Below are 141,084 nucleotides of genomic sequence, written 5' to 3' on the forward strand. Positions count from 1 at the left end.
CAGAGTGTAGGGTATCATACCTTACAAGGGTCACTGATGAGCTCTAGAGAGGTCATAGGTAGGAGTGTGAGCTCATCCTTCACAACTCCCCTATCCCATTCTACCAGGTATCTTCATCCTCTGCTTGCTATCACTGTCCACCTCATGAAAAATCACAAAGTGAATCTTCACACTTATTTCATCAACCACATCTCAACTGATCACAAAGTTCTAGATGTTCCTCAGATGGGGCGCCTGGGTGGCTCAGTCTGTTAAGTGTCTGCCTTGGGCTCAGGTCATGATCCTGGGGTCCTGGAATCAAGGCCTGCATCAGGCTCCCTGCTTGGTGGGGAGCTATCTTGTCCCCCTTCCCCTCCCCTACTCATGCTTTCTGTCCCTATCTCCTCAGGTAAAATAATGAAATGTTTTTAAAAAGTTTTAAAAAAATGTTCTTCAGATGGATTTCTCAAATCTGGACTTCCTTTCTACTCACACTGATAAATACTTCAGTGCCTCTTCTTTTCTTAGAATATAAATTGCCCCTTAACTGGTCTCCTTGCCTCTAGTCTTTGTCCTCCACATTGTTCTTTGTAAAATATAACTTTGGTCTTATGTAAAGTGACTGTATTGTTTATTGTCTGAGCTGGGCACTTGAGCAAAATAAAGCTCTGTTATTCCTGGGGGAAAGGTGTGAACTGGGACTTCCCCAGCAAATTGGGACACACAGTTACTAATCATATGCTCCCCTGCTTAAAAATCTTGAATAATTTTTTATTGCCCACAGGAAAGCCAAACTTAACAGTTGAGGCCCTGTCTTTTTTGCTTTTATACCACATATACCCTGGCCTCCAGCCACATAACTTTCTCTTGGTCCCAAAACATCATGCTCTCTGGGTTTGACTCCCAGCTCTCCTTACTAGCTGTGTAACATTGAGCAGGTGACTTAACCTGGGTCATCTCCGTTCCTTCTATAGAATGAAAATAATACGAGGATTAAGTGGGATGACTCCAGGAAAGAAAACCTTTAGCGTAGTGTCAGGAACATAACACTTAATAAAAGTTAGCTGTTACCTCTGTGATGTTAGTCCTGTTCCTACAGCTTTACAGATTTAAAAAAAAAAAAAAAAAGCTTGGAGATGTAAAGTTGACCAAGGTCAGTCACTGATGGAACATGTTTTTTCACTGTATTACAATTTTCTTAGTGACTTGGCAGGTAAGGAACACCTTCCTGTAGCTTTCCCACCCACAGAAACACTGTCTGGCACCTAGTGCTTTAAAGAATGTTGCATGAGATGAGACGGTCAAAGATGCGGAAATACCCACGGAAGGAGAATGTTAAACCTGGAAAAAGAGTGTAAGGAGAGTTGACTTGAATTACTTTTGGAGTTGCATAGAAAAGGGACCTAGGGTGGCTCTGGGAGCAATAACTGGGCCCACGGACTGAGATGACAGGAGGCAAGCATTTCCGATTACTAGAGTTATCTTCAGTTTCTCACTAAACAAAGAGCACTGTTCAACGTGGAATCACTTCCCTTGAGATAGGCCAGGCGCCACAAAGCTACTGGGCGACCTCCGGACCTCGAAGCTGTTTGGAACGTGGCCAGGGATCGGGGGCGGGGTCTACACACCCGAAGGAGACTCCCCTGCCGCAGCCTGAAACCTCCGGTTCCGTGTCCCGCACAGCGGCCGGTGGGAGGGAGGGAAGCCGGGACCGCGAGACTAAGCAAGTGGGCGAGCGAAGGCGGTGAGGGCGCTGGGGGCGGGAGGGAGAGCCCGCCGGGCCGGAAGCACCCGGAACTGGTTCCGGGTCAGGGGGAAGGAGCCACCATGGAGCCTCGCGGGTTTGCAGGGCTGACGGAGTCTCGGGCCGGCGTCTGAAACGAGAGAGGCGTAGTGCGGCCAGCGCCGCTGGGGACACGCAGGCCGGTCCCGCAGCCGCCACCATGTCGGTGCTGGGCGAGTACGAGCGACACTGCGATTCCATCAACTCGGACTTTGGGAGCGAGTCCGGGGGTGGCGGGGACTCGGGCCCGGGGCCCAGCTCCGGCCCGGGGCCACGAGCCGGCGGCGGCGCGGCGGAGCAGGAGGAGCTGCACTACATCCCTATCCGCATCCTGGGCCGCGGCGCCTTCGGGGAGGCCACGCTGTACCGCCGCACCGAGGTAGCGGCCCCTGGCTCCGGCCGCCCCAGCCCCTCCTTCGCCGCCCAGCTTCCCAGCCCCGACCGGGTCCCGGCTTTGCCTGCGGCTCGATCCTCGGCCTCACTTAGATTTGCCTGGCCGCAGGGTGCATGTCTCAGGGTATTCTCCATTCTTCCAGCTCACCTGCACTGGAAATTGTAGATCACTGGTTTTACTGACTGGTCGTTTCTGTCGAACCCGGGGAACTGAGCAAGGCATTGGACCTTCTCTGAGCTTTAGTTTCCCCATCTGTACATTGGGGTTAATGATAACTATCCTAAAAAATAACCTTGATTTTTTAAGTTTAATTTTGAGGATCGAACGAAGGTACTTTGCAAACTGTAAATTAAAGTGGCATACGAATGTGAAGTGTTGTCAAAACTTCCTCTCACGTGTATAGCTCTCCAAGGTCGGGGTGGAGAGGAGGGGCGTAGCTTCAAAATTCCCACGTCAGTGGCAACTTCGTGTCTTTGCCGTTATCTTTAAGTTCAGGTATGAACACTTAATTGGAGATTTTTCTGGAAGATCAGTGTGTTCGTCGTTGCTTTCTTCATCAGTGTTTATGCACGGGAGATACCTTTTCGATATATTCTGAGCCACTATTTCTTAACTTGGGTTGGCGGGAGGCAAGGACTCCTTTGAAAACCCGATGGAAACATAATCCCACCCTCCCCCCATCCCCTATTGCATATATACAGATCCTTTGGAGAGATTCGTGGCTCACTGACCCCCAAGTTTAGAGCGTAACACTGATCTGAAATCCTGTAGTGGTGACTACTTCCAAAAACTAGCCATCATTTGGATGTGATCCCTAAAGTCTTGAACTTGACTTTGGATGATGATGATTCATCCATAAGTGATCCATCTGCAGTTCTGGGGTGTGTTCCAGGCTAGCATACTTTTAAGGCTGAGAGATGGAGGAGAGGGGTGGTTGTAAGAAAAGAATCTTCAGGTGTTTTTTATCTTAATGCAACATTAATGTATGATTTTAGGGTTACCGTTAGTATCTGTTTTTCTTATTTGTACTCATGAAAAAGAGATGAGCATTGCTATTTCTGTTTTATAACTAAAGAAACTAAGACAGTATATTTAAATCACCTGACACTTCAATTAGAAGTAAATCTTGGGCTAGAACAGAGTTGCCTTTCCAGCATGTTGATCTTGATTATTGAGGTTGGTTTTATGTTAAATTTGATTACACTTCCCAAAATTGGCATAGCATTATCTATATCACCAAATGTTTATTAGGTTTGTGAATTTACAAAGGGTTGATTAGAAGCAGCCCTTTCCCTCCAGAAGGTTAAATATCAGTGGGAAGACAAGATAGCCCTGTTAGTAAGAAAAGAGCATTTAAGTTGTATGTGTATATAAATGAGAAAGGATGCACAAATATCATATCAGTGTATGAGTTCTGAAAATGAAGGAGTGGATTGCACTGGATAAATGCACAGTAGAAGGTTTAATCAGGATACCCCCCTAAAAGGCCTGGCAGAATCATTTTAAGGGATAGGGAGAGTGATTTAGGTGGGGATGCTCCTGGGCTGGAGAGCAGCATCAGTAAAGAATTTGAGTGTTGTAAAATGGAGTGAATGTTGGGAGCTGCAGATAAATTGTCAGGATAAAGGAAAATACATGACATGTAAAAGTTGTAGGAGACACAGATGCAAAATAGGGCAGGTAAGGGAAGTGAATTCTAAGCTCTCAGGCATGACTTATTCTATCTAGAAAGCATAAATAGAAATCACTATAGAGAAATCTAAATTTATACAAGTAGAGGTAAGTTTAATATTTCCATTTTACAAGAAACTATGGTCAACTCTAAGTAACTACTCTCTCCAGTTCTCCATTTCTCCAGTATTCTCGCCCTACTACAGTGTTTATCATGGCTAGTAGCAGTTTGTCATGATGTCCTTCAACAGAAATCTTTGAGATGTACCCCTAGCTCATATTTTTACCTGGAATTGACATCATGCAAATTAAGTAAGTGTAGCAACAATGTCACAGTATCTTAGTGCTTTACTTTCCCTAATCCTGTAGTAAATGACAATGCTCAATTGTATAAAGAACATTAAATTCTGTTCCTGTTTTCTTTAAAGGAAAAAATTAAAGGAGTCAGTCTCTGCCCATCTGGGAGGTTTTTTTTTTCTAGGCTTACAGATCAAGGTGTGGATTCATTCTCTGCCAGGCTAGAGGAAAGCACGATACCTCTATTACTGTGTTGTAGGATGACTCATTGGTTGTGTGGAAGGAAGTTGATTTGACCCGACTGTCAGAGAAGGAACGTCGTGATGCCTTGAATGAGATTGTTATTCTGGCGTTGCTGCAGCATGACAATATTATTGCCTACTACAATCACTTCATGGACAATACCACTCTGCTGATTGAGCTGGAATATTGTAATGGTAAGGTAAAATTCAGTGGGACCTCCTCTGGCAAGACATTGTTGTGCTTGTACTTACCTTGAAAGGGAGAAGAAAATAAGAGGCATATACGTTGATTAAAAACTTTAAACAGATTTCTAGTTTAAGAGAAATAGTTCAGATAGTTCAAGATAAGAGTTTTTGGAGAATTTTTAAGTGATTTACGAAATAAGAGGAGGGATTTTCCCCTGCATACTCAAATTCTCTCTTATGCTTCTAGTTCCATCTTCAAATTATTTGTTGAGTTGAATTTTACATTCACTTTTCAAGGTTTTTTCACATGAATTGACTTTACTTAGGCATTAATGTTAGACATCCAATTAGGCACTAGAAACATAGTGCCTGGCTTGGCACTGCTTGATGTAATATTTAATGAAATCTTGTAAGTGATATTTATATTGACTCAGCCAGAGCTGTCCAATTGAAAAGTGGTTCAAAGATCAAAGCTGAATGAAAATGACATAGCAATTCATGGCCTTAATTTATTTGGTCTCTGATTTCTTTGGACCATTTTGCTTGTAAGATAGCAGTATTAGCTCAGTCGTAGGAATATAGACTCTAAATCCATATCACAAACTCTACTACTTCTTAACTCTGTAACTTTGCACAAGAAACTTCTCTGTCCCTCAGCTTTCTCATCTTAATATGAGTTTATTAATAACAGTACCTGTCTCCTAGGGTGGTTGTATTAAATGAATATGTAAACCCCACAGCTTAGTACTTGGTGTATAGCAAATCTTTAATACACACTGTACTAGCTGTTATCCTTGTTACATAGGAGAACCCTCAAAGCCCTTTCTTAAGCTACATGCTAAGGAAGTCCCAGCATATCCTTCACTTAAATCTCTAAGAGAAAGCTCTTAGACTTCGAACTTTTTGTCTTGTCTCTTGTGTACTATGATTGTTGCCGGTTTTGATCAACCCTAAATGTACAAGACTATATTAGAGATTTCTGAAGTAGCAGAAGCCTCAAGCAGTTAACTTCCTTTGTGGTTAGGAGGGACTAGAACAAATGGTAGATTTGTTGAAACACTGAGTTACTAAATTGCAGGGGAAATGAAGCTGTGAAACTGAGCCAGGACTAAGGTGTGAGTTATAGTTTTAGGACGAAGTAAAATGAATGGTGATCATTTGTAGTCTGTTACTTGATAAAGGCAAGGGAGAAGCACATTCAGACTTACTCTGCAGAAAGGAGTAAAGGGAGTAATGAATGGAAACAGTCTAGGGTGTCCCCTAAATTATGGGAAACCTTTTTAGTGTGAAGTAGTAAAAAAGGAAGTTGTTGATGAGATGCCCCTGTATGTACAAAACATTGCATCACAGGTATAGCCCAAATGTTCTAATAGTCACATCAGAGAGTTGTTACAGAAACATTGCAGATTTCTTTAAAAAGAGTTCTAGAGAAGAAAATCTTCTGATTTTGAGGACATTCAAGGTATTTTGTTACTTGGGATAACATAGGATTGGCCTTTATTCTTCTCTTTTCTAAAAATGTACTTCCTATTTTTGCATCAAACCTCATTTGTTAGGGAGGGGAATCTTTGAAGAAGACTTTGGATATAGTCCTTGAAGGATAGGAAGGGTTTTATAAAAAGTCAAGAGAGATTCATTTTTTTGTGTCAGCTGTTAAAACCCTAGTAGCTACAGGAGCCAAGCTTTGATCTTTATGAAGCATTTCACACCTTTCTCTTGTTTAATTGTAGGAGGGAACCTGTATGACAAAATCCTTCGTCAGAAGGACAAGTTGTTTGAGGAAGAGGTAATTCATGCTTCTGTGGAAGGAAGCTAGAATTGTATTGTGATTCTTGCATTCTAGGCCTGTATTTACTCTTCCAACAATGAAGAGTGTTTTTTTCCTTTTGTTCAGACTCCTTCCAGGCTCTGGTTGCTATTCATGAGAAAGGAAACCTCTAACAAGGAAGCTGTCTATAGATGCTTCCTAAACGCTTTACCTCCACATCATGATTCTCTATGGGCTTTCTTTCCCGGTTCTATTACTGCAGACTGGTATGCCCAGTTTTCTATACCTTTGCATTCTTCTTGGATTTCTTTCCACAACTCTGCTTCACCATACTATATTTTATAATGGCATTGGAACTGTTTTATGATGACTTGCTTTTTATTTTTACCCCTTCCACTTTTCTTTGCCTACTCAACCTCCAAGCGAGAGATGTCAGGTCATGTTGAATCATAACCTCTGATTGTAGCTTCCTTTGTTTGTTTGTTTTGGTGTGTGTGTCTTTATTTAAGTGGAATTTTTTTTTTCCCATCCAAATATAATTTATTTATTTTTTCTATAGATGGTGGTGTGGTACCTATTTCAGATTGTTTCCGCAGTGAGCTGTATCCATAAAGCTGGAATCCTTCATAGGTAATGAGTGAAAGAATATGGGACGGAGGGGCACCTGGGTGACTCAGTTGGTTAACCGTCCAACTCTTGTTTCAGCTCAGGTCTTGATCTCATGGTCATGAATTCAAGCCCCGCGTTGGGCTCCATGTTGGGTGTATGTGGGGCCTATGTAAAAAAAAAAAAAAAATACAGGATGGATTCCTCCCCACCAATCTAACCCCCACCTTGGGTACCTCCCATCAGCACTATTATATTTTTGGTTAAGCAGGCAAGGCTTTTCCGTTAATATAATTTAGGAAGGAAAGAGTGAGTAATGCCGGGTGTTACCTTCACTTCCTGAAGTTAAATTATGTTTGTGATCTAGGAAGACTCTCAGTAGCTAAGTACTGCTCAGTCACTTCTTTACGAGATGTTTTAGAGTTCAGTTCATTAATTCATCAATAAAGTCTAAAAGCCACTAAGAGAAGTGGTATTAGATTGGTTGGAATTCACAGTTAATGTTTTCTATGACCAATAATAATTGGCAAGTATTTTTGATTTTATAAATGAGTCTTAATTTAGATAAAAAGCTAGTTTGTACAATTAATTTTACAATTTTACCAGCTCTTTGCAGGGCAGAGGGGGAACCTGCTTTCTATTCATTTCTAGCTATAGGAAAGAACTATTAGAACATTTCCACATTATACCCTTCTTAAGTGAGTCATTGATCATTGCTAGAGATTAATGTTGATTCACCAGTATTTTTTTGTTGGTGGCTTACTCTTTCAGTTAACATGTGCTTCTCAATAGCTATTGAATGGCTACTAGTTGCATATTATTTTCTTTTCAAAAGTTTCAAAGAGTATTCTGTTTTTTCCACATCTTAAGGAACCCAGAGTGTAAACCAGGCACAGTTTATTTGTGTTACATATGACCAACTCATCTTTAGAAAAATAACCAGTGATTTTATTTAGGTGAGCTAAACAGCCTAGTCATGTTGCTGCTGGGGTGTGAGCCTCTTCCCTCTTCTTAACAGATTTGAAGCTTTAATACCAACCAGTTCAAGACATAAATGGTAATTGAAGAGGCAGTGCACCTTACAGGAATTGTAGGATTACCTGGGGGCACTGTGTTTTCCATCTGGCCCTCTCGGTTTTTCCCAACATCTTCAGTGGTGTGGGAGACATGCTTGTGCTACGAAGCCCTGGAGAATGAAGTTAATTCTCTGACTCCATTCCTCCAAATCCTCTTTTCAATGTTAAAGTACATGGGAAAGTGGTGACCACTGTTTGGGATCCCATAACAGTGTGAACAGGGTAACCACTCAGTTTATTCTGTACTAATTCTGGGCAGAGTCGGGGAAGAAACAAAACAATTGTCTGTAGGAGTTTAATATACAATATCTTTTTTTTTTTCCAGAGATATAAAGACATTAAACATTTTTCTGACTAAGGCAAACCTAATAAAACTTGGAGATTATGGCCTAGCCAAGAAACTTAATTCTGAGTATTCCATGGCTGAGACGGTAAGTATATGTTGCCCTTGTCTTAATTTTTTTTTTCTTTTCCTTTCTAGTACTCTGAGATATAAATGTACACCACTCCAAATCTCACACACCTTTCTCAGTATTCTTGCAAGTTCTCCATATTTGTAAAGCAAGTCTTCGGGAGTCTTTTTCCTGTGCTTACTCACAGGCATTCGCATGCTCAGGTATTCTTTTAAGAGTCATTGCCCACATCACAGCTCCGATCTCATAGCCTTTCCATTGCTTTCTAAAAACAGGAAAATGGGGCACCTGGGTGGCTCAGTTGGTCGGGCGTCTGCTTTTGGATCGGGTCCTGGTCTGGGATCGAGTCCCCCATTGGGCTCCCTGCTTGGTGGGGAGTCTGCTTCCCCCTCTCCCTCTGCCCCTCCTCCCTGCTCATTCTCTCTCTCTCTCTCTCTCACTCACTCTTGGTCTCTCTCAAAAAAATAAAAATATTTATTAAAAAAAATAAAAACAGGGAAATGCTCTACCATTTTTTTCTGGTTTAGGATCTTTCATAGATTTCAGTTTAGCTCTTATTTAGTATTTATTTGAGCTTATGATGTTGGACATATCTTTTTGTGTTTCCTCTGAATTTTTCTGGTTCAGCGGCCCTATGTTACAAATAAAGGCTGATGCGCAGAGAACAATCTGATGTTAGTACCATACACCATCTCAACTGCAGGGCTCCCTTCTCACTTGATCCTAAGAAAGACCATTAGTAAAGAGTAGACATAAGTTCCTCTTTAAGGACAGTGATTTCATCCTTCTAGGAATTATAAAACCCAATTATTACTCTTCTGGTTTCATAGTACTCTGTCCTTGAAAGAATTTGATAAGAAAAAAGATTTCTCCCATAGTGGCATCATCTCATAAAAAACTTTTAGTTGTTACCACTGTTTGTGGGAAATTTACTTCAGTTATTGAAATATTAATAGAGTTACCTCAGAAATGAAGTTATTCTTTGTTTGTTTTCTTTGTCGTTCAGCTTGTGGGAACTCCGTATTACATGTCTCCAGAGCTCTGCCAAGGAGTAAAATACAATTTCAAGTCTGATATCTGGGCAGTAGGCTGTGTCATTTTTGAACTGCTTACATTAAAGAGAACATTTGATGCTACAGTAAGTTGTATTATCCCCACCTGGTCCTTACAAATGTTATAACTTGGTTGAGAAAATCGAATTCCTTTATCCCTGAGTTTCTGATTTCTTCATCAGAAATCAGCTATAGGCAAACAGACAGACAAAGTATTCAGGCAGTGGCTTGGTGTAGTGTATTATTAAAATGCTGTATACCAGATTTATCTTTAACTTCAGTTCCCCACTGAAATAATGTTACTCGGGTGCTGTGAGCATTGTACTTGAATTTGTTGACTATAATTTTGAAATTGCCTCTAGGATCCACTATGTAATGCTATAGTTTAGATAAGCCATTTCTTTTCTTATGCTTCAGCTACATCATTTTTTTTTTTTAAGCTAAGGCAAATTATGTAATGCTCATTAAGTGTTTTGACCTTTTTTATAAAAAAATTACACACTGGGGGCGCCTGGGTGGCTCAGTGGGTTAAGCCGCTGCCTTCGGCTCAGGTCATGATCCCAGGTCCTGGGTTCAAGCCCCACATCGGGCTTTCTGCTCGGCGGGGAGCCTGCTTCCTCCTCTCTCTCTGCCTGCCTCTCTGCCTACTTGTGATTTCTCTCTGTCAAATAAATAAATAAAATCTTAAAAAAAAAAAATTACACACTGACTCTTATATTAGAGGTTGTTACTGTTCAATGGACAACAAATTCCTTTTAGTCTTTTTTCTTTTCTTCCTAAGTAAAGACCAGTGTAAAGCAGTGCTTCTCCAACTTTCCTACACATAGGCACCTTGTGTAGGCACCCAGGTGTATGAAGGCACCTTTCATACACCTGGGCACCTTGTTAAAATGCAGACTCTTTTTTTCAGTAGGTCTGGAGAGAGTCCCAATGTTCTGCATTTCTAACAGGCTCCCACATGATGCTGATGCTGCTAGTCCCTGGACCAATCTGAGTAGCAAAAGTGGATTCACATCCAATGTTCTCTACAAACCATGTGTGAGAACTTTAGAATAGTTTGCAGAATTTCTTTGATCCTCTATTTCATTATCTGTAACAAGGAAAAAGTATGTGTCTTTCTCATAGAGATGCTGTGATAATGTATATGAAAGATGCAAATGTAAGAGGATGCAAATTCATTGGCCTTTCATGAGACTTGTTTATTTTTCTAAATTCTTAAGTTTATTCTGGTGGATCATCTGATTCTTCTAAATACTATAGTGGAAGGAAAATGAGTTTTAGAGTCAACACAGACCTTGGGTGGAGTTATGACTCCATTTTTTACTGTCTGCATAGTCTTGGGCAAGTTACTTTACATCTCTGAATTGGTAATCATAATAACCTCTTTACAGGGGGTTTGTAAGAGTGCCTACCTAGCACACTGTGGTTTCTCAATAAAGTTGTTAATGGTGTTATTATTATAATATTATTATCATTGTCATCTTATTATTCACTGCCTTTTCTGTTGCAGCAGAGTATCCCCTGCATAACCATTATGAGAATATATAAATTAGGAGACAGATTACTTGGCAAAGAAGGTACTTAAAGCCAGGAAGCATAGCTAATCTTGTTTTCCTTTTTCTTGGGATTCAGTTGAAGGGTCGGATTCTAATATACTCCAGGTATTATACTATTGACCACATAATCATATCTCTGTGTTGGCCGTTTGGCTTTATTCCTTCTGATTGCAACAGTGTATCTCTAGCCATTTCTTGGTGATGCATACTAATAGTTATGAAAGAAATCAAACCCAATGCAGAACTATTGCCATTTCTTTAAAAAAAAAAAAAAAAAGAAAAGAAAAAAGTCACAGACATTTCCGAGGCTCTACTAGTAGATTATAATCTTTATATAACCAAGAATAATCATTTTGTCATAGAATCCACTCAACTTGTGTGTGAAGATTGTACAAGGAATCCGGGCCATGGAAGTTGATTCTAGCCAGTACTCTTTGGAACTGATTCAGATGGTCCATGCGTGCCTTGACCAGGTAAGTGTTACTTACACGTTGATTTCTGTTTAGGGTTTTCCCTTCACACCATAGTGTTTGGAGTATGGTATGCATAGGTGAACTGGCACAAAGACACATTCACTTCTCCAGGGTAGGATATATTTGTGGCTATACCCAGAGGAATAGGCATTGGTAATTCATGATAGTTATTTGTTTCAGGCAACAAATCCTGAAGCTTTATTCTGCTTTATTCTTACCTTATTGATTTGTGAGATGATTTTACCATCTAAGTAGTGCTCTGTTTTTTTAATGATCAGGATTAATTTTCATAGATTAATTTTACAGAATTGTAGTCAGAGATAATTTAGAGTTCCTACGGTGCAGAATATGTGTAGTTGTATAGATAGTAGTGTAGCTCCAGGTTGGTATTATTCAAAATATGGTTCATGAACATAGAGTGTTAGAATTGCTAGGGAATGGAGGAGTTTTGCAAATAAAAAATGAAGATTCCTGAGTCCCACCCCAGACCAACTGGATCAGAATTTCTGTTGGTAAAGCCCAGAAATCTTTATAACAAGCTCTCTGGGAGATTCTTATGTGCTATAGATCCTGCAATTTGAGAGGCAGTGCCGTAACTGAACAAGGAAGGAAGGTGCATTCTCATTCATGTGCAGGTGTTGATGATAATAAGATGATATGCATAAAACATGGAATGTGACATGAGAAATTGTTTTTTGAAACAATTTCAAAAAGAGGATAATATACAGTGATCTTTGAGTAATTAGCATGCAGCCTTCTAAGAGGAAGTAAAGTGCCTCTTTTAGACCCCATTGTGCCGTTTTCCTTTAAATTAAAACTGACCCAGTTTGTACTTTTTAGGATCCTGAGCAGAGACCCACAGCAGATGAACTTCTGGATCGCCCTCTTCTCAGGAAACGCAGGAGGTAAAGTACAGAGACGTCCACTCTGTTGTCCTTCTGTAGATGGTTGACTGTTAAGGCCTGATCAGAGGACCACAGGAGAGGGCAGCATTTCCTGACTTGGCAGCTCTGGTGCCTTTTTCCACCAACATCTTTGCTTTTGCTGCTTGAGAGGAGCTCCTGACTTTCACCTCCTTAGCCTGTGCTGTTTTGTTCTGAATTTACACTGATGAGACCCTAGCGCCCTGTGCTGTCCTCATCTGTGAGTTTTAATCTAGAGTTAGGGCATTGGAGTATAGTACTTAAGGGGGAGGGCTCTGCACTCCGACATCCTTAGGTTTGTATCTGAGTTGTGTTATTTTCTTTGCCAACTTATTTTACATCTCTGTTCTTTGGTTTTCTCCTCTATAAAGTCAGATAGGGTAAGGATTAAAGGAGGGAATGCATATAAAGTGCTCAGCCCAGGGCTTGGCACAAGTTGCTCAGTGGTTGTCAGATAGTAGTATGGATAAAGTGGGCCTTTGTTTTTCAGTGCATTCACTTAGATGGTATATTGCAGTGGGAGGAATCTTCTTCAGAATAAGCTTGCGTGATTGTTGACATGTTACTTCCTGGGATTTTTTTCTGCGTTAGAGGTCTCTAGAGATAGGAAGGAGGTCCTCTATCCCTCACGTCCTGTAGGAGGCTTCAAACCCAAACTTAAAGGAAGTTGTATTCTTTGTTACTCCTTTTTTTTTTTTTTTTTTTTTTAAAGTAATCTCTACACTCACTGTGGGGCTCGTACTCACAACCCTAAGATCAAGAGGCGTATTCTCCTCTGACGAGCCAGCCAGCCAGGCACCCCTTTATTATTCTCATCCTACTGTTTTTGTCTTACTGTCCTTTTTCCTCCCCTGCCAGTCCCTTGTTTCTGTATCTTCCCAATATTCAAACCTTTGCTTTGTTCTTTTTTCAAGTCTTGCCCTTAGATACATTAAGTATATACTTAATTCCATAATCTTTGTCATTTGGTCACTACCTTTATTTTGTTGTGCTATTTAATTAATCTTTTCTGGTTCTTCTCCACTTAAGGTATAGCGAGTGTTTTAGTGCCTAAAAGTAATACTCTAGAAATAGCCCTCTTACCTTCCACTTATGTCCGATACATGTTCAGCAGTACCACCCTTTGGTGCTGGTTAAGCATATGTAACTCTATTATCTGACTTTTTTCCCAACAGTATAATCACTATTTTAATTTCTTTTCAAATATTTCCATTGATAATTTTTTTTAAAGATTTTACTTATTTGACTGAGAGAGAGCACAAGCAGGCAGAGCAGTAGGCAGAGGGAGAGGGAGAAGCAGACTCCCTGCTGAGCAGGGAGCCCGATGTGGGGCTCAGTCTCAGGAGCCTGGGATCATGACCTGAGCCAAAGGCAGCCGCTTAACCAACTGAGCCATGCAGGCGCCCTCCATTGATAATTTTTAATTGCAGTTTTTATTGAGATAATTATAGATTTATACACAGTACTTCATTAGAACTTTGTACTTTGATGGAAAAACATAAGACAGAGAGGTTTCCGGATAAAGCATACAAATGGTGGAAAATATTCAGGAAATACTGAGTCCTACTTGACTAGATTAGTGGTTCTAGACCTGGGGTTCTCAATAGCAACACCTCAAGAGCTTTCAGAAACTACTGGTACCTAAGCATCAGCCCCAGGAATTCAGCTATAAGTGTTTTAGGCAGAACAAGAATCCTGGGCTAGAATATTGGGAATAAATAGAAGGAAAGAAGGCTGGAAAGGTAGTAAGGATCTTGAATGCTAGGCTAAGGGATCTGTCCTTAATTCAAGCTATTGTACAGTAGCGAATGTTTATGAGAGGGTAGTTCATGTAATAAGGGGCATGCCTAAGGAAGACTATTTAGCAAACTAATCTCAGTGTTAACTCAGTATAGGACTAATAGAGTGGATTGGCAGTGTGGGGAGTCAGACCTATTGGGAGGTCCTACTGTAGTCTAGGTGGGAAGCAAAGTTGCCCAGAGCTAACGTGGCAAGCCTGGAGAGGAGAGAGGAATATAAAGGGCGTTGTATTGGTAGAATCTGTAGGACTCAAATATTGAAGAAAGGGAGACAGCTAAGTCAAAGCTTTTAAGCCTAGTCCACTGGGAGAATGGGGAGTGCCCGTTGCAGAAATAGGAGAGTCAGAAAGGCTGTATGGGAGAAAGAGAATGAGCTGAGGTTTAGAGATGCTGGGTGTGGGAAGTCAGGGGGCAGCCTGGATGGAGAGGTGAGTGGGTATTTAAAATGTGCAATAGAGGTACTCTAGTTTCTCTGTTCCAGCTTGAATGCTTCTGGGAGAAAGAAAACAAATGGCCCCAAACTGCTGGCCCTGTCATATCTAATGATTTGTCCAAAGCCAGGCCCGTGTAACTGTTTGAATCGTATCGAGGTACTTTCCCAAAAGTATTGTCGTGTTACAGGAGGCATATGGTTTATAGATGATTAAATCTGTGAAATGTATTAAAGAGACACTGGTACAATGTAGGAACCTATTCTTTCTCTCATGTATCTTTGCTTTTCTTTTGGTAGAGAGATGGAGGAAAAAGTCACACTGCTTAATGCACCTACAAAAAGACCAAGGTAATGCCTAGGACACTCGTAAAAAGTGGTATCTCTTAAAATACCATCAGGGGGTCTTTCTTTCTTTGCTCCATGCATTGTTTGGTCCCAGTAAGTAGCCGCTGGCATCCTTTGAGAAGCCGACATCTGCGTTAATGTCAGATAGTCATTTCTGAGAAAACAGAAGGCTATAATTTCGTCCTCATGCTGAAGTGGACATCATTACCATGATGAATGTTGAAAAACTGAAAAGTGTAGGTGTTACGCACCAGACTGGAATCCGATCTGGCTGTGCTGTGATGAAGCCCTGAGGCAGGAGTGGCAAGGCCTGCGAGACAGAGGGTTCAAATAAGCTGTCGAGAAAGAACATACTGTCTCACGCCGTAATTGGCAGTTCTTCTCTGGGAACAGACTGGAAGCATTTTTCTTTGATACAGTTTTTTATGTTAAATGTGCCTTTGTTCTGGGGGTTGTTGACAGGTCAAGCACTGTGACTGAAGCACCCATTGCTGTGGTAACATCACGAACCAGTGAAGTCTATGTTTGGGGTGGTGGAAAATCCACTCCCCAGAAACTGGATGTCATCAAGAGTGGCTGTAGTGCGCGGCAGGTGTGTGCAGGGAATACCCACTTTGCTGTGGTCACAGTGGAGAAGGAACTATACACCTGGGTGGTAAGTGAATGCTAAGTACGTCAGAAGACTGATGTAAGCCTGATTGTTCACTGGGCTGAGGCTGTCTAAGTATTTTGTTAGTTGAACGTGTGCTTCAGGAATGGCAGCCTGGGGGTACTGGAATGTAAGCTCTTATGAGAGCAGGGATTTTTGTCTGTTTAGTTCATGGAGGTATCTTTCCCCAGTGCCTGGTACATATTAGATCATTTGTAAATATTTTTTGATGAATGAATGAATGGGAGAAAGGAAAAAAAGAATGAAAAGAGCCCTAGGTTTGGACTCGGGAGACTGGACTCTCATTTACAGCTGGGTGATTTCAGAAAGTCACTTAACCACTCTGTTCTGTTACCATGAGTTTCGGAGCAACCAGTATCTATGAAATAGTTATAAACAAAGGAAGAAGTGTACCATATCAGGAAAATTCCAAGACCTGTATCAGTGATTGAAGATATCTTCAGTAGAATTTTCCTTTGTTCCCCTCTAGATTTCATCCTCTCTCTCACCTTCTGGAACAAATTACCTGTATTTGTTACCTGTTTTCTTATCTTCCACTCACCCCTCATTCACCTACAATGCAGCTTCCATCCCTGCCACTTGATTAAAACTGCTCTTAGTAAAATGACCTATAAATTGTGAACATAAAACAGATTCTTTGAGGATGCCTGGGTGGCTCATTCGGTTAAGTGTCGGCCTTCAGCTCGGGTCATGATCGCCGGGTCATGGGATCAAACCCCATGTTGGGCTCCCTGTGGAGAATCTGCTTCTCTCTCCTCCCCTGCCTGCCAGCCCTCTCTTGTGCCCTCTCTCTTTCTCTTTCTCTCTCTCTCAAATAAATAAATAAAATCCTTAAAAAAAACACAGATACTTTGTTGTCCTGACTTTCTTGACCTCCTCGCAGCATTTGACATAGTTGATCTCTTCCTCCTTTGACCTTTGTCTTCCCTTGACTTTCATGACCGCATCCTCTCTTGGCTTTTCTCCTGTCTTTTTGTGCCTTCTCACTTGTTTCTGGGTGCTTTTCCTTTCCCAGCCTTGTCTCGGGCCCTCAGTTCTTCTCACTCTTCCTCCTCTTCCTGAGGGAGCTCATTTTTTTCCAGTAGTCACAGATAACTTCTCCACAAGGACAGGCTTTGTCTCGAGTGTGTACAGTAGATGTTCAATTAGCGATAGGTTGAAAGAATGAATGAATGATTTGACTTCTGTTATAGAATATTAACGGTTACTTCCTTAAAACCCTGTCCCTTACAGAACTAGCCCCTGAGGGGCTGCCACAGATGAATTAAAATTATTGTCCCTTAAAAAACATTTATATAAGGACTTACAGTTGTGTTCTTGAATGAAAAGAATTACTTTTCTCTATAAAACCATTGAAACATCATTTTGAACTATTCTCAGTACTATGTAGCAACCTCTTTGATGCAGCCAGATTGTTTATAATTGTTCTGTATTTCAGGGAAACTATGACCAAAATTTGTAAAACTTCTAGTAAGGATTTCCAAGAGGCTATATTCTAGTAGAAAACAATCAAATTAAACTATATAAAGAATTTTTTTCACTAACACCCATAATTAAATATAAAAGTTCACCTTAGACTTGAAGGAGAAGGACAGAATTGGGAATGTAGTCTTTTAAGTCTTGATGGATATCAATCTGGATACTTTTTAAATCTTTACCTGTTGGCAGGGGTTTTCTACTAACCATCATTTAAAGGTTGACTTTCCTTTGATTATTATTTTTTTAATTTCTAAATTTCCAGCTGATTTTTTCCTTTGGATTTGTGATAAGAAGTTATATTGAAGATTAGCTTTTGGCATGAAAAGTTAAAACTTCACAAGACCTCTTTATTTCACAGAATATGCAAGGGGGTACTAAACTCCATGGTCAGCTGGGCCATGGAGACAAAGCCTCCTACCGACAGCCAAAGCATGTGGAAAAGTTGCAAGGCAAAGCTATCCGTCAGGTGTCTTGTGGTGATGATTTCACTGTCTGTGTGACAGGTAAGCCATCAACAGTAAGCATCCCGGCACGTTAAATGTGGGGTATCGTACTTAATGCTGTGCAGGTTTAACTGGGATTTTATAGCAAAAGACACTATTCAGAGAACCAAAGACAATGAACAGATACACACATTAATAAAAACATCCACAGTTTGCTGTAGTATTAGGGTGGTTGATAAGCAAGGAAAAGCACGTGGAAAACGGAAGAGGTGGGTTCAGGAAAAATATGTTGTATGTTCCAGTTGGGGGGAAAACTAATGTTACCACCTAGTTAGGTATGGATAATATCAAATCAGGAATCAAGAGTTTAAGTTTAGTTAGCTTTTTTTTTTTTTTAATCCATTTACATTTTTTTTTCCCTCAAATTTTTATTTAAATTCTAGTTAGTTACTATACAGTGCAATGTTGGTCTTAGGAGTAGAGTTAAGTGATGCATCACTTCCATATAATACCCAGTGCTAAAGTTTAGTTTTCATCTTGCCATTACTTACTTTTACTTTTCTCTAGAAAATAGAGATGACCCCAAGAGAATTTCAGCATGGTACTACCACTTTTTAAAAAATCGTTGTAATAGTACCCATGACCCCCTAAATAAAAGCAACTCTAGACTTACACAGTCTGTCCTTCGGATTTCTCTGAAGTAGTCATTTCGTATGAGATCCCTCACTGGGACAGTCACATTCTAGCCCTGCCCAGCTTTCTGATTGGACAGAGTCATTCTTTTGATGGTTATGCCTGCCTTCCTTTTGCAGATGAAGGTCAGCTCTATGCCTTTGGATCTGATTATTATGGCTGCATGGGGGTAGACAAGGTTGCTGGGCCCGAAGTGCTAGAACCCATGCAGCTGAACTTCTTCCTGAACAATCCAGTGGAGCAGGTCTCCTGTGGAGATAATCATGTGGTGGTTTTGACACGAAACAAAGAAGTCTATTCTTGGGGCTGTGGCGAATATGGTAGGTGTAGCCTTGTCTCTGTCCACTTATTCCCAGGGGCCAACTTGATTTCAGGCTTGTATGTATCTAAACACATCATGTAGCCTGTACTTGAGAAGTGTTGCTTCAGTAAAAGAATGTTACACAACATTTTCATTGGGACGAAGGACTTCATTTTAATGGTTTTCTTTCTTATGTATGTCTCAGGACGACTGGGTTTGGATTCAGAAGAGGATTATTATACACCACAAAAGGTAAACTCAGAAGCAGCTTCTTCCTAAAGCTTATCTAGGTCACACAGATTCCACTGATAATGTAGACTGCTCTTTCCCTGACTCCTTATGTCAAGGTATTTATTTCTGAAATATTTTCTCTCTGGGAGACTGACAATCTAGCACTATGTGGCCTTGTCATCTGACTAAATCATAAACAGTTGAGAAAGAGGATACAGTCATTGTGGACACTCTGGAGTCACATTTTACTCAGGAATGAGAGCTGAAATCAGCACGTACCATGAAAAATTCACATCAAGCTAAATACACCCCAGAAAATTCCTTGGGAAGTTACTGGAAAGCAGTATATTACCTCTTTACCCAGTACAGCCATTTTCGCCTCCAGTTTCCACAGTTGAACACCAGATGAAATACATGTTTGTAGTTAGGGGTCATGTTGTATGAAACATAATACCGAATTACTCTCGGCACTGCGGGAGCTAGCCCTGCCAGAGTTGGCACAGGCACTGAAAGCTGCAGGAGGAGCATGGTCAGCTGGCCGGCCTGCCCACTGGAAGGTTGCCTGTAATTGACTGTACCACTCACTGTTAACTATGTTTATTTACATTCAGAAAATGAACTTACAGTATTTGTGGAACCATGACTGCTCCTCTTCTGAAAAGGCTGTAGTAGAAACACTGAGGTTTGAGTTTCACAGACAGACCTCCTGTCCCTTTACCATTCCCAGCCCTGTTTAGTTAGCTTAGAGGGACGTGAGCAGTTGGAAGGAAGTCCTGGCTGCTATCTCAGTACTCTGTCACCACACTTAAAATGTGACCAGACTAAGACCCTTGAGGGCTACTGAGTTTCTTCTGTAGCTGTCGTGGGGCCTACCTTCTCAGAGGATAGAATCAGCAATGGGTTGAAGCTTCTCCTTTCCCAGTGTTTTTTGAGATGTCTTTCTAAGTAAGACCTACTACTAAAGCAAACATTAACAGGGCTGTCTGTTTAGCCAACCTGGAATTGCCTTCTTTTATTTTATTATCAAACCTGAGCTCCTTGTTGAAAACTATAGTCTTTAAGCCGCTGGGAAAAATCTGAAGAGGAGATAGCAGTCTTTCCTGTGGGCAGTTCTGCTACATGCAAGACATTACTTTTGAAAGAATTTAGGGTTTTTTTCCCTAATGCAAGTTACGTTTGGGGATTTTTTTTTTTTTTTTTTTTTTTTTTAATTTCTGATTTTTTTTTTCCATGCAGGTGGATGTTCCCAAGGCCTTGATTATTGTTGCAGTTCAGTGTGGCTGTGATGGGACATTTCTGCTGACCCAGTCAGGCAAAGTGCTGGCCTGTGGACTCAATGAGTTCAACAAGCTGGGTCTGAATCAGTGCATGTCTGGAATCATCAACCATGAAGTGAGTACCCTCTTTGGTGCCCTAACCACGCTGTCAGAACTTCTCTTAGGTTGGAATTTCTTTGGGAATGCTGTTGGTTAGTGACTGGAATTTTACCTAGAATAAAGTATTTCACAGACATTATTACGTTCAGCAAAAGAAGCCAGCCACGCAAGAGTACACACTATGTGATTCCAGTTATATGGAGTTTATGATGACAGAAGTCAAAGTAGTGGTTACTTCTGGGAAAAGGGGTATGGTTGTTAACAGAATGGATCCTAGGGTCATGGAAGTGGTTTCTGTTTTGATCTGGGTGGTTTTACATTTATAGGCATACAGAAAAAATTTTCAAGCTGTACAATATTTTATAATGTATTATGCCTCAATAAATAAATTGGTTACAAAGAATCAAGTGATGGGTCAGGTTCTACCCTATCACTGAATTAGGTACAAGAAAATTAACATGAGGGCGCCTGGGTGGCTCAGTGGGTTGAGCCGCTGCCTTCGGCTCAGGTCATGATCTCAGGGTCCTGGGATCAAGGCCCGCATCGGGCTCTCTGCTCAGCAGGGAGCCTGCTTCCCTCTCTCTCTCTCTCTGCCTGCCTCTCCGTCTACTTGTGATCTCTCTCTGTCAAATAAATAAATAAAATCTTAAAAAAAAAAAAAAAAAGAAAGAAAGAAAATTAACATGAAAAGAAACATTTTCGGGGCGCCTGGGTGGCTCAGTGGGTTAAGCTGCTGCCTTCGGCTCGGGTCGTGATCTCCGCGTCCTGGGATCGAGTCCCGTGATCTCCGCGTCCTGGGATCGAGTCCCACATCGGGCTCTCTGCTCAGCAGGGAGACTACTTCGCTTCCTCTCTCTCTGCCTGCCTCTCTGCCTACTTGTGATCTGTCTCTGTCAAATAAATAAATAAAATCTTTAAAAAAAAAAAAAGAAAAGAAACGTTTTCATGTACCACCTCCCTGGAGAGTTTTTTAAGTTTTATTGCTCCCAAATCACTGATCCTGTGCGGGCTTAGTACCTGTAATTACCATTCACTTCCGTGAAGGATGTCATGAAATTCACTGCTGATATTTAAAGTCTTCATTTTCTCTTTGTGTTAATATGATGAGTTTTTGTCATGTTCTAAAGAACCAAATTAAGAGACGAAGGTTTCCAAGGGCACCTGGCTGGCTCAGTTGGTGGAGCATGTAACTCTGAATCTCAGGGTCATGAGTTCAAGCCCCACATTCGGCATTTTTCCTACTTAAAATAAAAAAAAGAGACAAAAATTTCCTGACTCGGTGAATAAGAATTTTCAAGCGGGGTGCCTGGGTGGCTCAGTTGTTAAGTGTCTGACTGTTGGTTTTGGCTTAGGTCATGATCTCAGGGTCCTGAGATTGAGCCCCGAGTTGGGCTTTGTGCTCTGCATGGAGTCTGCTTATCCCTCTCCCTCTGCTCCTTCTCCCACTCTGTCTATCTTCTGTTTCTTTCTCTCATAAATAAAATCTTTAAAAAAAAAATTTTTTTTAAGCAATCTCTGAAGTAATGATTCTCAACTGGGACAGGACAAATTTGGGGCAAGTCTGGGAAGTGTGTCTGCATAGTTGAAAAGGCATATTTAGAAATATCATTGCTTGATTTGGGTTTTTATTGTAACATTGGATTTGTTGTGAAATTTTAAACTTACATGAGGGGAATTTTTTTTTTTTTTAAAGATTTTATTTATTTATTTGACAGGCAGAGATCACAAGTAGACAGAGAGGCAGGCAGAGAGAGAGGGGGAAGCAGGCTCCCCGCTGAGCAGAGAGCCCCATGCGGGGCTCGATCCTAGGACCCTGGGATCATGACCTGAGCCGAAGGCAGAGGCTTAACCCACTGAGCCACCCAGGCGCCCCTGAGGGGAATATTTTAATGCTAATCTAAAGGGAACATGGGGGCGCCTGGGTGGCTCAGTTGGTTAAACGACCGCCTTCGGCTCAGGTCGTAATCCCAGGGTCCTGGGATCGAGTCCCACATCGGGCTCCCTGCTCGCTGGGGAGCCTGCTTCTCCTTCTCCCTCTGCCTGCCACTCTGCCTACTTGTGCTCTCTCTCTCCCTGTCAAATAAATAAGTAAATTTAATAAAGGGAACATGGGTTTTAACATGTTGAGAACACTGCCTTGTAGATGAAATTAGATCACAGAAAACTTGTTGCATTATGGGCTGGACAGAGTCCTCAAGATTTTAATTCCTTGCCCTGCATTTAGATATGCAGAGTCTCTAACCAAGAAAAATGTCAATGGCTCTATCCTTGTGTAGAAACTTTCTGTGATACAGAGTTCATGTTTTTTATACTCTTAGATTGGGTATCTAAAACTTCTGTTGTCGGAGAGTCCTGCCTCATACACTAATTAAATTCTCTGATTACATATTGAGCTTATTTTGTCTTGTGTTCTATTGGATGGAAGGCTGCCTGGCACTTGCTTCTTAACAACAAGTTTGCTTAAAAGCCCTTTTGGTCACCATGACAACATTCTCAGCCTACTACCCCTTCATTTTTACCTTTGAGTCTTTGCTTTGTGTTTTACCTTGTTTCAGGCGTACCATGAAGTTCCCTACACAACCTCCTTTACCTTGGCCAAACAGCTGTCCTTTTATAAGATCCGTACAATTGCCCCAGGCAAGACTCACACAGCTGCTATTGATGGTGAGTTGATTTGTAACTTTATACACAGGCTTCAGTAGCTCATGCTCTTTATTTTCTCAAGTGTTAGCTCTTCATTTTTTTTTTTAAGATTTTATTTTTAAAAAAGTAATCTCCATATCCAATGTGGGGCTCGAACCCACATCTCTGAGATTAAGAGTTGCACATTCCACTGACTGAACTAGCCAGGTGTCCCAAGTGTTAGCTTTTCTTACTTAATATTAACATTCTCCTGCTTCCCCCTTCCCCCACATCCAGTGTTATCTCATTAACAAATTAGGCATGCAAGTAAATGGGTTTTTTTTTTGGTAATCATTATAAATGCAGCCACTACATCCCTTAATGAGAATGCCACGCCTATAATTCTAGACCACTACTGCCTTTAATTAGTACCACTTAGGAGTTTGCTAAGTTAGGTAGTACCCATTTTCCACATTTAAAATATAGTATTAGAGGGTTGCCTGGGTGGCTCAGTCAGTAAGCGTCTGCCTACAGCTCAGGTCATGATCCCGGGGTCTTGGGATCAAGTCCCGCATCAGGCTCCTTGCTCAGCGGGGAGCCTGCTTCTCCTTCTGCCTCCTGCTCCCCCTGCTTGTTCTTTTTCTGTCTGACAAATAAATAAAATCTTTTAAAAAATAAAATACTAGAAAATATGATATTGAGTCACTTCCTGGGTCAAATTGGTCATAGATTTTGATATCCTAGCTGCCATAGGTGCAAGATTGTGAGGCTAGCTTTCTGTTTTATACGCTTAATAACCAGAAGCTAGTCCACGGAACTGTACATTTGCTACATTTTCCCTCTGTTTGGTGCCCCATTTGTGCCTGGTTATTTGTTTTTATTCTCTTTCAGAGCGAGGCCGGCTGCTGACCTTCGGCTGCAACAAGTGTGGACAGCTGGGCGTTGGGAATTACAAGAAGCGTCTGGGAATCAACCTGTTGGGAGGACCCCTGGGTGGGAAGCAAGTGATCAGGGTCTCCTGCGGTGACGAGTTTACTATTGCTGCCACTGATGGTGAGTCTGTACATACCATCTCAGGCTTTCTGGACAATGGCTGTATTTTAGTGTTTCATTGGGAAAGAGGTGGACTGGTTATTTATATAGCTGGATCATACATTTAATTTACATTAAATCGGTATCCAATTGTTATGCATATGGAGCTGCATTAACTGGTCATGTGTTCAACATAGTGATTGCTTTAACAAAAAAATATTTCTAGATAATGGCAAAGTTAAGATTCTAAGTCCCTACTTTTTTTACTTTAACTTCTTTGGTTAAACATTTTAAGAATTATTAAATATTTCTGTGTATGCCTGGCCTTGCACCATGTTGGTTTCACAAAGTGTTGGCTGGGTGGTTGGAGAGAAGGACATAATCTATCCTTGCTCCTTGCCTGGGATCAGCCATACTGCTAGTGGCTGAGCCATACTCAGGGACTCCTGAGGCTTGAAGGGCTGAATACTGTGTCTTTTGGCTTCCAGAATTGGAACTGGTATAACCGAATTTTCTTCTCTTTCCTCTCATTGCTCTTTCTTCTCCAGAGCATCTTCTTGCTCCTTTCACTGCTCTTCTTCTTTACCACCACTTGAGCTCATCTTCATTCCTTTTCCTCTCTCTTCTGCTTTCTTTTTTCTCTTTTCTCTTTCCGATATCACCTTCTGAACTTTTTTTTTTTTTTAAGATCTTATTTATTTGAAGAGAGAGAGCAAGAGAGCACAAGTAGGGGGAGTGGCAGAGGGAGAAGGAGAAGCAGACTGAGCAGGGAGCCTGCTGCAGGGCTTGATCCCAGGACACTGGGATCATGACCTGAGCTGAAGGCAGACCTTAACTGACTGAGCCACTTGCCCCTCCACCCCACCCCGCAACCCCGCTTCTGAACTTTTTTCATTATTGTAGCCATTTCTTTCTTGTGACTGGTGAACAACAAGTCACATTTCATCTTCTTGTCTTTTGACTCATTTCAGCTCTTTTAAGGTATCTTTGTTTCCTTTTGGTCTGTGGCTGTTATATACACATGAGGGATCCAGAGACAGTGTCAGATAAGTTCTCTATTACCAAATTTAGTTGAGTCAGCCAGCTTTTGGGGTGGCATGTAAACCTTCCCACTTGTCCCAAAATAAGGTCTGATTAAAATGGAAATAAATTTAATGGAGATAAATGGAAATGTTACCTAGAAAGACAGAGTAATAAGAATGTCACTGAGGATTAAGTAAGTGCTGCAAGTCCACTAGCACTTCCTGACACGGCCTCGAGGAGGTGATGTTTCTTCATTACATCTGTGTCCTTCAAAAGGTCAACTTCAGAATGAGAAATGTAGAATTGGATTCCATGGTTGGGCATATTACCTCCTAATAAATATTTCTCTACTTCTCTGAATTTACTCTATCATTATTATTCACACAGTCAACATTACCCGAGTGCTTACTATGCTCCAGGTCCTCTTTTAGGCTCTGGGAATATAAAAGGGAGTCTCAGAAAGCGCCTAATCCTTAAGGAGCTCACAGTCTAGTAGGGTAGGGGAGATGTTCATATAAACAGACTAGTATAGGCAGATAGATCAGGCACCATTGATATCAGTATCCGATCCCTCTAAACCCTGGAATACCCAGGACTCAATCCTTCTTTCTCTCCACTCTTTCCCTTAGGTGAATATTACCTTAAGTTCCCCCTGTTCACTGATAGCTTCATATCACCACCCTGAACACCAGGTTCAGTCACTCACCAGCCCCTGGACTTAAACGTAGGGTGGCTTTAGAGCTCAGCTTCCCCAGGTCAGTCCTCATTCATGCCTATTGTCTAGGCTTAATCAGTAATAGTACTGCTTTTCATTAAAAAGTGTTCTGATTTGGTAAGAAGTTACAGGCATCTCAGACAAACTTATTATTGTCAAAATCAGACTTTTGATTTTTCTGCCCGAATCTGTTCCTCCTACAGCTTTCCTATGTCACTAAATGGCAGCTTCATTCTATACCCTACATCTCATCCATCAGCAAACCCTCCTGATTATCTTCATAATATATCTGACCCACTTCCCACCATCTTCACTACTAGAACTGGTCTCCTGCTACCACCCTTGGTCCCTTACAATTGATTCTCCTCGTGGTAGCCTGATGGGTCATTTTAAGTACCTAAATACTACTCCTCAGAATTTTTTTCTCAAATTGTGTTTATTAGAGAAAGAGAGCGTGTGCGTGCAAGAGAGGAGTGTATAAGCAGGGGAGGGGCAAAGGGAGAGGGAGAGAATCTCAGGCAGACTCCACCCTGAGTGCACACAACCTGACGCAGGGCTTGATCTCATGATCCAAAACCAAGAGTCAGATGCTTAACTGACTGAGCCACCCAGGCACCCCCTACTCCTCAGAACTTCTAATGGATTCCTATCTCAGTCAGTAAAAACCAAAGTCATTATAGTGCGCTGCATGGCCCTACATGACCAGGACCCCATCTACCTCCTGACCCCTTCTCTGTCCACTGTCTTCTCCTTTATTTTGCTCCCGCTGCAGGGGTCTTCATAGTCCTTGTTCATGATACTCATGTTACCCACATAGGACCTTTGCACTTGCTGTTCTCTCTGCCTGGAAAACTCTTCCCCTAGCTATCCATGTGCTCTTTCTCTCTCACTTCAATCAGGTCCGTGTTCAAGTGTCAACAAGTACTTCTCTGACTACCCTATCTAAAATAATGAAACCCCACTATTATTCTTTATTTCCACTTTTCTTTACCATTTAATTTCCTTCATAACTTTTATGACTACCAGAAGTATTAGATAGTTAGTTGATCAGTTTCCTCTGACTAAAATGTCAGTTCCACAAGGGTAGTGACTTCGTTTTGTTTACTGCTCTATTCCTGTACCTCCAGCAGTGCATGTCATGAAGTAGATGCCCAGATATTTATTTATATCTGAATGAATGACCAAAAAAGTTGTTGAATGGGTGGATGGGTAGACGGATGGATGGATGGCAGTACATAGGAGAAGTGGTCATTTTTACCAGGTTGGCATCAGAAATTGTTCAGGTTTATTTAGGGAAATAAACAGCTTTCCCTTGTTTGTACGTAGTGGAAAATCTTTCTAACTCTGGGACATAAAGATGGAGAATCCAAAGAGTAGGGAAATTAGTTTTCTATTAAACTGTCTGCTGTTTGATTTTTTTTTTTTTTCCCCTAGATAATCACATTTTTGCCTGGGGCAATGGTGGTAATGGTCGCCTGGCAATGACCCCCACGGAAAGACCACATGGCTCTGATATCTGCACCTCATGGCCTCGGCCTATTTTTGGATCTCTGCATCACGTCCCAGACCTTTCTTGCCGTGGCTGGCACACCATTCTCATCGTTGGTAAGGGTTTCATACGTGAGGGTTGGGGTGGATTTGGCAGAGGGTAGACTCACACCTAAGATTCTCGTGGTCACATCCTTAGAAACAGAACTGTCCTGAAGAAAAGAGGCCATTCCTTTAAGTCTTACAACAGTGACAGCATACCTGGTGGTGGGACAGAACACTGTCGTTTCCTGAGCTTTGTTGTTTGCCACCTTCTGACCATTTTTTAACATGATAACTTTGGGCTCTGCCTCCTTTGCTATAGAATTGTTATCTCTAGTTGTCCACCAATTAATTGGTTGTCTGTGTTCATACTGTTGTGAGAAACACGCAGGATACCTTTCAAAAGAAATGAAATCATAACTCTTTCCTGCATAAAGATGACTCTGTTACGGACTAAATGATTAAAGCCTGCGTGAGGGTCTCCAAGTCCATTCTTTCAGATCAGTGGTTCACAGCCTTGGCTGCACATTAGAATGACCCAAGGAGCTTTCAGAAATCCACTGCCCTGACCAATTAAATCAGAATCTCTGGGGTGGGACCTAGGTGTTGTTCCTATTTAAAGCTTCTCAAGTAATTCCAGAGAACAGTTAAAGTGGAGAATTGCTGTTCTACATAGTGAATATAGTTAGAGTAGCTCTTGGCACTTTAATATCTAGAAAAATAAGTAATCATAAAGTTACCTGGCATGAGGGATAGCTCTTATCTTGCAGATGAACTCCCTATTCTGGTCTTCTCACTATTCGTGCCTCTAGCTCTTTACAGTGCTTACCTACTGAATATTTTTCCTCAGAGAAAGTATTGAATTCTAAGACCATCCGGTCCAACAGCAGCGGCTTATCGATCAGAACTGGTAAGTAGCAATGTCTTGGCACCAGCGCTTTTTCTGCACTGTGGGTCTTTGGGTTGGATTCCATGTAGTCTCCAAAAAAGGGAAATAGGAAGTATCTTTGGGAAATGAGAAATACGGTGATCAGGAGAGAGGATCATATTTTGGTGGATTTCACAATAAGTTACGACTTTTATTACATTGTGGTCAGAGGGGGAGTACATCTTTGCCAAACAGGCATATGGAAGTAATGAAGTGACTTGCCCAGTACTGTAATGTGGCTTATGTATTGTTCCTTTCCTTACCATGCTAGGGGCTGTGGGTTCCATCTGCTCCTTACTGCTACCATATACTTGGGGTTATTCCAGTCTATAGAAATAGTCCTTCAAAACAGGCGCTCAGAATTAAAAGTTGGCTAAACTTCCAGTGTGGCAGCCCAAAACTCTCTGATAGTTTTCCTTTGGCTGCTTTCTGCATGGTTCTCTGTTATTTGCGACTACGCCAGAAAACTAAATTTATGTTCCGTTTTGGTTTTCCATTTGCTCTAAAACACCTTTGACTCTTTGGTATCTCAGAACCTGGGATTCTGATAGTTTGTAGAATCAAAGCAGATAAAGACCCAGAATAAAAGCAGATTAATTCTCGAAAAAGAGCGTTGCGTGTCTGATCTGGACTTGTATTCTACTTACACACATATACATCATACCTTTTATTAGTTTCCTTTAGTAATCTCTTGCTCAGCATTTATCTGTGCATGTTAGTATCTGTCACTAATGACACCTTTTTTTGCTAAATGCAACTATTCTTTCATAGCTTTGTTTTGGTGGAACAGTATTTAATGGAAAAAAAAAGATTAAAAGCACATATCCATTGGCTAGAAAATGTAAACTCCATAAGGGCAGGGATTTTTGTCTTTTTTATTCATCAGTTTTATCCACATTGCCTTGAAGAGTGCCCGGCAAATGGTGAAGGTTCAGTATATATCTGTTGGTTGAGTATGTTCCAGTCGTCCAGTGCAATCTTATAGAAGAGTAGACGTGAACATCTACAAATAGTTCCAGAATGTGAAATGTCAAAAGCAACTTGCAGCAGACTGTGTACCTTTTTATATAAAGTTCAAAAACAACCCAAATTAATTGCTTAAGGATACATAAATACATGATGGCCTTTTTTTTTTTTTTTTTTTTTTTTTTTAAAGAAATGATAAGTACAGAATTAAATCAGTAGTTAGGTCTAGGTAGGAGGCCAGAGAAGGAAGGCATTCACAAGGCAGATGCGATACAGGTAATATTTTAGTTCTGCACTGTCCGATAAATCTTCCTGCAGCAGTGGAAATATTCTGTGTGCTGTCCAACCCTTGAAAAGTAGCTACTGAAGGAACTGAACTTTTTATTTTATTTAAATTTAAATTGCCATATATGGCTTGTGACTACCATATTGGAAAGTACAATTCTAGTTCTTCTAGTGCTAGATTCATGTTTTTATTTTGTTAGGTAGCAAAACTTACACATATGTTAAAAGTTGTCTTATGTATATTTCAGTGTAACCAGATTTTTAAAAGCCATTTAAAACAAAACAAGCCTCAGCTTTTGTTGGCATCTGTGGTTCTGCTGCTTCAGCAGGATCAGTGTGGCAGTTAGTCTGTGAGCCACTAGAGCTGGGGATCAGGAGCAGTCCTTTACGTTCAACTTGAGCATGTACTGGGCAATTATTTTTTTAGCTTTGGTAACAACTTTCTTAAATATGTATATCTTTGGCCCATATTTTTTTTATATATACATATATATATACACACACACACACAACACACACACACATATATATATTTGGCCCATATTTTGTTTCATTTTCTGACAACACATCAGCTAGTCTTCATTTCATGACAGTAACTTGGAATATGTGGCATGATATGAAAGAACCAGCCATATTTTAAAAATTCTTACAAGTAGTTACCAAAGAACTTAATGAATTGAATGGTTAAAGACTTCTCCAGAAAGTTTATCTGGCAGCTTTAAGAGGTGTTTGGGTGAAATGTGAAAGAGCTTTGTATTTCTGTGAAACCTTGATGAGCCGCGGTGGAACTGCCGGAGTCTGGATTATGTATTAAAGCCTGGGTGGTGGACTGAGTGAGCTATGGCTGGGGCACCTGTTCAGTAATGCTTTCAGATTTGATAATCTGCTATGAACATAGACATAAGTAACTTTGGGATGTAGAAGTGGATTACCATTTTGAAGATATTGATAATACCTTGTGTAAAAGCTAAAAATTTAGTCCCAGATATCTGACCTTAAACTGCTGCTGTTACTTCATGTGACTCTAGGAAGCTCTCCAGGGGTCACCAGGGCTGTAAGATTGTAAATCTTTCTTGCTGCATAGCAAGGTTCTCTCTTTCTGTGCTGTGTATCTGTTAGTGGTTCAGAGCTCTAGCCCAGGAGGCGGCGGCGGTGGGGGAGAAGAGGAGGACAGTCAGCAGGAATCTGAAACTCCCGATCCGAGTGGAGGCTTCCGAGGAACAATGGAAGCAGACCGAGGAATGGAAGGTTTAGTCAGTCCCACGGAGGCCATGGGGATCAGTAGTGGGGCCAGCAGCTCCTGCCCTGGCTGGCTTCGAAAGGTAATTCCTTTGGCAGAGGTTATCTTCAATAAAACACCAGGCCCTTTGCAACAACTTGAAAGTTGCTGTCAGCATCTCTCTGTGTCCCATGCCCTATTCAGGTGTTCTACAGCAGGCATCGAGTTGTCTGATTTTCACCTAGAACAAAGTTACCAAATCTCTAATCCTTTTTTTTCTTCCTGACAAGGAGACACACAAAATGTTCTCATATCTGTAGTACTTGACATGAATGTAAGTTAATTAAGAAAACCTTCCTTGAAGGCAGTTTTTGTAATGCATGTATGCAAAGATTAAGCTTAGAGATTTTGTACTGTGATTTTTAGAAGTGAGATTTCGGGTCGTCAGGATGTTTTACAGTAGAGAGATGGGTTATGAGAGTTAAAGGGCAGACAATAAAATGTTCGAGTATATTTATTTGGATGGAAAGTTGGTTACAATATATGGCTGGGCAGAAAAAGATGGAATACCTTTGCAGTGGGACCCCATTCTCTTGGAAAATATATAATGCGTAAAAGGACGTCTGCTGGTCCTTTTTCCTGTCTGTACTTTTCTCATTTTCTACAGTGAGCATTTGTACTTTATGAAATTTTAAATTTTTACCAAAAAAAAAAAAATCGAGATTTAAAGCTGCCCTTACAAGACAGCTAAGATCGATAGACAGTTAGGGGTAGGAATGGAGGAAGCAGCACAACTCTTCTCAGGTTTCAGCCTCAGCCTTGAGCAGCCTGGCCAGTGGCCTGTCATCACCTTCCAGCTCCCCAACTCACTGAATAGGCCGTGTAGAGTAAGTGTGTCGGGGAGATGTGTCACAAACTCCAAACTGCGTTCTTGAATTTGAGTTTGAATTCGAAGCACTGTTACTCATCTGAGGAAGGCATGGCCTGCTCTTGACAGGTGCAGTGAGCTGTGTTCGAACCCACAACTGTCATGCTCCCACTAGAGGGTGCTGATGTCACAACAGAGGGGAAGCTGTAGCAAAATGGGAATGGGGGAGAAAGAAAATAAACGGCTCAAACAGAACTGATGAGATTCTCTCTCTTATACATAGGAGCTGGAAAATGCAGAATTCATCCCCATGCCTGACAGCCCATCTCCCCTAAGTGCAGCTTTTTCAGAATCTGAGAAAGATACCCTGCCCTATGAAGAGCTACAAGGACTCAAAGTGGCGTCTGAAGCGCCTTCGGGACACAAGCCCCCAGCAGGCACCTGGGTAATTGAGCTTTTTGCCTCTGAGTCACAACTAAGTAAGCAGAGAGCTCTCCCCACTTCTCCTGGCCTCACCATCTCCTCTAGCTTCCTCGGTCTCCCACTGCCCTGTATCCACTCATTAGACGGTCTGTTCGGTAGTGCTTAAAGCCCTAGGTTTAACTGAGTTTGCCTTGGAAAAAAGTATTGACCCTTTCACATTCCTGATGGGCTAACAGCTTTCCACACAGAGGACTGTCTTTCTTTCTCTCTGCCTCAAGTACCAAAATTAAGGTTACATAATTCAAATCTAGTTTGTTTTTTTTTTTTTTAACAATGCTAGTGTGGGTGGGAGGCTCTGAATATGAGTAAGAAATAATGCTTGTAGTCCAGTGAGGGAGCTACACATGTGTGCCTAACCTTGGTAGAAATCAAATTGTGGTAAATGCCTCAGTCAAAGGCAAACCGCAGGGGTCATCAAGCTTTTTCTATAAAGGGCCACAGAGTAATTATTAAAGGCTTTATGGACCATCCAGTCTCTGCTGCAGCTTCTCAGCTCTGACGCTGCAGCACAAAAGCAGCCATAGATAATACATAATGAATGAGCATGATTGTGTTCCAGTAAAACTTCATTTACAGAAACAAATTGGTAGGCCGGATTTGGCCCACAGGCTATCATTTGCTGACCCTTCCTGTAAACAAAGTACAGTAGAAGGGGAGAAATCCAGACTAGAAAAGTTGTAACAAAACCTTTGAAACTTCCAAGTGAGTGTTTAATTCATCTGTCAGTTAGCGTTCTTGAATTATTTTGGCAGTCCTGTTTACCGAATACCTCTCCGCTGTCTCCTAAAGTGTGGTCCACTACATTTTATGGATATTGACCCTTTGGATCACAGTATTCTCACTGTGATCAGAAAGACTCATTCCAAACCGAAGCAGGCCTCCCCCACTTCAGCATTTTCAATGGGAGATCAGTGCACTTTAAATTTTGTGAAATTCTCCAAAACAGACAAATGTTCTTTTACCTTAGCATGACAGAGCCTGAGGCACTGAGCGCTCTTCTGCCCTGTTCTGTTAGAACCAGGTGCTGTTGTAATCCCAGCGCTTTCTGCTCCTGTTGCATTTACTTTGTGTGTCTGTATGGTTTATCTTGTTACTTTAAAAGTAAAATCTGGGGCGCCTGGGTGGCTCAGTGGGTTAAAGCCTCTGCCTTCGGCTCAGGTCATGATCCCAGGGTCCTGGGATCGAGCCCCGCATCGGGCTCTCTGCTCAGCAGGGAGCCTGCTTCCTCCTCTCTCTCTGCCTGCCTCTCTGCCTGCTTGTGATCTCTGTCTGTCAAATAAATAAATAAAATCTTTAAAAAAAAAAAAAAAAGTAAAATCTGCTAGCATTTAGGGGACGATGAGGTTGGGGAACTGTGGCATCCAGGCAGAACTGCCTATGACCTCTTCCTCCTCTCCTTAGCCGCCTCAGCTGAATCCTGCAGCGACGTGTGCTGGGAAGGAAGCACCATTACCTCCTACCTGTGCCTGCAGCTCTCTGCAGGGGGAGGTTGAGAGATTGCAGGGGCTGGTATTAAAGTGTCTGGCTGAGCAACAGAAGCTACAGCAAGAAAACCTCCAGATTTTCACCCAACTACAGAAGCTGAACAAGACATTAGAAGGAGGGCAGCAGGTGAGAGCATTCAAAGAATAATTCAATTTCTAATTATGTTTGAAGAATCACAGAAACAAAACACCAGCAGACACTAACATAGACCTACTCCTTTGCAAGTCCTATCTTTTGATGAGGTAACTTCTGTAATTAATCCCAGCAGCCCTGGGCCTTGTTCGGGTGCCTGGGTTATATCACTGTCATCACCTGACTTCTGTTGTTTTTTGTTACCCTATTTTTTCTTTCAGTTTTTATTATGAAAAACAAATCATTGCAGTTCAGTGAACACTCATATCCACCATCGAGGTTCAACCGTTGTTAACATGTTGTTTGTTTTAAATGTGTGCATATGTGTGTTTAAAATATGTGGGATATATATCTGTATTTAAATTATATGGGGGTATGTGTGTGTGTGTGAGTATTTAGGTGGACCATTTTCAGATAAAGTATAAAAGTTATGACACAGGTCCCCTAAATACTTTCTAACACACACCCCAAAATACGTTCATTCTCCCAGATAAGCACCATAGTATTATCACACATAACACAGTTTATGCTAATATTACCTCAGCTTTCATCCAGTGCCCAGCTGATAGTAGAGTTTTCCCAGTTTGCCCATAAAATTGTCCTTTGTGACTGTTTTGTTTTTGTTTTTGTTTTTAAAGATTCCATTTGTTTGATAGACAGAGGTCACCAGTGGGCAGAGAGGCAGGCAGAGAGAGAGGAGGAAGCAGGCCCCCTGCTGAGCAGAGAGCCCTATGTGGGGCTCGATCCCAGGACCCTGAGACCATGACCTGAGCCGAAGGCAGAGGCTTAACCCACTGAGCCACCCAGGTGCCCCTATAACTCTTTTTATGAGATCAGAATCCATTCAAGGTCCCTCTACTACATTGTTATGTCTCGTTTCTTTTTATCTAGAATATTTCCCTGTACTACTGTCACCTTTTTTTTTTTTCTTTATATTTTCATGGCACTGATGAGTTGAAGAAGCAGGTTCGATTGCTTAACAAAATGAGCCACATTCTGGATTTGTCCTCTGTTTTCTTGGGACATTATTAACTTGTTCCTTTGTCACCCTGTCATTTCTATGAACTGGAAGTTAGACTTAAGGCTTGATTAGATTTAAGTTAAATATTTTTTGTAAAAGTATTTTGTAAAAATATTTCCCAGGTGTTGCCGTTTACATTGTTGTTTTAGAGAGAGAGAGCACAAGCAAAGGGGAGAGGGGCAGAGGGAGACAGGGAGAATCTCAAGCAGACCCCTTGCTGAGCGCAGAGCCCGTGGATGCTACGCTCCATCCTGTGACCCAAGCCAAAATGAAGAATCTCGTGCTTAACCGAATGAGCCACCCAGGAGCTCCATGTGTATTGTTTTTAAAAAGCCAGGTATTGCTCTATTTAGAGTGAACCAGGAAGGGAAATAAGGTGCAACCCTGGGCTTTGCCATTTCCTAGTTTTATGTGTCTGGAAGAATTACGTGGTTTCCATGAGTCCTGGTTTCTCGCCTAAAAGAGGAAAATAATACCATCTGCCTGGTATGGCTGTTTTGAGAATTAAATGAAATCATGTCTGTGAAAGTACTTTGTAAAGTAATACACTCACTTGAGGTAAGCATGGGGTGATTGGCAGCTGTAGCACACAGGAGGATTGTTTGGCTTAGGGCTGTCTCGGTTTTCAAGTTGAGAGATCTAGGGCATCTGGGTGCCTCATTTGATTAAATGTCTGCCTTCGACTCAGGTCATGAGTCCCACATCGGATTCCCTGCTCAGTGGGGAATCTGCTCCTCCCTCTATCCTTCCCCTGCTTGTGATCTCTCTCTCTCTCTCAAATAAATATTTCAAAAATATAATTAATAAAGTAAGTAGAATAAAATAGAGAGTTCTACATTCCAGAACATCCTACAGTCCTGGGCAAGCAGTTGGTCATCCTACCTGCAGCAGGTGTAAAAGTGTGGACTTTATTTAAAGTAGTGTTACTAAAGTATTATCTAAGGTAGTATCAGGAGCTTGTCACACAACCATGGGTACAGGTCCTTAGAGGTCAGTGTTGAAAACCTAGTCCTGAACCGCTGTGACTGGTGGCAGTATCGTTGATGTGGGACTATGTTTTGTTTGGACAGGTGGGGATGCATTCCAAAGGAACTCAGACCGCAAAGGAAGAGATGGAAATGGATCCAAAGCCTGACTTAGATTCAGATTCCTGGTGCCTTCTGGGAACAGACTCCTGTCGACCCAGCCTCTAGTCTCCTGAGCCTGTATGGCCGCCAGGAAACTGGGATCCAAAGAACTTCACAGCACACTCACTGAATGCACAGAGCGCGCTTTCCTGGCTTTGTTCACTTGCAGACAAGGAGTGCAAGGCGGAGGCTCTGAAGCACTTTCCGCATACACTTGGAGAGTGGCATTGCCGATTAGATAGGATCTAGGAGTGGTTTTGTTTTGGAGAATGGAGGGGCCCCATGGCCCTGGCTTTGTCCTCAGTGGCTGCCATAGCAACAGCAGCTCTGTACCTCATCTGGTGATCCCACCTTCGAAGAGGAGACACAATGCTCACCTTAATTTTGCTGGTAGCAGCTTATATCCCGTTTATCATTTCACCAGTACTTGGAAGCTGCCTTGGGAGTTCAGCACCAGGCATTGCACCTCTGGGTGGAGGAAAGAAAAGTGTGAAACTCGAGTGGGCTGGAACCAGGTGGGGCCCACACAGGCTCATCTGGAGGGTGGTGAAGTGGTCAAGCCCTCTCCGGAGCCCTGAGTCTGGGAAGATATGTTTGCTGGAGTCAATCTCGGGCTTGTTTTCAGAAAGTTCAGTTACTTCGCGCAGCCAAATGCTTTAAGAGGAAAAGTGGGCTTAGATTGCTTTTCCTCTGAGGGTCGATTAAAATGTCTTCAGTGACGAAGAGAGAAAGGAGGTTAGGGTCCTTCCTCGTCACACAGCTGGGGTTGCCGTCTGTGGCCGATGCAGGTAGGATTCCCTGATTCTGGAAGGTACCTCTTAGAAAATTGAGTCAGTGGGGCAACAGGAATGGCCTTAGAGAAAACCATGAGGGAGAGAGGTCCTCCGTTAGCTGCCTCTACTTGGTATCTTTAGGAAGGTCTAGAGTGCCTCTGCCTTCGTGGCTCTTCAGGTCTTATCCCACTCCCTTTCTGTATGTCTAGTCAGTATTAGTCTCTTTTTGGTGTTTTATGAAGCCATATCAGTGAATCTGTATCATCTTTCCTACTTGAGTGGCCCAAAGCCAGACCGAAACCTGGTAGTCCCTGAAGCCTAAGAGAACAGGCGGAAGCTGCCAAGCGAAAGGAATTTGGCTGAGAGCTCCGTTCTAATCCCCTAGTTGTTCTGTCCTTAGAGTCAAGGAGCAAGCTAGCTTTCCCAAAGAGAGAGTGTCCTCAAAGCTCTTGATGGTTTTCACTGAAGGATGTGAGCTTTGTGTTTTCACCTAGGCTTACAAAATGTTCCTTTAGTATTTTGGGTCATAGGACTTGCCTTGATGAGCCTCCCATCCTCCCTCCTTAGAAACCGCTAAATTAATTTTTGTTTCATTTTCCCCAAACCAAAAAATGAATGTTTGATATCTCTTCAGTATTTTGGAAGGACCTGTACAATGGAAATTTTGCCATTTCCCTAAAACTGATGGGATAAAGGCTGATGCTTGGGGAAAACCCCATGGCTGGGGACGGGCAACTCTGTTCAATGGGATCTTCTTTGGTTTGATGTTCCCATTGTTTTCTCAATTCTGGGAAGCCTAGTACAATGGTACTAACGTAATCACTAAAGCCTTTTCTTAAAATAAGGGAAGGGGCCAACCCCAGATTAAAGTTACAAGTTCTGGGGACTTCGGGGTTTGCTGTAAACCCCAACAGTGGGTTTTGGTTCATCATGTAAATGCACCTTTGATTTTTTTTTTAAGGACTGGCTTTTCACGTTCCTGTATCCCTCATACTCACCATCTCAGCAGGCCTGAGAGGCAGGCTCAGTTTGGGTGTTAATCCTGAGTATTGCTTCTGCTGTGAAACTGAGGAACAGGGGCACGTTGCTGAGACGGGGATGGAAGTGAGCATGGAAGGGAGGGAAGAGCCCTGCTCTTGTTCCAGAGGGAGCCGTTCCCTAGCAGGGGAACACTGCTCATTTTCTCCAACATGTTCCCTCAGGAAGTCTCGTTTGCTGTTGATCTGGCTGAGAATCTGAGTTCTGTGCCTTAGAGACAATTTGCACTTTCCCAATTGTGCCTGGGACAGCCACATGACTTCTCACACCAAACAGCTATGCAAACAGAAACCAGTTCAAAGGTGGTGGCCATGCATTAGATAAAAACTGAAAGGTTAGGCAGCAGAGATGCCTTTGAATGGTTTTCTGTAGCTAATTCTCTTGAAGTTTGTCCTGCTTTGCTTCTTTCTGCAGCACGAGGTGTTTTCAGTTTCCCAGTAGTATTGCTTTTGAGTTACCGTATAACCTGAGTTACTCCTCCGCTCTGACATTGTTGCTGAAGAACTAGCTCATTGTTAGCCAGATGTTTGAAAGGTTGAGGGTGGAGTGGTTTGGCATTTCTGTTTTAAATAAACATTTAAACTCTCAATCAGTGCTATGCCTGCGCATGGACCTTAGTCACTGGGGATGAAGCACCCAGATACGAGGTCTTCGTGAATCTTTGATTCAGTGAGTCTTTCTCTAATAAAAGACCTTGTAACAGAAACAACACAAGGCACATTTGCACACATAATCTTTGCTTCTTTCCCAGTTTCTTTTTCTTGCTAACAGAATCATCTCTGCTGCTACAACTTTTTCCCCTCAAACTTGTCAAATACAGTGCTGAAAATGCAGAGGGAGGGGAAAAAATGAGCCACTGGAAGAGGAAAGAGCACTTCTTGTACTAACCTCCTCAGTCACAGTGGGCTTTTTCTAGTGATTATGTGTGTCTATGTTTACAAAACTGTTTTCCCTCTAAGAGGGTGAACACTCTTTGGTCTCCCTGGCATAGCACAGCCAAGTTACCCCTTCTCTTGGCTGAGCATTTCACAAGTTTAAAGTTAAAAGCAGCCTTAAACTCACATTTCATTTGACTTGCCATATATTTGGAAACATTCATAACAGAAAGAACAGCTCTGGAGCAAGGATGTATTATAAATAAATTCTTTCAAATGAGTTTCCCCGGGCCTCCAAAGAAGTATTACTCATTAGTGTCCTGCAGACTGGGCTGTAGTCAGGACCACAAAACATGTTCCTTCCTGCCACAAAGCCAAAAATCATTTATAACTTCAATGATTAACTACGGAAATAAATATGCTGATCACCAAACCTCACAGAATCAGGAACATGAGAGAGAAAAACACTATATCACATCTCTGCTTCCTCCTTTGTAGTTGTGAAGAATGATAAATTAATGGCCAAAAGCAAATGTTGGCCAAAAGGTACCATGCGGCCTTAAATACACTGTTGTTAAGAAGTACTATTTCCGCACGTCTGCATATACTTTCATATGACATGAGTTTCACCATGAGATATTTTCCCCATTGCTTAACCTTTTAAACTTTAAAATTTATAACATTTGCTTGTACTGAAGCTTCTTGGATAAAGACGCATCACCCATGGACAAGACCAAGCAGCCTTACCCACTGTCATCCTCTGCTGTCCAGGAAGGACAGCTCTTCCCAAAGAGCAGATCAAGCTAAATTTAAAAGATTAATAGATCGCCCTAACCTAATCAAGGCCTGTGCGTGCTGAGATTGGAGAGAACACTGAGGCACTATTGCATCACTTCTCCAGCAATAGAAGAACGAGTAACTGCTTCCCGTGTCTGTAGCAGGCACTCCCCACACGTACATTTGTTCTCCCCAGAGGGCCCTGATCTGCGAACTTAATCCCATCATCCAGGGATCCCAAACCTGAGTGCCCGTGGGGCCAGGCCGGAAAGGTGACTAGGTGCAGCAGGCCAGGGGGGGCTTGGTGATTGGTGTGGTCAGCCTGTCTGAAGGAGCTCTGCAGGGTTGCTGGCCCGGTATTTCCAGAACTTCCAGCTTTTCAAGAGATTTTCCGTAGCCCAGATTTTGAATGTCAGATGTATGCCAAGTCCGTAGGACAAAGCAGTCCTGAGGCTACCACTGTGCGGCTTTAGCAGCAGGCTTTAGCAGCATCTCGTTCTCGCCGCCTGCCTTTACCATCAAGTGTGAAGCTTCGTCTGTACTTCACTAGACTTGTCGGGGGAATGTATCTATTGGGTTAAATATCCAGTCTGTGTGTGAGGTTTCGTCAAATGGCCAGCCGAAGGCCCCGCTCTGGGATCCCTCTTTTTCTTCGCAAAAATTTAGAAGCATAAAGCAATTCATTATGTTGTGTTTTGTTTTGGTTTGTTTTGTTTTTAATTTTATTTTTTTATAAACATATATTTTTATCCCCAGGGGTACAGGTCTGTGAATCGCCAGGTTTATACACTTCACAGCACTCACCATAGCACATACCCTCCCCAATGTCCATAACCCCACCCCCCCCTTTTTTTTTTAAGATTTTATTTATTTATTTGTCAGAGAGCGAGAGTGAGCACAGGCAGATAGAGTGGCAGGCAGAGGCAGAGGGAGAAGCAGGATCCCTGCTGAGCAAGGAGCCCGATGCGGGACTCAATCCCAGAACTCTGGGATCATGACCTGAGCCGAAGCCGCTTAACCAACTGAGCCACCCAGGCGCCCCTGTTGTGTTTTCTAAGTATGTACATTTTTTTCAGGCTGGGGTCCTAATTGGTTTGATCTGTTAGCCCAGCCGTTCAGCAGAAGCTGCAGAGGAAAAGCTGTAGCGACTGGTCCTTTGTTGTTAGCAGATTATGGTTTTACTGTCTGCTTAGTCACCTTGGCCCCTGTCAGGTTGGGTGTTTTTTCTGCAGTATTTTAAACTAACAATTTGAGTGTTGCTCTCAGTACAATAATCCTGTTATTTCAGATCTGTTCTATCTTCATCCTGTCTGAACTGATACTACCCCTGACAGGCATTACCTTATCACTTCTCCCATCTGACCTATCTAGGACTTATTTTATCATTTAATTTTAAATCCCCAAAACCCACTGAAAGAAGGTCTAATTGTGAAGACTACGTGCAGTCTACGCACAATGCTGCACAGAAAAACTTTAAAAAAATCCAGTATCTTTTTCCTCAGAGTTTACTTTCTAGAAGAGAAGTTCGCTGTGGTAAAATGGGCAGGGACAGGTGACTTGGCAATGTCCCAGCTTGCTTTGATGGTAGACATTGCTGCTGCGTTTAAAAAGCCATATACCCAACCTGATCTCAAAGCAGAATGCCAGCAAGAGCTGAAACTGAAGTTCCTTCCTTCCTTTTTTTTTTTTTTTTTTTGGACATATGTAGTCCATTAGCAAAGAGCAACTCCTGGGGCATACGAGATGCTCTCTCCCAGCCCTACCATGCAAGGCACAGAAAGATGAGGTTCCCTTTATGGCACAGTACACCACAAGGAGGGTTTAGGATATACTGGCACCCTATCTTTACAAACTGGTATTGGCTTTCGGCCAGGACCACACATCGCGGAGGTCAAGGATAATTTTCCATTTGCCTTACAGCAAAATCATACTATCTTTTGTAAGCGCTGCCACCGGGGGGGGGGGGGGGGGGGGATCATGATCCTCTGACACCAGCTCAATCTCATGTAGCAGCTTGAGATTCTTTTAGAACTCTCCTGCAGGAGCAAGAAGAGTTAACAGGAACCACAGGCACACGCGCAGAGGCAGGGACAGGAAGGCACAGCGGACGCAGGCACTCAGCACAAACCACACGCCCGCCTCGCGAGAAGAGAGCTTTACTGTGGGCCGCTCGCTACATTGAGAGTCTTCGCCCATCCGTTCCCAGGCCAGTAACAAGGCGCACCAGCCTGAGGTGGTAATTTCGTGGGAAGCTGAGGTTTCCTTTAGCCTCCTGCTGCTTAGCGATGGGGCTGTCCTCACTGATGTAAGCTCTGCAGGCAGATGTGGGAGATGTGGAAGTTTTAGTTCTGTTTTGTATCAAATTGTTCTTCTCCCACTAACTGCTGACGAGAGCAGAGCCTTCTGCGGCTCCCACTGCTGTCTGCTCAACCGTAATGCTTCCTTGGAGGTGGAGGCCGGTTCTTAATGGTCTTACACTTGGGAATGTGCCACTCGGCCACCTTGGGAGCAAAGTGGCGGCTGCAGTGAGGACACTGAATATAATCTGGATTTTCTGCAGGCAGGATGGGAGGCAAGTCTGCGGGGTTTCCACCTTTGGCAATTACCTGCTGGACCTCTCGGGCCTGACGGAGCGTACGGATGAAGGACTCGTGCTTCTGTCTCCAGTTGCTCTTCCGAGGAGGTTCAGCCTGTAAGGGGGAGGAAGACGGGTCATTCAACTTGCCGTTTACCACATCTCCTTCCCAGTCTTCATCGGAATGACAGTAAGGAAATGTACAGGGTGTTTATCCGTCAGATCAGAGAGAACAGGAAAGGAGCAACAGAGCTGACTTGCCAGAGTGGAGGCACTTGAGCTAAGGGCCTGCCACGGGGGACAGCACTGAGAGGCTGGGTGCTCATCGCACAGGCAGTGGAGAGGGAGAGGTGCAGGGCCGGGAATAAACTGGGTGCCTGGGCCCCTCTCCCATCTTGCACACCCAAGTGTCGGTCACTTTGAGCACTCTCACGGGAGAACAGGGGTTTGTCCTCTGGAGAAACCGAACCAGACAGGTTTCAGACTCGGAAAGTCCAGGCATAGTAGAGAACAGGGTAATACTGAGGCTGAAAATTGGGATTAAGTGCAGGTATATGTGATGAATCATGGCACTGTCAGCCTCCTTCCCCCAAAAGCTCCCAGGATATCAAACACGTTGGCACCCTCATAGGAGACAGGAGTTCTCTGCGTGCACCAAGCAGTCAAGAGAAAAGCCTTTAGATGCCGACCCTGAGTGACTCCAGTGAAAAGGCTCACTGTTTGATAACCCTAATATGAAGGCCTCCAGTCAACAAGCCCCACTTCAGGGCGCCTGAGTGGCTCAGTCGGTTAAGCGTCTGCCTTGGGCTCAGATCAGGTCCTGATCAGGTCCCAGGTCCTCAGATCAGTCCCACATCAGGCTCTCCACTCAGGGGAATGGGCTTCTCTCTCTGCCCCTCCTCCCTTCCTCCCTCCCTCCCTCTCTCACAAAAATAAATAAAATCTTAAAAAAAAAAAAAAGTACTACCTTAAAACAATAACAACAACGAAAACAAGCCCCACTTAAGCTTAAATAGGAATGGACTGCCTGGGATCACCAGATATTTGAATAAAGTTCTAACGAGAGAAACCAAAACAGGTACATGATTCTCTCACTCACTCTCAGGAAACAAGAATGAGGGAGGTAAAAGAAAACTTAAAGCCAGAGAACCAGAAAGAACTATTATAAATAAAAACTGTGATAGCTAAGAGGTGCCTGGGTGGCTCAGTCGGTTGAGCATCCGATTCTTAATTTCAGCTCAGGTCATGATCTCGGGGTCATGGGATTGAACCCCGGGTTGGGCTCTGCACTCAGTGCGGAGTATGCTCATTTCTCTCCCTCTGCTCCTCCCCCTGATCACTTGCTCTCCCTCTTTCTCTCTCAAATAAATACATAAAAATCTTTATTTTAAAAAAGACCATTTAGGGCGCCTGGGTGGCTCAGTTGCTTAAGCCTCTGCCTTCGGCTCAGGTCATGGTCTCAGGGTCCTGGGATCGAGCCCCACATCAGGCTCTCTGCTCAGCAGGGGGCCTGCTTCCCCCTCTCTCTCTGCCTGCCTCTCTGCCTACTTGTGATCTCTCTCTCTGTCAAATAAGTAAAATCCTTTTTTTTAAAGATCGCTTTAAAAAATGGTGATAGCTAAAAATAAAAATAGAAATGTAAAATATCAAGAAAATTGCTCAGAATGGGAAAAAAGATCCAGATGGAAAGTAGGAAAGATTAGGAAATTAGTAAACCAATCTAGAAAGTCCCAACACCTGACCAAAAGGAGTTCCAAAAAGAATAGAAAAATCACACAGAAGATATTATTAAATAAGTAATACAATAAGCATTCCTAGAATTAAGGTCACTGCTCTTGAAATTGAAATTATCTACCAAGTAGCCAACACAATCATTGTAGAATTTCAGAATAGAGAATCCTGTAGGCTTTCAGAAAAAGAGAAACACCAGAAGAGGTTTCATATAGTGGAGCAGGAAGCAATATGGCATAGATTTCTCAACGGTAACATTGGATGCTAAAAGGGAAAATGCCTTAAAAGTTCTAAAAGAAAATAATTTTCTACCTAGAATTCTGTACCTGGTCAAATCATCCATCAAATATAAGGCTATTGTACGGATATTTTAATTCATTGAGACATATCTGTACCATATATATATATACCGCCCATGCATGTTTCTTGAAAGCTTCAGCAAAGCAAGGAGTAAAGCAAGAAAAAGGACATAAGAGGCTGGAAACAGGACCCAACACAGAGGAGGAGCAAAAAGAAGTCCCAAAACAACAGGTTTGCACCAGGCCTAGAGAATAACCAGTCCAGACTGGTGCGGGAGGAAAAAGAGTGGTGGGAGGGAAGTTTCCAGAATAAGGAAAAAAAAAAAAAAAAACTGACGGATTAGTTGAGCATTTACAAAAACACTAACAGGTGTCTGACATCAGCTGGATCATTTAGGAAAAAAAAAAAAATTAGAGACAGGTACGAAGGAAACCCAAGCAAATGAAAACATGAGTCAGCTATTAATTCCAGGTTCATGTGGGCAGAGGCAGAATTTATACGCTCGTCGGTGAACAAAATTTACATGGTTATTATAATGTAAAAGCTGACTACTGGTTTAACCCAAAATTGTGATTCCACCATGATGGAAGGAGAAGGGAAGAAGAAAAGTAAAAAGGAGAGGAGATGTGAAAGCTTAACCCGCAGCATTCACAGGAGGAAGTCAACAGATAGTGTGCAAAACTGATTAATCGAGAAAATAGGCACATTGTTGAGAAATATGGAAATGCATACCAGAAGAGTCATCTATCAGGAACTGAAGGCTGCCACCGGGGGCCATTAAGATGGAGAAGGGTAAGGCAGGATATCCTGCTTGTTGCCTTAGAGATCACTTAGCACATGATTTTTAAAGCGTATTCAAATATTTAAATTAATATAAAATTAATTTTAAAGAGATGAAAAAAGGAGACAAGTGGCTGTTTGGTGATCTGATATTATTAGTGATGAATGACAGGAAGAGATATTAACAAAGGAAAAGGATCCTTCAGGAGAGAGCCTTACTGAAACAGACAAGAAGGCAAGAGAATCTGTGTGTTAGAAATAGTATCCAGGAACTTTTAAAAGAATTGAGGAGGAGCGCCTGGGTGGCTCAGTTGTTAAGCCTCTGCCTTCAGCTCAGGTCATGATCCCAGGGTCTTGGGATCGGGCTCCCTGCTCAGCGGGAAGCCTGCTTCTCGATCTCCCACTCCCCCTGCTTGTGTTCCCTCTCTCGCTGTGTCTTCTATCAAATAAATAAGTAAAATCATTTAAAAAAAAAAAAGAATTGGGGAAAGCTCCTCAAGTATATATGATAGTTCATCGTATTAAATTAACTATTAATTCATCATATTCATGATATTGAAATTTTAATTCAATTAACACTTATTTTTCACAAAGCACAAAGATGTGGTTCCTGTGCTCAAATGCTTAAGGTCCAGTGGAGAGACCAGAGCTACAAGTCTGCTGGAAGTTCTGTGAAAATTAAAGGATACAAGGAAAGTCACTTGTTCTTGTGAGTACAGTAGAGGAATAACAGGGAGACATTCAGCTTCCAAAGGCACAAAGCTTTGGAATAAGATTAAGAACATTCCAAGGGATATTAGTGCATCTCAATCCAGATCCTTTCTGCTTCGGTATCCTCGATGCATCATATCCCTGCCCCACCACAAAACTAGTTTCCACAAAGCTGGAGTGTCTGATCTCAGAAATCCAATTATTTTGCTTCACTGCTACTGTATTTAGGAATTGAAGAAACACAAGATTCTTTTCAGGCACCTGCCAGAAACCACCCCTATAGTGGGACAGAGAAGACCCCAGTAGATTATTGGGTTGTCCGGAAAGAAGACAGGAAAGAACAGGAACTGGTGATCCTATCATTCTCTGCAAGAGCAAAATGTTGAATTCTTATTGGAAACTGGACTTCAGGTAGATTATCTCTGAACACAGAGGGACTTTTTGTGGCAATCTTCCAAACTATACTGAAGTTATACTATAACGGCAATTGACTTCTCCTAACAGCCGCTGCAAAAATTTGAGTTTTTTAAAGGCCCCAGCAAGTATGCCTGCCCATAAACTGTGAAGTGCTGAGCAGGTAAGAGGTGCTAATGCAGCACAGGGAGGGTTGGGAAGAACTGAAAACAGAATATGCGGTCATATTTTGTTAGAAAATTACAGCTGGTTGGGGCTTTGAGATCACGTGGTCTAGGCTTTCCCAAACTTTGGTCATCTGCATACCACTTTCACTTTATCCCCCTTACCATAAATTACTTGATGTTTTTCTTTACGTTCATGATTCCTAGAAACCACAGGCTTCATATGTTGTTATATTTTTCTAATACACACTAAAACTATTAAAATAAAAAATGGTTGCCAGCATGCCCCACCTTGAGAAACACTCATTTACAGACCAAGGGGCATAACATCGACAGAGTGGTAGGTTTATTCGTGAGACACAGATCTAACTGTCCAAATACACCTGTAAAATACCCCTAAACTTACCAGGCAAGTGTCTCACAGTCTTTTTACGACCCAGTTTTTCTGCAGCGGGAATGTTAACCAAAAAGAAACTCCTTCACCTTTAAGGTGTTTAGACTCCAGATGGGGAGAGAAAGGATTGAAAACTTAATTGTGTTTCATGTATTTACTAAGAAGTATATCAGAACTGAGCTAATCTTGAGAAAGTAGAGACCATTATAGGAGTTGTAACAAATCCTAATCGTGGGAGGTGGCAGAGTATATTACAAAGAGCAAGGAACTCTCTTCCGGGCGTGAAGTGCTGCATCATTTTTCTCTTTATATTTTTCAAATCTTTTAAATTTTCTAACCATTTATTAACTTTCATAATCAATAGGACATATATTTTTTAAGTCTAGATTTTGCAGTCATTCTGACCCAGATTTATATGCTGACTCCGCCATTTATTTATTTATTTTTTAAAGATTTATTTACTTATTTTAGAGAGAGTGTGCACAACCGGGGAGAGGGGCAGAGGGAAAGAGAGAACCCTCAAACTCCCCACTGAGCACAGAGCCTGATGCAGGGCTGGGGCCAGATGCGGGAGCCCAAAGTGGGGCTTGGGGGGCTTGATTCCAGGACCCTAAGATCATGACCTGAGCCAAAATGAAGAGTTGATGCTTAACTAACACTTCACGGACTGAGCCACCCAGGCACCCCATATGTGCTGACTCGGCCATTTATTATTATTTTTTAAAGATTTTATATATTTATTTGACAGAGAGAGACACAGCGAGAGAGGGAACACAAGCAAGGGGAGTGGGAGAGGGAGAAGCAGGCTTCCCGCCGAGCAAGGAGCCCGATCCCAGGACCCCAGGACCATGACCTGAGCCAAAGGCAGACGCTTAACGACTAAGCCACTCAGGCGCCCCAACTCTGCCATTTAAAGCTGTTTGTGATCTCAAGCAAGTTAAACTCTCTGAGACTTGACTTTTGAATTGATAAAATAAGAGACAACGAAACCTTTCACAGGATTCTGGTGAGGATCTTAACGAAAAGCTCCCATCACAGTGACTGGCACACAGTAGTAATCAATAAATGTTAATTCTCACTTTCTCCCTATATGACACCTGAATTTTTTCTAAAGAAAATTGCTATGACATCCCTTTACAATGATCCCCACTCAAAGTCAAATCCATAAGGCCCTGGCCTTGTTACCTTGACTGAGGCCGATCCCTTCCAGTTCAAGTACTGCTCTAGTTCTGTGCCCTTGGCCCGGGCCCTGGAGGAATCAAACACTTTCCTCTTGGAACCCTGCATCCTGCTGCAGACGTTGGAGTGTCTCTCCAGCCTGAGCAAGAGAAACTTGCGTCCGCAGTGGCTACATTCGCCAAGTTCGGGCTCTTCAGTGGAACAGCTGGGAAGAGAGGAGTCTGGGGCCCTAGACAAACTCGGATTGCTGGCGGACCCCTGCCAAGCACTGCCAGGCCCTTCTGAAGACTGAGAACACTCTTTTGATGGCTCTGAGACTAGGTCTCGGATTTTGTTATTGCTTGCCACCAGTCTTTCCCTTTTGAGTTTCTGTATTCCATAATCAGAGAGCTGAAATGGACTAGAATTTTCTTGAGACCGTCCCCAAATTTCATCCTCTCCCTTGGCTCTACTGAAGACCTCCTCAGACCCGAATTCTGGGGAGAAGGCAGGTCTGTACGCGGTGCTGCTATTACCTTTAACGCTCCTCTTGGGGAGTGTCATTCTCTGTAGCTCTCTTTTTTCATTTTCCTTAGCCTGTTCCTTTTCTTTCTGGATCCTTCTGAGTTCCTCCTCTGTCTTCTTCAGCTTTTCCCTTAGGAGGGTCTCTTTTCTTCGGATTTCCTCCTGTAAGCTCTCCCCTGCAGCTTCTAGTCTTTGGATCCGCACCCATTCAGTTCTGTTGGGGTTTGGCATGGCCCTCTCCTCCTGTGTGGCAGCAACAGCACGAACCACAGATGAATGCACCCAGTTCCTTGAACCAAAGCTGCTGTACGGAAACTCTCTTGGCTCAGGGGGTCTTGGAGAAGCATTCTGGTCCCCATCAATGCCAGCCTCCCCAGTACTATGAGACTTCCTATGGAACACGGGTTTCAGTGGGTATGCCCGGTCTACCCCAATTCGCTTCTTTGTGAAGGAGATGAATTCCTGATTATCTGTTTTGGGATACCGGGACTGAGGACTTGATGAGTAAAATAAACCCTTTGCTTGGCCCTGGGGATTGCTTCTTAAATCTTGCTGGCTGATTCCAACACAGTGGGGATAGGAGCAGTTCCGGACTTTCGTGCAGGTGTTCCATTTGGAGTGAGTGTAGATATTATCCAGTGTCAACTCTTTGTTGCTCAAAAGTTTCTGCTGGAAATTGTTCCTCGGATGCCCGATGGAGGACCGCTGAGAAGAGTCACCTTTTTCACAGGGCTCTTGCTTAGTGGAGAGAAGCCCTGGAGCTTCTGTCTTATTATATGGAAGCATAACGCCCACAGGCAGAGATGGTGCCAACTGGAGGCCAGCCATTCAGGGACTGGACTGAAGCCTAGGGGAGATTTAAGCCAGATATATGTGAGGAATTTGTCTGAGGTTCCTCCCCACTGCTAAAGTAGAGGAATTTGTCTGAGGTTCCTCCCCGCTGCTAAAGTAAAAGTGTTTCTCCATGTGTCCTACCTACCTATTCTCTTGAACTTTTTAGGGACAGAGGTGCTGGGTCTGCCAGAGCTTTCCTTCAATAAGCATTTGGTGAATGCTCATTATTTCCTGTGGGTGTTTATTAGGTCCTGGAGGATAGAAAAACGAATGTGACACGGGTGTTCCTGCCACCTAGCTTTAATCCAGTACCAGCCTCTGCCATTCACAGTGATGCTCCTGCCATACACAGGACACTCCCTAGTTGGGGGGAAGATTTACTGGGAAGAGCTACTGGATCGAAAATCAGGTTTTAGGCCTGTGACACAGGACAAGCAACTTTCCATTGCTGTCTCGTTTCTTCACCGGTAAACTGAAGTTCCGCTCGGAGTTACATGACTGGCATTTAGGGACCTTAGGACTCTGAGTCCAGCTCTATTGTTTCACAAGTGAGCAAACTGCGGCCCAGAGGTCAGGGCCTGGCACAAAGAGCTCTCCAGCGTCCCTCCTGCTGGAAGCATGCCTGACTCCAAAGAACCAGAGGCTGCCCAAGGCCGGCAGCAGGTGCCTGATGTCAAACCCTCACCCTGACAAGTCCCCGCGGCGCGGACTACGAAAGGTCTGTAAGCTGAGACGTGGAGGCCACCTGGCCTGGCCGCCGCAGCTTTTAGATCCGGAACGCTGAAGTCACGCACGGTCCTAAAGGGTCAGCCGGGGCGCCCCCACTGGGGACTCCGCTTTGAGAACAAGCCCTCGCTCTTCTATCCATGGGGCCCTGGGGAGGTCGAGGTGCTGACCCCATGTCTGCCCTCCCCTTCCGCGTACCTGAGGCTCTGGAGGACCGTTCCTGCTCAGGGAAAACCCCAGCACTTAGCTTTCCAGACCAGACCAACCCCATGCCAACCGCTCGCCGCGCAGGCGCTCTCTGAGGGCCTCTGTTTTTCTCGTTGCCTGGAGACGGAGCGCGTGCGCGCCCAGCCCCTTCACCAGCCGCGAACGCCGCCCGTGAAGCGCGCGCAGGCGCAGGCCGCACGCGGTCCGGAGGCGCCCGCGAGGGGGGTGTGGTCAGTTTGAGTGTCACTTGACCCGGTGTCCCGCCAACTCTGTAGCTCGGTCCCGCCCTGCCCCTGGGGAACGGGAGAGGGGGCGGGAGAGGCTTTCTGGGGCTTCATCAAAGAACTTGTATTTTTCTGAGAACGATGCTCCCAGACCCTGGGGTGTGCCCTTCTCTGGCAAAAGTCGGAGCCCCTAGATGTGCCTCGGGGTCATCCTGCCGCCGGATTCCGGTGTCCGCCCGCTTAGCGGGAGTGGGCCTGCTGATAGCCTTTCTTAGCTCGCACGGCTGCTTGGTACGGGCCCCAGGTATGGCTGTCCCTCCCTGCTTTTTCCTAGCCAATAGTTTGGAGCTTGCGGTCAGATTTTAGCAACTTGGCTGGGTTTTGCTACTCAGTATCTTTCCGAAGTAGTTTTTGTAGCCAATCTAATTATTTTGATATAATGTTTTTCTCTCACGTGATAACTCTGGCCGTCTCTTCGTGGGGCCCAAGAGTGACTCAGCCAAGTGTAATGATAATAAAGTTAACTACTAGATTGAAAATAATCAGTATAACCTGGTTTCAACACGAAATAATATTCTATAAATTGTAAACATTAGAAGAGAGCTTATTTGTCTTCATGCTTTAATTCATTTGTGTAAGCTTTTTGGAACAGACGGTTTACTTTTTTTTCCTGTAACTACCCAGAAGATTCATGCACATGGGAAATAAAGTGGACAGCAGTAGTCAGTGTTAATGCTTCAACATGTCATTATTACAGTTTTACATGTTACAGAGAAATTCCTTGGTGGGCCCTCCAGGGCAGTCCTTTCATTCCTTGTTTTCTTTCCCAGCGGACTCTATGCCTTCTCTATATACCCACTACTCTCAAGGTCCTAATTGTCTCAGCATCTGGCGGGCCTGTCATAAGCTCCTACAGCTCCCCTCCAGTCTGGCTGAATTTCCCAGAATGCCTCGCTCCATCTTGAATTCCTTCCCTCTTGTGTCTGAGGAAAAGGAGCCTCTCTCTTTCCAGGAGTTCTGTTGAATTAGTCCCTTTCCATACCCCCCAGGAATTCACTCCATCACTTTATCCCTCCATCTTGTTCACTTCAAGCTGCATCTATCCACACACTCCTTCTCTTTGGTTTTAAAATATGTTTACCTTTCCCCTGCAAAACGAATTTTATTTCCTGTGACCTGCTGCCTCTCATCTTAGGGTCCCATTTATTTCTTCTCTTCCCCGCAAGCTTTCCTAATAGATAGCTGTGCATTTGTGGCCCCCGTTCTCCCATCTGCTACTCAGAGTCCCGTCCATTGTGGTCTGGCTTCCACCTCTTCCATTTTATTTAACTGCCAGGCTGTTGATGGCTTCCCAATGGCCAGAAACAAAAGCTGCTATTTCTTTAGCCTACTCATTTGCCATCATTGATTTTCCACTCCTGTGGAACTCCCTTTCTCCTGCTCTCTCGTGCCTCCTTGGTTTCTTCTTTCATGTTTTTGCTCCATCATCTTCCAAGTCTTGGGCATTTATGTCTTTTCCTCACCTGCCCACCAAATTTAGGTGTTCTCCACAGCCCTCTTATTTCTCATATACACACAGTCCCAGACATTCTGTTCCTTAACAGTTTCAACCAAAAGCTGAAATTTCAGGTCTCTCCTATGTTTAAATGATACTCAGCTTGGGGCTCTCTCCCTAGTTACAGACTCAAATTTCTGGCTGCCTATTTGGCACCTCCACCAGAATGTTCCTCAGGAACCTCAGACTCAGTATGACAGAAGACAAATTCATGATCATCTCCCCCCAAAAGTTTTTATTTATTTATATGAGAGAGAGCAGCACAAGTGGGTGGACGGGCAGAGGCAGAGGGAGAAACAGATTCCGCACTGGGCAGGGAGCCTGATGTGGGGCTCAGGGCTCGATCCCAGGACCCTCGGATCATGACCCAAGCCAAAGGTAGATGCCCAACCAACTGAACCACCCAAGTGCCCCTTGTCTGGTGTTACCTTTCATGCTGAAAGCATCAGTCATCTCGCACTCATCCCTCTCTTTGTCACCCCTTCAGTCTAATTAGTGAGCAGGCGCTCTTCAATGTACTTTGCAATGTCTCATATATGACTGGTCCTTTGCATTGCTACTGCCCTTGGTGAGCTCTTCCTCACTTTTCTCACTCTCCTAACTGCTATTCTGGCCTTCGACATCTACTCCCCGAGCTCATTTTTTATGCTGCTGCCAGAGTAATTATCTTAAATACCTCTGAACCCATCATTCTCCTACCCAGGGGCTTCTTCTTTACCGATACCTTCTTTACTTTTACCTTTCAAGTTGAAACACATAATTTAACATGGTATTTCAATCTGCCAGATTAGATCCAGCCTGCCTTTCCAGCCCTGCCTCCCTCCCTAGAGTCTAACCCAGTGGATATCAACCCTGGCTGAGCTTTAGAACTCCCTGGAAAGCAACTTCTGGGGGTGAGATCTGGGCATTGGTATTTTAAAAGTTTGCAGCCAGGGTTGAGAACCCTTGGTCTAGCCACACCTGACTACTTGCACTTCCTCTTTCTTTCTTTCTCTCTCTCTCTCTCTCTCTCTCTCTCTCTCTCTCACTCTTTTCTTTTTTCTCTTCTTTTCTTTTCTTTTTTCTTTCTCTTTCTTATCTCAGTGGTGTTACCAGTGGTGGTACAGCGTAGCATTTATGGGAGTGCGTTCTGTACTCAGACTGCCTGGAAATAGATCCCAGCCCCATCACTTACTGGTTGTGGTTGTGTAACCTGAATGATGTCCTGCTTCCTCCAAGAACACTTTCCTAATCTTCTCAGTCAGAGCGAAACTTTTTGCTCCTTTGTGCTCTCAAGTATTTTCTGTTCTTGTTAAAGGACGGAGTTGAGTCATGATGAGCTCTTAATGGATGTTCATGGAATTGACTAACATGCGCATTTTATTGAAATTATGTGCATGCATATTTGTCTCATACTAAATAAAACAGTCTTTGAGGACAAAGATTGTATCATTCATCTTTGTATAGCCTACAGTGTCCCATATGTAGTAAACAATAGTTGTTTTTTCTTTTTTTTTTTTTTAATTCTATCGAGAAACTCTTTTTTTCAAAAAGAATTATCAGGGCACCTGGGTGGTACAGGTGGGTGGGTGTCTGACTCTTAGTTTCAGCTCAGGTCGCAGTCTCAGGGTCATGAGATTGAGCCTGCTTGAGATTCTCTCTCCCTCTGCCCCTCCTGCTAGTGTTCTCTCTCTAAAATAAATAAAACATTAAAAATTAAAGATAAGGGACTCTTGATTTCAGCTCAGGTCAGGATCTCGGGGTTGTGAGATCAGGCCCCCCATTGGGCTCTGTTCAGGGCATGGAGCCTGCTTAAGATTCTCTCTCTCCCTCTCCCTCTGCCCACCTCCCTCTCTTAAGAAACAAAAAATAACAAATAAATAAAAATGAATTTTAGAGAGGGCGTCTGAGTGGCTCAATCAGTTAAGCATCTGCCTTTGGCTCAGGTCATGATCCCAGGGTCCTGGGATTGAGTCCCACATCAGGCTCCCTGCTCAGCAGGGAGTCTGCTTTCCCTTTCCCTCTCTCCCTCCCCCCTCCTCCTGCCCTCTCTCTGTCTCGCTCTCTCTCTTAGATAAAAAAAGAAATCTTTAAAAAAAAATGAATTTTAGGGGCGCCTGGGTGGCTCAATGGGTTAAAGCCTCTGCCTTCGGTGCAGGTCATGATTCCAGAGTCCTGGGATCGGGCCCTGCATCGGGCTCTCTGATCAGCGGGGAACCTGCTTCCCTTCCTCTCTCTCTCTGCCTGCCTCTCTGCCTGCTTGTGGTCTTTGTCATAAAAATAAATAAAATCTTAAAAAAAATGAATTTTAGAGAAAAAAATAACATAAGCCAGGCACTCTATTTAGCTGTCATTTTCAAATATTGCCAAGCATAACAACGTTCAATCCAGCTTCCCACCCCACCCCCTGCCCACTCCAGCGCTAAGGTTATATGATTCTTCAGGATCTGGATCGTCACTTTTCAGTGGGGGAACAAGTGAAATGATTAATCTTTTTGGCTTCCATTGTAAATCCATCTCACCTCATACAGTCTGCCCACCTAGAGTGTTCACATATGGAATCTTTTTTAAAAGATTTTATTTATTTATGACAGAGAGAGATCAGGAGAGCAGAAACACAAGTACCGGGAAGTGGGAGAGGGAGAAGCAGGCTCCCCGCTGAGCAGGGAGCCCAAGGAGGGGCTCGATCCCAGGTTGCTGGGGATCATGACATTATGACCTGAGCCAAAGACAGACGCTTGACTGACTTGGCCATCCAGGTGCCCCTCACATATGGAGTCTTATGAAGAGATGTGATGTATACAGGCAATTCAAAAAAGAACAATAAATACTACAGTTTTCCTTCATACATTCTTTTTTTTTTTAAATTTTTATTTATTTATTTGACAGGGAGAGAGAGACCACAAGTAGGCAGAGAGGCAGGCAGAGAGAGAGGGGGGAAGCAGGCTCCCCGCTGAGCAGAGAGCCCCATGCGGGGCTTGATCCCAGGACCCTGAGATCACGACCTGAGCCAAAGGCAGAGGCTTAACCCACTGAGCCACCCAGGCACCCCTCCTTCATACATTCTTAATCATAAGGGTAGCTGGATACTGATGCCTGCAAGGTCACTATACTTTTTTTTTAAATTTTATTTATTTATTTCACAGAGAGAGATCACAAGTAGGCAGAGAGGCAGGCAGAGAGAGAGATAGAGGAGGAAGCAGGTTCTCCACCGAGCAGAGAGCCCGATGCAGGACTTGATCCCAGGACCCTGAGATCATGACCTGAGCCGAAGGCAGAGGCTCAACCCACTGAGCCACCCAGGCGCCCTAGGTCACTATACTTTTAACAATCATCAGCCACAACTCCCTTGACAATTCCATTTTCTCAAAAGAAACTCATGCATTTTAGTCATTTGGCTTTGATTGACTGATTCTGTTGTGATTCTGGAGCCCTGGGTTACTTTGCATGTGCTTGTAATTGATTGATTTAGATAAGCTTTATTTAGAGTTTTCTTCATAAGGTAGGGCAGCTTCCAGAAACACAGAAGGAAGAATAACCTCCTCTGGGACTTCCTATTCACTTAACTCCTTTGCTACCAATTCCAGACTGGGGCATGACCCCAAATCTGAAGAGAACAGAAAGAAAAAGTCAGGGCAGAAAAGTATAGGCATACCTCAGACACTTTGTGGACTCTGTTCCAATCACTGCAATAAAGTGAATATTGCAATAAAGTGAGTCAAATAGAAACACAGCTTTTATTGGCACTGGTTTCCCCATGCACTATATTGTAGTCTATTAAGTATGCATTTGCAGTATGTCTAAAAAATGTACATACCTTTTTAAATAAATGTACCTACCTTAATTTAAGATACTTTGCGAAAAAAAAAATGCTAACCATTAGCTGAGCTTTCAGTGAGTGATAATCTAATCATAGATCTCCATATCAAATATAATGATGAAAAGTTTGAAATATTGTGAGGATTACCAAAGTGCAACGCAGAGACACAAAGTGAGCAAATGCTGTTGGGAAAAATGGTGCTGTTAAGCTTAATTCAGGTTTGTAAAACTTAAATTTGTAAAAACCCAAAACAAAAAACAAAAAACGTAGTATCTGTAAAGTGCAGTAGACTGCAGTAAGTCAAGGTATGCCTGTCTGTGTCCTATTCAACTTATTTGTGTATTTAATGTTTATTGCCTGTCTCCCACCTCCTGAATTCAAGTTCCTCCAGGCCAGTGACCCTTTTTGTCCACTGATGTAGGTCAACCACCTAGAACTGCGCCTGGCATACTGAAGGCTTTCAGTAAATATTTACTGAGTGATTGAATTTATTTCAAGTCCTTCTTCATCTACGCCTTTCTCCCCACGAAAAAAATGACCAAAAAAGTACTTAGTGACAGAGATGGGGTGAGGCCTGGGTCTGTAGAATCGGGGCTGAGACTGGACAGATTGAGGATTGCTACTTCTCTCAGCCGCGTTTGGAAATCTCACCTTCTGGGCGGGCTCTGGCCGAGCGCTCCATTTCTGATTGGTCGGCAGAGGTGATGGGCATGAGAGACAGCGAAGGAGGAGCCGCTGTCTAGGCTTCCGGGAGCCGAGGTTACCGGGCGGTGGGAACCGTTGGCGAGCGGGTCGCGAGAGTAGTACCAGGAGCCCGAGAGGAGGACGAGGAGGGTGAGCGTGGGACAGGGCCGGTGGCGCGTCCATAGTTTGATACCCCTAAAATGTTAGTAGAAGGGGATTCTGGTGGCCTATGGAAGCTGGGTCCCTGGGAAGACAAGGGGATGGAGAGGAAGCCCGACGGGGGGATGGGCGTAGGGAGGCAATTGGATAAGCAGGTCATTACCCTATAGGGGGCCTCCGGGCAGCTGCGACCCCAGGCTCCTTGGCCCAGGTGTCTTCTTCCTGTTACTTCGCACCCCCGCGCTTGCACGTACCAGCTAGTGTGCTCTGGCGATGGAGAACCATCGGGAGAGGTTGCAGGGATTACAGATGGAGAAGTGTGGGTCTGGTCCTTTCTTCCTCGGGATTTGGGGTCCTGGAATCGGATAACGAGACCTTTACTTTTCTGCTTTTCTGGTCTCTGACAGGTGTGGGCATGAACATGGCAGAGGGGGACACCCTGATATCAGTGGATTATGAAATTTTTGGGAAGGTCCAAGGGGTATTTTTCCGCAAGTACACTCAGGTATGTGGCCTAGAGGCTTTGGGGACATACCAAGGTTACGTGTAGGAGAACAACAGACCATGTTCCTGATGAATGAATGTGCGTTGGGAGAAGCTGGCTCTTTGGTAGCTGCATGGTGGTTTGTAGAGCAATGGGAATGAAAACGCTTTGGAGTGGATGAAAGACAATATAAATGGCAGAATCAGGAGCTGTTATTATCATTCTTTTCAGACAGTGGTACCAGAGTACCTAGACACATATTAATGAGCTTTTCTGTTCCCAAGGGGAGTTGAGGGCTTCCCCAGTTCTCCCTGTTGTGGCCTCATCACCCAGATCACAATTCTTGTAGGAAAACTACAAGATCGGATGGCATTTTTAAAATTAACATATAATGTATTATTTGCTTCAGGGGTACAAGTCTGTGAATCATCGGTCTTACACAATTCACAGCACTCAACAATAGCACATAACCTCCCTAGTGTCCATAACCTAGCCATCCTGTCTCTCCCCCGTGACCCCCCAGCAACCCTCAGTTTGTTTCCTGTGATTAAGAGTCTCTGATGGTTTGTCTCCCTCTCTCATTTCATGTTGTTTTATTTTTCCCTTGCTTCCCCTATGCTTCTCTGTTTTGTTTCTTAAATTCCACATGTGAGTCATGTGATAATTGTCTTTCTCTGATTGACTTATTCTGCTTAGCATAATACCCTCTAGTTCTATCCATGTCGTTGCAAATGGCAGGATTTTGGTTTTTTCCCAATGGCTATGTAGTCTTCCATTGTGTATATATACCACATCATCTTTATCCATTCATCGTTTGAGGGACATCTAGGTTCTTTCCATAGTTTGGCTATTGTGGACATTGCTGCTATAAACATTTGGGTGCACGTGCCCCTTTGGATCAGTACATTTGTATCTTTAGGGTAAATATCCAGTGGTGCGATTGCTGGGTCGTAGGGTAGCTCTATTTTCAACTTTTTGAGGAACCTCCATGCTGTTTTCCAGAGTGGCTGCATCAGCTTGCAATGATCTGATGGCATTTAAAGATTTTATTTATTTACTTGAGAGAGAGCACGAGTGGGAGAGAGGGGGGCAGAGGGAGAAGGAGAAGCAGACTCCCTGCTGAACAGAGAGCCTGACGTAGGGCTTGAACCCAGGACCCTGGGACCATGACCTAAGCTGAAGGCAGACGCTTAACCGACTGAGCCACCCGGGTGCCCCGATCAGATAGCATTTAGATGAATTCATGATATTTATGAAATTTATGTAATTGCTTCCTCTGTAGCTGCTGCATTTTCTTCAGACCTCTTTCATTTCTTCAGCCTTGCCCATTCCCCCACTTGATTCCTTTCTACTCATTATGGCTCTGAAAGAAGAGTTCCCTTTTCAAGCTAAAGCTTTTCTAATGAAAATACTTGATCTATTCTAGGCTAAGTAATGGTAACACTGAACATGGAATCTAGTGTTCCTATTAGAGTAACATGGTGTAATTGTGAGGATGAAGAAACCGTTGACAGCCTGTACCTCTGCCTTAATGTCACTAATCTTCCCACAACATGCACATGGAGTTGTAATCTCAGTTTCCCTTCTGTCTCTGTTAAGGGGATATCAGGCTGTTGCCTTCCCAATGTATGGCCAAAGATAATGAGTTAAGACTGTGGAACTTTCCAAGTGTCGCATTCCTGGTACTATGGTACATAAAATTCAATCCTGAAATCTTCGAAATATGGATGTTACATGTCATTACCTCTTTTTTCCAATCACTTGCAAATCATTTCCTCCTGTTCCATATATGAAGTGCTTATTGAAAGAGAATTGCTGAAAAGTCGTAGCAAGACCTATGTTGGAGTTAGCTTTGGTACCAATTATGCAGGGTAAATTCCTGTAACTTAGTGAATGGGGGTGACAGCTTCAAAGAAAAATTAAAGTTGTTGAGGGAAAAGGACCAGACAGTAGTATAGCTCATCTTTCTCTGCTGTCCCCCCACCCCACAGTTCAGAAAGACAATAAAATAATGCAGACAACAAATATTGATTTGGAAAAACTACAAGAAAATGCCATCTCTGGGCGCCTGGGTGGCTCAGTTGGTTGAACATCTGCCTTCAGCTCAGGTCATGATTCCAGGGTTCCAGGAATGATCCCCCCCACCTCCAGCCCATCAGGCTCTCTGATCAGTCTGATCAGTGGGGCGCCTGCTTCTCCCTCTCCCTCTGTCTGCTGCTCCCCCTGCTTGTGCTCTCTCGCTCTCTTTGTGTCAAGTAAATTAGGAAAATCTTAAAAAAAAAAAAAAAAAAGAAGAAAGAAAGAAAATGCCATCTCTTTTTCTTCTTAATTAGACTTATAGCGTATTCTTTACTACTTACAGTCATTTAACCATATGTTCATTTTAACAGTTGTTTGCTTTCATGACAGTCTATATGTTGATATCATCTCACCTCTGAATTCAATCCCATTAATCACTCATTCCTGGAATAAATGATGATAGAACTCAAAGGAACTTTTTTAAAAGTTGCAATGTAATTGACATCCCATAAAATTCACCTTTTTAAATAAAAGTGTATAGTTTTAATGGTGTTTAGTCTATTCACAAAATTGTGCACTAATTCCAGAACAAAAAGAAATCCCATCCCTCCCAGCCCCTGGCAATCACTAACTTCATTTCTGTCTCTATGGATTTGCCTATTCTGGACATTTAATGTAAATGGAATCATGCAATGTGTGGTCTTTTGTGTTTGGCTTCTTTCACTTAATGTAATGTTTTCCAGGTTGGTCCATATCATAGCATGTGTCAGTAGAGTAGTCCCCCTTGACTGCAGGTAATACATTCTAAGACCCACAGTGGTGCCCGAAACTGGTTAGTACCAAACCATATATATATACTATGTTTTTTCCTATATAGACCTATGGATGATAAATTTTAATTTATAAATTAGGTACAGTAAAAGATTAACAGCAATAACTAATAAAATAGAAAAATTACAATATAATAAAAGCTATGTAACTGTGGTCTTTCTCTCAAAATATCTTATTGTACTATACTCACCTTTCTTGTGATAATGTGAGATGATAAAATGTCTATATATGAATTGAGGTGAATGATGTGGCCACTGTGAGGTAGCATTAGGCTACTTTTGTCCTTCTAATGACACTTCAGAAGGATGATCATCTTCTGAACTGCAGTTGACTGAGGGTAACCAAAACCAGGGAAAGTTAAACCATAGATGGAGAGAGACTACTGTACTTCATTCCTTTTTATGGCTGCATAATACTTCACTGTATGGATATACCACAGTTTATATATCCATTCACCAACTCATGGACATCTAGGGTGTTTCCACTTTTAGGCTATTATGTGAACACTTAGGTATTTGTTTTTATATAAACATTCTTTTCAGTTCCCCTGGGTGTATATACCTAAGAGGAGATTGTTGGGTCACCTGGTAAAAGTTTATATATAACTTTTTGAGGGACTGCCAAACTATTTTCATTTATTTTGTATATTTTCTATTTTTTTTTAAGATTTTATTTATTTATTTGACAGAGAGAGACACAGAGTGAGAGAGGGACACAAGCAGGGGGAGCGGGAGAGGGAGAAGCAAGCTTCTCGCCGAGCAGGGAGCCTGATGTGGGCCTCGATCCCAGGAGCCAGGGATCATGACCTGAGCTGAAGGCAGCCACTTACCGACTGAGCCACCCAGGCACCCTATATTTTCTATTTTCATTTCATTTATATCTCCACTAATAATGTATGGGAATTTCAATTTCTCCAGATCTTTGTCAACAACTGTCATTGTTTATCTTTATTAGAGCCACTATTATTCTAGTGAGTATGAAGTGTTATATCACTCTGATTTTTGTTGTTTTATTTCATTTTAAGGTATAAATGAATTTTAGAAGATTGAAGTCATACAAAGCATGTTCTCCGTCCACAACGGAACTAAACTATAAATCATTAACAAAGACACTAGGAAATCTCCTATATCTGGAAACTGTGCAAAACACTTTCTTAATTGTGGTAAAATATATATAATGCAAAATGTATCATTTTAACCATTTTTAAGTGTACAGTTCAGTGACCTTAAGGACATTCACATCATTGTGCAACCATCACTACCATCCATCCACAGAACTCTATCTGGCAAAACCAAAACTCTGTATCCCTTAAGCAATAACTCCTAATTCCCCCTTTCCCTCCCTAGCTCCTGGTAATCACAATTCTACTTTCTGTTTCTATGACTTTGACTACTCTAGGTACCTCACATAAGTGAAATCCTACAGTATTTGTTCTTTTGTGACTGGTTTATTTCACTAGCATGTATCTGATTTTCCTTGTTTTTCAAGGCTGAATAATATTCTGGTGTATGTGATTTTGTTTGCCTTCTAATAGTTAATGATGTTAAATCTATCTTATTGGCACATGAAAGAAAATAAACTATCTTTTTTGAAGAAATGTCTGTTCAAATCATTTGCTATGAGTTATGTCTTCTTATTATTGAATTGTAAAAATTTTTTATATTCAGGATACTAGTCCCGTATTACTTAAATGAATTGCATATACTTCTTATGCAGGTTTTCTTTTTATTTTCTTGATGAAAACTTTGAAGCACAAAAGGTTTTAATATTGATGAAGTCTAATTTATTATTTCTTTTGTTGCTTGTGCTTTAGTGTTGTATCTAAGAAACTTTTGCCTAATCCAAGGTGATGAAGGTTTATGCCTATATTTTCTTATGAAAGTTTCTTCTAAGGGTTTTATCACTTAAGCTCTTAGCTTTAGATGTTTTAATCCAGTTAGAGTTAATTTTTTATATTGTGTGAGGTAGGTGGATTTTATTCTTTTGTATGTGGAGATCCAGCTGTCCCAGGATCACTTGTTAAAAAGACTATTACTTTCTCCCATTGAATTGTCATGGCACCCTTGTCAGAAATCAATTGGCTGTAAATGTAATGTTTATTTCTGGACTCTAGTTCTAATCCATTGACCTATCCTTATGCTAGTGCCACACTGTGACTGTCATAGCTTTGAAGTAAATTTTGAAATTGGGTTGTGTGAGTCCTTCAACTTTGTTCTTCCTTTTCAACATTATTTTTAGCTATTCTGGGTCCCTTATGTTTCCATGTGAATTTTACCATTAGTTTGTCAATTTCTGCAACCCAGACAGCTGGGATTTTGATAGAGATTGCTTAAAATCTGTAGACCAATTTAGGAAGTATTGTTATCTCAACAATATTGTCTTCCAATTCATGAACATGGGATGTCTTTCCATTTATTCACATCTTCATTTTCTTTTGACAATATTTTATAGTTGTATGTAGTAAGTCCGGTACTACTTTTGTTAAACTTAGTCCTAAGAAATTTATTATGTTCAATACTATTTATAAATGGAATTGTTCCCTTAATTTCATTTTTGGTTGTTCATTGCCAGTTTATAGAAATACAACTGATTTTTGTATATTTATCTTGTATCCTGCAGTCTTATAGACTTATTAGTTCTAATTTGTGTGTGTGTTTGTATTTACCTCTTAAGATTTTTCTGTAAATGATGGGCGCCTGGGTGGCTCAGTGGGTTGGGCCGCTGCCTTCGGCTCGGGTCATGATCTCAGGGTCCTGGGATCGAGTCCCGCATTGGGCTCTCTGCTCAGCAGGGAGCCTGCTTCCCCCTCTCTCTCTCTCTCTCTCTGCCTGCCTCTCCATCTACTTGTGATCTCTCTGTCAAATAAATAAATAAAATCTTAAAAAAAAAAAAAAAGATTTTTCTGTAAATGAGTATGTCATCTGTGAGTAAGGTAGTTTTACTTCTTCCTTCCTACTTTGAATGCCTTCTATTTCTTTTTCCCTGCCCTGGCTAGAACCTCCAGTATAATATTGGGTAGATGTGGCAAGAGTCACTTGTCTTTTTTTTTTTTTTTTTTTTTAGGTTTTATTTATTTATTTGACAGAGAGAAAGAGAGGGAGCACACACCAGTAGGCAGAGCAGCAGGCAGAGGGAGAGAGAGAAGCAGGCTCCCCATTCAGCAGAGAGCTTGATGTGGGGCTCGATCATGATCGAGCAGGACTCTGGGATCATAAACTGAGCCAAAAGCAGATGCTCAACTGACTGAGCCACCCAGGCACCCCAAGAGCCACTTGTCTTGTTCCTGATCATAGGGAGAAAATAGTCAGTCTTTCACCATTAGGTATGATGTTAGCTGTGGGTTTTTCACAGACGCCTTTTTATTAAGTTGAGTATATTCCCTTCTATTCCTAGTTTGAGTGTTGGATTTTGTCAGATTTTTTTTTCATCTATGAGTTGATCATCTGTTTTCATCTCGTTTCTGTTTTATTAATATGCTTTGTTATAATTTATTAATACTGTGTTTTAATTACTATGTTTTTAATTACTATGTGTTTTTAAACTATGGTGTAATTGATTTCTCTGTGTTGAACCAACCTTGCATTCCTAGGATAAATCCCAATTTTTCATGATGTGCCATCCTTTTTATATGGTGCTAGATTTGATTTGCTCATATTGAGTTTTGTGTCAGTATTCACAAGTGATAGTAGTTTATAGTTTTCTTGTGACGTCTTTGCATGGTTTTGATATGAGGGCAATACTGGCTTAATAGAGTGATTTGGAGAGTTTTCTTCTGTTTTTTGGAAGAGTTTGTGAAGGATTGGTGAAAGAGTCTTCTTTAAACATTTGGTATATTGGGATGCCTGGGTGGCTTAGGAGGTTAAGCGTCTACCTTCAGCACAGGTCATGATCCCAGAATCCTGGGATCGAGTCCCATATCGAGCTCCTTGCTCAGTGAGGGAGGCTGCTTCTCCCTCTGCCTGTCACTCCCCCTGCTTGTGCTCCCTCACACTCTTCTCTGACAGATAAGTAAATAAAATCTTTATAAACAAACAAACAAACAAACATTTGGTATAGTCACCTGTGAAGCCATCAAGCCCTAGGTGTTTCTTTGTGGGAAGTTTTAAATTACTGAGTCTCTTTACTTGTCATATTCAGATTGTCTATTTCTTTTTTTTTTTTTTTTTAGATTTTATTTATTTATTTGACAGAGAGATCACAAGTAGGCAGAGAGGCAGGCAGAGAGAGGAGGAAACAAGCTCCCTGCTGAGCAGAGAGCCCAATGCGGGGCTCAATCCCAGGACCCTGAGATCATGACCTGAACCGAAGGCAGAGGCTTTAACCCACTTGGCCACCCAGGCGCCCCAACTATTTCTTCTTGAGTCAGTTTTAGTAGTTTGAGTCTTTTTAGGAATCTCCCCTTTTCATCTAAGTTCTCTAATATGTTGGCACACAATTGTTTATGGTATTCCCTTATAATCCTTTTTATTTTTGTAAAGTTGGTGTTACTGCCCCCCCTTTAATTACCGATTTTAGTAATTTGAGCCTTCTCTCTTTTTTATTAGTCTAGCTAAAGGTTTGGCAATTTAGTTGATCTTTTTAAAGAACCAACTTTGGGTTTCATTGATTTTTCTTTTTTATTATTTTACTAATTCCTACTCTAATCTTTATCATTTTTATCTTTCTGCTTGTTTTGAGTTTGGCTTGATCTTCTTTTTCTAGATTCCTAAGTTGGAAGTCTAGGTTATTGATCTGAAGTGAGTTTCTTTTTAGATTGAAACTGGAGTTGGTGATTATATTCCTTAAAATAATGTTTCCAGAATATGGTTATGAGGAAAAATTAGCTTTTTGGAATTTTCTTAGCACCAAACACTATTTGCTCATTTAGATATATATTCAAAATAGAACATAAGTCAGCAACATTATGGTATTTAAAAGTAAGAACAGAATCAAATGCACAAATAAAACCTACTGGAAATTCCCATTCTCACTAGTCAAATTTGGGAGGTTTTTTTTCCCTCTTAGAAATCAGATAAATCGCATTGCAATTTAAGAATCTATATCAACTCCTACTCAAAACTCAATACAATCATTATTATAGCTAGTTACCATATAAGGTAACTTTGAAGAGCTGGGGATAGCCAACTCTCATAGGTTAATTGGAAGCAGAAGAGAACAATTGTTATACAAAGTCAGTTGGATATAGGCTTCCTTAATATCCATTTGGTACATCCTTTTTGGTGCCCTATCTTTGGCACTTAATACATGCTATAGATATTTTCTATTTTTCTTCCTTAATTTCCCCTGTATCCCTTAAATTGTTATTTGGCTGCAGTCTCTTTTGTTCATTATACAAACATGTCTTTGCTTTGAACATAACTGATTTGATAGATACTTTAGTTTCTCATCAAACATGATTTTGCTGTGCATAACATTTTCTTTGGCCAACTGCAGCAATTTCCCATATTTACTAGGTCACTCCTCTGGCATTTGGGCATGCAGTCATGGTAACTCCCATTTTCTTTTGTAATCCAATTCCTTCCATTTAGATAGGTTACTTAAATGATAACTTTTCTAATATTTCTGCTTGCAAATTTAAAAAAATTACCTCTAAACACGGCTACGTTTCCCAGTTTTTCAGTCATTCCACAGTTTCATGATGTAAAGGGAAGAACATTGGAAAGGCTAGGAGAAAAGCAACTGCAATGATTAGACGGTCTTCATAAAGCTGTGATTATTTAGACAGAAGAGAAGAAAGTCAAGGAAAAACCCAACAGTTATGTAGTCTCATGAAACTTTGATGTTCAGAGGCAGATCACTACATGCTTTTTCCTTCTCTAGGAGGACAGAAAGTGGGCTTTGGATGCAACATAAAAACCTTGGGTGAGACGATTTTTCTCAAGTGAGAACAAAAGAATGAGTTGCCCAGGAAATAATGATCTTTAAAGATACAATGGACACTCATTCATCTGGATTTGTTTAGGTGTGGTCCTGGCTGAAGACAAAGAGAAGGATCAGATAACTTCATGCTTTTTCTATTTAATATACCCACTAGATTCTTGATTAGGAGAAGGGAAGATGAGCAAGATACCGCCCAGGATCCTAACAACAATCAGCCTCAGGGAATCATTTTAAGAGCATCTGATTTGCTTTAGTACTTAAGTCTGAGCATGTAGCGAAAATTTCTAGTGCCTAAGTTTTATAGGGTAGAAGGAGGAGATGAAGTCAAATGGCCAACACTTCATGTTAAGGTCAATGAGAATCTCCTTGCTGTAGTTCTGTTTTGACTGTTCTGGACAACATCAAATTAGTTTCGGTGGCTTGATTCTAGGCCAAGATTCTGGCAACTGATTGTAGTCTTACTGTTTTGTTCAATCTCACTGGATTTTTCTCTCTTTTGTATTTTTCTTTCCCTTAGGCTGAGGGAAAAAAGCTGGGATTAGTTGGCTGGGTCCAGAACACTGACGAGGGCACTGTGCAAGGACAATTGCAAGGTCCCATCTCCAAAGTGCGTCATATGCAGGAATGGCTTGAGACAAGAGGAAGTCCCAAATCACACATCGACCGAGCAAACTTCAGGAATGAGAAAGTCATCGTAAAGTTGGATTACTCAGATTTCCAGATTGTGAAATAATGGCTTGAATTTAAATTTTCTAAGATAAACTCACTGGTTTTGTTTTTATTGTTAATATAGATCTAGTCTGTGTTCAGTATTAGAATTGGTCAGTAAGTTATGTTAGTATCAGATATTTGAATATTACATTATATTATATATATGATAGATGACCAACTCTACACAATTCTAAATAAATAAAAATATATTAGAACCTTTTGCGTAGGGTACTGTCTTGCTAAACTGCATGTGGGGCAAAATAAGAGGTATTTATTCAGTAAACATCTGTGGGAAGAGAATTTTGATGTAATTTAAAGAGCTGAAAGAAAAGGCAGTTACTATGAATCACTATTTTTTTTAAAGATTTTATTTATTTATTTGACAGAGCACAAAGCAGGGGGAGCAGCAGAGAGGGAGGGAGAAGCAAGCTCCCTGTTAAGCAAGGAGCCCAATGTGGGGCTCTATCCAGGACCCTGGGATCATGACCTGAGTAGAAGGTAGTCACTTAACCGACTGAGCCACCCAGGTGCCCCTGAATCACTTTTTTACATGGTTTCCATGAAGTTTTCTTCAGGAAATCGCATACCTAATAATAACAAATCCCACAATTTCAGTTTGTTAGTGTCCAAATGACGTTTTCGGACTAATTACTTTTCTGGAGTTTCTGCTGTCATTCCTTTCCTCTGGGCAAGGATTTCATATAAAGCAATATTATGACCTAAATTACATCACACACCCCCAGCCCACCCCCAGTTCATATGTTGAACTCTTAAGGCTCAGGACCTCAGAATGGGACAATCTGGAGATAGAGCCTTTAAAGAGGTAATTAAAGTTACATGAGGTCATTAGAGTAGGCCCCAATCTAATATGCCCTAAAAAAAAGAAAGAAATTGGACACAGACATGTACATGCACAGAGGAAAGACAGAGGAAAAAGACCGCCATCTACAAGCCATGAAGAGAGGGCTCAGAAGAAATCAACTTGTCAACACCTTGACCTCAGACTTCTAGCCTCCAGAACTGTGACAGTAAATTTCTGTTTCAGCCACTCCCATCTGGTATTTTGTTAGGGCACCCCTACGAGCAATAATCAGGATTTTGCTTCCTCAGCCCTCACGTTTCCCAGTTTGGCTTGGTCAGCCATTAAACATGTTTATAGCAAACGCTTACCGGATTTAACAAGTCGGTCATAAATTAAAGTTTTTGGAAATAATAGGTTTTAATGAAAATGAGACAGGAAGCAAAAATTGAGGATTGGGTTAATAATTTTCCAAGCACTTATTCTCACATTTTTACGGTTCTCATTCAGTTGGAAAAGGAGCTGCGGTGGCATTAGGAACATATCAAAAAAGTAAATGAAAGGACTCTTGGTGTCTTTATCTGCAAATTAAAAGGGATGGGCTATTTTCTCTGTCTTTCCCATCTCTGAAATGCTATAACTCTGTGAGATGGAAAGCTGTGGATTTACTCATCCATTGAGTGCCTAACAGGGCAGGCACTGTAAACAAAATAGATAAAATCCCTACCTTCAAATAGTTTACATTCTAGTGAGAGAAGACCTACGAACACAAATAACATATATATTGAATTAAATGGTAGGTAGTACACATGAAGGTGGAAGGGGAAAGGAAAACGAGAAGAGCAGAAGTGAAAATTGCTGGGAACAGCCTTTCACACCATGGTAGGGGGGAGAAGGATTGAGAATTCGGGGTACCATTGTGAAGAGATCCCCAGGTATTTTCCCAGAGAGCAGCTGGTGCGCGTGCGCATTTGGGTGTCACCGACGAAAGCGCGTTCCCAGCGGGTCACCTCGGAAGCGCATGCTCGTGGCGCGTGCATGAGCCTCTCGAGCCGACGTGCGCGCGCCCCGCGTCCGAGGCGATTGGTAACCGGGAGTTGGGTGAAGCGCTGTTTGAGGTGACTTAAGGCAAAGCACGCGTCGAAAGGACGGTTCCAGGAGCCTTTCTAACGGCGGAAAGGCCCTGACGACCGCCGCGAGCGTTGTCTGGGACCCGGCTGCGCAGGGGCTGCGGGAGGCCTCGTGCGTCAGGGCGGCCGAGCTCGGCCTGCCGGTTGGGGGAGGGGTCGGGGTGGAGCCTGAGCCTGGGGGACCTGCGGCGGCGGTTCTTTTCCCCACCCCCACCCCCACCCCCGGAGCTTTCGCGGCCCGGGGAGCCGGACCGGATCGTCCCCTTTGATTGTGGCCCGGAAAAGAGTGGGATGTCGTCAAGAAATCGTCGCGCTGGGTAACAGTCGGAATGCCAGTTAAATGTTGACCTCTCATTCGCTGCCGGCCGCGAAGTTCCTTACCTTGAAAAATACCGGGTCTGCGATTGGTTTTCCCGGGCTTGAAAAACCAGCCCTGTCACGGGTGAGAGGTCCGGTTCACGCTGCTCTCTCGCCTGTGAGGAAGGGAGGAGATTTAGTGGCGCTATAATCTTAATATTTTATACCTGGCAGGAAAGCGTAAAATCCAGTCCAGACAGCCCCAGACCCTCGCTGCTGTGGTGAAGGTAGCGTAAAGACGGTTAATACAGGGACCTTCTGAAAACTGATTATCAAAGTAATGTGTGAACAAGATTTAAAAATCAAATAATACAGAAAAGTGGATAATAAGGCAATTCCTGCCGTACCCTTTTCCATTCCCAGTCTCTTGCCTCTGAGGCAACGTTTAACCAATAATAAGGAATAATAATCCCTTAATGCCCATCTCGCCTTGATACAACAGTTTGATTTTTTTACATTTCCTCTGTCTTAGCCCTTCATGAGGAGTTTTTACTAAAAGTCATGGTTATTGTGTAATGTATAAACATTATGAAACTAGCTTGGACACTTTTTTCATGAATTTCTAGCTGAATTTAATTTAGACATCTGTTTTTGGTGAAGTGATTAGAATTTTGAGCACTGTCTTATGGGTCAACTTCAGTTGTGATTATGATTTCACTTTAGGGCATGTGGGATTTAGAAAGGAGCAGTGAAAATTATGAAATTGTGAATGCTCCTTTGGATATTAAATCCGTTGGACCAAACATGAGCTGTGTGATCTGCCTAGAGATCAAAGCTATAATTTGTTTTGTTTTGGTTTTTGCACTGTGGTTTAGTAAGAGTTTTAATTTACCTCAAATGGTATTTCTCTGTAATGCTTGAGAGAAATGGATAATGCTGTGTAACTCTGAGGCTTTGATAGTGTGTGCATGTGTGTGTGTGTTTTTTTTTTTCTCCCACAGGCAGTTATTTCCAGTGAGATAAGGAAACCAGTGCCTGGCATTCTTACCAGCTTTCTACCTGCCATGATCAAGTGCTTGTCAGTTGAAGTACAAGCCAGATTGCGTTCTGGTTTGGCTATATGCTCCTTAGGCCAGTGTGTTGAGGAGCTTGCCCTCAACAGTCTTGATGCTGAAGCAAAATGTGTGGCCGTCAGGGTGAACATGGAAACCTTCCAAGTTCAAGTGATAGACAATGGACTTGGGATGGGGAGTGATGATATAGACAAGGTGGGAAATCGTTATTTCACTAGTAAATGCAACTCTCTACGGGACTTGGAGAATCCCAGGTTTTATGGTTTCCGAGGGGAGGCCTTGGCAAGTATCGCTGACATGGCCAGCGCTGTGGAAATTTCATCCAAGAAAAACAGGACAGGGAAAACTTTTGTGAAACTGTTTCAGAATGGAAAAGCCCTGAAAGCTTGTGAAGCTGACTTGACTAGACCAAGTGCTGGGACAACAGTAACAGTATATAACCTGTTTTATCAGTTACCTGTAAGAAGGAAATGCATGGATCCTAGACTGGAGTTCGAGAAGGTTAGGCAGAGAATAGAAGCTCTCTCACTCATGCACCCCTCCATTTCTTTCTCTTTGAGAAATGATGTTTCTGGTTCCATGGTTCTTCAGCTCCCCAAAACCAAAGACGTATGTTCCCGATTTTGTCAAATTTATGGACTGGGTAAGTCCCAAAAATTGAGAGAAATAAAATTTAAATATAAGGACTTTGAGCTTAGTGGCTATATCAGCTCTGAAGGACATTATAATAAGAATATGCAATTTTTGTTTGTGAACAAAAGACTAATTTTAAGGACAAAGCTGCATAAATTCATTGACTTTTTACTGAGGAAAGAAAGTATTATTTGCAAGCCAAAGAATGGCTCTGCTACTAGACAAATGAGTTCAAGTCTTCGGCATCGGTCTAATCCAGAACTCCATGGGATATATGTAATCAATGTGCAGTGCCAGTTCTGTGAATATGATGTGTGCATGGAGCCAGCAAAAACGCTGATGGAATTTCAGAACTGGGATACTGTTTTGGTTTGCATTCAGGAAGGAGTGAAAATGTTTTTAAAGAAAGAAAAATTATTTGTGGAATTATCAGGTGAGGACATTAAAGAATTAAGTGAAGATAATGATTTTAGTTTATTTAGTGCTACTCTTCAGAAGCATGTGCCCTCTGATGAGAATGGTGACCAGGCCAGTTTCCGAGAAGCATGTAATAGTATTTTGGATTCCTATGAAATGTTTAATTGTCAATCAAAAGCTGTGAAAAGAAAAGCTGCTATAGAAAACAGAAGAAACACACAGAATTCTAGAGATTCAGAAGATCTCAGAAAAGAGACAGATGATTCATTTTTGTACGTTTATGAATCAGACGGCCCAGGCCATAGTAAAGTGATGGAGTCATCTTTACAAATCAAAGATAGCTCTTGCTCAGAATCAAGGATCTTGGAACAACAGACAGCTGAAGTATCAGAATCAGGAGAAAATGAAAAACATAAAGAACTTTGCTTAGAACTTAACTGTTCAGAAGATCCCTGTGGAACCAGTTCAGAAATGTTTGCAAGCCCTTTTCAGACATCATACTGCTTTGAGAAGAGTGGGGATGATCTAGAAATACAGAATGCAAGTACAATTGTTAATGGCATGGCTACCAGTATCCTGGAAAATAATGGAACCCAGAATCAACTAGAGAGATTTAAAGATGCTACCGAAATGGGATGCCAACCTCTGTCTTTTGCGACAACATTATCGAGAGTACATGGTGCTCAGAGGGAGGAAGAGAAAAGGAAAAAACAACCTAGTAATTGTGGAAGAATAAACATTTTTAGTTATGGACAAGTTAAGTTATGTTCCACTGGCTTTATAACTCATGTGGTACAAAATGAGCAAACTAAATCAACTGAAAGAGAACATTTGCTTAAAAACTATATTCAACCTGGTCCTGCGAGTGCCAAAGAAACATTTGTAAATAGAGTGTGCCATTCAGTTGAGACTCCAAACATCGAAGACAGAACTACCACTTTAAATAAAGAATTTACTCAACTGTCTAACAAAAAATTATGCAGAACAAATACAAATTTGGGGCTAGAGAACAAACCTATAGCAACTTATAAAAATGTTTCTGTTTCTCAGGAAAGTAGTAAAAAATCACACATAGGTTGCTTATTACCTGACACATTCTCTTCTTCCCCTTGGTGTATACCTCTTTCAAATGGTAGTAAGAAAATAGACGAATTGATTGGTTCCTCCAAACCCATAGCCCGTAAGAAGCTAAGATTAAGTTCACAACTAGGATCTTTAGAGAAGTTTAAGAGGCAGTATGGGAAGGTTAAAAATCCTCTGAATATAGAAGTAGAAGAAAATAATAATTTTGAAATCTCTACCAGCCTCAGTCCTCGAACGGAACCTGACATTCCGTGGACAGACCGAAATCACTTGGACAACTCAGACATTTGTAAAGTCACTAGTGTGAAACATAAAGACCCAAATAATAGTTGTCAAACAATAAGTCACATCCTTTACTCAAAGAAGTTTCCATTCTCCAATGAAGAAGATTGTTTGGAACAACAGATGCCTTGCTTAAGAGAAAGTCCTATAACTCTAAAGGAGTTATCTCATTTTAACAGAAAACCTTTGTGTGTCAAGCAGTCTCCTAAATCTTTAGCCTCTAAATTATCCAGAATGAAAGGTTCAGAAAGAGAGACTCAAGCAATGGAAATGATGAGTCACTTTGATGAACTTCCACTATCAGATTCCAGGAGGAAAGACCATGACTTGTGCAGCGGGTTAACCTTAGATTCTTGTAAGTTATTTCAAAGTGAATATGAAAAAACAGAGAGTGGCATCATTCCAGTGTTGGACTCTGTCACACAGGATAATTCCTTCAATAAGGATAGTGAAACATACTCTAACAACAACACAACAGAGAACTCTGTGATACCAGAAACTCCTTTGGTGTTACCCTGTAATCATTCTAATGTTGTCAGTAAAGATTCAGATGTTCTTGTGGCTTCAGAACCACAGAGAGGAAGTCCTGACTCTCCCAGTAGAATGTCAGTGGGTCACGTGGAAGATTCCACCTCTGACCAAAATGGACCGTGTTTTCAGAGTGAAGAGTTTATAGCAAGAACTTGTTCTGTAGATGAAGAGTCAAGCACATGTTCTTTGGATTGGCAGCAGCATTTTGATGTGGCCCTGGGAAGAATGGTTTACATCAACAAAATAACTGGACTCAGCACATTCACTGCTCCCACTGAGGACGTTCGGGCTGCTTGTACTAAAGACCTAACAACTGTAGCTGTGGAGGTCATACATGAGAATGGTAAGCATGTAGTATTCACCGGCATGAAATGCTTTTGAAGGTGGAAATAATGGCCAAGGTGTGAGATAATCATTGCCCAAAGAGATTATCTCAGCTGTTGGAACATTTTGAAGTTTAATTACAAAATGTCTTTCATAGTATATGAAGATTCTCTAGATCCAGTACTATTTATATCTAAAAATACAAGAAAGACTGGTAGTAGAATGGAAGTGTATGTATATGTGTCTATGGGTGTGTGGACATATAGGAGGATGAGACTATTTTTAATGAAAATGATACTATTAATAGTTGAGAAGATCCACAGTGCTCCCCCACCCCACTCTCTTCTCTCTCCCAAACATACAGCTCTTAGAAATTTGTCTTTAAAGATACCTGCAATGCCAGTGTGATAGTTTTCTGGAAGTTGCTTTCTGCAGCTGCCAGGTAAAGGGCCAGAATGATCCTATAATCATCCTAGGCTTCCCAGATAATCTGTGGCTCAGTACAGTACTATATATTTATGAACTTTTTTGTGTGTTTTTGGAAAAAGACCTGACCATAAATTTTTTGGAATGTAGGTAAAGTATGTAACTTTCCTAACTGTACTTTTCAAATATAGTTTATTATAGTATATATGTTAACCCATTTGAACTGCTTATGCTATAAGTAGCTGTTACTCAGAAACAATGTAGCTTTTAAATCCTACCAGAAGGCTCCATCAGAACCTACACTGTGACTCTTGAATTCTCAGGTCCCAGTCAACATTAAGGTTTCATGGTTTTGGCAGTGTGTTGAAAGCCAGATGTTGAGAGTTGGTAAAGTGATTTCCATCTGGCTATAATCTTGGTTTTGCATCAGGAGGATAAACATTAAATGTTCATCCATATTAAAAGTCTTGAATTTGCAGAAGAATGTATGTATTAATGTAATCACAAATTAACTTGTAATTTTCCCTAGGATGAATATCTCTAGCAGGAGGCTCTGATTTATCTAAGGTTAAATAAGACCTTTATTTTTCAATGGTTTTCAGTTTTTCCCTTGTGAAAAAAATAATTACCATAGTAATTTACAAAGTATTAAGTAGGGAGAAAACCCTTGTCTTTGAGTACTGCTCCTGAGACTCTGAGGTTGCTCCTAAAGACCCACGTGTTTTTCCGTCTTTGTAACTTAATGTCCTGATTTATACCTCATGCTTATCAGAGGTAAGCCCAAGGCACTGGCACCTCATCTTCCTGAAATACAACTGCTTCTAAAATGGTGACAAAAAAGAACTTGATTACATTACACTGAGGTGGTTGTTGCTAAAACCAAGGGGGAATCTCAGTTGCCGGTAGCCGTACTCAGCATAAACCTCTGCTCCCGTTAAATCAATCTAGATGTTTCAAACACTTCAACCTACTTGACTTTCTAGATTAGCAAGTCTTGCAGTGAACTCTGAAGGCTAATGTTAACTCCATTTCCGAAGGAAAAATAAAGTATGTTGGGTATAGAAACAAGTTCCATGGAAAGATGGCTCCTAAGCGCCCTCTACTCACATGGAATGTTACCTCTCTGGAAAGGACTCATACATAGTAGGACATTGGAACACTGTTGGACCTTACAGAAAAACATTATCTAAGTTGAGCTGTTAAGAGGTAAATTAAATTGTACAGAAGAGAAGATCTATAAAGGTAGTTTTAAGAAGTAGTGTCAAATCTTCAAACCCTGCCAGTTTTCTTTAAAAAGCCTTTAACTCTGTCCTTTCTATGATGGTGACACAACCTTATTTCACCTTACCCTTTAATTTTATCATTCTGAATGAACCTCTTCAATTTTTGCCCAACAGATTTATCTTTTTGAAATAAAGTTCGTCATGTTTTGCCCCTATTCAAAAACTGTCAAATTCAGACATTATTTCTAAAACTCAAAATCATCCTTCAGAGAGGAGGGCAGAATTTGGGCCAGATCTTACTGGACTTTGGAGTTTATATTGAGAACTTTTCATTCTTTTGTCTACTCATGTATTCATTCATTTATTGACTGGTCATACTGTGCTAGGTTGCAGATTCACTGACTTGGCTTGCAGGAGTTCACAATCTGTTAGATAGCTGTTCCAGACAGCTATCTAAACATAATATGGTGACATAAAGAAACATATTTTGGGTATAAAAGACATATAAATTGGGGACTGGTGAAGTTTGCACCAAGTAGTGAAGGATAACAGTCGAATACCACTATATATTTAATATTGACTGTCTCAACCATGACACTGTTGACATTTTGGACTAGATAATTCTAGTCCAAATGAACAAACATAATGTCTAGTCGTAGGTTTGTCCTACACACTTAGGATATTCGGCAGTGTCCCTGGCCGCTGTCTGCTAGATGTCGGTAGCACCCCTCACGCAAGTTGTGGCAACCAAATGTTGCCAAATGTCCCGCATATGAAATTGTGCCCATTGAGAATCGGTGATCTATTTTTGGTGCTCATTCTGTGGTATAGATGGATAATGGGACTAAACATTAATGTAGGTTCCTAAGTTAGTAGCATAACTTCATTTAAGAACTCTGATTCTCAGTCTAGTAGTCAACCTTATATCTTGATTTGGTTTGTGCAGAAAGATTTTTTATGTAACTTGATTATTTAATAACTTATATTTTGAGTTCAAATGTGTAGGTTTCCTTTTTATATTTAGGATCTCAGTACAGGTGTCATCCTTTTAGAAGCAACCTCGTTCTTCCTTTCCTTCCAAGAGCTCGGGAAGAGAGGACTGTGATGAGACAGAAGTCCAGAGGTAGGGGCAATAACAGAGGTTGCTGGGACACCTAGTATGTCCTGTACCACCTAATTCAAAAATTTTTTTAAAAAGCAGTGTTGTATTATTAAGCTTGATCAGTGCCAGCTGTGCCTTACTGGAACCAGGAATTCCCCACGGTCCTATTTCACAGCAGAACTAAGTAATTCAGTGCATGCATTTAGATCAGAAATTACTTTTCCAGACTTGAAGTCAATACTGGGTGATTATGAACCATCTATGGTGTCTTGTGATTGAGAAATTATCTCTTATTTTTGAAGATTGGAGTTTTGCTCCATATTGTTGTAGTTTCATGTAAGCAAAATTCTTATTTTCAAAAAAAGCTACAGACATTATATTTGTTCCTTGTTTCTAAAAAGAGGTAAGGTGTGTTTTTATCTAAAGATGGTGAGACTACTAATTTGAACCAGTTTCTTCTCAACTTGTATTCTGAAATATCTCCTGAACATAGTTTGGAGAAAAAGCTATAATGCCAGACGACCCAGTCATCATCTCTAGTTTAAAAAGTAACAGATCAAAACAGTTTAGAGATCCAGCAAACACTGAACATTTGTAGAATATTGGAACAATATGTCTGCTCTTTGGTCTTGAGGCTGCACCACACAAAATATGAGACGCCATTCACTTTCTTTTTCTGAGGCTCTTGATGCCAACTATACCTGTTCCCTTTTGCCTTAGATACTGTGGTGGATGATCCTGTAGGTAGAGAATCACTTCAGTCTTTGTTCTCAGAATGGGAAAATCCAGTATTTGCCCGTTATCCAGAGGTGGGTCTACTCTTTGCTTGTTATTTTAAAATTTGGATTTCATTTAAGTTGTCTATGGGCATGAATGACTACACTAATTTTTAATTACAAATGGATAGTGGGCATGTTTCCAAATGATTTATTTGGAAATACTGTTTAATTATTTAATACTATTTAATTATTTAATGTAGAGAGGAGGAATCAGAATTCATAGCATTTTGGGAGCTCACACATTTTGGTTTAAAAATGTATAAAGTGTGATCAGTTTGTGAATAGTGAATGTGTTTGCCACTTTTAGAAAACCTGACTTGCAGCTTTGGCAAAGTATTTGGTGAGGGGTGATAATTAAAAAAAAACAAAACACATTAAATCATTATATAAAGTAGCTGGCAGGATACTTCATCATGGGATGTGAGTTTATGTTCTCTCCTCAGTGGGTTATCACAGAACGTACTCATGTGTTGTAATGAAGGTATAAAATAAATAAACATTTGATTACTGATTTTTCAGTTAAGTTGTGTTTAAGGACTTGATCATGGTGCATAAACAGATTGTTATTCTGAAACAGCATTGGTTTTTGTTAGTAATTTTGTTTATAACCCAAAATTATTATTTAAGGCTAATAATTTACAGAATCTTTTGAATTTCTGAAGTCAGCACACCTCTAATAGGTTCTATGAAAATGAATGTTTTAAAGCACTTTGAGACCTTAGTAAAACAGCTCCGCAGATATAAAGAATTAAAATTTAAATGATGTTTATGCCGGGTCCTTCTAGGTTGCTGTTGATGTAAGCAGTGGCCAGGCCAAAAGCTTGGTGGTTAAAATTCACAATGTCTTGTATCCTTATCGTTTCACCAAGGAAATGATTCATTCAATGCAGGTAAGAAGTTGACTTTGAAATCTCATAAAAATATATGTAGGACCCAACCTGGACAAACTCTTATGAAATTGAATATATTTGATGATCTAGACCACCCTGGTCAAGGCACATTTATGTTTTAAAATCTTACTGGAACTTTTATTATCAGAAGGAAAAGCAAAAGGACTAATTTTAATTACAAAGAAAAAATGTCTTTCAGTAGTGTGAACAAGCTTGGAGGGATGAATTATAGATTGAGGTTCACAGTTTCAAGGATTATATATATTGACTTTATATTTTGACAATAATTAGTAAATCAAGTAAATACTGTAGCGGCATTGTCCTTAAATGTATTAACAGTGCCCCTTTGTAAACGACCTTCTATTGTGTGAGGCTACAAATGACATGGCTTAGGAGACTCCAGATTCAGGATCTCTGTTAACAAAAGGAACCCCTTGTTTCATCTGCTTTACTAGTTTGCCCTCTCCCTACACCACTCAGGCTGTCTTTGTTTACTTATTTTCAGTATGGAAACAAATTAGGAGGTTAAACAGATAGAGGCAAACTCCTAATCTGGCATTGACCTGGTGCCAGAGCAAAGCAGGCTCTTTTTTTTTTTTTTTTTAAGATTTTATTTATTTATTTGACAGAGAGAGACACATAGGGAGAAGGAACACAAGCAGAGGGAGCGTGAGAGGGAGAAACTGGCTTCCCGCTGAGGAGGGAGGCGGATGTGGGCCTCAGTTCCAGGGCCCTGAGATCATGACCTGAGCCGAAGGCAGTCATGAAGGCAGCCACTTATTGACTGAGCCACCCAGGCGGCCGCAAAGCAAGCTCTTGATCCAGAATTAGGGGAGTGAGGCAGGGAAGTACAGGGAGAACCTTTTCTGTACCTGGACAGAGAGGAGCCATCGTGGATTAAAGCCCCTTGTGGCTTTTAACTTACAGTTGTAAGGGACTAGCTCCTCCAAAATGATTTTCCTTGCTTTTGCATAAATTTTCAAAATTTATTTTAGCCCCATTTGTTAGCAGTCTCTGATTATATTAATAATTCTCTGGTCCTATTTCCTATTAATAAGAGTCATTCTATTGGGAACATTTCAGGTCTACTCTAAAGTTTTGTTAGCATGTCCCTTTTAGAATCCTTAGCCTATAGTCTCCTTCCTTTATGTGTTCTGATCATTCTACTTGCCCATTTTTTAATCTTTCCTAATGACTCCTTCAGATTCATCAGGACCTTACCATAGTTTTAGGTATGAATGTTATAGTGCAAATGACTCTTAATTAAGTACACTTTTTTTCCCTTTATATGTAGATAAAACTTTGTTAATTTGTATTTAGTGTTGTGCCTCTTATTTTAATGTGTGGCAGGTTCTCCAGCAAGTGGATAACAAGTTTATTGCCTGTTTAATGAGCACCAAGACTGAAGAGAATGGCGAAGCAGGTAAGATTGGAGTTCAGGGGGCGACTGGGTGGCTCAGTCAGTTGACCGCTGTCTTCGGCTCTGGTTGTGATCCTGGGGTCCTGGGATTGAGTCCCACATCAGGCTCCCTCCTGAGCAGGGGAGTCTGCTTCTCTCTCTCCCTCTGCCCCTCCTCTAATGCTCTCTCTCTCTGGCTCACTCTCTCCTCTCTCTCTCAAATAAATAAATAAAATCTTTAAAAGAAAAAAAAGATTGGAATTTAGCCTTCATTAATAAGCAGCTGGTCTGGTAGACTCCTTTTAAGGTATTTTTAATATACAATTCAGTTGCAGTGATTTCGGCAGATTAAAACCAACTGGGAAAACCAATTTAAATTAATATTATGAAAGAACAGTTTTAAAGTACATTAGTTTTATATGCATATGCAGAGACATACATATATAAGATACATTTTAAGCTATTAATAATAGTTACCTTGTGGGTGACGATGAGAGTGGGCAAAGGGGAAATTTCATCTTTTTTTTTTTTAAATGATTTTATTTATTTATTTGAGAGAGAGAGAGCATGAGAGGAGAGAGAGATCAGCGGGAGAAGCAGACTCCCCGCTGAGCAGGGAGTCCGATGTGGGACTCGATCCCAGGACTCCAGGATCATGACCCGAGCCGAAGGCAGTTGCTTAACCAACTGAGCCACCCAGGCGCCCCTCATCTTTTACTCTCTAAAATATTTTATAGTATTTGACTTTTTTATGTTTTCATGTATTCCCTTTGTAATAATAGAAATTTTATATAATGAACTCTGCTAGGTTTATTAAGAGTTACATATAATACCTTGGTGATCTGCTTTAATAAAACAATAGTACTTTGTAAACAATAACATTAACTCATTCAACAAATATTGATTGCCTGTTGCATGACAGGGACTATACTAGGCCCTAGAGCTATAGTGGTGGGGAAAGATATACATGTAAGAGAAACAGATAAGTAGATAAACATTAAAATTTTAATTCTAGCTAATGTTATGGAAGAGAGAAACAAGATGCTATTTGTTTTTTAAAAGATTTTATTTATTTGAGAGAGAACAAGAGAGAGAAAGCATGAAACGGGGGAGGGTCAGAGAGAGAAGCAGACTCCCCATTGCACAGGGAGCCTGAAGTGGGACTCGAACCCAGGACCCTGGGATCATGACCTGAGCTGAAGGCAGACGCCCAACCAACTGAGTCACCCAGGTGCCCCAAGAAACAAGATGCTGTTAAAAAAAAAAAAAAAAAATGGTACTGAGAGATTTGATTTAGTTAGGAAAGCCTGGGAAGGTTTTCTTAGTAAAATGAGATCTGAAGTATGAGTGTGAGCTAACTAGGTAACCAAGGGAGGGAAGAGTATTCTGGGCTGAGGAATGACGAATGATATATATTTGATTTCCTCTCCTCTAGTGAGAGGAAGCAGGACAAAAGCAGCTGGAGTGAGAGCATGGAGATGAGGCCAGAGAAGTAGGTCACAGCCAGATCTTAAGTGTCAGTGACCGTCTTTGTATTTGTCTCAACCCCGATTGGAAACGATGGAAAGCTTTTTGTTTTCTTTTGTCATTGTTTGTTTTTGCAGTGACACAGGTCACGTCGCATTTGTGCCTTGGAAATACTGCTCTGGTTGCAGTATGGAGAATGGGTTGGGGCTGGGGTAGAGTCCCAGTAATTGCAGAGAGACTGTAGGAGGATACTGCAATATCTGAAGACGATAGTTGGTGAAGACCAGGGCGGACTGGAGAAAAGTGAGTGCGTTAGAGAGATATGTAGAAGATGAGGTCAGCAGCGTGCACTGATGCATTGGGTATGGCAAGGGAATCAAAGATGACTCCTCATTTTCTGACCTCTTCACTGAGTGGATGATGTAGGACCAGGTGACAGAGATCCCAGGGAGAGCCTCAGAAATCTGTCCCATGTGAGAGAGGGACTGGAGGCGGCTGAGGGTGAAAGAAGGCTTGTTTTTCATTTTTCTTTTTAAATGAGAAGACTCGAGCACATTTATGAGGAATGCTTGCTAGTGTATGGCTGAGAGCTCTGAGCACCTGTGGAGGCCTTGGGTCCAGACAGGCAGACGTGAGGGGGATGCTTCGAAAGTCTGGAAGCAGTTCACTCTCTTTGTATTCCAGAGTATTCCCTTTTACCTTGCTTATGTTGTAGATTTATTGAGTAAATGTCATAATAGATCAAAGGCAAATTAAAAGTGCTGTCAAAATTGTCATAAATATGAGTGAAAGTCAAATTCTAGTAGTTTCACCATTTTGGGGAAATGAACAGATTTTTTTCTAAGGTTTTGATTACCTGGAATTCTTTGTTGTTTAACGATTTTATTTATTTATTTATTTATTTATTTGAGAGAGAGAAAGAGACCCAGCACGTAGAGGGATCTCCAGCAGACTCCACACGTGCTGAGCTCAGAGCTGATGCAGGGCTCGATCCCACAACCCTGAGCTCATGGCATGAGCTAAAATCATGGGCCAGACGTTGAACCGAGTGAGCTACCCAGGCGCCCCCCCCCCTTTGTTGTTGAATACCAAAATCTCTATAATGGCATCTGAGATGAGTATAGCCACAAAATCTGAGATGTTCAGAGAAGCAAAAGGGACCTATTTAAATTTCTCTTGCAATTCTGTATTATCATTGGGTTTATAGTTGACCTTTGAACAATGCAGAGGAGCCCTAAACCCCCAAACAATCAAAATCCGTGTATAACTTCTGACACCCCCCCCAAACTTAACTACTATTAGCCTACTGTTGACCAAAGCCTTATTGATAATTTAAACAATGCATATTTTGTATGTTATGTAGATGATATGTTGTATTCTTACAATAAAATAAGCTATAGAAATTGTTACTAACAAAATCATAAAGAAGAGAAAATACATTTACAGTACTGTATTTATCTAAAAAAATCGGCATGTCGATGCCCCAAGCAGTTCAAACCCATGTTCAATGGTCGATTTTAGTTAGATACCACCAAAGAGAACTCTTAGATAAATACATTTTTTTAAATCAAAATATAAGTGTTTTTACTGTCACTCATGAATACTAAAAGCAATTTATTCTTGTAATTGACTTATTTTAATATTTGCATGTTTTGTTAATTGACAAATATATTGTTTTAAATTATAGTGAAATTAATCCCATATACTCATAAATTGGCATTTTGTATAGCATACTTCTACCTGTGATAAAATACAGTTGCTATGATACCCTAAAGAATAAGGGTTCATTCATTTATTCTGTAAATATTTATTGAGTGTCCTTGATGTGCCTTGTACTATTATACATGTTGGGAGTATAACAGAAAGAATTCCTTCCCCTTATGAAACTGCTATTCTGTTGTGTTAGAATATAAAAAATATAGCTTCTGACATGATTAAATTACTTCATATCTTCTGCTTCATTCGAGGAATGGAGAAAATGTTGTGAACAGTATATAGACTATAAATCATTCTGCTACCATCAGGTACGGAATTGATTTCCTAGGGCCCCTGACTCTTGGTAATTCATACCAACTCATTTTAAGTTTGAGGTTACTCCCTCACAACTTTTTTATTTATTCCATTGTTTTGCCCAATACAGGATGTTCCGTCTTCATCACAACCAGCTGCAACTCCTCCTATCCTCAAAGGAATTTAAAATTCATGTTCCTGTGGTCGAACATGCCGTCAGAAAAATTACTTCCTTTTTTTCCTTAAGTCTTAAGCTCTCATGCCATGAATTTGATGGTGTCATAGTAACATTCAATTCTTTAGTAGAAATGGGAAAAACAGGAATTATCTATTTTGATCAAATTCAAGAGGAGAACTTTTATTTCAATATGACCAATAGCAATAAACCTCAACCCTTTGGCCCAAAGTGATAAAATTACAAGACAAAAAGATGTATTAATGTAATTGAGAGTCAGTCCTGTCAGTGAAAAAGGGATTTCCCTGTTGGTTTGGCTTTTTGGGTAGGGACATTCTGCCTTCTCTCTTGCACTTGAGAGTCAAAAGCCTTGCTACTCAAAAGCATGGTCTGTAAATAGCATCACTTGGGAATTTGTTAGAACTGCAGAATCTCAGGGCACCTGGGTGGCTCAGCCAGTTAAGCGTCTCCCTTTGGCTCAGGTTGTGATCTTGGGCTCCTGGGATGGAGTCCACATCTGATTTCCTCCTCAGCGGGGAGTTGGCTTCTCCCTCTCTCTCTCTCCCCCAGCTCATGCTCTCTCTGTCTCCAATAAATAAATAAAATCTTTCAAAGAAAAAAGAATTGTATGATCTTGCATCCCATCTCTAATCTGCTGAATGAGATTCTGCAGGACCCGCAGGTTATTTGTGTGCTCATCAGAGTTTGAGAAGCCTGAGTCTGAAGCAAGGCAAACTATGACTAAGGGCCCGATCCAACCACCACCCGCTTTTGTGCACCCAGGGAGCTAAGAATGGTTTTTACATTTTGAATGGTTGAAAAAGCAAAAGAATAATATTTCTTGACACATTAAAATGATATGAAATTAATATTTCAGTATGAAGTTTTACTGGAACACAGCTACAGTGTTAGTATATTATCTATGGCTGCTTTGGTTCAAAAGGAATAGTTGAGTAGTTGTGACAGAAACCATATGTCCTAAAAAGCCACAGAAAAAATTTGCTGAACTCTGATCTAAAGTGTACTAGATCTGGCGGCCACCTTTTTAAATATGTAAATGGTTTGTGAGAAAAGTTGAAATTGGCCAGAAGGATGTTTTTTTAAAAAAAATTCTAATTACACTTATATTTAAAAGACATAATTATTATATAATGTAAATCAACAAATTGAATTTATATGTTTGGCTATAATGTTTCTTAAATTGAACAACATCTGTCATTTATTTAAAGTGTACTCTCTGGGAAAAAAAAAAAGTGTACTAGAATTACGTTCTTCATGGGCTCCAGAGTAGCTTGTAAATCAAAGTCAGCTGATTATGATAATGTGTGTAAAGTCCTTCATTGTATCAATTTGAATTAATAAAGCAAGATCAGTATTTAAACATTAGGAATATAGGGCTTTAACCTTGTTTTATAAATGAAATACCATGAACTAAAGACTTTCTCATCGGGAATAAATTAGTTATAGTTTTCCCCATAATTTCAATTTTTTAAGAAATGAAGGATATAATTGTTACTACTACATATGTATGTTTCCCTTATGCTTATGTTGTTAAATAGTTTGAATTAATTTTTTTTCCCTGCACACAACATGATTATTTTAATGTAGATCTGAGAATTTGAAACTCCAGTAATCCTTGCTAATCTTCTAGGTGGAAACCTGCTGGTCTTAGTGGATCAGCATGCTGCCCATGAGCGGGTCCGTTTAGAGCAGCTGATTACGGGTAAGGATCTGTTTGGGACTAGAAGAGCTTGTATACTGAAGGAGTTTTTCTAACTGTGACTGTTTTGAGGAAAGATGAATTTTATGTTTGAAAAATTAAGCTGAAGTCTTCTGGTTTGGCTTCTTTTATAACTGAAAGAACATAGCGATTCGCTCTGGTGATTTGAACTTGGTGGTCTTAAATGGTCAAAGATATATTTGCCATACATTTATCATTGACCCTAATGGTTGGGTACCTAAGAATTAGGCTACTTTATCGTGACCAGCATAAAAATACGCTGTGTGCCCATATGATCTTGGTATATGTATCTTAACACTTCATCTGGCAGAGACTACCACCAGCTCATAAGACCCAGTATATTGTTTTTATTATAAAATTTGTTTTGAATAGGTGGTATAATCAAGTAAGTTCAAGTCAGAAAGGTATAAAAGGTAATATAATAAGGTCTCCTTTCTACCCTTGTTCCTCATCCCACTAGTTTCTCTCCCCAGAGACAAGCAATATCACTAACTTGTTATATGTTTTTTCCAAAGTCAGTATGTGCTTTTTAATCTTTGCTACCCTATTTTCTCATCATGAGGTCGTATGTTCTCCAAATGGTAAAATCCCAGGAAAATCTTTACTCCTGTGGTCAAGTAATGAAAACTAATGTCAAAGAGTTAGGGGAGGACCTAAGGAGATAGTTCATGGACTAGAATGGCAGTGATATTACTTCCACGTTCACTTTTCCTTATGAGATGAAGACTTAATTGTCAGGAAAGATATGGTAAAATTACTGTTAGGAAAACTTGCCATAGGCTCGGGACTCTTTGAGAACAGTACTGATGATTGTCTTCAGAGACTGGAAAACCCTTCTGAAGGAGTGGGGAAATCTTGAGCCTTACCAATGTTATTTTCTCAGTAATCAACAGTATTACCCCTATCCCCTGTTGTTAAAACCACATTTATTGACTATCTACAGAAACATTGCCTTGTTCATTTCAATGTAAGACTTAAGTCTTATATTTCTTATTTTGGAAAATACTGACGAAATGAATAAATGGACTAGATATTTACTAGTTTGACCTTAATAATGGAAATTCAAAACCTAAAACTGAACATGGAACACATTGCTAAGTATGATAATAATTAACATGGCTGTACCTCACCATGCCTTATTTTTATCTAATTCTGGAAGATTTCACTTCCTCCTCTTCACCCATTCATCTTTTTTCCAATAGATTCCTATGAGAAGCAAAAGCCACAGGACTCTGGTCGGAAAAAATTACTATCTTCCATTGTAAGTCCTCCACTAGAGATAAAAGTGACAGAGGAACAAAGGAGACTCTTACGGTTAGTACCATCATGAGAGTGTGATACTTAACAGTATAACCTCTCACAGTAATTCTGTGAGGTGTAACTGTTGTTCCTTTTTTCAGGTGAGACACCTGAGACCAAAGTGAGTTTACATGACTTCTTCAATGTTATAACAACTCTTGAGTGGTGGATCAGTCTTTCAGATGCAGGTCTTCTGACTCCAAATGCTCTTCTTTCCACTATATCACAGCTGTTGAGTATAGGATAGAGTTTCCTTGATAATTTTTTCCAGCAGTTGGCTTAGAATGCTCTCACCATTTCTTGGAAAAGTCCGTGTTTATACTGTGTTGTTTCTGAAAGCAAAGTTACTGCAGTAATTGCTTCCATTCTGCTTTGCCTTGGTGCATTTTAGATTCTTAGTTTTCATTACCATAATCATACTGGGAAGAAAGTAAAACACTGAGCCATGAGGAAAGGGTAAATCATATGGTGAGTCACAAGATAGGACGCTGTCCCACTTTTGAGCAGCAGAGATTATTGGAAATTAAAAAAGAATTGTCTCTGAATATATGTCAGGTTTGGGAATATGCAATTGCCAATAAATCTTCTTCCCTGGGGCATAATTTATAATAGAAACAGATCCATTTATTTACATGCTGTTAATCAGGACTTCTCAGTTCCTAGGGCTGTTAATTACCTCCCTGCTTTAATGCTGATTCAAAACATTCTCAGCTCTTTTTATTTGTGCCGAACTCCTTGAACTGCCAGCAATGAGAAGTTAGCAATTCGCCAGTGAAGAATAAAAACTTAGAAACAAAACTTAGAAACAAACTTGATTCTCTCAATGGAAAAGAGAAAAAAAGATGAAAGTTACTATAATTCAAAAAGGAAAATTGATGATAAAATCCTAAACAAATGACCATAAGTATGAGAAAAACAGTACAACTCTTAAAACTTGTGGCTGCTTTTGAGAAACTATCCAGTGTTTGGAACTCATAGTAAAATGTGAATGAAGTAATACTTTTGTAATTGAGGTTATCTCTTTAGGTGTTACCACAAAAATCTGGAAGATCTGGGCCTTGAAATTACATTTCCAGACACCAGTGATTCTCTGGTCCTTGTAGGAAAAGTACCACTCTGTTTTGTAGAAAGAGAAGCCAATGAACTTCGAAGAGGAAGAGCTCCTGTGACCAAGAGTATCGTGGAGGTAAGACAGAGCTTCACATGAGGAGATTGCTGAGTGAAGGTAACCTCCTGTTTTCTTTAGAAATTCTCTATATTCATCGTTTATCTAACAAGCATCTGTGAGATCCCTGCTATGTGCCAGGTGCTAGAGATTCAGAGATGAATTACCTCAAGTTGAAGAAAGAAGGACTTTTAAGTAATTATAAATACAATGAAATTTGGCCAGTAGTGCTGTGTTCAAAAGTGCTGTGAAAATGCAGAATGATTACTGTGCCCAGGGGGATGGAAGTCAAGGAAACTATCACAGAAAAGCTATTTTTTTTCCCTTAGGAAAAATCTTGTAGAGCCTTAGAGGAGAAGGGCAGTCTAGACAGAACAACTGATATGAGAAACACGGAACAGATCCTGTGTTTAGAGAACTACCGGTATATATGGCTTAAATGAAGGTATATATGTAGTGATGGACTAGATGAGGCTAGAAAGGCCATCAAGACCAAGTCATAAAGGGATTTTACATAGTCTGTTAAGTTTGCATTTCATCCTCCACATATGTGGTTTTTTTTTTAAGATTTTTATTTATTTATTTGACAGACAAGTAGGCAGAGAGGCAGGCAGAGACAGAGAGAGGAGGAAGCAAGCTCCCTGCTGAACAGAGATCCCGATGTGGGGCTCTATCCCAGGATCCCGGGATCATGACCTGAGCCAAAGGCAGAGGCCTTAACACACTGAGCCACCCAGGTGCCCCCACATACGTGTTTTGATAAAGGTCTGGAAAACTGCTGCTGGGATGTGGCATTGGAGGTGTTGAAGAGAGAACCATACTTCTTACTTTATTCATGTGTTTCACTTTTAAAAAAAAACGTATAGTCTCCACGCCCAGTGTGGAGCCCACTGTGGGTCTTGAACTCATGACCCTGAGATCCAAGACTTGAGCTGAGATCAAGAGTCAGATGCTTAACCACCTGAGCCACGGAGGCACCCCACACTACTTTTTACAACAGACAATTTATTTTGCCTTTGTTGTCTTTTCTTTACTCCTTTCTGGTTTTCTATTAGAGTTTTCTCTATTTCTTCTTTTTTTCCTTTGCTAGTTGAGAAGTTACGTATTCTATTGTATTCCTTTAGATTAGCCTTGAATTGCAGCCTTAACAAACTATCAGGTAATTTGTTTCTCTGTTCTCCCTAAACTGTACAAAAACCTTACAGCCCTTTATCTTCCATCATTCCCCTCCCATCTTCCATGCTGTTGCTCCATATTTTAACTCTATCTTGTTTTTAATCTCCTTAGAAGTCATTAATTTTATAGTCAATGTTTATTTTATTTTTTAAATTTAAATTTGATTAACATTTAGTGTATTATTAGTTTCAGAGGTAGAGTTCAGTGACTCATCAGTCTTATATAATACCCAGTGTTCATTACATCATGTCCCCTCCTTAATACCCATCACCCAGTTACCCCACCCCCCAAACCCCTGTTCCCTCCAACAACCCTCAGTTTATTTCTTGTGTTTAAGAGTCTCTTATGGTTTGTCTCCCTCTTGGATTTCATCTTGTTTTATTTTTCCCTCCCTTCCCCTATGCTTCTCTGTTTTGTTTCTTAGAGTATACATATGAGGGAAATCATATGATAATTGTCTTTCTCTGTTGACTTATTTCACTTAGCATAATACTATCCTTTAGGTCCATCCACATCATTGGCAGTGGCAAGATTTCATTCTTTTTGATGGTCGAGTAATATTCCATTGTATATATATACCACATCTTCTTTATCCATTCATCTGTTAATAGACATCTGGGCACTTTACATACTTTGGCTGTTGTGGACTTTGCAGCTATAAACATGGGGTGCAGGTGCCTCCTCAGATCACTACGTTTGTATCTTGTGGTAAATATCTAGTAGTGCAAAAGCTGGGTTGTAAGGTAGCTCTATTTTTAACTTTTTGAGGAACCTCCATACTGTTTTCCAGAGTGGATGCACCAGCTTGCATTCCCATCAGCAGTGTAAGAGGGTTCCCCTTTCTCTGCGTACCCGCCAACATCTTTTGTTTCCTGAGTTAATTCTAGCCATTCTGACTGGTGTGAGGTGATATCTTATCATGGTTTTGATTTGTATTTCCCTGATGCCAAATGATTTTGAGCATTTTTTCATGTGTCTGTTGACCATTTGTATGTCTTCTTTGGGAAAATGTCTGTTCCAGTCTTCTACCATTTCCTGATTGAATTATTTGTTCTTTGGGTGTTGAGTTTGATAAGTTCCTTATAGAATTTGGATACTAGCCCTTTATCTGATAAGACATTTGCGAACATCTTCTCCTATTCTGTCAGTTGTCTTTTGCTTTTGTCTGTTTCCTTTGCTGTGCAAAAGCTTTTTATCTTGATGAAGTCCCAATAGTTCATTTTTGCCTTTGTTTCCCTTGCCTTTGGAGACGTGTCTGGCAAGAAGTTGCTGTGACTGAGGCCGAAGAGGTTGCTGCCTGTGTTCTCCTCAAGGATTTTGATGGATTCCTGTCTCACATTGAGGTCTTTCATCCATTTTGAGTCTATTTTTGTGTGTGGTGTAAGGAAATGGTCCAGTTCCATTTTTCTGCATGTGGTTAGCCAGTATTTACTTAGATTAACCAAAACATTTACCATAGTCTTTGTTCACTGTTACTCCTTGAATCCTACTGTTCATTCCATGTTCAGCTTTCTTTTTACCAAATCTTTTAAAAGTTCTTTTATTAAGGGGCTGCCTGGGTGGCTCAGTGGGTTAAGCCTCTACCTTCAGCTCAGGTCCTGATCTCAGGGTTCTGGGATCAAGTCCCACATCAGGCTCTCTGCTAGGCAGGGAGCCTGCCTCCCCCTCTCTTTCTCTACCTGTGATCTCTCTCTCTGTCAAATAAATAAAATCTTTTTTAAAAAAAAAAGTTCTTTTATTAAGAGTCTATAAATGATAAACTGTCTTTGAAAATGTCTTTATTTTGCCTTCACAGTTGCATGATTGTCTAGCTAAAAACAAAATTCCATATTGTCATCCCTCAGTGTTTTGAGAACTTTCCATTACCTTGACATTCTATATGCCACTGGAGTCCATTGTCTACCTAGTTATCAGTACTTTGTAGGTAATGTGATTTTATCTCTGGTGGCTTTTAAGATTTTCTCTTTGCCTTTGGTGTTCTGCCATTCCCTATGATATGCCTTGTTTCCATTTCCTTCTTGAGATTCATCAAGCTTCTTCCCTGTGGAAAATGTACAGTTATTATCACTTCAAGCACTGCTTCTTCCACCATTCTCTCTTGTCTCCTAGAAATCCTGTCAGATGTCTACTGGATCTTACCTTTTTAACGTCTCAGTCATATTTCCTATTGTCTTACCTCTTTATGATACATTCTGGGCAATTCCCTCATTTATCATCTAGTGAACTAAATTCTCTCTTCATTTACTGTTTAATCAGATGTTTAACTGATCCACTGAGTTTATTTCAGTGACTGTATTATTTTACTTCCAGAATTATGATTAGGTTCCTTCTCAAATCTATCTGTTCTTTTTTCAGTGTCCTATTTAATTCATTGTGGTTTCTACTCCTTATTTATCTCTAAGTCTTTCTGTTTGGAGTACAGGCAAATCCACATGAACCCAGTCTACCATTTTTTGAGAAATCTAAGTTACCTTAGTCATATTTAAAAATAAAAAAATACTAGAAGATTGATTTGGTGGATAAATTGTGTGATAGATTGATACAGGAAAAGTTTGAGACAGGGAGAGCAGTTGAAAGACTATTGCACTCATTCAAATAGGAGAGGATGAGGGCCTAAGTCATAGCATTGGGAATGGAGAGGAGGGATATATTTGAAACATAAGTTGGAAGGTAGAATCAAGAGGACCTGAGCAATAGAAAGTATAAAAGGGATAAAGGAGAAAAGATATAGGATTCTGAAGGTTCTAGCTTGGATGACTGGAAGGATGGTGGTGCCATTGCCAGAAGAAGGAAGTAGAGGAGGAGGGATACACCTGCCTGGGGAGCTGGATTATGAGCCTGGGTTTAGAAGCATTGAATGTGCCTTCAAGTGGAGGTGTCTAATGGATAGGCAGATATACAGATCTAGTGCTTGGGAAAGAAGGCTGGGCTCTATGTACCTATCTGGGAGTTAACAGTGTATATATTTTGATGATATCAGAAGTTGGAGAAGGGTCTAGCGGAAGTATAAAAAGAGGAGAGCAAAGGGTGGAGTTGATGGAACACCAGCATTCAGGGGGCATATGTCTTGGCAAAAGTCTGGAAAGGTACTGCTGAAAAGAAGAAACTGGAAAGGATGATTGAAAATATTTGGTCAGATTGAGAGAAGGAAAATCAGGAAAAAGTAATATCGCTAAAGCCAGCGGAAATTTTAAGCAAGAAGGAAGTGGTCAACAATAGCCATAAAGCTTGAAAAGTTGGGTTTGCAATCATGAGAACAGTGGTGCCGTGATGGAGTCTGTTCCTGGGAGTTGGGGTGCAGAAGACAGATTGCTGGAAGTGGAACTGAGTAGACTGCTCTTTCAAGATCTTTGGCCGCATTCAGGAGAAGAGAGAGAGGGTGATAGCTAAAAGTTAGGAGTGGTCTGAAGTCTAGGTCAGGACACAGGGTTGAGGAAAGACTTTTTATTGTTTTCAGATGGGAGAGACTTACGCATGTCTGTAGGCTAAGGGTGAGAAGACATTTGAGAGGAAGAGGCAGTTGATAGCACCAGCTTTCGGATTACCATGAGTTTAGCCCTTCCAAAATTGCCCTTTGATCAGACAACCTTTGCTTTGCTTTCATCAGTGCTCGGTCTCCCAACACAGCCTTGTTCTCCAAGGCTGCTCCTCCTAACTGTCTTAAATCCAAAAGATAGGATCTGTTAGAATCTTTTATTGTAATTCAATCCCTAAGTATTTAACCAGAAAATTATAATAAATACTTTTCCCAAAGTGACTTCAAAGACTATTGGTAAGGAGTTTACTTCAAATTGAAATAAAACTATGGCTTCAGAAAATCTTGACTATGTTAAGTCACACTGATCAGGAAAGATTTTGTTGATTCTGGAAGAAGCTGGAACAGTTTTGGTGTCTTAAAAAGGAGATAGCTACTTGGATCTTAACAGTTGAAAGCTCATGAATATTTTCTTTCTTTCTTTTAAAAGGTTTATTATTATTTGACAGAGAGAGAGCGATCACAAGTAGGTAGAGAGGAAGGTAGAGAGAGAGGAGGAAGCAGGCTCCCCACTGAGCAGAGAGCCCAATGCGGGGCTCGATCCCAGGACCTTGAGATCATGACCTGAGCTGAACGCAGAGGCTCAACCCACTGAGCCACCCAGGCACCCCTCATGAGTATTTTCTATCAAGTTCTGTCCTCTAGCCTGATGAATGAGCTTTTTAAAATATTATTTAAATTATCTAGCATTAATTGAACTACTGAAATGTGAAATGAACAGAGAATATGATCTGTCTCCTCCTTATCAGGCTTAAAAAATTGTATTTCACAAGTCCCAGATGAACAAGCATAAGAGAGAATGGTGAAGAGGTTAGGTTTGATCACTGTCCACATTGAGCTCTATTAGTGGGTCAGGTATTATGAGACATCTTTCTGTGTAGGTTTGTTTGGAGAAGTACATGGCTTTTGAAAAGTACATGGTATCTACCCCCAGCTCTTGCTAACTGTGCTTATTTACGAGCATGGTGGACTAGAGTGCGTATGAGGAAAGGGGGAGAATTTTCTGAGTCTGATTTAAGATCTGTCATGTTGTACTCTTAGGAAGGTGATTTATACATCACCAGTTCTAAGAGTGAAAAAATCTTTTGTTTTCTCAAAGAAATTATTAAATACTCATCTCAGAAGTTTTTTTTATCTCTAGAGGTTAAACTGATGGTAGCATGAAAAATAGTGTCTGGTTTAAATTTCTTTGAAGTCCTTTTGTAAATATTAACATCTGCAGGGGTGACTATTGAGAAGGCTACCCAAGGGACAGAGGTATGCTAGTGAGGAGAAACTTCTGAACAAATTGCCTCAGAAAATAAGCTTTTTGACCTGAAGGGAATTGTCAAAAAAAAAAAAAAAAAAAGATGCCTGTGGGAACTGAAGTGACTGCTTATGTTCACGATGTATCTAAGTGCGTGTCAGACTCAGTGCCCAGTTGTGTTGATGACCATGGTGTATTTATTCCGTTTGTGTGTAATACTACACTTGTTTTGGCTAAGATCATGAATACAAACAGCCTTTTAGAGAAGTCTCCCTGATACTTAAGACTCAGTTGAATCATCAAGGCTGCTCTCAGCAGTTACATAACCTCCTGAGTTATGAGCTATCTCTGGAGGAGGTTTCAGTAGCTAAATATATTCTCTAGTCAGTAGGAGTTCTATTAAATTGTCTTGGTATTTTCAGACTCGAAATGCCTCACAACAAAAAAATTATTTGCACCTAAGTGCTATACTGCTGGAATCCTCTTCTTTAGGGGTGTATTTTTAAACTATAAAAGGATATAAAAAAACAATTAAAACAGAGTAATGTCTGTTTTCCTTTCTGCTTTGTAGGAATTTATTCGAGAACAAGTGGAGGTAAGCCTTTCTCTTATTTTGGGGTTTCACAGAGAGACCCTACACACAAAGGCTCTGTTGTCCCATTTCCCTTTCGCATTAATGAAGAATGTGTTTATGCATTAGCTACTCCAGACCACAGGAGCCATCCAAGGGACTTTGCCACTAACTGTCCAGAAGGTGTTGGCATCCCAAGCCTGCCACGGTAAGACTCAGCACGCCAGCTAGTGAGCGCTTCTGTATGCTAAGCACTGGCAGGGGTATGACCGTTAGGAAAGAAGTAGAAGGCACAGTTACTACTCATTTCTTGGAGGGTACAGTTTGGATCAAGAAAGTGTATACACTAAAAGTGAACACTAAAAAATTGCTTTTACAAAGCAAAATACCAACACATACATTTGACCATAATTCTGACTGACATATATGAGTAGAAGAGTAACTCATGGAGGAGATGGATTTTGAGTCAAGCTTTGAATGAGCTGAGTGACGTGGATTCCTAGGATAGAAGGGAAAGTTTACCACAAGAGGTAGAAATAGCCCGTGCACAGACCGAAAGGCAGAAACAGATTAGTTATATGAGGAGCAGCAGAGAATACCAAGGACACCAAGAAATTAGGCTGGTAAGAAAGATCAGAGGCCTACAAAAAAATTTATGACTATTGTATAATTGTATAATTATTGTATTGTATAATTATTTGTTTAATGTTTGTCTCTCACCTGTTAGACCCATTAGATCATAAGCCTGTGAGGGCAGAGACCATCTCATTCACTGCCTGGCAGAGGTCCTGCTACAAAGTATATACTTACAAATATTTGTATACTTGTAGAGAATTAATGTATGCATAAAGGCAGGTTCTGGCCACATGAGAGTTTAGATCAGGAAGATGATTACGGAAATAGAAAAAAGCAAATAAAATGGACATTGTAGGGAATAATCAGAGATCTTGGTGATAGATTGGCTAAAAGATGACCTCGATTTCACAGCCTGTAAAAATATTGCCCTTGCCTCTTGAGGAAAACTCAGAAAGCAAAATCCTAGCAAGTTAAGGAATGCCTCCTAGAGGGATTAGAAAGACAATGATTCCATAGGGAAAAGCTGAGACATAGGTTGGTCCTGAAGCCTTAGTTTCATCCACGGTCAGTAAGTGCCAATTTCAGGCAGTCTTAAAGTCTCATGAAAAAGTCTAAGAAACCTTTTACTTTCCCAGATATTTGGCTCTGGCCCAGGGTCAGGATTGGTTTCCCACTATACATACCATAACCTTCTTGTTTCTGTCTTTCGTTTAGGGGCCGTTAAGTTTAATGATGGGCTGAGCCCAGAGGAGAGCTGTCGCCTTATTGAAGGCCTGTCCCGGTGCCAGCTGCCATTCCAGTGTGCTCATGGGAGGCCTTCTATGCTGCCGCTGGCTGACATAGAGCACTTGGAACAGGAAAGACAGGTACAGTGATGACCGACAGGAGAGGAGGGAGCAAAGTTTATCTTCTCTTTCCAGTCTAGCTCCTATTAGCCAAATGTAATCTACCTTAATCCTTTCCAAAATACCAGAGTTTTATAAAGTATGCATTGAAAGTTTATTTATATACAATTTCACCATTTCATCTTCTACTTCAAATTCAACACGGAGCCTAGGCTACACTGTCAGATTATACACATGATGCCTTTGTATTGTATAAGCTTCACACATGTTCAGACTAACATAGCCTGAACATCTGTTGTCTCCTGGCTCTCGGTTTGATAAGATGTAGAAGTTTGCTGTGGGGCTCCAGAAAGTTGATAGAAACACAGCAAATCCCCTGCTAGCAAATACAGTCTATAAACAGCCACTTGCTTGATGGTATGTGCTGTAAGTGGGGCCCTTGCTGGAAATGGTAGCCATCTCTGAGGATCTCTAGAGTTATGATTTGGGGATCATTAGGCAGGAAACCAAGCTTAGGAGATTTTCACATTATGGTTTGGCCTTGATTACTCAACAACCCAGGAACAATGATGTGTGGGTAATGCAATAAAGCCCCAGAGTGGTTTAAATTAAAGAATATTTTCTGTTCTCACTATAATCTTAAATGAAACAGAACATGAGAGCATAATAGGAATGTCCATGTTGCTGCTTTCCAAAATCTCTTTTGCTTGCCTCTCTTATAAGGGCTAGAGAGTCTTCCTTACATGGAGTTTTCTGGTACTTTTGTTTTCTGATACTCCAGTAGACTTTACTCCATTAAACTTACTGTTTCTGGGGCGCCTGGGTGGCTCAGTGGGTTAGGCCGCTGCCTTCGGCTCAGGTCATGATCCCAGGTCCTGGGTTCGAGCCCCACATCGGGCTTTCTGCTCAGCAGGGAGCCTGCTTCCTCCTCTCTCTCTCTGCCTGCCTCTCTGCCTACTTGTGATTTCTCTCTGTCAAATAAATAAAATCTTTAAAAAAAAAAAAAAAAAAAACTTACTGTTTCACATGACAATGAAAAAAGGTTTTGTCCTCATTCCTGAAGAGATGAGAATCTAGTTAGAGTTTGTAGTCCCACTTATCCTAAGGAAATCTCTCCTCTTTTCTGAATCCAGAAATTAACCATAATTAGGAAATAACCATAATTAGGAAATTTTTATATGCTCCTTGGCTTTTTGTGATACATATGGGAGTTATTCTGTTTCTTCCCACAGATTAAACCCAATCTCGCTAAACTTCGCAAAATGGCCCAGGCCTGGCACCGCTTTGGAAAAGCAGAAAGATGTGATAATGCAAGGCAAAGCCTGGAGGCATCCATGCCTCCTTGTGAGCCACCTTGAGAACAGAACTACTTATCTATAAGGAACCAAAGGGACGCTAACTCTATGCCCCTGAGCAGAGAGCATGAGCTGCAGGTACCAGCAGAGGCCTGAGTTGGCCGGTGCCCCCAGGCAACATGATGGGCCAGTCTTGAGCAGATGAGCCCTCCAGCTAAAGCTAAAGGCTGTGTCCCTGCAGCCCTGGACACAGGAGGTTGCCCTATAATATCTACTTTATATAACTTATTTAAAGATAAAATTTAATGATTAATTGGTTCATTTGTGGGGGTTTTTTTATGGGGGGGGTAGAAGTGGTTTGGTTCTGTGTTGCAATTTTTTCTAGCCTCACAGTTGGCATTGATGTGATTTGCCTGATGTTGAACTCCCCAGGATCCAGTCTGCCTTCCTACACAGCCCATAGCCACGCTCCATTGGTCCCAGCCTTCCTCCCAATCTTCTTCACTTCCTGCTGCTGCTGGCTTTACATTCTAAATCTCAGACTTAAAGAGCTTCTCTACACTCAATAAAAACATCCCCTGCAGTCTTCCATCAGGCCTATAGTTAGATTATTTTAGGGATTAAAAACTATTGGTAGAGAGAAACAAGGACAAGGATAGAGTAGAGAAAATTTGAAGTCCCGTCCTGGTTTTTTGTCTTATTGCCTCTTTAAAATCTCATTCAGAGTCTGATACTGTCCATATCCCAATTGGTAAAATGGTGAGAGTACTATGAACTTGTTTTTTAAAATATCATTTTTTGTGGGTATTTTAAAAATATCTCTCTTTATGTGAAAGCAATTTTCATATCAAAATGCAGCATTCATTCTTTCAACCTAACCAGGTATGTTCTTTGCATTTTTTCAGGAGACAGTGGTTCTTTTGATCCCTTTCAAGTCCTGTCTTGGTTTTATTACAGTATGCCTATCTAATGACTCATAATTTCACTTGGGACCAGAACTGATCTTTGCACAAATGCTTGTTATACGACCCTTAAGCTGTATTTCCTCTACCTTTTTAAAAAGTTTGATATCTGGTTAGTAAGATTCAGTAGACTAAAGCTTTGTAGAAGGACAAAAAGAAAAGCACAAAGCCAGCTGGCAATGTTTATTGCAACTGGGATACTGTACAATGAGAAAGATGTTGCAGTGAGAATTTCCACTTTTGTATTTTGCAGCTTGCTTAAATTGGCCTTTGTATCAGTAGAATGATTTTTCTCTTTTTTAATACAGGAAACAAATTTGTGCTCATGGAAGAAAAGTTTGTTTGCCAGTAGCCCTGCAGTGAATCTTACAGGAGCAATGAAGTATTGCATTCATTAGTGTGTGTCTCAGAGAAGGTTCAGGAAAAGCCTTCACTGGTTTTCAAGGGGATCCTTGTAGAATTACGTAATTGGAACCCTGAAGAATAGGCACCACTGTCTAAAAATGGTCTTTATTCTTCTAAATACATATAAACGGTTTCATAGACTGGGAGACATGACCTTAGAAAGGAGGGTGTTTTCAGGGGATTTGCAAGGCTCTCAGGGACTCTGCCTCCAGGCCCAGTGGGGTGCTGTGGCCTCGGGACCTCAGCCTCCACTCTCCAGAGCTATACGGAGGCCAGCTGTCCTGGGAGTTTAAAAACTTTTTGAGGTTAGACCAATGTGTGGTATTAAAATAAGTATTAGGATACCTCTTATATTAGGATGATGGTGTACAGTTTCAAAATGTTTTGCTATAATCCCAAACCACATGTTTTTGTTTTTTTCAGAATAGCAGAGGATTAGAAAAAGTTATCCATAAATTATGTAACTAGCCTTCCTGGCTAGCCTGACTCAAGTAATGGAAGAGATAATTACCCTATTTTAATAATTTATAAACTCAGTTGCATACATCAGCATGAAACCAACCTATTAGCCAAAAATATCTAACATTACTTTTGTTGCCTTTTAGGATTTTGTTTTGTTCTTTTTCTTTTAATTTTTATTTATTTATTTGACAGAGAGATATACTGAGAGAGGGAACACGAGCAGGGGGAGTGGGAGAGGGAGAAGCAGGCTTCCTGCCAAGCAGGGAGCCCGATGCAGGTCTCAATCCCAGAATCCTGGGATCGTGACCTGAGCTGAAGGCAGATGCTTAACGACTGAGCCACCCAGGTGCCCCTGTTCTGTTTTTAACTTACCTGCCATAGACAAAGATATATTTATTTTTCTAACACATGATAGTAATCATTATCACCTTCATGGTGCTTTAAGATTTATAAATAATTTTTGCAGACGTTATTTGAATTTCTTGGCAACCCATGAGATGAGATGATGTTATGCTTCTCACTTTACGAAAGCTGAAATACATTAAGGATTTATTTAAGATCACACAGGTACTAAGTAGTAAAGCTGAGAATGGTAAACAAGTTTTCTGGGTCCACTAACAAGAATAAATGCTACCATTTATTAAGGCCTACTATGTACCCAACTTTGTGTACATTATTTCTAGTCTTTACAACAGTTCTGTTAGCAAGCTGGTGTCTTACAGTGAGACTGCTCAGCCTCAGAGAAGTTTCCTCTTTTAAGAGAGTCAGAATCCAGACCCAGATCTATGTGGCTTCATGTGGCACACTCTTTCCCATTGTTAACCCATGCTGCCTGTTTATTTCTAATTTGTGAGGGACTTAACCAGTTTGTCAGTTTTAACTTTATTAGAGTCTGGCTGGTGGAGACTTCATTAACTTCAGAGTAAAACTTGACAGATGCCACGTGCAATGAAGCCACCCTCTAGGGTTCCTTTTTTGGGAACATTCATCACAGTTTTATTGAGCAATAAGGGTACATGCCTGCAGAAAGCTTAACTTTAGTCAGAGAGAGGACAAGGAAACTGATGATTAAATGCAGTAACTTCCTCCAGGCTTAGGGGTCACTGAGTTCCAGCTATGTCACTTTTACTGGGATAAGAGGAGATAATGGTTCTGTCAGAAATTAAGGCTATAGATGGTAGAAAGAGCTAGTATAGGAAAAGCTTAAGGCAAAGCTTAGAGTGTAGGCTAGAAGGGAGGGGAGGGACTGGGGAGAAGACTAGGGAAAGATCCAGAACCTAGCTGGGGATCTGGAATTCCATGAGCAGTTGAGAATGGGGATGTTCTAGCGATCACATATCAGAGCAAGGAAAGAAAAGGTCAGGCACAAATGAACAGATGGGATCTGAACCTAACAGTGGAAAAAAAAAAAAAAAAAAGGCAGCCGAAACAGGGGTGGAGCAGGAGGGGGCCCAAGACCGAGTTCTAGAGATGTGTAGGGGGCTGAGGAAGCCATGCACGGTGAGAACAGATGCAGCCCATCAGTTCCTAGAGAGCACGGACAACTGTGCTGGGCTGAAGCCTCAAGAGGGATCCCGCAGTGGCATATCCGAACGAAGAGGGGAGAGCAGTTTCTGGCACAAAGAGCCAGACTCTTCCAGTCCTCTACCTGAAGTGCCACCCCATTCCAGGGAAACCTTTACACAAGCAGGTTAGCAAATTGACCACTCACTATGTTTGCCATTATCTATCATGCCCTTTCTCCCTTTCTCATATCGACAGGAAGACAGCAGCAAGGTGGACTCAGAAGAGAAGAAGGAAGTTTGGGGAACCGAAAATCTAGATTATCTTTGCCAATTAAACCCTTCCTTCTCTTCTCCACTTATCATTTAGTAACTAAATGTATGAGTCCCTTCTAAATGTATCAGAATTTGTGGGGATATAAAGAAAAAAGAGGCTCTTCCCTGGCTTGGGATTTTTCAGACCATTGGATCATTTTCACCCCCTTCCCGTTTGTCATAGAGCACTCTGTGCTCAGAAACATCTGATAAAATGCAGGCAACCTGATCCCAGTCCAGGGGATTTGAACGTCTGTGGAGCCTGCAAGCTAGCGTGACTCCAGCAGCAGTGTGAAGAAGCTAGACTGGGTCCAACTTTACTCTTACAACTTGTCTGACTAAACAACTTAATCTTATTTACTGCAAAAGCAGGGAGTATGCAGTGGTGATCGCCTATCCACCTCCCCACCCCCAAAAGAAAAAAAAAGATGGTTCGGAGTCGGAGTTCGCTACTGCTGTTAGTGTAGCCTTTATTCGTGGTACTTTGTCGTGCCTCTTTTATAGTAAACTGCAGAATTTTACATATAAATTATGAATTTAGGAATCTTGTCAAATTTTCAAGTAGCTTCCTCCTTCTCAAGGTAGGTCTTCATTCTAAACGTAACAGGCCTGAAAAAACACTCCTGAAAGGCTCCTTCTCTTCAGCTCAGTATTTAATATAAACATCAGGCAATCACAGTTGTAAGTGTGGTTAGACTCAAAGGCGGCCATCCGTTGTGTGATTGTCGTGCAGAAGACTGAAAGCTTAGACTATAAGCTCTTTATTAATAATTGCTTAGCCATTGCACAATAACCTGGAACAGCTGTTTGGTGAGTGAAAGAATAATTCAAAGCAAAGTAGGCCAGATATAAAACACTTCCAAACCACATGTCAGAATAGCTCCTTTGTGTCCAAAAGAGGTGCGTGCCTGCAGATGGAGTTCTGCGAGCACAGGTGGATAGTATGGGGCCTTTATAGTAATTACGTCACTATCTGGTACTATCTTTATGTCAAAACGGTTCTGATGTGCTGAGTTCTACATATGTGGTGTTATAGTCACGTAGTTCGATGATGGAACCGCTGGACTGGCAACCTTCATTACCCGAAGCCTGATACGACAGATTGCTTTGAGAAATGGTTTCAAAGCACATCTGTGAAACGTATGATCCTATGGGTACTAGCATGTATTTCTTTGAGGTATCATTTTACACGGAAGTTTTCCTTGGTGGAGTATTTTTCAAAGATTTCTCTTCTGAGACTAAATTAGGAATTTCTGTTCCTTATTTGAGTTCCAAGAATTGTGCCTTTCCTGCCCTCCGCCCAAACTGGAAGATATAAACCGTGGGAAAAGTGTCTTTACAAACTGTATTGAGTAACTCTTTAACTTGGTTTATTTAGCGTATTCAGGAGGACTTTTACATCCATGGAATCCTCTTTCTATTAATTCTCTTCAAGCTAAAGCTACAAGTTTTTGACCTTAGTTTCCCAGTTCCGCCTGCAAAAGCAGGGGCGGGAGGCAGGCACAAAGGCCAATAGGTAGGACGTTAACACAGAACCCCTGTCTCTCCCTGTTCAGATCAGGCTCTTGGGTTCCAATATTTACTCCTCCTCAAACAGGAAAAGGGAGAGAAGGAAATAGAAAAATGAGGCCTATAAATAGCTTTGTGGGATTTGCTTAACTGAGGTCCTAAAGAGCTTAAAGAATACACATTGGTGTATTCTTCTGTCCCAGGAACTTTAAGAGTTGACCAAAACGAGACAGTCTCTACCCTTGTAACCTTCATCCATCTCCCTTATGCCTGGGAAGAATGTGGGTGCTAATTTTAGATCCAGAGACTAAGATGCACAAAGGACAAGTATCATAAGGCATTTTGGGGCCAGAAACAGATTTAAGTTCCTTGACTCACTGTTTCTTTTACTCCAGACCACACAGTTGTACCCAAGTGAATTGCTGTTAGGATTGGTGCCTTCAGAGGAGACAATTGCTCATAATTGGTAGCTACAAGCCACTTCACTGAGAAAGTGCGGGGTCTTAGATGCTTTAAGAAATAATTGACAGACTGAGGCCTGAGTGAGTCAGGCTTTTCTGAGTCATAGAGCCTTTAGGTCTGTCTTTCAGACTGACCCTCTTCAATCTCCCTTTTACTCTCTTTCAGGGAAGACAAAGGCCTTCAGGCAAAGATATACCTCAAGTTAAGGTCAATGAGTAGAGACCTTTCCCTCATAGCCTACCTCTGGCCATTATTTACCAAAGTGTGGTTATCAAATCACCTGTTAAAATCCCTTGGGGTGCTCCCTCCCTCCACCCCACAGAAGATTCCACAGGAGATGGGAAGCTGGCCTGTGATCAGCATCCCGGGGGTTCCTCAGCACACTTCTCTGCCTTGGACCTCTGCTCTGGACCAGTGGTTCCCAAACATGGCAGATCCTCTGGATTACCTGGGGAGACTTTTTTTTCCCTTTTTTTTTAAAAAAAGATTTTACTTATTTGAGAGGGAGAGCAAGCTGTGGGGAGGGGCAGAGGGAGAGAGAAGCAGACTCCCTGTTGATCAGGAAGCCTGATGCTGGGCTCAATCCCACGACCCAGAGATCGCAACCTGAACCTAAACCAAGAATTGGATGCTCAACTGACTGAGATACCCAGGAGCCCCTACTTTTATCCTACTGCATATACAGTTTTGTTTTAATGAAGTAAAAGTCATATTATGCATACGGCTCTGCAGCTTGACTTTTTCCTAGCTTATTTTTAATTAACAGTATTAAATGGACCCCCTTACAAATCTGTCCCTTTTTTTTTTTTAAATAAAGATTTTACTTATTTACTTGACAGCAATCACAAGTAGGCAGAGAGGCAGGCAGAGAGAGAGGGGGAAGTAGGCTCCCTGCTGAGCAGGGCTCAATTCCAGAACCTGGGATCCTGACCTGAGCCCAAGGCAGAGGCTTTAAACTACTGAGCCACCCAGGCGCCCCTGTCCCATTCTTTTTAACACAAGGTTCACAAAGCAAATGCCTATAGGGGTTAGGCAGGTAATGTAAATGAGTTAAATGGGAGGGACTGCAGAAAAGGGTTTTCCGTTTTAATGGAGTCAGAAGCAGCCCAGCTATAGCCAGCTGCTACCACTTTGGAAACTGGGCCCAGAATTGCCAAAGCTTGTTTTCAAGGGAAGCAAGAAATCTGAATTTGTTTAATGTGCAACCTCCACATTTTTCTTTCTTTCTTTTCTTTTTTTTGCATTTTTAAATATTGGTAACTAATTCAAATTAAATACAGAATGAACAAGACAAATCGTCTTTAATCCAAACATTGCCCTTAAGCCACCCTTTTGAAATCTCTACTGCAGTGTATACATAATGTTTCACAGTATGTCTCACTTGCTTTAAGCAGATTCCCAGGTGCCATTCCAAAGATAGATAAAACGGGTCTGGGTTAGAACCCAAGATGGTACATTTTTTTTTTTTTAAAGATTTTATTTATTCGACAGAGAGAGAGATCATAAGTAGGCAGAGAGGCAGGCAGAGAGAGAGAGGGGAGGAAGCAGGCTCCCTGCAGAGCAGAGAGCCCGATGCGGGGCTCGATCCCAGAACCCTGGGATCATGATCTGAGTCGAAGGCAGAGGCTTTAACCCACTGAGCCACCCAGGCGCCCCGATGGTACATTTTTTAAGCTCCCAGATGATTCTGATGATCAAAAAGGTTTTGGAACCACTGTCTTACATTACTAACAAGTTGTTCGGGACCACTCCCAGTGAATTAGGAAGGAAACTGTAAATATTTTTGCATTCTGTTTTAGCCAGTTCCCTCTAACTACAGCCCTCTGAATGCACAAAAAGGGCTCTGCCGCTCCTGTTTCAGGCTGTTCAATCAGAGCAGAACAATAAATAAACTAACTCAGGAATCTTCAAGAAGCTTTTATTGGCACAGCCCAGGAAAAGGTGTGGTAGCCATTTCTGAGCAAAAACCTGTATCCCAGCAAGGTCTTCAGTGTTACGTTTAACACCCCACTGAACCAGAAAGTTTAAGTTCCTGAAACTTAAATTCTAGACTCCCCAGGTCACTAGGAGGTTAAGAGGTTCCCCCACCAAAAAAATTTTTAAGTAAACTCCGTGCCCAACGTGGGGCTCAAACTCACAATCCCGAGATCAAGAGTCACATGCTCTACCAAATGAGCCGGCCAGGAGCCCCAAGAGAGTACAAAATTTATAGGTCAAGCCCTGCTGCTTCTGTTAAGATCAAAAAGGCAAGAGATAGTCTTGAATGTGCATCCTGTTCTGGGATGACTAAAAGGGCAGGAAACAGTATTAAGTTTTTTCAGATTGACTCCAGGTCACTTCCCAATACAAGGACGATGTTTTCAGCAATCACACTGAAGTCCCTCTCCATTCTGTATTTGACTAAGCAGCTTCTGCTTAGGATGGGTGGTGGTCATAGGACATGATCATCAGGATGGTAGAGTTCACTCATCAGGCGGTAGATGTAGGAAGGTGCATTCCCACCAATGTTGGAGATAAAGAGGGTAATGAGCTCTGGGGGAACGTAGTCAAACACAGGGCAGTGAACGCTGACCTTCTCCAGAATGTCCCCTGAAAGGCAATCACATATGCTAAAGATAAAATCAAGGATCCTGCTCTAATAAATGAGCACACAGATTCTAGGCTCAACCACGCACGCATATGTGCTACCCCAAGAAAAGGAAACTCAGCAAAGTACACACCAGAAGAGATGGCTTCACACCATGACACTCCTGCTTCAAACTCTCCAATGCCTTTCCATAGACCTTAGAATAAAATTCCATCTTGGGAGAGTAGCCTTCAAGATCTGGCCCCTCCCCCACTGCACTACACTAATCAGAATTCATCCCACTCTCCCTCGTGCTCCTTGCTCTCCAGCTATATGAACATCTTGTTCCAACTGGCTAAGCTTGGACCCAACTCAGGACTTTTGCACCAACACCTGGGAGACTCTTCTTGATCTTTGCATGGTGGGCTCCATTCATTCTGGACCCAGCTGAAAGGGCCTCTCATTTAGACCCCTCCCCCACTAAGGTAGTCTCCTACCACTTCCCGTCACATCAGCCTATTTGTTTTCTTCCCAAAATATCCCATGACCTGACATATTCTTGTCTGTCTCCTGCAACTGAATGTGAGCTCTGTGGGAGCAGGGCCGATCTGTGTTGTTCTTTGTTATATCCTTAGTACCTAGAATAGTGCTGGATACATAGTGGGTACTCAAAAGATACAAGTAATCCTTGAAAAACTGTGTAAATAAATGGATGAAGTTATTCAGCTTCTAAGAATTAGCACCCCAGGTATGGTTTAAGAGCGCTTAAGGCCATCTCATGTTGATGAGGTGACAGGCTCACTGAGCACAGCTGCTGCCTTCAGAAGTCAAAGGGACCCCAAAACATAAAGGCGCCCAGGTCATAGGTAAGTTTTAGAGTAGGAGCCTTTTAGAGCATGCTTCCTTTGGGAGCCATGTCACCAAAATGAGTCCCTACAGCAAATGAGAATGAGTACATTTTCCCACAGGGTTGCGCACATGTGTCAAGCAATGTGCAAAGCCACACGGCATCAATGCTGGATGATCCAACCACCACAGCCCCAACAGTCAAATACAGGAGTGTCAGAACAAAATGAACATGGACTAGATGAGGTCCCCCCTGCACTCAAAGATGCTAAAGAGAAGTCCCCACAAGAATTATGATAAAAAGTGCAACCTGGCAGCATTTAATCCCGATTACCAAAACAAAAGCAAAAGACCAAAACATATACATTTGCACACGTGTATGCGTGTACACACACACACACACACACAGCCCCTTCTGTACCTTCTGTGAAAGGCAGGACTTCTTCAGGAGCCACAAACTTATGAAAGGAATCTTCTTCATTAGGGAACTAGACAAGAAAAAAATTAAAAAAAAAAAGGAGCAAGAGAGATCCAGCAAATTCCACTTTTAAGTGTATACCCAAGGGAAATTTAAAAAGTTATGTCCACACAGAGACTTGTACATCAATGCTTACAGCAGCATTATTCACAAAAGCCAAAAGGTTGAACAACCCAACTGCCCACCAACAGGTGAACGGATAAATAAACTGCGGTATGTCCCCTTGCAACAGAGTATTATTCAGCCACAGAAAGTGCTGTGCTATAGCTAGGAACCTTGAAAACATCATGCTAAGTGAAAGAAGTCAGAAACAAAAGGCACACATTCTATGACTTATATGAAATACCCCAAACAGGCAAAGCCAGAGACAGAAAGCAGATGAGTGATTCCTAAGAGGAATCACTGGGTACGGGGTGTTTTTCTGAGATGATGACGTTTTAAACCAGACAGTGGTAGTTGCACAGTGCTGTGAATGTAGTAAATAACCCTGAACTGTATATTTAAAAATGGTTAATTGTATGTTATGTGAATTTCACCTCAATTTAAAAAAGAGACCTGCAAATATATTGGTATTTCAGAGCTAACAGCTTCTATCACTAATGAAATGGCTTTTCACTTGGTAATACTGCTTATATTCAGGCTACAGAGGACAGTCCCTCCAACGATGACAAAACCAATTCTGTGTTCCAAGTTTCAACTTGTTTGGCATTTTCAGAAATGATCAGCGTGATAGGTAATGGTGGCAATGTCAACAGAGGGCCTTCCCTAACAATGTCCCATCCTGACCTTACAATTTTGATTTCTCAAAGTTGACAAGTTATAACTCTCAATATTTTTTTTCTCGTTCAAGACTTCTGTGGCTTTTTCCAGCCTCAAAGGGGTCTAATCCATTGAGTAAAGGCAGCTAAAGAGAAGCCCCAGAGTGAGTAGGTTGAAGGCCCAGAGTTCAAGCCTACCCTTTGGCTTCCTTCTCTCTGTTGGCTACAGACAGCCAGACATACCTGTGGGGAAAGCTTGAACATGGGAGCACAAACGATGAGCGGGGTGGAATGGTGTTTTGCTGCCAGTGCTAGAGTGTGAGTTCCTGTCACAGCTCTCAGGGCACCGTTGGCCAGGATTGTCTTTGTGCCAATGATCACCTTTGGAACAGGAAGCAAAATGTGAGTCATCTTAGGGATAGAGCCTTAAGTGGACCACTGGGCACCAGAGGCTAAATGCCCAGGCCTCAGTCTTTTGACATCGTGAGGGTCACACACTAGTCAAGGAAAAGGGATTCTATGGTAAGGACCACGTGTTCTAGCTCCAGAGGGGCTTCCCAGGGCACCTGGGTGACTCAGTGCATTAAGCCTCTGCCTTCGGCTCAGGTTATAATCCTGGGGTCCTGGGATCGAGCCCCGCATCTGGCTTTCTGCTCAGTAGGGAGACTGCTCCACACCCCCCACCCCGCCTGCCTCTCTGCCTGCTTGTGATCTCTGTCAAATAAATAAATAAAATCTTTAAACAAACAAAGAGTGGCTTCCCAAAGAAAGAATGAATATTGTATGTGATAAGTAGCTGCACTATCTTTTGCTCTTAGCCCTGCCTTTTCTGGAATCCATATGCCATACCTCCTGAGAAACAGCCTTACTAGTCACCATCCACTACTGTCAAGCTCTCTGAGCAGAAGGCAGGAACCCTCTACCCAATGCCTAGCAGCTGCCACACTTAGCTTAGACCTATTTCATTCTCTTCAATGTTTTCACCAAAACGAAACTTCTTGGGGCAGCTGGCTGGCTCAGTCAGTAGAGCATACAACTCTTGATCTCAGGGATGTGAGTCCGAGCCCCATGTTGGGTGTAGAGATTGCTTTAAAACATAAATTTTTTTTTTAAGATTTTATGTATTTATTTATTTATTTGACAGATAGAGAGAGAGAGGGAGGGAGAGACAGACCAAGAGAGAGGGAACACAAGCCAGGGAAGTGCGAGAAGGAGAAGCAGTCTTCCTGCGGAGCAGGGAGCCTGATGTGGGGCTCGATCCCAGGACCCTGGAATCAGGACCTGAGCCCAAGGCAGACACTGAATGACTGAGCCACCCAGGTACCCCAAAAATAAAGCCTTTAAAACAAAAACAAAAAGAAGCTATTGTAAGTGAGGGACAATGATACAGATAAGGGGAAAAGAAATCCAGTTAATATATTAAAAAGGCCCAAGTATGTACTTTCAAAAGGCACTAGAAGCTTTCTTCTCTTCTCATGGATATTATAGGAAGGAGAAAAAAAAAAATCAGTATTTTAAGTATAATCTTCATGAATTCAACATAACTCCAAATACACCCACCTTGTTGACTCTTGACATAACAGCAAAAATGGCAGCATCAGTCATGACAGTTGTCTCAATACCTGCTTTGGACAAATTGACTGCCATTTCATGACCCTGCATAGGAGAGAAAGGCCTGACGTTAGAGAGAAGGTGAGAGAGAGTGGAAGGCACCTCCAGTGGAACTGGATCTGGAGAGTTGTGTGATACTGGGCACAGCCAACACACAACTGCCAACAGTTAATTTCTTTTTCTCCTCATGGTAGGTATTCTCTGGCATGCTGCAGAGAAGCCCAGGAGAAGCCAATAAATGTTGAATTTTCCACAGGAGCAGTAGGGCAGCCACAAAACTGGAAATACCGCTTGCTTGGGTAATTAGGGAGCACTGGCAGGATAGCTCCTGGCTCATTATTTTACGACCTCCTGCATCCTTACATATTTCCTTTCTAGAGACCTATTATTTATGTAGAGACTGAGTGAGGTCAGCCCAAGCATCAGTCATCCCCAAGATAATTTATTCTTTTGATTCCTAAGAGAACCAATGCGTTTCTTTTCTTGGACCCAGCATTTCCCCTAACCTTCCTAAGCCAATGTTTAAGAATGCTGACAAGGATGAGCAACTTGAAAATTCCCTTCATGCTTTCCTTTGTCTTCTCAATGTCTTACTTATCAATTCAAAGGTGGCATGGAAGCCCATCTATCACTTCTTTAGTCCCTCCTCCTTTTTCATTTTTCTTAGCAGCTCCAGCAGTCCCCCTACCTGACAGAAAGGAGCACATTCTGCCACAATGACATGGAATTTCCTCTTCCGGGCAGCCTCTTTGAGGAAGGCTTCTACTGTCCGGGAGAAGCCAATGGTCATGATCACCTCATTGGAGTGGATGTGCTCCAGAGCCTGGGCGGCAATATTCTCTGTAGTCCCTTCTGCAAGAACAGTGGGTTTGGCAAGGGAAATGTGAAACTGCCGTGCCACAACACAAGACAAACGTGATAAAGCATGGAAAGAGACAGGTGCCCTTCTCACAGACGGCCCATGTAGCAGACATGGGTAACACAGAGTGAAGGGACTTAATGTGAAGGTCACCTTTTCTTAAAAGTCCTGCTCCTCTGCCATCTTCTACTTCCCAAGTTCTCAGTCAACCCTTCCCCAATGACACCAGCTCCTTAAAATCCATTTTGAACACAATAAATTCAGGTAAAAAGTGGTCCAATTTGGGAAACTGAAAAGTGCTGAGAGTGGGGTAAACAGTTTCCCCCTAAAAGAACTCCTCCAAAAAGTAGCCGCAACATGCCCACCTGAAAAGGAGGCCACAGAAGAAAAACAGGGGAGGAATTTGGAAGTAGCAGGGCCAGACACATAGACCCAGCTTCTTCCTCCCTTGGGGAACTCTGACTGCAATGAATCTACGCAGGTCTCCTGGGTCATAATGACAATGGGAATGGCAGTGGTGCATCTGTGCATATAAAAATTCAGGAGGAAATTCAGGGAAGAAGAGTCTGTCATCTGTGGTTTTAGGGAGTTCATCTTTAAAATGAAAATAAAGCTCTGTCCTAACAGTCCTGGCAGCAGTGGACCTGCAGTCTACAACGGGCTGGTCTGTAAGGAAAGGCAGAGAGGGCTATCTTAGCCCTGCCACCTGTTCCAACCCTTTCTCTTAATCGGGATGGAAGACAAAGCCCGGAGAACCACAGACTGGTTATCTCCTCTCTCTGCTGATGAACAACTTCCCAGGTCTTCTCTTCCCTCATCTGCCTGTAGCCTGTCCTGTCCATCACGGATCAGGACTCTTACCGAGTTCCACAAGAAGCTCATTAATTGCCTCAATGATGTTGGACTGGAGTTGGGCATAAGGGGAGCTGAAATCCTCGCTCAGGCCTTCGGATGTCAAGAGTTTGTGCAAGGACTCTTGCTGATCGCTCTCATCGCTGCGTCCATGGAGTCTAGGGAGGCAACAAGAGCCAAACAGGGAGGTGGGTGGAGGTGCAGTCATTTAAGTAACAGGAGCTGCTCAGCAGGGAGAGGGGCTTGTGCAGAAAGGCCCACATCCTGACCTGCCATACTCCTCCCGGATGATCCTGAGCACTCTCCGCACCATGTTGCCCACCGTGGTCTCTGAGGGCTGCGCAGCCGTCATCCTCTGGCCTTCTCTGCGGATCAGTTCCATCAGCTCCCCTGCAGACCGAGGGAGACAGAGAGAGGGCACCAGCGCGATGAGGCCCGGGCGACTCTCCGCCTGAGGACCGGGGTCAGATAGTGGCGAGGAACGCGACAGAACTAGACCTGCCTTACCTGCGTTGCTCCAGCGGTGGTCCGTGATGATCCGGCGCAGCAGCCCCAGGGTCTCCCGAGCCATGTCCTCGGAGCTGCGCCGCCCGCGGTCCCGCTTCAGGGCCTCCACGAAGCTCTCGATGCTCTCGTACAACTCAGAGCCCCTAACCGCGGCTCCCGGCATCTTGAAAAGAGCCGCCTCGCCGGCGGAATCCACACCTGTACGACCCCGTTCCTTGCACTTCCGGGGCAAATGAAGTCGCTTTCCGCTCGGCGAGGAAAACGCCAGTCTGAGGGTCCGCAGGCCACGCCCCTCGGCGTCACGTCCCGCCCCCTCCATCTGCCGAGCCAATCAGAAGCTAGGGGTTCGAGTTACTGAGTTACCGCAGAGTGACCGCGAGTCACCGAGGCTGGAGGACCGGAAGGGCCTTTCCTGGCTCTTCAGACGCTGAACAGAGGTGAGCGGTGAGGGACCATGAGGGTGGCTAGTCTCGTTGCTATGGAAACAGCCAGTCTCGGGCCCCCCCCCCCCCACGCCCCAAGACCCGAGGCTGCGCTGCACAAGTTGCCGCCCTGGGTCTGGTCCGCAAGCGAACACCCGCACTCCTGACAGACGCTCAGAGTGCGGGTCCAGGACCCGCTGCACCTTGGGCAGACGCGGCATTATAATGCTCTTATACTGCATGGAACTGGTTCGTTTGCACCTGTGTGTTTCTAATAGTTTTCGGCTCCCCGAGGGCGGGGACTGTACCTTTTTTGCCTTTGCAGTCCCAACGCCTCGCACACCTAATGTAAGACAGGAATCAGGGATGAGGAGACCGAATACTCCCCAGTAAGGAGATTCACAGGGGGAGCTCACATGGGAGCAAAGACGATGTCCTTCCATTTGGACAGACTGCAGAGGCTGGGAAGCATAACATAATACCAAGAGCTACTGCTGACTTAAAGTTCACTAGGTCTTGAGCACTGTGTGTGAATTATCTCATCTCTTGCAATTTATGAGGTAGGTCCTCTTATCCTCATTTTACAGGTTAGAAAACAGGCACAAAATTTAAGCAGTTGGTAAGGGGATGCGTTGGTATTTAAATCTCCATCTGTCTGAATCCAAAGTCTGTTTATAAGGAGAATCCCTGTTTCTTTAAGTTCTTAGACTCTTTGGACACACTTTTTTTTTTTTTTAAGATTTTATTTATTTATTTGACAGAGATCACAAGTGGGCAGAGAGGCAGGCAGAGAGAGAGGGGAAAGCAGTCTCCCCGCTGAGCAGAGAGCCCAATGTGTGGGGTTGGATCCCGGAACTCTGAGATCATGACCTGAGCTGAAGGCAGAGGCTTAACCCACTGAGCCACCCAGGCACCCCAGGACACACACATTTTTAAGACATTTGTTACAATTGACAAATTGACCTCCAAAAAGATACATCAATACCAAAATCAGAGATAAAGCTAGTACAAGAAAACTACAGACTATTATCCCTCACAAACACAGATGCAAAATCTGTAATAAATTAGCAAATCAAATCAAGCAAAATATAAAAAAGATTAAGACATTACCAAATAGAGTTCAAACCTGGAATGCAAAGCTCTTTTAATATTCGAAAATTAATCAGTTTAACAAGCGGTAGTAACAATATAAAAAGTGAAACCACATGATCATATCAATTGATGCAAGAAGCATTTGACAAAATTCAACAGCCATTGAATTAAAAAAAAAAAAACTCTCAGAGGGGCGCCTGGGTGGCTCAGTGGGTTAAGCCGCTCCCTTCGGCTCAGGTCATGATCTCGGAGTCCTGGGATGGAGTCCCGCATCGGGCTCTCTGCTCAGCAGGGAGCCTGCTTCCTCCTGTCTCTCCGCCTGCCTCTCTGCCTGCTTGTGATCTCTCTCTGTCAAATAAATAAATAAAATCTTAAAAAAAAAAAAAAACTCTCAGAGAACTAGCAACAGAAGGGAACTTCTTTAACTTAGTAAACAGCATCTACAAGAGCCTGCACTTAACGTAATACTTTATATTGAAAGACTGCCTTCTAAGAACAGGAACAAGACAAGGTGTCTACTCTCACCACTCCCATTTAACATTATACTCAAAGTCCTAGCCAATGCAGTAAGATAAGAAAAAAAATTTTTTAAACATACAGACTAGAAAAAAAGAAAAATCCCTATTCACAGAAGACATTGTCCACATAGAAAATCTGAAGAATGAACAACAATGACAAAAAAACCTCCTAGAACTAATAAGTGAATATAGCAAGGATATAAGGTCAACACACAAAAATCAATCTTATTTCTGTATACTAGCAATGAATAATTGGAAACCAAAATTGAAAGCACCATTCTTGCCAAAACTTATAATAATATATTTGTCAATTTTGTTTGTATTAAGTTTAAGTTGTCCTAAAAAATGTACCAATTTACATGCTTGCTAGCACTTACCGTGTTCTGGCCAATTTTGGATATTGTTCTTTACTTTTCCAGGCATCAAGCCATTACAAAATAAGGTATGTACTATTTTATACATACAAAAGAATGCATGTTTGTGTGTATATAATATATATATATATATATATATATATATATAAGTTATGAAACATAACAACAAAATGAACATACATGAACCCATCCCAACTTAAAAACCAAGATTCTCAAATACATAGACATGAAAAGTAGAATGGTGGTTTTCAGGGGGCTGGAGGCAGGCATAAGTTATTTAATGGGTACAGAATTTTGGTTTTACAAGATAAAAACAGTTCTAGAGATGGATGGGGGATGATGGACATATGTTAATGCCACTGAACTGCACATTTACGGGTTAAAATAGTAAATTTTATGTTCTTTGTATTTTACCACAATGTAAAAAAATACGTGATATATGCAAAAAAACCTTGAAATACTTCCAAAACCATCTCATTGATGTGTGTGTTTGTCCAACCCATTTCCTTGTCTTCTCGAATACCCAAGGATAACCACTGAATTTTGATTGACTTTGCTTTGTTTTATAAAAAAAAAAGTATTATATATTTATAATCCCCAAACATAGTGTTTTGTTCTGCTTGGTTTTAAGGGTTTTTTTGCAAATGGCGTTATAGTGTAATTTCCTATAACTTGCTTTTTGCACTTGGTATGACATTCCTAAAATTCATCCATGTTGCTACATCTATCTGTAGTGCTCTCACTAGCACTGCTGCATAATATTCCATCATGTGACCATACCACAATTTATGTATTCATTTTCCTTCAACAGATATTTGGGTTGTTTCCAGTCTTTTGGGGGGTTAGGAGAATATAAACTGTAGATATTCTTATGTATATTTTGGCATACCTACAGGTGGAACAGCTAGGACGTATAATATATGAATATTCAGCTTTACAAATAGTGCTTGTCTTGCAAAGTGGTGAAATTAATTAATGCTCTCTCCAGTAGGACTTAGAGTTCCAACTGATCTACCTCATTACCAACACTTGGTATTATCAGTTATTTTATTTGGGGGGGAATCAGATAGATATAAAAGGTTGTATCATTATGATCTTAATTTGTTTTCCTGATTACTGATGAGGCTGTTAATTTTTTCCTATGTTTATTGGCCATGTGTTTTTTTTTTTCTTGTTTGTGAAATACCTGTGTGTGTGTCTTGCCTACTTTTTAAAAAATTATTTTTAAAATAGGCTTGTAGGAATTCCTTATATATTCTGAACACTAAACTTTTTCAGTTATTTGTCCTATAAATATCTTCTCTTAGTTCATGGCTTGTCATTTTACTCACTTTGAGATGTCTTTGACATCTTTGACATCTCAACCTTGTCATGTATAGTTAATGCTTTTGATGTTTTATTTCAAAAACACTTCCCTAATAGAAAGGCTTAAAGATTAACTCCTTATCTTTTTCTTCTAAATAATTTAAAAACTCAAATTTACAAGTAATTTTGTGTTATTTTCTGGGTAGAGTGAAAGGTGGGAATCCAGTTTTCTTTTCTTTTTCCATTGATTTTTTTTTTTAAAGGATTTTATTTATTTATTTGAGAGAGTGAGCCAGAGAGAGAGCACCAACTGGGAGAGGGAGGAGGAGACTCCCTGCTGAGTGGGAAGCCTGATGTGGGACTAAATCCCAGGATCCTGGGATCATGACCTGAGTTGAAGGCAGACACTTAACTGACTGAGCCACCCAGGCACCCTCCATTGATTTTTAATGCTACTGCTGTAATATATCAAGTGTCTATAATGTGTGAGTCTGTTTGGGGACTACTTTGTTCCATTGCTAAATTTGCCTATCCCTTACCCAATATCACATTATCTGTTTTACTATTGTCTTATTTTATAAAAAGTCTTGCTACCTGGTAAGAAAAATTCCCTTGCCATATATGTTTCTTTAAGAGGGTCTTAACTAGATTTGGGCCTTTGCTCTTTCATATATATTTTAGAAATAATTTGTCTATTCCTCAAAAAAACCCAAAAAACAAAAACCTAAAGATTTTGCTTGGAATTACTCTAAATCTCTAAATTAACTTGAAGAGAATTGACATCTTTTTTTCTTTTTAAAGATTTATTTATTTAGGGGCGCCTGGGTGGCTCAGTGGGTTAAAGCCTCTGCCTTCGGCTCAGGTCATGATCTCAGCGTCCTGGGATCGAGTCCCGCATCAGGCTCTCTGCTCAGCGGGGAGCCTGCTTCCTCCTCTCTCTGCCTGCCTCTCTGCCTCCTTGTGATTTCTCTCTGTCAAATAAATAAATAAATCTTTTTTTTTTAAAGATTTTATTTATTTATTTGACAGAGAGAAATCACAAGGAGGCAGAGAGGCAGGCAGAGAGAGGAGGAAGCAGGCTCCCTGCTGAGCAGAAAGCCTGACGTGGGGCTCGAACCCAGGACCTGGGATCATGACCTGAGCCGAAGGCAGCGGCTTAACCCACTGAGCCACCCAGGCGCCCTGAGAATTGACATCTTAAGGATACTGAGTCTTCCTATCCATGACTTGATATATATCTCCATTTATTTGGGTCTTTTTAAAGTTTGTTTGATAAAATTTCATAGTTTTCTCCATGTAGGTTTGGCACATCTTGTGTAAGATTTATTCCTAGGCACTTTGTATATTTATTACCATTGTAGATGATTATCATTCTTTTTCATCCTTGCCAAATAGAGAAAATACAGAAACTCCTTTTAATTTGCATTTCTTTGCTCATTAATCAAGGTGAACATTTCTTTTTCATGTTTATTTGCCTTTGCATTTCTTCTCTTATGAATTGCTGGTGCACGTGGTTTGCCCATTTTTTTCTAACATGATACATGACAGACATTCTGGTTGTCCGCCTTATACCCATTTCTTTCTTCTTCCCTGTTAAAAGAACTGATTTTGTTTGGTGTCTACCCACAGGGAAAGTGGTTTTAGCTTTTGAGTAAATCTTGATTGGTCTAAGCCAATCATGGCAATTCCATTCTCCTTTTAAAAAATTATTTTTTAGCAGGTTGGTGTTGGGTAGCCCTTTTTCTAGCCAGCAGGATACAAGGGAGATCTATTTGGAAAAGTTTCTTTGTTCTTAAGTAACAGAGAAAATTACTTTGTCTCTTCTATCTCTGATTGTCTGAGATATGATGCCTAGAATTACTGCAGCTATCTTGTGACCATGATGTCTCAAGATTGAGGATAAAGTTAACATGCCAAAGATGGCAGAACAGAAAAATAGAATCTAGGCTCTTGGTGATATCAATACTTAATGGATATTTTATGTATATAAACTCTTTTCATTCTTATAGCAATCTTATGAAATAGATACTACTATTATAATTGTTTTCAAAATAGGAACCTGAGGCATAAATAGGATAAGTGATTTGCTTAATGATACACAATCAGTAAGTGGAAGAGTTGGGATATTTTTTTAAATATTTTTTTTTAATTTTTTTTTTAAGATTTTATTTATTTATTTGACAGAGATCACAAGTAGATGGAGAGGCAGGCAGAGAGGGTGCGGGGGGAGCAGGCTCCCTGCTGAGCAGAGAGCCCGATGCGGGACTCGATCCCAGAACCCTGAGATCATGACCCGAGCCGAAGGCAGAGGCTTAACCCACTGAGCCACCCAGGCGCCCCGAAGAGTTGGGATATTAATCTAACAATGTAGCTTCAGTGTCTGCACTGTTGGTCTGTGTACTGTGGTGCTTTTTATTGAAGTTGTGTAAAATCAACAAATACCGAAGTTGCCCTACTTTTGGACTTCTTATTATATAAAGTGATACATTTCTCTATTGATAAAATTTTGAATTTTGAGTTTTCTGTCACTTTCTGGAGCCCAAAGCATCTTGATATTGGGTATTTAATCTTCTGGTTGATACATAAGATCTATATATATATTAAAGATACCAATCATTTGCAATTTGTGTTGCAGTATTAGTAGCTTTAGAAACTTTGCCCAATTCTCATATATTGCTGTGGGATTTTAAATTGAAACACCTTTCAGTAGGACAATTTTTTTTTAAAGATTTAATTTATTTATTTATTTGACAGAGCACAAGTAGGCAGAGAGGTAGGCAGAGAGAGGGGGGAAGCAGGCTCCTTGCTGAGCAGAGAGCCCGATGCGGGGCTCAATCCCAGGACACTGGGATCATGACCCGAGCCTAAGGCAGAGGCTTTAACCCACTGAGCCACCCAGGTGCCCCTCAGTAGGACAATTTTTTTAAAATGTAGCAAAAGACTTTAAAATGGGGGCGCCTGGGTGGCTCAGTTGGTTAAGTCACTGCCTTTGGCTCAGGTTGTAATCCTGGAGTTCTGGGATCGAGTCCCACATCAGGCTCCTTGCTTGGCGGGGAGTCTGCCTCTCTCTCTCCCTCTACCTGCCACTCTGCCTGCTTGTGCTCTCTCTCATTCTGTCAAATAAATAAATAAATAAAATCTTTTTTAAAAAGGACTTTAAAATGTCCATTCATACTCTTTAAACCAGTATGTGTAAGTCTAGAAATTTATCCTAAGAAAATAATAAGAAATAGGCACAAAGATTTATTCACAATCACATTTTTCACTTTATTATTTAGAACATAAAAATCAGAAATGTTCCTAAGTAATCAAAATTAGGAAATTGGTTTGGAAATCATGTACTGCCATCCATGTTTTAGAAGAATATTTAAGAACATAGGAATTAATGATAAGAATTTTTGACAACATATTGTTAAGTTTAAAAAGTAGGTTGCATGCAGTCACTCTGGAAATTAGTTTGGCAGTTCCTTTCAAAACTGAAAATGGATTTATAATACAATCCAGCAATTGCACTCCTGGCCATTCATCCCAGAGAAATGAGTATTTGTGTCCAAACACCCGCTTTATTCATAATAGCCAAAAACTGGAAACTTCCCAAATATCCTTCCATTGGTTGACGTTTAAACAAACTGTGGCACATCCCATAGCCTGGGTTATGGCTCAGCAATAAAAAGGGACTAACTGTTGATACCTGCAACTACTTCAGTGAACCTCAAGGAACTTACCCTGCATGAGAAAAGCCAATCTCAAACGTATATTTTCTGCATAATTCCATTTATGTATCATTCATGAAGTAACATATAGAGAGAAATAAAGAATGGATTAGTAGGGGCGCCTGGGTGGCTCAGTGGGTTAAAGCCTCTGCCTTCGACTCGGGTCGTGATCCCAGGGTCTTGGGATCGAGCCCCGCATTGGGCTCTCTGCTCAGCGGGGAGCCTGCTTCCCCTTCTCTTTCTCTGCCTGCCTCTCTGCCTACTTGTGATCTCTGTCTGTTGAATAAATAAATAAAATCTTAAAAAAAAAAAAAGAATGGATTAGTATTGCCAGGGGTTAGGATTGGGTGGGGGCACGGGATGGGAGTAGCTATGAAAGAATAACACAAAGGTTAGTGCAGTTGAGTCTGTAGATGTTGTAGGAATGGTGACGCAAGGCTTCACGTGATAAAATTTCGTAGAGCTACACACACGAGTGCATGTGTAAGTGGTGAGATCTAAAACTACGGACCATATCAATGTCAGTGTTTTGGTTTTGATACAGTACTATGGTTGTTAATGTTGTAGAGGACGGAAGAGTACGTGGGACTTTGGTATACATTCCTTTCAACCTCCTGTGACTCTGCAATTATTTTGAAATAAATAGACAAAAACTTCATAAACCAGGTTTTATAAAATAAAAGCATCTATTTAAGAGAAAATTATAGGGACGCTTGGCTGGCTCAGTTGGTAGAGTGTACGACTCATGATCTCGGGGTTGTGAGCTTGAGCCCTATGTTGGGTGTAGGGATTGGTTAAAAATAAAATCTTTAAAAGGAAAAAAAAAGGGCGACTGGGTGGCTCAGTGGGTTAAGCCTCTGCCTTCAGCTCAGGTCATGATCTCAGGGTCCTGGGATTGAGCCCCATGTCGGGCTCTCTGCTCGGCGGGGAGCCTGCTTCCCCCCCTCTCTCTCTGCCTGCCTCTCTGCCTACTTGTGATCTCTGTCTGTCAAATAAATAAATAAAATCTTAAAAAAAAAAGAAAAAAATTAATGGATTGCGTTACATTACGTTAATTGTTAAACGACTCTCCTAAAATAGATAATAAAAAAGACTGTTTAAAGTGCAATTTTTCAAAAAAGCAAGATGCAAAAATAGTATATTTGCTATGATTTCAATTTCATTTAAAAATACTTATACGGGGGGGAGGGGGAAAATATTTATACGTTATTTTTATGCTTTGTGCGTAAATACATATTCACACACATACCACTCCCCCACACACACCCATATATATATATATGGGTGTGTGTGTGTGTGTGTGTGTGTGTGTGTGTGTGTGTGTGTGTATATCTTTGTGTATAAATGACACACCAAGATGTTAGCAGTGACTCTCTCTGATAGTATGATTACCAGTTTATCAGAGACCTGTAATTGCCTCATAAGCCATTCTTCTATAGTAGTAGAGTTTTGGCTTGTCAAATAGGCACCCAAAATAAAGACTGCATTTCTTAGTCTCCCAAGCAGGTAGGTGTGGCCACATGACTCTGTTCTTACCATTGGGATAGTGCGGAAGTGTTGTGTTGCCATTTCTGAGAAACTTCCTGGGAAGATAACTGGCATGTTCCTTTGGCCTCTTTATCCCTTTCTCTTTCTGGCTGCCTTTCTGCTCTGGATTCAGGCCACGCTGCAGGGATGGCAGAGTAGTGAGCTAGAAGGAGCCTGGGCACCCTAAGGCCTCTGGGAGCAAAACTATCGTACCAGCCTGGACTTTTCAACTTCATGTAGCTGCAAGCAAAATAAACTTCTGTCTTCTTTGAGCCACTGTTATCTTGAGGTTTCCATTATTTGCAGTCACACCCAATCCTAACAAACACAAGAGCGATTTTTATGTTCATTTGCGTTCTGTATTTCCCAAAATTTCAGCAATAGACATATCGCATTTAGACCCAGAAAAAAGTTATTTGTAAGAAAAATAAATCCTTCCATCAGGCCTGTTCTCTTAACCAGGAGTAAAATTATGTTGACCAGCTCTTTCAGATTTTCCCAGTGTCCCAATTTCAGACATTCTGGCTAATTGCCTGCAAATGTATCACAGTTTCTGAACTTAATTTGGAGATAGGGTGCTTACGATGATAATTCTCAACTGTGAGGAGGGAGGCTGACCAAAATATTTGTGTCTTTCTCCTTCTGTTCCAAAGAATCTCCTTTATGCCATCAGATCACTTCCTTTTCCTGAAAGGCTTTGACTCAACACTGCGGCATGTGAAAGCACTACTGTTTTTATCCTTCTCTGATTGTTTTGGTGGATAAGTCATGTCTCTACGCAACCTGAGAACAAGTGCTATTGTCATGGACACCTGTTGTTTTTGTCTGCTCTGCACCCCCTTTCCTCTAGGAACTGTCCCTCCTCATGTCATTCAGGTGGAACTGTCAATCTCAGGGCCTAGGGATGGCACACCACCCGGGTCTGGACACTCACCCCAATTCCATACTGTTTGTATTAAGTCATTCAGTCCTTCCCTGTGATTTGCTATACAGACCCAGAAGAAAGCAGGTTTCTTGCCTTTAGGTCATCTGGTGTAAGGAGGTTGGCTTGGGACTATTGGTAGCTGGCTTTCCTGTTTCATGGAAGAAGCATATCTGTAGAAGAAAGTCAGGCAACTGCTCCAGAAGAAGTAGAAGTGAACAGAGACAAGTCCTGGAGTGAGAAAGGGCAAATGAGCTGAAGACTTGAACTTATGTAGGCTTGTAGAACTAGCCAGGCTTGAAGGTAGAGCCATCCTTGGACTTACCAACAAATTGCCCTTTGGCTTAACTTTTTCAGTTGCTAGGGGCTTAACTAAGCTTCTCCTTTGTCCTCCAGGGAGCCCAACCCTCTTCTCAGCCATTATTTGATTCTGCTAGACTAGAAGCTGATCTTGGTCTAAATGTAGATTTATATTTTAGTGATATCTGGCTCTGTTCTTGAGATTCCCTGCCAAGTGACCTGGTCAGTTGCTAGGAATTTGGAGGAAAATTCTGACAGACACAGGTAACGGTACCAAGGCATGTGATTAGGAAAAAGAAAAACAAAACCCTATTGTTATTAGGACTGCCTGTTAACAGTTGGTCTTCATAGATCCACGTGTACAGTATATAACAAATATTTGTTGAGCATCTTTTCGTACCAAGCACCATATTGCATATTGGAAAAGAGTCCCTGTACTAAGGGAAACTCAATAATAAAACAGCATCATCCTTTAAACATAGAGGATTTTGCCTTCTACTTAAAGATTTTCATATTCCTTATCTCTTGTTCTCTAAAGAGCTCTAAGAAGTGAGCTGGTTCTGATCAAGAGATCAGTTATACCACAATTGATAGGTTCGTCATAAGTGAGAAAAATACCAAATACATAGGTAGACAAAACAAATAATCTGTGATTCTGAAAAAAAAAAAAAGAAAAATGTGGAGACTAAGGCCCACTAGCCAGTTATCCTCTCATACTGTGTTACGCTGTTTAAAAGTTTGGGCTTGGAAGTCAGATGAATCTCATTTCAGATCATAGGTCTGCCCTTCCCAAGCTCGGTGATCTTGTCTGTCAGTGGAAAGGATAGTAACAGTGACATTTGATAAATGGTAGTGACCTCAGAGATTTAGAGATATTGTACTACTATTGATCTTTAAGATTTTATTTGTTTATTTATTTATTAGAGAGCGTGCACACAAGTAGGGGGAACAGGAGACAGAAGGAGAAAGCAGGCTCCCTGCTGAGCCGAGAGGCCAATGCAGAGGTGGATCCCAGCACCCTGGGATCATGACCTGAGCTAAAGGCAGACGCTTAACCGACTGAGCCACCCAGATGTCCCTGTTACTAGTGATCTTTAAAGTAGTAGGTCTCGATACCCATTACCTAATCTGGGGAATTTTTTAAAAGTCTCCATAAAAGTTTATTCTAATGTACTTAATAAAGGTCTGGTTATATTTTTTAAAAATTTTATTTAAATTCAACATAGTTAGCATATAGTGTATTATTAGTTTCAGGGGTAGAATTTAGTGATTCATCCGTTGCATATAACACTCAGTGCTCATTACAACAAGTGCCCTCCTTAATGCCCAATACCCAATTCCCCTTCCCCCCACCCACCTCCCTGCAGCAATCCTCAGTTTTTTTCCTAGAGTTAGGAGTCCCTTATGGTTTGTCTCCCTCTCTGTTTTCATCTTATTTTTCCTTTCCTTCCCCTGTTTATCTGTTTTGTTTCTTAAATTCCACATGTGAGTGAAATCATAAAGTATTTGTCTCTCCTTGACTGACTTATTTCACTTAGCCTAATACCCTCTAGTTCCATCCATGTTGTTGCAAATGGCAAGATTTCATTCTTTTTGATGGCTAATATTCATGTGTGTGTGTGTGTGTGTGTTCGTTCCACGTCTTCTTTTTTTTTTTTTTAAGATTTTATTTATTTATTTGACAGACAGAGATCACAAGTAGGCAGAGAGGCAGGCAGAGAGAGAGAGAGAGGGGAAAGCAGGCTCTCCACTGAGCAGAGAGCCCAATGCGGGGCTCGATCCCAGGATCCTGAGATCATGACCTGAGCTGAAGGCAGAGGCTTTAACCCACTGAGCCACCCAGGTGCCCCTCATTCCACGTCTTCTTTATGCATTCATCTGTCGATGGACATCTGGTCTCTCTCTCCATAGTTTGGTTATTGTGGACATTGTTGCTATAAACTTTGGGGTGCAGGTGCCCCTTCGAATCAGCGTTTTTGTATCCTTTGGATAAATATCTAGTAGTGCAATTGCTGGGTCATAGAGCCATTCTATTTTTAGCTTTTTGGGGAACCTCCATACTGTTTTTCCAGAGTGGCTGCACCAGCTTGGGGAGTTTGCATTCCCACCAACGGTGTAAGAGGGTTCCCCTTGCTCTGCATCCTCACCAACATCTGTTGCTTCCTGAGTTGTTCGTTTTAGCTATTCTCACCAGTGTGAGGTCGTATCTCATTGTGGTTTTGATTTGTATTTCGGTCTGGTTGTATTTTAAAGACCAGATAATCCAGATAAAAATTACACCAGCTCTTATTTCTAGAACTCCTCTCTTCCAAGAATGAATGAGTTATTGCAGCTACCTGAGAGCATTTGAGAACAGCAACAGACCTTGCACACAGCTGCATCCCAGTCAGGAAGCCTGGGCCCTCCACCAGAATAGCTTCCTGCCCCCCTTGGTACACAGTGATACTCACTGACTAACCTGCGGACAGAGGCTGCTGGTGGCTTCTAGAGGCCAGAGGCTTACCCTCTCCCATCTGGCTCCCCTCCTTCCCTGAAATGACTTCTAGCCCTGGTTTGATGTCTGTGACCCGCAACATCTTTAAAAACAATCATTGTCTAGCCTCGGAGCGTAGTTTGATTAACTGGTTCCTAACCAAAGTGGAAAAAGAAGAGGTGGGGGAACTTCACAAGTGTGCCGAATGCCATGGGTCGGAAGAACTAAGTTGCCCGTTGAGATCAGAAAGTTCTTTCCAGTCTCAGCTAATTTCATGCCTTGGGGCTTGTGTGTTAATAATTACAGTGTCTTCCCCTTATTAAGCACTCACATGCGTCACAGACTACATATACCACCTCTGAACCTTCCGAGACTCAACAGTAGAAGAAGCCAAGGCTCAGAGGGGTTCAGGGACATGCCCAGTCATACCGCTAGTGGGGTAGAGCCTAGGTTCTAGCCCAGGTTTGTCTGTCTCCAGAGACCTCCCAGTGCCTCCTAATGCCACGCCATCCACACCCTTCCTGTTAGAGTGGCAAGAGTGGCCTTTGGGGGTCAAACAGGGGCCAGACTTCCAACAGTTTCCGAGGCCTTCGGGTTCTTAGGGCTGTAAGCTCTGTGACCCTGCTCTGCTACATGGGTAAGGAGCCAGTGGATGAGGCTGAGAAAGGGTGTTGAGAAAGCTGAGTAGCAGTCCTCTGAGAGCTGTACCCCAGCCTCCTGCAAGGCCCAGCACACACCTGCAGGTGCTGGGGGCTGGACAAGGAAGAGCTCTGCTGGGTTCTGGATCTGCCTGCTGGCCCTTGTGCCCTGAAGGGAAGACTGCATGGAAAACTCCCAGGGTTTACAGGCCCTAGCCTGGAGTGGATGGCTCCGTAGAGCCCAGTGGCCAGTTGCACCCCGTGGGAAAGCCTTGGCCTGGGCCTGCCTGGGAGCCACGGTGGTGCCGCCTCCTGCCCACGGCTTGGCTCAGCTTGGTTCAGCGGGTTCCCAAGTGGCTTGACTTCCTCCCCTATACTTCCCCCCACCCTGCAGTCTCCAGGGAGCCGGGGAGGCCACTGTCAAAGTTGGCTTTCAGTACCCCAGACCCCAGGCCTTCCCAAGCCCCTTCCCCACACACCTGGGAGCCAGGTTTCCCCAGGGAGCAGGAAGGGACCCTCCAACCTCCTGAGAGTACCCCTGCCCCTTGGTCTGTTTAGGACTGACAGGCCCCATTCCCACTCCTTCCGCTGCACACTGAGGCTCCACTCTGGGCTGCAATAACAGGGCTTGGGGTATGGACTGTTGTTTTTGCAGCTGGGCTGGGGCGGAGCGGCAGTGGGAAGGCGGCATGGGTACTGACTGTCTGAGAAAGCCCCGAGCCCGCATTCCCACTAGAGCCGGGACAGCCCCTTCAGGCTAGGACTGCTGTGTCTGCAGGGAGGCCCCTAGGCATGGCTGGAGCATGGGGCTGGGTGGGGGGGGGGGGGGGGGGGGGGATGGGAGGGAGGCAGAGAGAGAGGCCAGCCAGGAGGGGAACGAGAGCTTGGGGAGACCCCAAGGCTTCTCTGAGCCAGCCCTCCCCAGCAGGCTGGGCTTCTCCCCTCGTTTCCAGCTGCAGCTGGACTGAACCTCTCCCCCACCCCACCCCCGCACATCTGGGAGATGCTGAAGCAAGCTTCCTTAAAACAAACAACAAACAAAACAAAATATCTCATTTACTAGGGGCAAACGTTGGAAACTAAAAAGAATGAAGGTCACGCATAATCCCTTCACTTAAAAATACCCCTTAAGAACATTTGATGTATTTCCCTATGACCTCTTCTTTTATTGTGATAAAAGGTACATAACATAGAATTTACCATGTTAATCATTTTTAAGTGTACAGTTCACTAGCGTCAAGTACATTCACATTCTTGTGCAACCATCGCCATCTCCAGAACTTTTTATCTTCCCAAACTGAAACGTTGTGCCCATTAAAAAAATAACCTTCCATTCTTCCCAGGCTCCAGCCAGCAAGCACCCTTCTACCTCCTGTCTCTATGACTTTGACTTTTCTAGGTACCTCAGGTAAGTGGAACCATACAATCGTTGTACTTTTCTGTCCGATATATTTCACTTAGCATAATGTCTTCAGGATTTGCCCATGTGGTGGCGTGTGTCAGAATCAGAATCCATTCCTTTTTAACGGAGATTAATATGCCATTTTGTGTGTGTATAGATACATGTATATATGTATGTGAATATATATATCACATTTTATGTGCTCATAACATTTTTTCACATAATTAAGATTATACTTTGTCAGCAGTTAGATATCCTGACTTTTTTTACTCAGATGTTACTACGTCATTAAAAATTTTCCCTAAACATAATCTGTAGTGCTTACTCTTTAATTCCTTATGTGCATGGATATAACGTAATAGACCTAACCAGTCTTCTGCCATTGGCTGCTGAAGTATCTTTGTTTGTTTTATTGTTTGCTTGTTCTTATAAACAAAACCGAGAACATCTCTGCAGACATTTTTATGGGCCCTCCTTGCAGCCCTGTCTGCCTTCTGGCATTTCAGATTAGTTCTCAAGGGCGAGTACCGGAAATGGAATTGCTCATCAAGGTAATAAGCATTCCTCAGTCTTCTTGATAACTGTCACCCCACACTTGCCAGAAAAATTATGCGTATTGCTTTTCCCACAAACAATGCGGGAAATCCAGAGCCTTTTCCTTCACCACACATCTGGCAGTTTTCTGAGCACTCACGTACCTGCCACTGAGGAGCCAGATGCCTGAGTGCAGCCTTCTCTTTTCCTGGAGAAAGGTGAAGACTTCCACAAGTCTGGGTACCAGCCAGCTTCCGGTGCCTTCTGAGACTGCCTTGGCAGGTTGGCCTGTCCAATTGAGGTGGCTAGTTCTTTTTTTTTTTTTTTTTTTTTTTAAGTTTTTTTTTATTTATTTGACAGAGAGATCACAAGCAGGCAGAGAGGCAGGCAGAGAGAGAGGAGGAAGCAGGCTCCCTGCTGAGCAGAGAGCCCGATGCGGGGCTCAATCCCAGGACTCTGAGATCATGACCTGAGCCGAAGGCAGCGGCTTAACCCACTGAGCCACCCAGGCGCCCCTGAGGTGGCTAGTTCTTGATGGCCATGGAGCAGAGTGGCCCAGAAGAGAACCATTCTGGACCTTCAGCCTCCTCAGGGAGATGGCAGTGCAGAACCAGTCTGGGAGCAAAGAAGCAGCTAGCAGGGTAAGGGGTGCAGAGTCTCTCTCCTAGGTGTGGCCTAGGCTTGGCCCAGGACAACTCTGCGGACTCTAGTGGACAGCTCAGCCAACTCCATACAGATAGACAGCTATATTAACGGGAGCTGTTTATGGAGGGCTTACTATATGTTAGGCCCAAAGGCTCTAGTGAGGCTAGGTTCCTCTCACAAAGCCTATGCTGTAGGTTCCTCTGCTGTCACCATTTTACTGACAAGGCAGCTGAGGTCCCCAGCCATTTGGTGCCTTGGTCAAGGTACACATCTGTGTGTAGTAGAGCTGGGATTTGTACTCAGGCCTCTCTAACTCAAGGCTATTTGGTTTTCTGCTTCTCCTCCTAGGGGCTCTGCTGGCACCCCAAGGCTGGGGAGGAGAGAGGAAAGAGCTGTAGATCAGTGATGGATGGTCTGTGGGGCGGGATTTGGCTCTGCTCTCTCTGCTGGGCCTTGCCAAATTCTAGGCCAGAGACCCCTGGCCACTGGGAATGAGGAGTGCTTCATGCCCCAAGGGGACCTGGCTGGGGCAGGGACGGGGGTGACCAGGGAGGGGGTGGCCAGGGACTGCACTGCACACAAAGAGCCTGATTGTGTTACAGAATCTGCTCTTTGGGAAAATAAGGATCACGAAGTCGTCTTGTTTTGGACAATCTGGTGTCCTAGAGACCCAAGCCAAAGAAAACATGGACTGAGGAACAGGAGCCAGCAATGCTGAAGCCTGCAGGTGAAGCCCACGCTTCTGGGGTTGAGCACGGGACCTCCCATGGGTTCCCAAGCTGGACCCAGGGTGCCGATGTCCAGAGCAACCTCCTTGCTCAAGGCTCTCAGGGGTCCAGGCAAAGGACAGGCCTTGGGCTTGGGAAATTTTTCCATAGACAGATGGGAAGAGGAGATCAGGGGAGATCAGCACCCCCATGGAACCTCAGACTTGGGGGCCTGCACGCAGAGTGGGCTCGCCATGTCCAGGAAGCACTGGGAGGCTCAGAGATCTACAAATTCTATGGGCTCCATGCCCAAGCTGGAGGAACACGCATCGAGATGAGCCAGATTGGGGGCTGGCCAGGCCTCTGGTGTCAGAGCACCCTACAAGGCAAGGGAAGGCAGCTCAGTGGGAACCCAGGCCGGGAGGGGTGATCTTTTTTTTTCCGGAACAGGATTCCCTGTGGAGCACAGAAGTCTGTGGGCCGCAGAGTCTGGGACGTGCCTGTTGGACTGGGCTGGGGTCAAGAGGGCGGCCCACTGGCCTGGCCTCATCGGCCAAAGCCAACACAGGAAATGCCAAGCAGACCTCAACATCCAGGCACCTAATTTGCTCTGGCTGGCAAGGAGCACCGCCTCCCCTGCTCAGCCCGTGAGCAGCACTGGCAGCAGGGAGGGAACAGTGGCCTCCGTGCTCAGGGGATGCTCAGTCCCCGGGCAGTCCTTGCAGACCCTCAGCGGTCACATGGCTGGAGGAGCCGGGCATACACTCAGGAGGCCAGCAGGCAGCGCGAGGAGCCAGGCGTTACCCTGGACGGCAGCCACCGGGTTGTTGCTGGGATCCAGTTTCCCGCTCACGCTCCTCCGAGAGGAGAGCTGCAAGGGGTCAGCCCGTCCGCCAAGCCCCAGGAAGGAGCCTGGTGGGCAGACAGTTGTTAACGCCGCTGCCACCGGCCACGGGGTGATTAGGCTGCTGTGACGGGCCTCGCAGCCGCAGCCGGGCGGGGTCGGGCCTGCCAGCCGGGCCACCAGGGCCGTGGAGGAGCTGGGGAGGGAACGGCGTGTGCTGCAGCCACTCGTGCTGATCCAATTAGTTGGTGAATTGACACTCCTCCTTAATGATTTCCTTTCTGCAGCCAGCCAGGGCCAGAACTGGGGGGTGGGGGGGGGGCGGGGGGCTTCTAAGCCAGGCAGCAGGGGGAGGGGAGGCAGAGGGGCTTCATCCTGGGTGCCACCTGAGCCCCTCTGAGAACCAGTCTGCAGCCCCTCCGACTGGCCGGCCACCCCTGTGTGAAGGGAAGGGCTCCTCTCTTGCTACTTACGGACCCTCTTTCCCATTTGCCCAGTGGTGCCTGGTACACTGGAGCCTTGCAGGAGCCGTCTGTTCTCCTAGGCCCAGCTAGGGGCTGGCATGGAGTGGGTTTGCCGAGGATATTGGCAACATGAGTGGATCAGCAGGTGGACCCGTTTTCCCCAGTTGGCCTGACTGCCTCGTGGGAGAACCTCTGTGATCCCCTCCAAAGGTGGTCCTTGTGGGAACATCTTCCCAGACAGTCTTGGGAGTGGAGAGCTCTCCCAAGGCCATCTGGTCCATTCCCCTGCCTCTAAGGGCAGCATTCCCTAAACCATCTCTGACGGGCAGCTGTGCCACACTTTGGCCAAGGTCCCCCTTTCGGCATGAGTGTGTGCGCACGCACGTGAAGGTTTGTGCATGTGCCTGGGTGTGAGCATCTGTGTCTGCCCAGAAGGAACGCTGGGTGTTTTCTTCTTTGCCCATCCTCTGTGTTCTCTCAGCTTCCCAGATTCCCTCCTTTGGAGGTCCCAGGCAGGGAGGAGGAAGGCTAGGGGTCTGGTGGGCAGGCTTTCTGGGTCACGACCTTTTCAGAGCTGGTCTTGTTTATATTTCAGGCTGAGGCACAGGCTGGGCTGGCCTCCCACCTGCCTGTCCCCTCAGTCACCTTCCGAGGGGGTGCCCTCGGCCCTCTGAGAGTAGGAGGTGGTCCTGGCTGCTCAGGGTCCGGGCTGGGGTAGGGGGTGCCTCCCTCCCCACACTGTGGACACACTAGAGGCCAGGTAGCTGGTGGCCACAGGGAAATATAGGATGGTAGTCCTGGAGGGGGAACAGGCCCGCCTCGTCAGCATAAGCAGGCGGGGGCGGTGGCCAGCACCCACCAACGGTGTTAGGCAGGAAATGCCCCTGGAGGCCAGGGTGGGAATGTATGTGTCCCAGGTAAATTAGGGGCGGAAATGCAATCCTTCCTTCCCTCTTGACAGGTTGGGTTTGAAAATCCCTCCACCACCAGCTAACCAGCCCTGCCCAGCCCCGGCCTCTAGGGCCCCAGAGCCACAGAGGACACTGAGGGACCCTGGGGGACACTGAAGGAAGAGCGCCACTGTATCCAAGCAGAGCTAGCACCCACTCCTAGCCCACTGCTTCCTTCTCACTTCCAGTCCCTCTCTCCCATCCCAACCCTCCTTCAGGGGGTTTCCAGCCTTTCTACTCTATCATATCCACCCTCTGCAGGGAAGAAGCTGAGATTTCCGGCAGAGTGAGAACAAGGCCAGGCTGTGCTGTCTGGGAGAGCCACTAAACCTTTCTGAACCTTGGTTTTCCTCATCTTCAAAATGGGAGTGACGAATATCCACACTCTCCTTACTGCCTTGGAAGGATATTAATGATGCATTGTTGAATCCAAACAGCAGGATGTAATACAGAACGTGCTGAAGATGGGCTTGAAGGAGATCAAATAAGCTGTAGACAGAAGGTACCGCAGAGTTTGGGAGTAGGGAGGAAAGGACCGAGCAGCAGTGTGGCGGAGGAGAATTTTCACTTGTACTTAATACGCTTCGATACTGCTTGAATCTTATTTCAGCAAGTGTGTGCTTCTTTTGCAGTGAAAAAAAAAAAAAATGCAAGGGCTCTATCTTAAAGGGTTGAAGCCAGTTTTAAATGTTAATGGAGATTTGGGGCGCCCGGGTGGCTCAGTGGGTTAAAGCCTCTGCCTTCGGCTTGGGTCATGGTCCCAAGGTCCTGGGATCGGGTCCCGCATCGGGCTCTCTGCTCAGCGGGGAGCCTGCATCCCCCCTCTCTCTCTGCCTGCCTCTCTGCCTACTTGTGATCTCTGTCTGTCCAATAAATAAATAAAAATATTAAAAAAATGTTAATGTAGATTTGTGGAGTGGGTGAATGAATGAATAAAAACCTAGTACATACCTAGCTCAGGACATGCTTCTCTTTTCCTCTCTGAGCCTCGACTCAGGTCCTCCCTCCCCGCTTATCCATTCTCTTACCCTGAAGGAGTTAAAAGAACCACACTTCCAAAGCAGTGTAAAGGGAGTCCGAAGCCCCAGTGAGGCAGCAGTGGGGTGTGTGGAGTGGCACGGAGACAGCGTCCCCCTGCCTCTCCTCCGTCCCCGGCCCTGCAGGCCACTAGAGCCAGCCCACTCTGCTCAGCTCAAGACCTGCTTCCAATTACCCATGAAATCTGAGCTGGAAGAGACCTATTAAAGCCCCATTTAGTTTGATCCCTCTAGGGGCCAGGGATCTTTTCCGGCGACATCCCCCTCCTTGTCTGACTGGGACTGCAAGCCCTTTGGATGTTATCTCCTCCTGGGTCAGTATGTTGACAACTCCAGCTGTGACCCAGGCCACCCCGGAGCCAGAGCTGATCTAGGCCTGTTGTGGTTCAGGGGGCCCCAAACTCAGCTCCCTTCTTACCTAAGGGCTCCCTGAGAGAGCAGGCAGCCCAACAGGGCAGACCTGCCTCCAGCCAGAGCCTGGTCAGCCTGTACCCCTCCTTCCAGGCTGTCCCTGTCCTCACTGCAGGTGGCCCTGTGGTTCCTGAGCCTACCTGGTCATCCCATAGGAAGCTCTTACTAGTAGGGGCCATCTTGCACATATTCCCGGTTGTGCCTGGTACAAGGTCCCATGTTTCATAACACCGGTTACATAAGAAATAATAAATAACGGTGATTAATGACCTCCTCCCCTCGTCCCTGGGCTCGCCTGGGTCAGACCTCCCAGGGAAGGCATAGGCGCTCCAGGAGGAGGAGGGGAGCCCAGGGTGTGTGGGGGCATTCGCCCTCCCCATCCTCCCCGAGCACCTCTGCATATCCTTTCCTGTGGCCACTCCTTGGGGAGCCAGAGGAGGCCACCAGGAAAGGCAAGGTAGGGAACCCAAAGTCCTTCAAGTAGGAGGACCTCCAGCACCAAGAGCTCCTCTGCTGACCCCACGCCAGGGTACACTCTCACATCCAGTTGGCCTTAGCTCCCTGAGGACCACCCAGGTGAGGGATCTTGCCCACCAGGCCTGCTGTCTCCCTGCCTCCACCCCAGCGCCCCTCCCAGTTTGAGCCTCTGAGCGCCTCTCCTCTGGGTGGGAGGCCCAGGGCTGTACTCCAGGGACCAGGCAGGATTGGGCTGGGCCTTTGGGGGTGGTCTGCTGGGAGAATTCTGGAGCATCGGGGAGGGAGTGAGGAAGCCACTTTGAGGCCAAGGCTGGGGCAGCCACTTGGAGGTGAGAGGAGAGAAGCAGGAAATGAGGGATAAGAAGGTTCCGGAGGAGGGAAGGATCTCGGGAGCCGTGCACGGAAGTGCGTCTGACTAGTTCTCTCCCCAGACACCCCTCTGGGCCCCTTCAGAGCTGCAGAGGACAGAGCCAGGACAGTGGGAGGGGGTGCTTCTAAAGGTCACCACGGCCAGTTTCCTATCTCTGACCCCCTCCACCAGTCCTGTGGGTGGACACGGATCCTGTTGTTGGGATCTTTGAAGGCACAGATTTTGTTGCCTTTGTCAAGGAGAACACTCCTTCCCTAGGTCTAGCCTAAGCTTCGTTGCTGCACTTTAAACTGATAAATCCTTCTTCCACGTAGAGCGAGTTCACATAATGGACTCTCCCTCAGCATTAACTGGGTGCTTTGTTTTTTCAAAGTTTGGTCCCCAGAGGAAGGAGGACCAGAGACCTGGCATTCTCTGGGTACTCTGGCCCTGTCACTGTCCCCACTGTCATGGCCCAGCATAGGCAGCACCTCACAGGCCTAGGGTAGAGTCTTGTCACCTGAGGACTGGGATAGAGCCATTCTCTCTTGCTGGACCCCTCCTGAGCCCTCCTAGTCTTGGTTACCAGCTCAGTGGGGGACAGGGGCCAGGTCCCCACAGGGCCAGATCCCTGACACTCACAGCTGCTCAGCAGCACAGCCCAGCAGCCTCACAGGAACGCTCCTTTTATCTCTGCAAAAGTTAGGGTGCAGTGTACAGCCCGTCCTCATGCTCCTGGAGGTTGGGAGGTTTGTGGGAAGTGGACTGACTGGCCTTGGCCTTCCCGGGGCCCCTGGGCAGGGCAGAAGAAGGTGTCCCGGGACATATACAGCCACATGCACATACGGATTTGCAGGCACATGCAAGCACACACCTTCAGCACACACAAGCTCCCTGTAGGTTTCCATGTGCACACATTCTTTGGCACATGGGCTCATGTGCACACCCATGTTCACACAGGCATGACACACCTGCTCTCACATATGGAAAGGCTCACTCATTCCTATGCATTTCCAAACACACCCTGCACCCTCCCTGTGCGCATGTTTGCTCATATCTTCCCACGAACACACTCATTTGCACTTACATGGAACATTAATGGGTGGTTGTCGCCTGCAGCTTGGTTCAAATTATGAAATATATGATGCAAGTTGATCAAAACGATTGGCTCTAGAGATCGGGGAGGGGGCAGAAGAGGAACCATAGGCCCCCCAAGGGCAGTTTCTCTTAATGCCCTTCTGAGAGCCACCAGCCTCCCAGGGCCACAAAATGCAAGAGTAGGTAGGATTTCACAATGTGAGTGTGATGGTGTGTGTTCTAGGAAGAGGGGATAGCCTGAGCAGAGGAGTCGAGAGGGGAAGGTTCAGACCAAGTTTGAGGAAGGCTAAGGGACCACTTGACTGGAGTGGAGGGTTCTCTGGCACAGGTTAGGGGATTGATGAGGCCCAAAAGGGCAAAAGGCTTTTTCACAGCAGGGAGCCATGGAAAATCTTTGAGCAGGAGACTGTCAATACCAGAAGCTTTTTTTTCTCTTTGGGAAGCTTCCTTCACTCAATGCTCTGTGCTAATGAAGCACAGAGCAGGAAATGAGTGCTTCTGCCTGAACAGATGGGGAGGAGCCGGAGCTTTCCATCCGACATGGGCGCAGAGGATGGATAGGAATTGTCTAGAGGAGGACAGAAAAAAGGACCAAAGCTGAACCTGGCAGCAAGGACTGCTAGGGAAGGGCTGTGTTATTATTCACGTATGCCGTGCAGATCCAAACAAAGGTTGTCTTGAGGGGCTGAACACAGTGTCTATACCAGAGTCAGGAGTGCAGGCAGCTGTGGCCAGGTCTACCAGGATGTGCAGAAAGAGGCAAGTGAGCAGTGTCAGATGTTACCCTGGGGCAGGCTGACCTGACCCCAGGGAGGAGGGAAACTATTCTGAAAAAGTCCGAGTTGTGGGGTGAGGACAGAGAAGGGAGTTTCAGAGCCAGCTGGCTGGCCTTCCAGAGGGACCTGCTCAGGTTCCAGAGACCCCCGGATAAAGAAGGGGTAGAGGCATGGGGACCACCTGGTCCTAATTCTTTGACATATCCCCTTGCTGGGAAACCTCACTAAGGACAGTCCATCCAGCCTCCACCCACCCTTGACCCCACCATCCTGCTGAGCTCTGTCGCTGAGGGGCCCAGCGCTCCAGACTCCAGCCCCATCACGGCCCCATCACGGCCCCATCTCCAGCCTCTGTCTCTTCAGAGCGGGAAACACCACATCCCAGCTGTCTGTCCCAAATCCACCTGGAGGCCAGCCAGCTTGGCCGAAGCCCAACTTAGTTAGGCCAGACCCTGGAGACACTGCCGGGAAGAGGCCAGGATTAGAAGGAAGCGGCTGGGCCAAATCAGACCCCTTTCTGGGCCCAACCCCATAGGGCTCCCCCCAGCACACCCATGGGCTTGCCCATTGCCACGTACTAATGAGCCTCTGGTCCCCTGGGCTGCAGACTCTAGGCCTTTCTGTGCAGTTCTAGAGATACAGTTTGCCATGACAGCTTGGTGGTTGGATTCCACTCTGATTGCCAAAGGCCCAGAGGCCTGGCTTTGATCCCCACTCAGGGTAGAAGTGAATCTGTTGAGAACCCAGAATCCCATCTTGCAGACTTGAAAGCTTGTCAACAGGCTTACGAAGAGACCCTCACTCTGAGAACAACTCCCTTCCTCCTGCCCGCCCATCCTTGGCAACCCAAGGCTCCCAACAGCAGCAGTAGCAGCCCTCAGTGAGGCCTGGGGCTGCTACTACCACTTCCAAAGCCAAAGAGCACAGGCGGACCCAGGGCCGCGGCGCTCTGCCTCGTTCACCCCCTCATCCTCCAGATACCAGCTCCACTGGCCCCCAGCCCCCGAACTGGCTCCTCTCTCCCTTCCTGCCTGCTTTATTCTCTACCCATTCATCTCCCAGCCGGGAGACACTCTTCTGTAGCCCATGGCAACTGGGTGCCACAATTTGTTTGCCACATTCCATGCGAATTCCCTCTTTGTCCCCTTTGCCTACCAGAGAGAAGAGCCAGAGAAACCCAGAGTCAGGGCAGGAGAGAGAACAGCCAGAGGACACAGCAACTGAGGGTCTCCAAGGACACCTGGGCGGGCGTGGATGGAGACACAGAAGGGGATGGTGAGACAGAGGCTGAGGGACAGGGACTCCTGCTGACTAGTGCCACACCAGGTACAGTGTGGGTACTCCTGTGGGGACCGGTCGTCGGCTGTGTGGGGGCAGAGTTAAGGGTGTGGTTTTGCAGTCAGACATGTGGGTCTGCCTCTTAGAGGCTGTGTGCTCTACAGTAAGTGCCTTCACCTCTCTGAGTCTGGGTTTCATCAGGGAAAACGGGCCAGCTGTTGTTATACCTGCTATTCTTGTGAGACATAAAGAAGTTAAAATATTGGCAACATGTGCAGCAGAGTTCCTAGCACCTAATAAGCAAATGCTAGGTTAGGCTCTTATTACTCTTATTTTCTGAGCTTTGATTTCCTTTTCTGGCAGAGGAAGACAATAGTTCATACACCCCAGTGTCGGTGGGGAGGGAGTGGTGCATTCAGAAGATGTCAATGTGGCGTCCCCCTCCTAGCTTGCTTGCCCCAGGCTAGCACCCACCCCGGGTCCCAGCCCGATGCCTCGCTCTGCCACCGAGGCTCCCAGGCGGGCTCTGTGCCCAGGCAGGCGGCAGGTGGCAGGGCCAGTGGAGCACAGGTGCAGCCTTGCAGGGGATGTGGGGGGTGGTCCCCCCTGTTTCCTCCCCGCGCACCGCTTCCCCCAGCTGCTGGTGGGCCTGGCTGTGCCTGGGAGGAAGGCTGGGTGGAGGGGGGCGCAAACACAGCCACGTGCAGCCCTGCAGCCAGGCTCAGTGAGCTCGGCTTCCTGCTGTGGCCAGTGGGCGGCTCACAATGCTTGCTGGGGCAGGAGCTCGGCTACCGGGCAGGGTCACTTCCCTGAATTGTTCTCATGACCGGCTCTCCACAGCACATCTGGCCGGCCGGCCGGCCTGCTGGGAGAACCATGGAGTGCCCGACTGGAACCTGACTCCACCATCCTGGGTGACAGCCAGCACCCAGGCCCCAGTAGGCCAGGAGGCAGGGACATGGCTGGGACTTGCTCTGGAGTCTGGACACAGCACGCGGCTGGGGCCCACAAAGAAGCCAGACTGGGCCTGAACTGGGCCCAAGCCGACTGTGTTCTCAGGCAGGCAACAGCGTGAGCATCTACTCCGTGCAGGGCCCTACACCAGGACTGGGCTCAGGCCACCCTCTCTGCGGTCCTCAGTGGCAACATCTCTCCCTGTCTCAGCGGGAGAAGCCTGCTTGATGGGCTTGCGGAGGCCCTGTGACCTCTCCACGAGCTTTCTCAGCCAGACAGCTGCAAGTATCCCTTGCGAGTACGATCATTAAAAAATGACACCAGAGGCACCTGGCTGGCTCAGTTGGTTAAGCGGCCGACTCTTGGTTTTGGCTCAGATCATGATCTCAGGGTCCTAGGATCCAGCCCAGAGTCAGGCTCCATGCCCCATTGTGTCTGTTCGAGATTCTCCCTCTGCCCTTCCCCCCAGTCATGTGTTTTCTCTCTCTAAAATAAATAAATCTTTAAAAAAAAAAAAAAAAAGACACCAAACAGCACTCTCAAACTTTAAAATGCACAAGAATTACCTGGGGATCTTGTTAGAATGAAAATTTTGATTCAACAGGTCCAATATCAGACCTAAAATCCTGCATTTCTCGCAATCTCCCGGGCAATGCCAGTACGGCTGGTCCCGTAGAATTTTCAGTACGGATGTGAAAAAGCATTACCAAAATATGACAAAAATGGAGAAAAGCATGCTACAAGACAGTAAGATGCCATTTTATAAGGAAAAGTATGAGCGTGTAGAAAAAACACACAACAAAATATTAATAGGGATTTTCTCTGGCTGATGAGATTGGGTGACTTTTACTTTATTCTTTATGCTAATTCGTATTTTCTACAATGGATTTATATTGTTTAATTAAAACGAAGTATGTATATACTGCTAGGCCACACCCCAAATATGAGAGGTGGGTCTCACTAGAAGGGAAAACATTGCTGAGATCAGTTACGAAGAATGTTTCCCTTGGTGCAAGACCCTGCCCTGAACTGGAAAGGCCTGGCCAGGCAACCTAGGAGTGGGATTCTTTGGAACTGAACCATGAAGAGGGGACAAAGTTAGAGGGGCCCCAGGTGGTGGGTGGCAGATGAACCACCCATGGGGAGGCAGGCACAGGCTGGGAACCGAGGCCACCAGGACTTTGACACTGGAACACAGACATCGCAGGCTCTCACAGTGACCCATCCCTATTCCCTCAGTGTGCGTATCCCCTTTGAACTTCCTTCATCGGAGTGGAATGGACAGAGTGGGAGCAGTGGGCGTCGGGAAGAAAGATTCCACTAAGGGAAGGTGAATACAGTTTCAAGAGTCGAGATCAGACTCCCAAGACGGCTTCTCCAGAAGCTCTTCTTCCAGGACCAGCCTCCAAGGGTCCGGGTTTCCTTCAGCGGGGAACAGGTTTTTTTGCACAAAGTTGGATGCTACATTCACCTACCTGAGGATAGCGGTGCTATAGAAAGGACCATTAAGGACCTGCTCAGTATTTTGTGGAGTAACCTGCTGGATGACTTTGGGTAGGTCCGGTGACCTCTACCGAGCTTTCTCAGCCACAATAGAGAGGAAAGTTACATGGGGGTCTTGTGGGCCTCCGAAGGCTGTGAGCCTCATATACTTAAAAAAAAAGTTTGCTTTGTAAGTTGTAAAAGGATATACCTAAGCTGAGAGCCCAGCTATCCTGTTGTTCTTTTGTGAGAGAAGATGACATGACCCTACCATATGGCCCCTGTGAGGTCCATTCTGCAGACATCAGACCCGCCTTGACCACAGGCACTAGAATGTTTGTTCCCTGTGCCACTGGTTCTTAAAGTATGGACATACGAGATGATTTTGGGCATGTTTGAGATAATTTTGGCTAGTCTTTAATAACATGGAAATTATGGAGGAAGAAAATTGTCCCTCTTCCAATCCTTTTTCCCTCCTTCTAAATGAGTCTAGGAGAAAGCCCCAGGTAGGGAGCCAATGTGTCTCTAATACCTCATAAACACTTGCTGTGTTTCCTTTTTACAAAAAGAGAGCAGGCCTCAGCCTCAGGCTCCCCCGCCCCAGCAACATCCACCTAGAATTTAGTTGATTTTTACAGTTACCTTTCCAAGGTAGTGGATGAAATTTCCTTTAAGACTAGTTTTTAAAAGTTCAAATGAATCAGTATATATCTAGCGGTATATATACTATATACCGCTAGATATATAGTAGTGTAGGTGACATTGGGATATGGTGAGCATCACGGATGTGGCATAATGTCATGGGAGATTTGTGGTCCCTGGAGAGAGGGAGAGAGGGTCCTTCTGATGGACCCCCACCCCCACTGCTACTTACACCAGCTCTGGGTCTTCGGGGTGTTGATGCCTTAGCTTTTCTTCCTAGTACTGCTGGTTTTGAGTGTCTCAGTGGCCAAGAGTGTGTCTTGGGCCCCAGTACCCAGCACAGGGCCTGGGACAGTGTAGGTGTCATTCAAAAAGTGTTTGAAGGGCCTGAGGTGAGAGGTCAAGGCTGGGAAACTGAGTTTGGTCTAGGTCTCTTGCCAGCTGTGTGGCCCTAGACAACTCCCGTCCATCTCCTCACTGGACTGCCTGACAGGGGTGTTTTCAGCACACTAAGTATACGTAAGGGGTCTGGAATCATCAAATCTCCATAAAGGATTATTAATATTAGTGGTCGAATCACAAATCCGTGTCACTGAAAAGTGAAGACGCGGCGGGAGAAGAGCTGGCGGTGAGACGGGGGGCGACCCAGGGGAGCTGGGAAGATCAGGACACCCCAGACCGTACCCCTCCTTCACAACCTGATCTAGGTTTGGCACAAGCTAGAAACTGCCCTCTGTGACTTTAGGCAGAGGTAGCTCCCCCACCCCACCTCCCAAGCCCCCAGGACTCCCCAGCAACATCCAGCACAGAAAGCTGGGCGTCGGAGTCACGTGACTAGTGTTCCTGGTCCAGCTCAGCCACTCATTGGCTGGGTCACCTGAGACAAGTTACTTAATCTGTTTGTGGCTTCATTCTCCTCGGCTAAAACGGGGCCGATGCCAGCTCTCAGGGCTGTTGTGAGGACGGGATGAGGTCAGACTTGTGCACGTGAGACCTGCCACATCGTAAGTAAGTGCTCAGTAAGTTTGGGTTCCCGGGAAACCCCGCAGGTTCCTGGCAGAAACATAAGGAAGTGATTCAAGGTATTTGAGGTCATCTGGAGCCTTTGATTAGTGCTTGGGGAGAAATCAACTCCCCAGAGCTTTCCTGACCTAAGACTAGAGCTGGAAAGTCAGAGAGTGCAGCTGCAGATGTCCCTTGCAGCCCAACTGCCCCCCTGCTCCCACTCCTTCCATTTTACCCAAGGCAGGAGCCAGTGCTGCCCCTGAGGGCCTCCGGGGCTATAGACTCTAGGCCCTGTTCTTCTCCAAGATGAGGGGAGCTGGAGGCAGAGGAGGATCTTTGGAGAAGCAGCCAAGTGTTCTTTAACTCAGAGAAGAGCCTGGGGCCTGAAGGGCCAGCCGGAGGTCCACAGTCTGTCTGCTGAAGCCTCTGCTAGACATTCTGTCTCCTCCACCCCTGGGAATCCAACCATAAGAGGAACTAATCTGGCTCCCCTCTGCACCCCTTGCCCCCAACCCAGTTTCCTTCCTGTGCTCTCTGGGGAAAGATGAGCACTGAGAAGGGAGGGATGAGGCTGGGGGGGCAGGTCCAGCTCAGCTGGGCCCCAACATCTATATCTTTAACAGTGGCCTTCCCGTTCCTGCTTTGAACTGTGGGGTAATGGGGGAGCCCTGATTCTCCCCAGGAAGCAGTGATATGATTCATTCCCCAGGATAAGCCGTGAAAGAATGCATCCTTTTTTTTTTTTTTTTTTAATAAAACCCATGTAGGACTGTGGAACTCATTTTTTCACCTTTATAAGGCAAAATGGGAACAGCACATATGTTAACAGAAAACTGTGAAATAACTGTGATTTAAGTGAGATAGAAGTTTATTTACTTTTCACATAAAATCATTCTGAATATAAGCAAGCCAGGGCTTGTATGGTGACCCTGAACATTTTTAGGGATACAGTGTCCTTCCAACTCCTCTTCCTGGTCTAAGATGACTGCACCAGCGCCTGCCATCATATTTTAATTCTGGGCAAAAACTTGGCGGATAGAAATGCTTCTCTCTTTAAAAAGACTTCCCAGAGGTCAAGCCCAATGCTTCCACTTATCTCCAGTGCCCTAAGAAGCCCTGGGGAGCAAAATTTGGCCAAAACTTAGTCATCAGGCCATAGGCAGCTCTACAGAAGGCTGGAAAATGAACTTCTACCTGGAGAGCATTGGCCTGTCCCATTGCCTCCCACAGCCACTACCTGATTCAGACCACTCAAGTCCATGACAACGACAGATCTGGTCTTCTTGCCCCTAGGCCGAACCCCCCACCTGCCATGAGTTGCTTATACAAAATACACATCTGGCCATTTCACTCTGCTGCTCAAGAACTTACAGTGGCTCCCCAGAGCCCTTGGAATAAACTCTGAACTCTCAGCACTGCCTTCAACGCACCTCATAGTCTGACTTCAGCCTCCCCTTGACCATCTTGCTCAGCTCCAGACACAGTCCTTCCCCCGACCTGCACACAGTTGAACCCCACCAGATTCTTCAGTGTCCCTCAAATAATCCGTACTTCACCAAGCTGCTCCCCTTGACTATAATGATCCTTTGGCCTTTGATTCCCGATAAGCCTCCATTCGTCTTGTAAGACACTGCATAAGCATCACCTTCTCTATGCAAAGTCTTTTTTTTTTTTTAAGATTTTATTTATTTATTTGACAGAGAGGGATAAAGCATGACAGGGAACACAAGCAGGGGGAGGGGGAGAGGGAGAAGCAGGCTCCCAGCTGAGCAGGGAGCCCAATGAGAGGCTGGATCCCAGGATCCTGAGGATCCTGAGCCAAAGGCAGACGCTCCGATGGCCTATCCTCTCGAGGGCTTTCAGACATGTCCGGCTAGACCAGCTCCTCGAGGGCCACCATCTTGGTGTCCCCAGAACTGAGCCCAGGGGTTGGCACTGAGTAGGGTTGAGTACACAGAGAATCCACAGAAGATGTCCCTCCCCCATCCCTAGCTTGAGTCCTGGTGATTCACCGCACCCCCCAACCGGCGAAGTACAGAATGACAACTTGACCAGTGGCTAACACTCCCAGAGATGACATTAAAATGGAACAGATCTAAGCCCTCATAGGGATCCTCGTCCACATCCACGCTGTTCCAGTTGTGAGATGTTTAGTCTGGACTGTCTCCCCTAGCCTTTTGACCCACAACAGAGACAGTGTCATTCCTGACAGAAACAGAAGCCCCCTCTCCAGGGCTCTCTGCATCGGGATGAGCACCAAGCAAAGACTCCAGGCCCTTTGCCCCCTGCCAGCTCCGGGATGTTGAGCGACGGGCCGCCTCCCTAAACTCTGCAGTCTTTGGACACAGTGTCATGAGATCAAGGGGTGGGGACGGGTGTTTTGGTCGCTGTTTTCCTCGACCTCCCCACAAGTGCTCAGAGAAGTCCTTCAGTGACTACCTGGAAAGCAATTTTTTTTTTCCCTTTGGGGGAGTCCCTGCAGAAGACTTTTGTCACAGTGCCGCCTTAAAGACATGGCTGGGGCATGACAACCTTCTTCCCCAAGAAGCCCCGGGCTCTGGTTCTAGGGTCCATCTCCCTTCCCCTTCCACAGAATCTTCCAGTTTTGGGGATGAGTGCCTTCCCTGGGGGAAAGGATGACCAGGATTCCCAGGCCAGGGAGAGCCAACATTTGTTTGATTCTCCACCGACGTCCACACATGCCAGCCTCACGTTCCCCACTCTTCGCGCTCCCATAGCACTTCGCACCTTGACTCTGGCTTTTCAGTTTCAAACTCAGAATCATCTGTGATGATCCATGAACGAGGAGCATCTCTGTCTCCTTATGTAAGTGACACAGAGAAGGGGCCCAGTGCTTACGGAGGCGCTCTTCTCTCCCACCTTCTCGTTGGATTCCCACTCCACGGAGAAGGAGGTCCCTGAGGTTACCTCTACCCCTTGGAGGGCAGAAAAATCTAGAAGCCTTGCCTCCTCCTGCATGGCTTTCCTGTTATCCATGGTGATCACGATGAAGTCGGCTTGCAGCTTGCAACTTGGTGGGGGGTAATCTGGCCCATCTCTTTCTCCTTCCAGCGAGAAATGGTCACAGTGACTGAAGTTATTATTACTGTGTACAGGGCACTGGGTTATGTGACGACTGCCACTTTCTCATTTAAATCACGCAATCAGCCCCTGAGTTGGGGGTTGGAAAGCTGAAAAGACTTGCCTAA

At 43.1% G+C, this 141,084-nt stretch overlaps 5 protein-coding genes and 1 long non-coding RNA gene across 17 annotated transcripts; 3 read left to right on the top strand and 3 right to left on the bottom strand.

Annotated features, from left to right (window-relative positions):
• The first annotated feature begins 1,768 nt into the window (after nt 1–1,768).
• NEK9 (NIMA related kinase 9) lies at nt 1,769–38,025 on the top strand. 2 transcript variants are annotated; one of them, XM_047737152.1, is made up of 22 exons: nt 1,769–2,141; nt 4,384–4,561; nt 6,283–6,338; nt 6,880–6,950; nt 8,328–8,433; nt 9,422–9,553; nt 11,386–11,496; nt 12,337–12,401; nt 14,949–14,999; nt 15,459–15,651; nt 17,504–17,648; nt 18,401–18,601; nt 18,788–18,834; nt 20,050–20,205; nt 22,745–22,853; nt 23,703–23,864; nt 27,016–27,186; nt 27,962–28,021; nt 30,410–30,612; nt 31,661–31,822; nt 33,262–33,471; nt 35,569–38,025. In XM_047737152.1, exons 1-22 carry the CDS (start codon nt 1,923–1,925, stop codon nt 35,689–35,691), a joined length of 2,931 nt encoding a protein of 976 aa, XP_047593108.1. In that variant the 5' UTR covers nt 1,769–1,922; the 3' UTR covers nt 35,692–38,025. The 2 variants fall into 2 exon arrangements, with proteins under 2 accessions (XP_047593108.1, XP_047593109.1); XM_047737153.1 differs by having other exon boundaries at nt 30,413–30,612.
• Nucleotides 38,026–40,586: 2,561 nt separating this feature from the next.
• ZC2HC1C (zinc finger C2HC-type containing 1C) lies at nt 40,587–49,768 on the bottom strand. Of its 3 annotated transcripts, none has more exons than XM_047737154.1 (4): nt 49,599–49,768; nt 48,820–48,925; nt 47,343–48,687; nt 40,587–41,778 (listed from the first exon to the last, which is right to left on the bottom strand). In XM_047737154.1, exons 3-4 carry the CDS (start codon nt 48,666–48,668, stop codon nt 41,515–41,517), a joined length of 1,590 nt encoding a protein of 529 aa, XP_047593110.1. In that variant the 5' UTR covers nt 48,669–48,687; nt 48,820–48,925; nt 49,599–49,768; the 3' UTR covers nt 40,587–41,514. The 3 variants fall into 3 exon arrangements, with proteins under 3 accessions (XP_047593110.1, XP_047593111.1, XP_047593112.1); XM_047737156.1 differs by having other exon boundaries at nt 41,656–41,778; nt 47,852–48,687; XM_047737155.1 differs by lacking the exon at nt 48,820–48,925.
• Nucleotides 49,769–49,862: 94 nt separating this feature from the next.
• Nucleotides 49,863–66,173, top strand: ACYP1 (acylphosphatase 1). 2 transcript variants are annotated; one of them, XM_047737158.1, is made up of 3 exons: nt 49,863–50,135; nt 56,436–56,533; nt 65,760–66,173. In XM_047737158.1, the coding sequence occupies exons 1-3, from the start codon at nt 49,973–49,975 to the stop codon at nt 65,973–65,975; spliced, it is 477 nt and encodes a 158-aa protein (XP_047593114.1). In that variant the 5' UTR covers nt 49,863–49,972; the 3' UTR covers nt 65,976–66,173. The 2 variants fall into 2 exon arrangements, with proteins under 2 accessions (XP_047593114.1, XP_047593115.1); XM_047737159.1 differs by lacking the exon at nt 49,863–50,135 and adding an exon at nt 55,908–56,019.
• LOC125104594 (uncharacterized) lies at nt 55,991–68,336 on the bottom strand. The gene is made up of 3 exons (XR_007128661.1): nt 68,264–68,336; nt 56,283–56,383; nt 55,991–56,113 (listed from the first exon to the last, which is right to left on the bottom strand). It is a non-coding gene; the product is annotated as an uncharacterized LOC125104594 (long non-coding RNA).
• Nucleotides 67,759–95,761, top strand: MLH3 (mutL homolog 3). Of its 8 annotated transcripts, XM_047737146.1 has the most exons (14): nt 68,223–68,324; nt 69,181–71,712; nt 71,854–72,541; nt 75,196–75,294; nt 75,994–76,082; nt 76,838–76,942; nt 78,293–78,365; nt 83,645–83,716; nt 84,937–85,048; nt 86,060–86,219; nt 92,727–92,750; nt 92,856–92,934; nt 94,017–94,168; nt 95,380–95,761. In XM_047737146.1, the coding sequence occupies exons 1-14, from the start codon at nt 68,223–68,225 to the stop codon at nt 95,503–95,505; spliced, it is 4,413 nt and encodes a 1,470-aa protein (XP_047593102.1). In that variant the 3' UTR covers nt 95,506–95,761. The 8 variants fall into 8 exon arrangements, with proteins under 8 accessions (XP_047593106.1, XP_047593105.1, XP_047593102.1 ...); XM_047737150.1 differs by lacking the exon at nt 68,223–68,324 and adding an exon at nt 67,759–67,870 and having other exon boundaries at nt 69,181–72,541; XM_047737149.1 differs by having other exon boundaries at nt 68,214–68,331; nt 69,181–72,541.
• Nucleotides 95,762–102,963: 7,202 nt separating this feature from the next.
• Nucleotides 102,964–109,785, bottom strand: EIF2B2 (eukaryotic translation initiation factor 2B subunit beta). The gene is made up of 8 exons (XM_047737157.1): nt 109,537–109,785; nt 109,299–109,419; nt 109,039–109,187; nt 108,007–108,170; nt 107,268–107,363; nt 105,951–106,088; nt 104,893–104,959; nt 102,964–103,648 (listed from the first exon to the last, which is right to left on the bottom strand). Exons 1-8 carry the CDS (start codon nt 109,697–109,699, stop codon nt 103,491–103,493), a joined length of 1,056 nt encoding a protein of 351 aa, XP_047593113.1. The 5' UTR covers nt 109,700–109,785; the 3' UTR covers nt 102,964–103,490.
• Between the last annotated feature and the right edge of the window lie 31,299 nt (nt 109,786–141,084).

The sequence above is a fragment of the Lutra lutra genome, chromosome 7, assembly GCF_902655055.1.
Source record: "Lutra lutra chromosome 7, mLutLut1.2, whole genome shotgun sequence".
Classification (NCBI taxonomy): Eukaryota; Metazoa; Chordata; class Mammalia; order Carnivora; family Mustelidae; genus Lutra; species Lutra lutra.

What these genes read in the sequence shown, in the direction of transcription:
- NEK9 (XM_047737152.1), top strand. Translation starts at nt 1,923, where the DNA reads ATGTCGGTGCTGGGCGAGTACGAGCGACACTGCGATTCCATCAACTCG. An exon ending in AAAGCTGGAATCCTTCATAG is followed by an intron (nt 6,951 to 8,327) that starts GTAATGAGTGAA and finishes TTTTTTTTCCAG; the next exon opens with AGATATAAAGACATTAAACA. An exon ending in AGCCCCCAGCAGGCACCTGG is followed by an intron (nt 31,823 to 33,261) that starts GTAATTGAGCTT and finishes TCCTCTCCTTAG; the next exon opens with CCGCCTCAGCTGAATCCTGC.
- ZC2HC1C (XM_047737155.1), bottom strand. Translation starts at nt 48,668, where the DNA reads ATGGCTGGCCTCCAGTTGGCACCATCTCTGCCTGTGGGCGTTATGCTT. An exon ending in AGGGATCGGCCTCAGTCAAG is followed by an intron (nt 41,779 to 47,342) that starts GTAACAAGGCCA and finishes TCCCCCTTACAG; the next exon opens with GCTGAACCTCCTCGGAAGAG.
- ACYP1 (XM_047737158.1), top strand. Translation starts at nt 49,973, where the DNA reads ATGCTCCCAGACCCTGGGGTGTGCCCTTCTCTGGCAAAAGTCGGAGCC. An exon ending in CTGCTTGGTACGGGCCCCAG is followed by an intron (nt 50,136 to 56,435) that starts GTATGGCTGTCC and finishes GGTCTCTGACAG; the next exon opens with GTGTGGGCATGAACATGGCA. An exon ending in TTTTCCGCAAGTACACTCAG is followed by an intron (nt 56,534 to 65,759) that starts GTATGTGGCCTA and finishes TCTTTCCCTTAG; the next exon opens with GCTGAGGGAAAAAAGCTGGG.
- MLH3 (XM_047737144.1), top strand. Translation starts at nt 68,223, where the DNA reads ATGTTGACCTCTCATTCGCTGCCGGCCGCGAAGTTCCTTACCTTGAAA. An exon ending in GGAGGTCATACATGAGAATG is followed by an intron (nt 72,542 to 75,195) that starts GTAAGCATGTAG and finishes TTTTATATTTAG; the next exon opens with GATCTCAGTACAGGTGTCAT. An exon ending in TTATTCGAGAACAAGTGGAG is followed by an intron (nt 92,751 to 92,855) that starts GTAAGCCTTTCT and finishes TTTATGCATTAG; the next exon opens with CTACTCCAGACCACAGGAGC.
- EIF2B2 (XM_047737157.1), bottom strand. Translation starts at nt 109,699, where the DNA reads ATGCCGGGAGCCGCGGTTAGGGGCTCTGAGTTGTACGAGAGCATCGAG. An exon ending in TGAGCTTCTTGTGGAACTCG is followed by an intron (nt 108,171 to 109,038) that starts GTAAGAGTCCTG and finishes CTGTTCTTGCAG; the next exon opens with AAGGGACTACAGAGAATATT. An exon ending in TGTTCAAGCTTTCCCCACAG is followed by an intron (nt 104,960 to 105,950) that starts GTATGTCTGGCT and finishes TTTCTTGTCTAG; the next exon opens with TTCCCTAATGAAGAAGATTC.